This window comes from Perna viridis, chromosome 9 (assembly GCF_037379345.1).
Source record: "Perna viridis isolate PV_CMFRI_1.1 ecotype Kerala chromosome 9, ASM3737934v1, whole genome shotgun sequence".
NCBI lineage: Eukaryota > Metazoa > Mollusca > Bivalvia > Mytilida > Mytilidae > Perna > Perna viridis.
Genome location: NC_142453.1, coordinates 40,824,904 through 40,969,082, shown reverse-complemented (window position 1 = coordinate 40,969,082; position 144,179 = coordinate 40,824,904). Strand labels below are relative to the sequence as shown.

Here is a 144,179-nt window from a genome sequence, read left to right as displayed (position 1 = left end):
AGCGAGCAGTGTCTTCATTCTTCAATTCAGGCTTGCTAGGTAGTTCAGCTTTCGGACTATTGAGTCCACCTTCATATAAAATAAAGAATCATTCGTCCTTTGCTGGAGACGATAAAGCCTCGGTGGCAGAAAAATAGACTCTTTTAGTCCAAATGGTGTGTTCCCCGAACGCCTACTAGCAAAATAAACATATAATTAAGGATCCTTTGACAGGTTTATGTTATTTAATTAACCTGTAAATGTGTCTATCAATTAACGAAGTAAGATATAAAATTAACCTGTAAATGTGTCTATCAATTAACGAAGTAAGATATAAAATTAACCTGTAAATGTGTCTATCAATTAACGAAGTAAGATATTTAATTAACCTGTAAATGTGTCAATCAATTAACGAAGTAAGATATAACCAAAGTAACATAAAAACTTCATACATGTGTCAAAGTAATGTTTGTTCAACCTACATTTAAAAAGTTGTAATATTTAAATGCAATTTGTTTAAGATATATTTACAGGATATCATTATTATTATGATAATAACGGTATATTATTTAAATGAAAATGACATTCATGTCAAGTCTTACAATAATTGTTAAATTCATATAGCGCTCCCTGGAGCTCGCTAGCCTATTCCGATAAAACAGCAGTGTGACTTGCGTACGGAGTAATAAATAGTTTGGGAAATGTTGCAAGAGGTGTGTATCAAAAATCATCAACTTTAAATTTTTATTCGATATTTTTTTTATTTATAAGATTTATTACAAAAAAAATATGAAAATAAAAATAGAAAGGTAATGAAATTTCCAACACATCACTTCTCCTAGAAAAAAGTTTTTCTTCAATAACTGTAATGATTGTATTCAGTCCAGATACATTTTATGACAGATGGACTTCTAATGTTGACTAGACTTGACTGATGGTGATTCTATAATGAAAGAGTGATTCAATTAACCTTAGGTTGTGGTCAGTATTATCATGTTTGTGGGTAAAGTCGCCATCTTAGTAGTTTTAATGTGAACCAAAAGTCGTGGGGGAATGTGACCAAAGATAGTGGTTATGGAATGATTTTGCCACTGGTGTTGGTTAAATGTTTACCACGATAATGGTTTATGGTTACCACAAATGATGGTGAAATGTTAACCACAAAACTATGGTTAAATGTCAACCACGAACTATGGTGAAATGTTAACCACAAGTATGGTGTAATGTTTACCACGAACTATGGTGAAATGCTTACCACGAAACCATGGTTAGATGTTTACCATTGTTCTGTGGTGTATGTGGTAAATGGTTCAGCCCTTAATTAGTAATTAAAACGGTTTCACTTGTCATATTTAATTAAGTGATAATTACCGTGTAGTTCTGGCATAGGTTCACTCTTCTCTGTGTGTTTCTAGAGACTGATCGACTTACAATGATTAACCCTAGCTTATATAGTACTGGAATCAGTCAAGTATTAAGTCAGCATGCTTTTAACATGGCAGTATTTAACTATTAATAATTACAGGTGAGAATTTAGGACATTCACCTGTAACTCTACAGAATCAATTACACATTTAAAAATTATAAGCAAAGCAATCAACACGCATTAAGATGAATGTTAAACAATAATAAACATAGCACATCTAATAAAACAATACAATTATCATTAAGGGTCATGACAGTACAGAAAAGTTGGGTTTATGTAAAAAAATTCGATTAGAGAATTTGGAACAAATACGAAGGATATTGGAAGGCTAATTTAAGGCGGTGTCTGCGGAAGCCCTGATGGATATTTTGATTTACTACTTAATAAATATTTGTTCTTGAAGACTTATTTATTATTTAATTTGGGGAAAGGGGTTGCAACAGGAGGAAGAGTAATCAAGGGAACCAAGGTTATAGCGGTAATCAAAAGAATGTAATCCAGGTACAAAGACCAGACATGGAAAACAGACATACACAACAAAGAACATAAAGTAACTAAAATCATACATACAAAGTAACAAAAGTAAATGAGCAACTTTTTTACTGTCTGACAAAAAAAATCGGAGCAATTTCAAATTTCTTAAGGTTCCGCTAAGATCAAAATCTAGAACATAAACTGTCAAGAATTTTAATATTTTAATTCTTACGTTGTTGCTAACTTTGCGCTGAATAATTTCACGATACAGTATTCTATACATAAGGGGAAGACCATTTGACTCTCGGGGTGGAAATAAAAATTCTGGACTTGTAAAGTTCAAAATATTATTTCTGGCCCACACCTCCTGGAAAATAAATAAATTTCTTACTCTTGTCCAGATACACCATGCATACAGTGAAATGGAAATAATTAATCTTCAACTTATGACAGTCAATTCTAGATTGAACTGCTTAAAACATCACTGAACAGGACTATATATAAAATTCAAACTTTAAACGAAAATTCATTTTTGTTTTAAATGGCATCATTGCTGTGAATGTTTTAATTTCGTATGATCTCAGTTGTGAAATAATCTTGCCTCCATTTAAAAAAATAGTTCAGCCCACTATTTTTAAGTGATCTATTTATCAATTATCATGTTTATTATTATTTATTCAATCACTTATTTATTACTTAATTGTTCACCTACTTTTAACATGTAATATTACAGATTTTTTAAATTTTTTTATTTCTCATTCGAGAAGTTCGACGGGTTCTAGCATTATCGGAAATGACAATTTTCCCATAATTCCTGTTGCCATCGCCGCCATTCAGCATAATTGGAGATAGACGCTTGCACTTGTGATTTCTATTTTACTTTATTTACTGAGCTGTTGGCCTGTTGCTGTATTACGTCTTTATCATGCTATAGCAGATATATTTTCTTGTTTCCACCTTTTTATCTGACTCGATTATTTAATCATGAGCGCCACTACAGGCAAAAAGAAAGGAGGTGGTTTTCTGTCTCGGCAAGCGAAAAATAAAGACAAAGGTCACCAATTAGAATGTATTTCAGAGGATGAGCTATTGAAAAAAGACAATATTTGTCCAGATGATGTATTAAGACTAACAAAAATTACAGAAAGTGAGTTTAATGTTAGAACAAATTCTTTTTAGCATGTCCGTTCTGTGGAAGTTTATATATTGATTCATGACATGAGTCACTGTTTCCTCTTTCATTTATTGTTTCATAAAAACTCCCTTCCTTGTTTCATTATATATCAAATCATATGACTGGAATGTTAGCATCAGGACAAGACCTTGAGCTCCTCAGAAAAATGTTCTTAATAGAGTGTTACCAATCTGTTATCTGGTCTATTCACACTATTGTCACCCTAATACATGTATTTCATATTAATGTCCCAGATCCAACAGATACATGTATGTCATGTCTTCTGCATTTATTTAGATGTTCCTGGAATATATTTACTTCAAATGAGGAAGGCATATGCCTTTAAGTTTAGTGCAAGGCAAGTGTAACGGGAGAGCATGATTTGACTCACAAAATTATACTCCGCCACTGAGGATCGAACCCTAGACCACTCGGTGACTAGCCAGCGACAAACCTATTCGGCTAAAGAATTAATCCTTTAGCCAAGTCAATTAACTGTCTATTTAAACCTCACTACCCACTACAACACGGGTAGGCTGTCCTGCCACATTTCCCCCACCTTAAGAGTCTTCGTATCACGAACGACTCTAACATTACCTCTATAGCTAACCAAACCCTGTGGGTTTTTTAGTTGGGCGCCAAATGTCACGGGAGAGCATGATTTGACTCACAAAATTATACTCCGCCACCAAGGATCAAACCCTAGACTGCTCAGTGACAAGCCAGCAACAAACCGATTCTGCGAAAGAATTAATCCTTTAGCCCAGTCAATTAACTGGCGATTTTAACCTCAAAACTACTAAAACGCAGGTAGGCCGTCCTGCCACACAAGCATAAAGGAGTAATTTTTATTGTCAAAAAGTATATACTCGTACATGTGATAAAGTCATTCCTTCAAAACTGAAGATTTGTCAAATACAAGTAGATATGTATTTTGGTGAGTTCTCATTTGCTTATACTTGTCAATTTGGCGACCGTCATTTGATTGGCCAGTTCCAAGGAAAGTTAACCAGCCAACTTGTTATTTAGTAACACATCCCTTAACATCATACATTAAAAATATGTTCCCTACATTTTAAGAAATTTAGCTTGAATATGTCAAGTGAATTTTGGCATAATATGCACAATTTTATTGACTTGTGAAGCATTGTTTACGATCTGCCATTTTATTTTCTGGTAAACGGGATGCACCAAAACCTAGGCGACTGTCCTTATCTTGTATTATTATTCAAACCAAATTATCTTGGTAATTTAAGATTTGCTACCTTGCAAATTAGTTGTTTATTGTCAAAATAAAAATGAACAAGAAGCAAATGGTTTTCTTGTTTCATAATGATGAATCTGTTGAAATGTAATTTTATTTTTAAAATATGAGTTTAGAAATGGAGTACATATTTTGTTACAGTAAAGTACATGAAAAACTTAAATGGGAGGGAATATTTGAAAATGGAAAAGTTTTTGATAAATTTAAAAACACATGAAAAGATAGTTGAAAAAAGAAAGGGAGTCAAATCCAGGAGAAAACAGATGATGGTACAGGAAAAAGACCCCAAAAATGTGGCTAGGTGAATTTATATTTGGCTGGCAAGATCAATATTCCACTAGCCAGAATAGGAAGTTGGGGAATAAAATGGTTTCTCACACTGCACTTTTGCATAAATATGCATCAAAATGATTTCATTGCAAATAGTCATTACTGGCATGGCACCACTTCAACTTTGACTTCCATTCAGCATTGAATTTGGAACAGTACTTGCTTTCTTGGCAGGAGGTGCTGAAGATGAAATATTAAGTTTTGGCATTTTGATGGTTGATGATCGTGAGAGTGCTCCAAATTGAAAAAATTCACATAGTTCCTTCATTGACTTTGATAAATAAACAAGCCATAGGTACAAACATAGTCAATTTCATTTTCAGTGGATGCATGGTTAATGTTTCCATAACAAAAGATCCAGCATCAATATTTACACAATCAGTCCTAATCGTCAGTAATAAATCGTTTAATCATTTAAGTGTGTGCCACTAAAACTTGGGATAATTGTCAATCATCTCCTGTTGTTATATAATCATCACACCTTTTAAATTATGTCTCTTCGATAACCACTAAAGCTCTAAATTACTGTTATGACCCTAATTAACATGTTCACCTGTCTATCCTAAATCAACCAGAAATGTTATTCGATCCTCTCAGGTTTTTTCCTTCAGTAAATAAAAAAATTTGTGTCCAGAATTTGTTGACGGTGTAATGGTCAGAAAGAGGCAGATTTTCTGTTTCAACGGTAGAACTGTAGGAAGGTTCTAATTCTGGTAGAATTGAACTACCGCTGGTAGGTTCACATGTATGATATACTGGTCAATGAGCAGTTCTTTCTGACCAGTTTTATCATCTTTTGTGAACAAGTTATTGTCCAAATTTCTAGACAAAACATCTGACAGATTGCTGACATTTTCCTCCCAGAAATGAGTTTTCACTGAGAAATGAGCAGATTGGTGAGAATTGCTTCTACTTGAAAACAGCGAGGTCTATTCTCTGACCAGTAGTGGTCAGTGCAACCTATTTCCGGTGCTATCAGTCTTCACAGTTAACTTTTTCAGACAGAAGCCACCCAGACTTCCAAAGTAACAAAAATTGGAAGTCCAAATGATTTTTAATTGGCTTGAAAAAAAATGATATTACATGTTTATGAAAACATTTATTTTTTTTTTAAGTCTTAAAAAATCATCTGAATCTATATCTAGTAGTAAGAATATCCTGCTATAATGAAATTACATAACAACAAACGTTCATTTGATTCAGACTGACTATTAAGATATGTCTATGAACCCAAAAATTAACAGAACACTACAACATCCCAAAATTTCTGAAAGTCTGTCGGACTTCCTAAGAACATGATTTTAGGGGCCTGTGCCACAGGGCCCCTGGCTAAATTCAAAGACTGTGCAATCACAAATTGGGAATTTTTTTTTTATAAAGAAGAACAGAGGTCTGCACATGTGGATCATACGCAATAGAGGTCAGGTCAAGAGATGTTGATTAACATATTCAAATCAGCTCACATTCGATATCATACATTTTGTACATGTACAGCAGGGTTCTCGGGGACCCGAGCTCTTGGGTCCCTTACCCTCAAAATTCATTTGGGACCCTTGAAAATCACAACAAGGGAGTTCAGGGGACTTGTGAAAATTCTCAATTCAATTGCCTAAATCTACATGTACGAGTCATCTACATGTACACTAGTACATAGAGTAATATGATTACTCAACATGAAGTCAGTTTGATTGTCAATTTGTCCAACTGTAATCCAAGCCGTCGGCACAATTAAACAGTGGCTCAGACGATTAGGGTGTGGTATTAGAGATTGGCAAATATAACATGTGAAAAGATAATCAGAGAATTGTAAAATAAATATTTATGGTTGATTAATACTTCCTTACTGTCCAATATTGTGTTAAAATTAATTGAAGTCCATTTGATGACCAGACATTGTATACAATTAGTGCATTTAAATTTCAAAAAATAGATAGTTATGTGCGAGGTTCATGAAGGGTTATTTCTTATACATGAGTAAATATCGGTCAGCATTCATTAATGATCAAAATCGTTTAACACAACTAATCATTAAAATAATGATATATATAGGGTATATTTGAAATATACTTTAAATCAGAAATGTCTCGGGTAGAAAACTCAAAGCTTTTTTCGGCAGTCAAAAACAACCGGCAGAAGACGACTTAACAAGGTCACAGTATCGTCCTCGTTTACTTCCTGTACAGCCAGCACACCAAAGAAAAGTAAAATATTCCTTATGCAATGGCTGAAAATGTTCCCGTGGTTGGAGAAATTTGAAGAAGGTGAACAAACACATGTTATCTATATTTGGTGCCAAGACGCTAAAAAATCTGTTCGCTACTGTAGGCAGTACAAACTTACAACATAAAACCCTTCACTTTTCTTGGGACCCTAAGTCCCTTTGAATTCCTTTCAGGATTCATTTTTTACGGCAAGGGAGTCCTGGGACTTTTAATTTTTTGGAAGGAGTGAGAACCCTCCTGTGTACAGTATATTATTTTTTTTTTATAAGCTTCTCCATCTTGATTTACTGGATCCCCTAAAAATCTATGTGTGCATTCAAAATTAGATTCATGTTCTAATATTGAGCATGAACTTGCAATAGAATAGCAGCACTGATTTATGGAGGCATTTCTCACTTTAATCAGATGATGAATAAAAGTGCACATGACCAAGAATTTCACCCCTTTGCAACGAAACCAGGTTAGCTAAAAACAATAATGACCATTACTTACATAGGTCTGCATTTACAATCATAATATTTTTATTTTTACATTCAATATCCAGGCTACAGGGTATAGAAACAAAATATGTCCGTCAATTGTTTTGAATTTTTATTGGAGGCTTAATATTTTTACCATTGTTTTTCCATTATAGACTTCATGCCACTTTTTTTTAAATTTTTGACACTTTTGATTAAGATGTTTTCTTTTGTGAGCCATTATGCTGTCAATCCAGGTATTTGTAAAATTGTTATTTAAACAATTCAGGGATCGGCAGGGTTTTATCACAAGTTTTCCCACCGGAAGTTCATTGTACTCAGTAGCTTTATTGAAAATTTTTGAGTAGTTTTGATCAAATGACATTGATGTCTTTGAAACAGTTTGTACACATGTACATATTCACTACTGTCAACACAAATTTTAATCCTCCACTCTCCACAATGGAGTTGCAATTTTAAAAATTGTCTGTAATTAACTTCTGTCTTAAATGTGTAGAAATTTGTCTAAAAGTTCATTACACTGACACTTGAGAAACTTTCGTCAAAGCAAAACATTACTTCTGGGTACATTAAAAGCTGAAGTAATAAAAAAAAATGCAGCCTAGACAAAACATTTAAAAGATATCTTTGTTTTACTTCCGGTTAGAGATCAAGGTAAAACCCAACAGTCTACGCTGAACCAGAACAGTTCTTCCAACAAATTTACGAATATTTGGAATCTCCCACCTACTGTATTCTTCCATGTATTACATGCATTTGTGTATATCGTGCACCCTCTTCTTGATAAAACAAGTGAGTTTCCATGTAAAACATGCATTGGGAAGTGAGATAGAATCTCCAACAGAAGAACACATTGAGGATTCCAGTAAATTCCCTGAATTACAATGTACATACTCTTTCATCATTAATCTTTTGAATAAAAGAATTTTGTTTATGTTTCACTGTGTTTGCAAGCCATTTATTGATTAAAATACAGCAATGTATTAGATCCATTCAACAGGTCAGCTAAAATGTTTATATTTCCTGTTCGTATCCAAATCAGGTGTATGACTAAAACAATGGCATCATGCCCAACTGTTTTAAAAAAAATAAAGATGTATAAATTTACCAAGCTAATGTGTATTGATATTTGACATCTAGAAACTGTTCATCAAGCTGATTTAAGGATTAGTGTCAATTGTTTTCACCTTTTAAATTGATATTTTGTATTTGATAATAAAAAGACATTGGGTTGGAGGACAAGTTGACACTCCCATTATTGTGTATTGAACGCTCCACCGCACACAAGTGAAGAAGTTATAATTGAAAAGGTGTGTGTTGAGAGAAAAATAAGAAGCCATTCGTGGATTTTGTACAAACTACGAAATGCAAGAAAACAACATTGATGGATAAAACAACTATTGAAAAGCAGATAAACTTTCTTTGTTTCGCATAAAACTCAAAAATACAAAATGGCTTAATGTTGTCTTTCGTTGATTACTTCATCTAATTCCTGAAAATCATGTCTCCAGAAAAAAATCTAGAAACTAGTTTTATATACATTCTAGTGTTAAAAATCAATTGTGTGGGTACAAGTTTTTTGTTTTTGTTTTCTGTCCACTATGAATGGAGCAAACATCTGTACCTTTACAGTAAAATGTACATGTACTGTAAAAAATCTTATCAAACTCAAACTGCTTTTTTTAAAACATTTTTTAATTGAAATTAAAGAGAAAAAAAATGTTAAAAGCAAGTAGAAAAAAATCTCTTTTTTTTTCTTTTTGTCTTGAGGGAAAAGTTTGAAATCAATCCCAGCAAAATATTACTAACGTACATAAACAAATTGTAAGGAAGGCAAAGAGCATTATAAAATAATATATAAAAACTTGTTTAACTTGATAGTAACAACTTTGTGTCAGGCAGGTTCTTTAGAAACAGATTTTTACACATGGCCAAATTAAGGAACAGCAGGGAACTGGTCTTGGTATGGTTGGTCTTTCTGGTTCAACATACATTTGTTTATGTACATGTTTCTATTACATTATGTCCAGTCCCTTCCTTCAAAATTCTTATTGACTAGCTGGAATAATAGTGGACTGTATATGATTCAACTAGCCCGAAACAAGAAATGTACACATTATTTCATTAGCCTGAATCAATTTTTACTAGCCCCAGGCTTCGGGCTAGTGGCTAAAGGTGAGCACTGTATGTTTGCATTTTCTATACCCTGTGACTCTCCTCCTTTTTTTATCCTCTGTTTTGTTAAGTACATGTATTTCATGATCATGCTGTTCATCTGTTTGTTGATTTCTTATGAAAGCTTTGATAGATTTATTTTCACAGATCTGCAAATTTAGTATTACTTTAGTGCAAATATGAGTATGTGGGGTATTGTAAGCATACTCACTCAGGTCCTTTAATTGAAAAAAACTTATGAATTTGCTTCATTATTTTCCAGCTGGAACACTGGTAAATTATTAGAATACTGTTATTTTTTGTATTCACTTGTATGTATTTAAGGGTCTTAAGCAGGTGCAGAATTTTCAGTTGGAAATACTTGTGTTCCTTTTAAAAAAATGGCTTTCAAAGTGCAGTGATGTATTTAACTTTCTATTCAACAAAAAAACATGTACATCATGCATATTATTATGCCACTGAACATAATTTTGTTTTTGCTCAGTGGCGCTCCAGCAATGCTAGAGGTAAACAAAAATGTACATGTATAAACATGTGAAATACACTCTCAATCTACAAATATACATGTTTCCATGTTATTAGAAATAGTTATACTTCTTAGTTCTTATTTGAAACTTTCAATGTTACTATTTGTTTTTTATTTTTTATTTACAGATTATTTATGTCCACCAGAAGCCAATGTATATGGTATTGATTTTACAAGATTTAAGTTACGAGACATGGATTCTGGTTCTGTAATATTTGAGGTTGCTAAACCTCCACCATCAGGTATGGGTATAGTTCATCAGGTATGGGTATAGTCCATCAGGTATGGGTATAGTTGGGATTTTTTGTACAATGGTTATGGCAGTTTTTTGATATTGCACTTTTTTAGGCTATTACTATTTGGATTCAGTGTGTCAACTTGAGTGTTAGTTGATGGTTTTATCAAAAATTTTAGTACAAAAAAAGTGAAGTTTTTACAAAGGGAGAAGTTTGATAAAGGGTCTTATTGACCTAAAGTACAACTGAAAATTTATTTAAAAAAAAAAGGTGTTGAATAATTTAATTGTGAATATAAAGACTTGTGATAATTCTTGCATTGAAAGGACAGAAAAATTGCTTGAAGTTTACCAATATTCAGATATTCTGTACTTTTTGGTCTTTTTCTGGTAATAATTTTGGCAAGGAACAAGAAACAACTTACAGTTACTGAACACATTCATTATTTCATAGTTAATCATATGTAAAAATATAAAGTTATTTCTTGGGTGTGGACATACATTTAATTTTCTTAAGCTTATTTATTAATTTAGACTGTTAATTATAACAATATGCATACAATGTGAAACCATCTGTTCTTTGTTAGGTAGTTTATATAATTTCTAAATATAGTTACAGAGAGCTCAGTCAGCCATTATTGTTATATAGTTAATGTTGTATTATAGGTAATCTTATTAAAGTGTCATTTCTCATGTACAAAAAACGTCGGTTAACTGTTAAATGGTCACTAAATAGGCTGTAAATAATTAAAAGACCATATCAATATTTAAACCACCAACCTCGTAGACCATGTGTTTTTATTTAATTTTTTTTCTTTGGAGGGGGCTTTTTTGTGGAAAAATCAACCATTTTCTCAATTAATGCAAGTATTTGAATGAGAATACCACCTGAAGAGTTGTAGTAGTGATATATACATTTGTATTTTACGTCTTATTTTTTTATTTACATTGTATAATATTAATTTTTTTTACTTTATATTTGCAGAGGATGAAGATGAATTAGACCCTGATGAAATTGACCCTAATGCAGGCAGATTTGTCAGATATCAATTCACACCACAGTTTCTACGGCTTAAAACAGTTGGTGCAACGTAAGTATTGCATTTTTTTCCCATTTATAACTGAAAATTTAAAAGTATATCCCATGTAAATCTTTGGTTTGATAGAAGAAAAAATACCTCTTCTTTGAAGGATTAAACACTAGTGTGTCCACCAATTTTTTAAATTGACCAAAAAGGAGAAAAGTCCTTAAGTGAAGATTCGGTCCAGTTGCCTCAGAACCAATTTTGGGTACACTGCAATATTGATGTAATAAATTGTGACAATTGACCAATGGTTTTAAAAAACCAATGTTATTAAAAGGGTGTAGAAATTAACTGTAACAAGCACAGGGTAATTGCATGAAAATTCTGTTGTAAATATCCTAGACCCTGCTATCTGAAATAATTATAAAAATCTCCTTATATCAGTTTAGACACTGATACATGTACAACTTGATCAAAGAGATATTATTATGGAGATTTCTGTACTTTATTTGTATCCATTTCTGAGAACCTACTATAATTAGGCCATTGTTTTATAAAAAAAAGTCTCAACTTGAGATTTTCTTCAAGTCTTCTATTTGAGGTACTATAACCTGATTGGTTGAAATTTCAGTTGAAGAAGGATTAAATAAAATCCTAAATCTGAATTTTTATCAAATCAGGCCAAGAGTCAAATCATTTTTAAAAACTTTCTGTTTCATAATGTAGTATCAACTGTGTAATGTTATGTTAGTAATTCATTAGTTAATGTCCATTTTCTCAACCCCTACTAGGTTTTTATTTCTATTTCAAACTGAATGTTTTGTCTGCTATTTGTAGGGTAGAGTTTGTTGTTGGAGATAAACCTGTTAGCAAGTTCAGGATGATTGAGAGACATTTCTATAAAGACAGACTGTTGAAAAGTTTTGATTTTGAGTTTGGATTTTGTATCCCACACAGTAGAAATACAGTAGAACATATATATGAGTTCCCAACCTTAAATGCAGATGAAGGTTTGTAGATTGACCTGGCTTAAATTGCATGGAACAAAATGTTTCTATGCTAAAGTTTTGTTGGTTGGAACGAAATGTGTTGGTTTAATTTTTGCCCAAGTCTTAAAATTGATAAGGTCTTGATTGACTGTAGTTCCATTGTATACTTATAAATAGTTTTTTCTTAATCTAAACCAAATTACCTGTCTGATGACTAGACTTAAAACTAATTTAGCAGCTGTAAGAATCATGCAAAATCTGGAAAATTTGAAACACCCCTACAAAGGCTACATATTCTTATTTTTGTAATTAAGTTGTTATATGGGTCTATATTATAAAATTTGTAATTATTCATTCCAATCTGCCTGCTCTTAGGGGATAATCAACCTTGAAAATCCAATAGATTCTATTATATTTAAGTGTCATTTACAGAGTTATCTCCCTTAATTTTGAAATCTTCAGTGCATTCCATATAATTTTTATCTCCTAAGAATATGGGTTATATGAAAAACCGAATGTAAATTTCTGTTTACTATGGCAATTCAAACAAAGTATCAAAAATAAAAATATGTAGGTTTTTCAGCCATGAATCTTATTTTGCATGATTCTTAGCTGGAGTGCTATTTAATAACTATTGAGTTGTAAAGGCCATCACTATTTATGGATAAGTACAATAAATCTTAGCATTGACATGGATTTTTTAATAGTATGTACATTGTACTTTGAATTAGATTCCCATGAACACCATGATAATATTGTACATGTACATTTATATAAAGATGTACCAAATCTATTATCAGATTTGTATACATAGTTTTTAAAATTAGCCACATTACAAATAAGAGTTATGTAATGCATTGTCTTTGTAGTTCAAGACATGATAGACCATCCATTTGATACTCGCTCAGACAGTTTCTACTTTGTCGAGGACAAGTTAATCATGCACAACAAAGCTGATTACGCATACAACAGTGGGCCATAGACAGGAAATGACCAGTATAACCAAGTAGATCACATGATGGTCACATGACCTGATCAGACCATCAGAATCTTCAATACATGCCTGAGTAACAATATGTAGCTTACATAATACACAAGACTTGTTTTAGTATTTAAAAACTGAAGTTTGGTGATAGAGAGGTTACTTTTTGATTTGTTTTAAGATGAGTTCTTTATTTGTATGTTGGATAAATTTATCAGGTTTATAGTGACTTAGGTTGTCATGGAGCACAAGTCACACCTTAATAAGTTGGAAAATATTATAATAAATCATATTTAAATTTCTTGACAATATTTTGTTGTTTATTGTTATTTATTATGTTGTATTGGTTATGGAAACATTTTAACAACATGAAAATAAATAACAAACTCCTTACTTAAAACTCCAACATGTATGTTACATGTTTCAATCTAAAAACATTTGACTAAAAATCAAAGATTTGTTTTGCTTATACAGAAAGTTATATCAGAGACTTTTATTATTATCTATACTTTTTGTTTGATTAGGTGTATAAATGTAGTTAATCTATTTATTTTCTGTGCAATACAAATGACCACTTTGGTATTGATTTTTTTGATGAACAATTTTTATACATCAAAGATTTAACTTTCGTTCTACAAAACTTAAGAAACTGTTTTACTGTTTTAATGCAGTGTGATGAAGTGTAGTGATTTGTCAACTTTTTTTTTTCTTTTTTTTAGTAAGACCCTTACAAAGTTCATTCCACCATATCACCCTCAGGGCATCATGCTCTAGATCAAGCTCATAACTGAGGTTTTTGTGTGTATTCTAACTTAGAATATAGACAGAGGACATGACACAAATGTATCTATTTTAGGCCATTCTGCATCCGACCCTCCATTTTCAACATGGGTCGGTCGATCAGTTTATTTATTGTTTTTAACAAATGGGTAGACAAAATTTAGTGATTGAATGTCTGCCCATAGCATTCATCTTTTGTTTCATGACACTATCGTTATTCTACGCTTTTTATAGCCATTTTCAAGAGCATTAAGTTCTGTTAATATAAATATAAGTATAGAAATATAAATAAGGGACAGTTCAATTCTAATAACAAGAAGGAAAAAGGATTTTGGTTCATTTTATATTGGCTTCAAATCAAGATGTTCTTTGCAAACACATAATGTTTCTATCTTCCAGATCGTTCTGGTGATGTTTTCCAGATCATCTTTTATAATAGAAACAGCATGCACAGCATACTTTGCCTAGTTGTCATCAGACTGACCCTTATGTCGTAACAAAATTTTGCTTTCTGATCCCACGTTTGTTGAGGAATTGGCCGAGTGGTTCAAAGTGTTTAGGGGATGCTATACAAAGGGGAACAACTCCAAGGCTTAAAATGATCTATGGAATGATTTTGGTCAGACGATCCCCTAAAAAAAATAAGTGTCCAATGACCAAAAAAATAAATTTTGGTTGCAATGTTTCAAACAGTAAGGCATGTTTAAGAAACAAAAGAAATTTTAGTTTTGGCCTTAGGGGGAAGACCTAAGTTCTGGCCAATACTCTTACAAATAATCGGTTTGCATGTGAAACATTTTACATAAATCTCATGTAAGCATGCAAGATACTAAGATTGATTCCATTCTATTTAAATAATGCTTAACAAGCTTCATTAAAGTTTAATATGATACAGACATATCACTGATTTTAAGAGTTATGTCCCCATTAAACCTTTGTCACATAGCTACTGGTATCTTCACTTCTAATTATTAGAAAGAATACTATATGTTCAGAAATTATTGCTTGCATTGATATTTGCAAACTTGTCAATTTAGTCCAAATGGATTTTCATTTTTGCGATTTTGAGATAAATCCCACAATAGTTTGTTTATGTTAAATATTCCATTTATGTTAAAAATTCCATGATACGTCACATTTATTGGAATAATTAATACATTGCAGTAACATTACAATGAACAGTTTTTATCTGGGTGTAAGAATTTTCCCTACTAACCATTAAACTATAATCACTAGTATCATAATCTGTACTTTTTTCCTTTGATCTTTATGACAGATATTTTTCATCTCTTGTACACGACAAGATATTCCAAAATATCCAAAAAATGACAGAGGTTATCAGACCTTCAGACCACACTATTAGATTTGTTGCATTAAAATGATCTAAAACACAATTATTATACTATTTATAAACAGAATTGTATTACTTTTGATTTTAATACTGACAGTATCATGTGGAACATCTCAACACACACTCTTGCATTTGTTGAGATTTCTCATGATATTGTCAATATCAAAATGAAAAGTAACTATTATTCTATAGATATTTTTCTATTGAGCTTCTTTTCCCATTATCTGATAACTACAAATTATTGTTATGTTTAATCATTATGTATTATAAGTTTTATTTATTCTTTATACATTCCACTATTTTTGTCACATATCATAAAATATGTATATTACCATGATGTATGTACAAGATACATGTAATGTATATACCAAATTGCTTTGAAATTTTTTTGTCAGTTTCATTTTTTTTTTCGTATTCAAAGGTTCAATTTCATTTCAATAATACAATTATCAAATCGTGTGTGTTTCTGATATTTAAGCTGCATTCACCAACAAATAATCTGATTTCAGTGTCAGTAAGCATTAATACATTTTACTAAATTAATTTAGAGAATCTGTTAAAAATAGTTATGCATAGACTTCTTGGTAAAGATAAAAAAAATTAATTGCTTCAATAACATGAGAATACATGTATGTCTATGCACTTAGAATTAATACCTGCCTTCTTATAGTGACATAAAGGCTTGTAATAATAGGTGTTTAAAAATGTTATGTATTACTTAAACAAATGTCGGGAACTTATTTTTGCATACTGTCAGTTTTTAATACGTGTATTTTAGGCATGCCACGAGTTTTTATTGCATGCATTTTGGGCAAGCCGTCAGTTTTTATTGCATGGTTTAGTTCACTTGATGTATATTTCCGTCCATTCCTATTTTATGTGATTGCCAAATTTGATTTCATGTGTTTGTGAAGATTCAGCATGCATAAGTCAAGCTGGTTCATGAATGACTATTTTCTGGTCAATCTTTCTTTGCTCTTTAAGAAAATCTGGTTAAGATAGTCATTTACAATTGAAATCATTATTGAAGTTTGTATGCTAATTTTCTAATATTTAAGATTTTTTCTTGGCAATAGACCCTTTTTTGTAAAGTAGATGAGCATGCTCAATATACACTCCATGAGGTAATGCTTGGATAGAACAAAAGAATTTTCCTCACAGTGTATTTTGAGCAAATGCTTATTGGGTATCCCAAAGTTAGCACAAAAGGGTCTATTAGTTTTACAGCATAAATAAGGAATGATTATGAATTACCAACTTTTTAGAGTTGCTTTTTCACATAATATTAAGTACCACTCCATATAAATTCAGACACTGCCAATAATAAAGTGATTCATGGTTCAGGAAAACCCACCGAACAAACAATGCTTTTTGGTTGGATTACAGACATCGTATTTTTATGTAACTGGAGTAGTTTCTGCATACAATTCTATTTTGAAGAAAACCATACATTCGTTAATGATAACTCTTGCAAAGCACCCATTTCTTGTATAATCTATATAATTGCAACATTCAATTGATTGATTCTTGGGGTTTAAGGCCCAAACAATCAATCAATCAATCAATTGAATGTTGCAACATTCGATTGAAATATATGAGACTGATTATGTGGTTTGTTAGTGTTTCTAAGAAACAAAAGTAAATTTGGTGGTATTTTTTTGACATATATGAATCACCTTCTGTCTGGTTTTTATAAAGACTGATACTTTAATGTACCTAAGATTTACACTGGCAATCACTGTCTATTGACACTTAAGTTGTCAGTCTAATATATGAATTTTTCTTTAAAAGATAACTTTTTATTTAACATATGTCTTGTATGTATATTGTGATTAAAAAAAAAACCAACAATTTATTTGGTTGATTAAAATGTTATATTGTATTGTTTTTGTATCATCTTTGATCAAATTATTGAAATTCTACATTAAATTATCATTTCACACTACAACAAATAATAAGATCATAAATTGTTCACTGCAGAAAATTTTTCATCATGTTTATGTTCTAAGGAACAATTTCATTTTAAGTACATCATGAAACCTAAATTTACTACACATACTGCAAATACAGAAGTAACAAAGATTGCAATGTTTTTGTATTATGGTTCATTTGAAGTCTATATTCAAATTAATGGGCTGGAATGTGGAATTGATGCTGAAACATTTTACACGTGTCCAGATATTACCATCTGGTCATCTATTAATTTAACTTTGATAATTTTTTTTTTTTTTTTTTTTTATAGCTATGCATAATCATATTTTATTTTTTTTATCAACATACGACAATGAACGTGCCTACTAGTTTGGTTTCATGGCTGCTTAAATTTGTAAATTTTTTTTTTAGAATTGTGAAAGCAGTTATAAACGTGTTCACTCACATGAACACTTCACAGAGATATTTGTGATTTTTTGGTGTTCACAAGCTGTTTTTGGAACAGTTGATTTTGTTAGTGGTTATAGGTGTCTTTTTGTAGGACTAGCTTACAAATCACTGAACAAATAAAATGTCTAATCTACAGCTTATTTAATTAAACAATAGTATCTGTTCATTGAGCATTAGTTCTCCTGTTATATCCTATCGAACTCCTTGAAAATGTCAACTTTATTTTCAGTTTTATTTACTTCTTGTGAGCATTTTGAATAAAAGCTTGCAATTGTCAAATCTTTAAATCTTAATTTGAAGTGATCAGAACAAGGTAATTTTTAAGTAGGCTATGCCTATTACAAATATATCTATATATATATACGGTTTCTATCAGATTTTGTGTTCTCTTTGTCTTGATGTCTTTTAAAATGTACAATCTATTTTCATAACATGAATGTTTATTTCTATTTTGTTGTCAAATAATAAGTACAAAATAAACATATGTCACATATTAATGTTTGTTTTTATGATATATGTACATGATATGTAGACAAACTCAAAAAGTGTAATCACTATCATAACCTTAAGGTTACTGAACAAATTGAAAATATCAACTGAATTCTAAATGAAAAAAAAAACATCAAGTTTTTCTAGATGATGTTCAATTTGTCATAAAATTCCTCTTCACATAATAAAAGAACAATGTCAAATATTTCCATTTTCCAAATGACTTAAAAGTTGAAAGAAGGAAAATCGCCAATACCAAAATATTTATTTCATTGAGTATGTTATTTGCTATCATTTACAATAGTATAAAAAGGCTGAATTTACAAATAATATACACATTACGATATTGTGTATTGTTGGTAAGTTGTTATCTTTAATTTATCTTAAAAAAGAGTTACTTTCATTTACTCTGCTAACACTGCTCTTCTTTTTCACCACATTTTGTACTTGTTCAAAACGATGTTAATGCTTTTTAGTAATTTTTTACCACCAGTACTTGCGGAACTGCTTCCTTCCATGCTGAGAGTTCATTCAAACCAAGATGAGGAAGTTTGCTGCATGGAATTTGTGGTCCACTGAAATGGGAAAGATAAGTCTTCATTTCTTATCGCCTTTTCTGTAAAATGATGTACAGAAATGATTTGTTTTTTTAACAAACCAGTTTTTCAGTCCTCAATTTCAATGTTAACTTATTGTGAAATTCCGTATGTTCTGGATTATCTTGAGACGCCTTTTTATTTAGAAGTTGCTTCCTTAAGAAAAATGGCTGTATAGCCTTACCGTGGTCCGTGCTGACGTGCAAATTTCTTAAATGTTAGTGGATTTCGTTAAAAAGTACAAATACCACAACAGGAAGTACGATATTGGTTTGGGGAAGAGTTGTGCTGGAACCTTATGCATATTATAAAACGACATAACAACCGACTTTATGACGCAGTAAAGGAACTTATCAAATTCAAATTCATCAAAAACAGAAAAAAGCAATTGATAGTCAGTAATATCCAAAATATAAACACTCGTGTAAAAAAAACGCAAGAGAACGTTGTCCGCGGAAAATCCACTCACTTGTCATTTTGTTACTGGTTCTATCTATTTTTCGATTAGTTACCTGTATTCCCCAATAATGTTAAGTAAACACTCACCCAACTAAAGCTGAGATTAGGGCCCATGGTTGCATGGTACCCATTTTAAAGTTACGACACATTAAACCTGATAAGCTTTGCTGTTTAATGATGTCTAGTTGAACTAAAACATACATAATATACCTGTTAGATGATATGCCAATATTTTCAAATAAATTGTTTCATAGTCGTCTAGTACACAAAAATTATGACAGAAATCCATTAAAAGAAACAATTCAATGTATGAAACCTTTAAATGCCTGAGTTATTTATCACCAAAGCGTCCAAGTCTAATACTAGTCATTTCCTCAATTTCTTTTCCACTGAAAAGACACAATTTTGCGATGTGCATAATTAGTTATAAAATATCGCCGAACGGGAATGTAAGCGTTTATTAGTTCACTATGTAAACTGTATCACATACACTATATATAATTTTTTCACATTTTACGGGAGTATATTTTTTCTCATTCGGATGGATAATGTGATTGGACGATACGCACTGACTATCTAACCGTCTAAATGTTTTAAGTAATTTGTTTTAACTGGATTAAAACATACCTGGGTTGAATCCAGATTTAAGTTTGTTTTCATAGAAGAACCTATCGCCGAATTTGGAATCTCTGAATTGCAGACCAATCAAACATGCAAATAATGGACCAACAACACTATCGGGAGCACGCATCTCTGACATACCACCAGTAATAAGGTCAATGTCTTCTGGATGTCTAAATTGGTTTAAAAAATGACAGGTATTTTATTTACATAGTTTTTTCTACTACAGTTTGTTAAAGCTGTGTGTGTTTCTTCTTTCTTTTTTTTGCAGGTTGTTTCGTTTTGTGTGTGTGTGTGTGTGTGTGTGTGTGTGTGTGTGTGTGTGTTTTAATGCTACTAAACCTTTAGTGCAGATAGTGAGGACATGCTCTCCATAAATATTCGCCTCCATCTGCTAGGTGACCTGCGTCCCTCTTACTAAATTCCTTAAACCTCCCATTTTATGAATATTACTTACTTTTGCTACCATTTTTCAACTTTTGACATTTAAGATTATTGATACAAGTTGGTTGGAACCAAATTAATTAAACTTATTCTCCACAGAGCAACCGCCACTTACTTGTAGAGCTTAGATAGTAACTTAGCAGCCAAGGGATCGTGGTCTGGTAGACCGAATACACCACTCTTAACGGCAAAAGCTGGTTTAAGTCCACAGAACTTTCTGTAAAGGTTGTAGGAAGGTAATCCATGATCACGACCTCTTTGGATATCAATTGCAGATAAGTCAAACCCAGTGCCTAATAAAAACAGAATTAACATTATGGCAGTGCTAACAAAAGCGTTGTTTTAAATTCACTTTTATTGAGTTTAAGGCATATTAACGTATACTCACAGAGGAAAACAAAAGTAGAAACTAGAATGTAAATGATTCTGTAATTCCACTAAATTTTAAAAAGCCACCTGTATTTGGTAGAGGCATAAAAACTATTATAGCGTAACACAGCTTACCGTATTTAGTTTCGAAGAGTCTATTTCTCATGATATCACTAATATATCTGTCCATTCTTCCATTTGGTTCAACGGTCATCCATCTAGCGATACCATCTGCTCCAAAGTGTTTCTTATCGTGGATTGTTCTTGTATTAAAGAACTCACCGGCCAAATCAGTCTTGGCTCTAATGGAACGATCCATATTAGCTGAACCAATAGTATCATGGATTTGAGAATGTCCAAATCTCATTGCAGCACCAGCAAAGGCATTCCAAACTGAAGCATCAGCTTTAGGATTATAACGGCTATAACCTTTAAACATTGGCAAAAGTCCAAAAGATTTAGCTACATTACCACCTAGGGTTAGTTTGACATACTCATTGTAAACTATATGTTGGTACACTGCTGTATTAATCTTTTTAGCTTCTTGGAATAGACGTTCTGGCTTCCAGTGTGGGTTGATCTTTTTAAGAAGATTAACTATTCTATTGTGTTCCAAATGGAACAACATTTGAAACACGGTCAAATCTGGGGTGCCTGAGGATCTTGTATCACCTGAAATAGTTTATCAGGTGATAATATATGAGATTTGTCGAACATGTAAACACATTAATAATTTTTCCCCTTTATTTTGTCCCATTTTGTAAAAAAACGTTAATATCTATCGAACTTTATCGATCTGCAATGCAGATAAATTATTGTTTTGCAGGCGTTTGTCTTCTTTTGTCATTTTTTGATTTTGTTCGCTTGTTTTGACTACTAGTATTAATTTGCATTTGTTTTTTTGTTTTTGTTTTAGTATTTGGTTTGTTTGTTTGTTTGTTTGTTTGTATATTTTATTTTTGTTTTTCTGTTGTTTTTCACCATTCTTTTTGTTGTTTTATATCCTGTTACTTTTGATGGTTTCTTTTTATCATTGTTGGAAATTACTAAGTGCTTATCACCGCATTGAGGGGTCTCAATAATACATGTCAGAAAATTGAGCCTAGATCGATCCAAATATTTGGAAAATCATTTTTATCTGCTTACAAATTCAAATTAATGAGACATAAGCAGACTTTTATATAGGGTTTAAATGAATTATAATAAAAATCTAATCATGAATACTGTTTCAGACTGGATGAAGACCAACTGAGGGTTTCTTTCTATGATAAATTATTCTCTGACTTATAGAAAAACATTAAAAAGTAAGCTAATTTCATACTTTAAACTTCAATTTCCCTTAAAGAATGTTTTTTATACATTTGTTGGTCCCATTGAGACTTTTTTACCCCAATTTTACGTTGAGATCATTCCAATAATTAAGTTTTCTTTTAAATATCGAAATTTGTAACACAAACTTTCTGTATACCACAATTTCCTTTAGATCAAAATTATTTTCATATCTTTAAGGATTACTTAGGCATAAACCAGTAAGTATTGTCTGCTTTAAACTAATATACATCATACAGAAACTTGCAATATTTTTATGACTGGTATTTTATGTTTAAGATTTCTAACGACGACAATTACACAAAATACAATTATAACCTACTAAAAAGTATAAATATGGCTTTTAACTAGTCTTCTTTTTTTTATCATAATGTTAAACTTCATATATTGCAACAAAAATTCTCAAAGTAATGAATACAAAAATAATAATCCTATAGATACCGTATTTATTTTTCACCAGCAAAAAAACAACATTGTAAGTTTAAGATTAGAAAAAATATGATTGTACACAAAGTTCATTCATTACATTTTTTATTTTGTTGGTTATAGAAATCCTTGCCTGGTTTTACCAATACACAAATAAAAGAAACATAGGAAAATGAGGAAATGCGAAAAAAAACAGAATAAACATTCAGTTTTCTTATGTTGGCATTGAAGTAAATAATTATTCAAAAGGCCAGTTTATAATTTTGTTTAAAAAGCAGGCAATTGGCAACAACTTTTAGGGTGTTGTTCGATAAGACACGCCAAAGAACAAAACAATTGTCCCGAAAAAGGGTGTGTTAAAATTAATTACCTGTTCTTAAACATGGTGATTTTCCGAGACATTCCGAAGGATCATCGTGAGCAAGCATACATCTATCCTTAGGGTTGACGATCAATAATCCTACAAAAGTTTAATAGTCTTCAATAACTTTTTCATTCACAATGAATGATGTCAAACTGTAAAATTCGCATGTAAAATGTTTGATATGTTAACTAATATACCCCCATTTACAGATATATGGAATACATTATAATGAAGAAGAAACACTTTTTAAGTATACAACGCCTGATCCAAATCGGTAAATGGATTTTTATGATCATTTACTCTTGAACATACTTTACACTGTACCCCTAAATAGGTTTAGTAATTAAGCTTACATACAATGTATATTTATAAATGGCTAGATAAGACTGGATCATTATCTAACTGATATAACTGTGGCAAATCAATAGCATACGGATACCTGTGGAAAGAATAGTAAGCAGGCTAATGGATATGACCGGGATAGGTTTACATACTTATGGGTAGGTCGTTGACCAAACCACTAGTATCACCTACCTGTGAAAAGGTTGGAAACCAGGTGGTTTACAGACCTGTGAATAGGTCATAAACGAGGCAGTTAGGTCGGTAATCAGGTGGTTTAAATACCTGAGGATAAGTCGGTAAACAGGTGGTTTACATACCCGTTAATAGGTCGGTTATCAGGTGGTGTACACTCCCGTGAGTACTAGTAGATTTGTAACCAACTACGGTATACCTGTAAATTGATAAGTAACCTGGTTGCTTAGATACCAGTGAATAGGTCATTAACAAGCTGGTTTATATACCTTGATATAGGTCAATAACTAGGTGGATAACATACCTGTGGATAGAAAGGAAACCATGTGGTTTACATACCTGGGGATAAGTCAGTAACCTGGTAGTTGCCATATCTTGAAATAGGACAATAACCAGGTGATTTTCATACACGTTGATAGGTCGGTTACTAAGGTTTTTCATTCATATAACCAAGAAAATAAATACCTGTGGATAGGTCAATGATCTTGCTCGCCATACGATCGTTTGATCCATATGTGGTGGAGAGATCAAGGTAAGACGTTGCTTGATTCAGTTGATTTCTGGGACCTACAAAGGTTACATGTTTGAAATTGATGTCTATACTGATGGTCTTTATCATATTGACGCAGATGGAAGAGTTGTAAAATTTTAAACATCAAATTCTTTACTCATCATTAAACCTACAGTTTACATGTTTACTTAAAAATAAAATATCAATGTGTATATAAGTCGATAAAAATCATCAATTAAAATATGCTATTTCAAGTATTTACCAGGAGCGCATTTGTCAACTGGAGCAGCAGCAGACCTGACTACGCTCATGCAAGTTGTTTGGAATTCACCCTTTGGCACTTCAAAGGAAAAACACTCAGGCCTAAAATTAAATGAATATGTTATTATGAATAATAATAAGTCATTTAAATTTAAACAGAAGTCTTTGTATTACAGTGATCGAACATTCTTCTTTCCTCAGACAAGCACCTGTCTGTAATGTTATTATATTAGTTAATAAATCTGGTTTGCCAATTTACTATTCAGTTTCTTGTTTGAATTTTTGTGTCTTGATGTCATCTCCAGTTTTCATATACTAGTATAATTATATCTGGTTTGCCAATTTACTATTTAGTTTCTTGTTTGAATTTCTGTGTCTTGATGTCATCTTCAGTTTTCATATATTAGTATAATTATATCTGCACGCTTCACTGTTTACTTAATTCGTTTCCGTATCTTGTTTTTGCGTTTAGGATTGGTTTTGGATTTTGGTGCATTTGTTCAGTGTTTTCAATTAGTTTGTAAGTTTCTGATTATTATTATATTTTTTATCTACGTTTGACATCAGTTTGGTCTTTGTTAAACTTCAAGAATTTAAGGTTTGGATTTCGTTTTTGCAATAGGTTTAACAAGTCAGTTCACGTTTCCATTTGAAAGTATAGGCAAAATAATTTGCAATGGTCGTGGTTAATTATATTTACCTGACAACTGGTTTATTTCCTTTACAACATTCGATGTCTGGAGTACCTATCAAATATGTGAAATCGAATTTGTTTTCAGTGTTACAATAAAACCTTATTATATATAAAAAACGACCAAAGTTAAATGAGACATGATCTGATGTTTAAACACTCTACATACAGGATAAGCATTGCAAACTCCGAACCACTCCGTTGCTGTACTAACCAGTAAGTCTAGCCGTTCCTAGGTTTAGAAGACGTGACCACTGTTTCGGATATTGGCATCACTGATCGTATCAGAGGGATAGATTTTGTTCGTTTACTATTGTTATTTTTGTTGTTGCTGTTATTGTTTCAGTTACTTGGTTCGCTGATTGATTTTGTGTTCGAAAAAGATCTTGACAAGATGATTCTAATTTAAGTAATTTATCGCCCGCATAACTCAATATTCAATCATTAACATTTCTTTGTTGTACTGAATATATACCACAATGAATTCCTTATTGTATTAATATATATATTCTTTTTCTATCAATTTTTTTTCAATAACTTGAATCTTGTTTTTTCTGGGTTTTTATTTGTTGGTATTTGATTGGGGGAAGTGGTACTTAATATATGTAATAATTTTTTCTTTTTCTATTTACGTGTTGAATTGAAAACGTACAATAACTTACCTCTAATAGCGGGAACAGATGACATATCATGGGCTATGAACTGTCCAAAAGTATTATAAGCTACATTGGTTTTTTTACTAAGTGGGTAACTCTGGCCAGTTGTGTAGAAAACATTTGAGATTAGTCTTGGGTTTGGCAAAGGTCCTCCAACAACACTATGCATTTTGGGAAGAAATCCAAGATTGAACTCTGAAATATATGATTTCCGTTTTGAAATTAGAACATAAAATGGTGTAGTGGTAGATGGCTAGACTCTGTCATGGTTTGTCTAATTGTACTACTGAAATTGTTGTCTCATCGACATTTCTCTCGTTCCTTCATTTACTATCATATTAATATATACCATAACCCAGATCACCTGGACCAATTGTAAAAAATGTATTTTTGTGAAATTGTCGACACTATGACGAGTATTCTTACTTGTACCTTTATAGAATTTTGCGTACAGTTTTTTCATTAATTAAAAGCTGTGATATTATAATATATGTGTCTCGTTTGATACTAATTGACAGAGTACATTAGTACATTGATTTAATGTAAAGTATTTCGCAGGCCAATATTGTTTTAGTGAAAGACATATGATTCGAGCTTCATATGATTTCTGTTGGCATTAACTTCATGTGTAAATGTCACATTAAATTATTGTACATACTCGATCCACATGAAATGCACGAGTTATAATTTTATATGCTCAATTTAATTGAAAGTCATGTGAAAATAATGAGAAATAATTTCGACTGCGCGTATGGGAAGATATACAGTATGGGAAAATATATCAGTCAAGAGAAACAATAAGAAAATCGAGACACCACTGACAGTACCCTTCATTACAAGGTATGGCTATTAGTGCCATGCTCACCAAAGTGTAGAATGCATTTTTCCCACTCTTATTAAAAATGCATTAAAATGACTAAAAATGCACAAGACTTTTCAACCACCGGGTGGTGATTAAATTTCTAATAGAATCTTCCGGCCATTTACATTTCCGAGTTTTCCATAGATTTCATAGGGTAACCAATTATCATTCAGCATATTATTAATTTTAATTATTTCTCCACTCTCTACGGTAAAAGCTTAGGTTCGCATGATAAAAAAATAATTTTACCTTCTCGAATGGGGAAGTAATTTAAGCCACATTACTGAAAGGGAATCTGTATTTATTGTTTCCATTGTTACAAAGGTAATTGACAGGTTCTCATTTCTCGTTCTGCTCACAATCATAGAAAGCTAAACCAAAATTTTCAATGGTCGTTCTACTTACTATCACCATATGATGGTGATAAAACTCTAATCTGAGCAGTCATTGCTTTTCCTTGTCGTGGCTTAAACAAATTGTTACAGCTGCCGTCAATGGTACGGTATGGGTATTTAGGATCACAAACAATCTTTGAAACAGCACAAAATGGCTGCATCTTTATCTGGAATGTGTGAGCATTAGGCATACCACCCCTATAAAAATAATATTTACAACAATCAATAAAAACATTGTATTTTCATGTCTGCAATATTGTATTAATTTTTTCTAAGGCCCGTTTGCACTATCAAAGTTTTCCTTTCAAACGTTTTTGGTAAAAGAAAAAAAACTGTCTAAGTCATATGATCTAAGTTGAATAATTAAATCTTTTATATGGATAGGAAAGAAATCAAGCACCTGCTCTTCGGTGTTTTTTTCTTACTATTGTGAGTGTCACTCACTTTGATTGATAAAATTCTATCAAAGTCCCACAAAGTCAGTTTCTTATACTAGTTTATTTTCTACTTCTAATGTCTTGTGAAATGTGTCACGAATAATATTGTTGATTAAAGCTATTTTTAGATTGACTGTCTAAGGTTGCTGGCGGTAGGACTCGTCTTGTGTTCTGTCTGCTTGGTCGCTTTGTATTTAGTATTATCAATATCATTATCAATGAATAATCAAGGGAACCAAGGTTATAGATCGAGGCAACCAAAAAAATGCAAACCAGGGACAAAGACCAGACATGGAAAACAGACACACACAACAAAGAACACAAAGCAACCAAAATCACACATACAAAGTAACAAAAGGAAAAGCGCAACTCAGACTCATCCAAAAATTTGGACCATGGACCAGGTGCGCCAATAGGGTAAGCGTAGATTCTAGAAACACCGGCCAATTTTCTCACAAAAAGTCAAATCCGGGGTAGACGGAAGGGGACAGGAAAACTATGACACTTTGAACAAATCAGTGTTATTATTATCAACTACACCTCTGTTCTATTTTCATTTACTCATCAATTGCCCCTGAATATGTTTTGGAAAAACTGTTCTTATAACAGGGGCTTAGTTTGATATATAACAATTACTTAATCATTTGACTTTGTATTTTTTTTTTTTTTTGATTTTTTTTTTCAATTTTTAAGTAATCTTGTTTTTTCACGACAATTTTTAAAAACAAAACATTTCTGTCTTGTGATAAAGTGTTGGATTTCTTTTATAGATGAAAAGTAGTTTTTCGTAATTATTCCTTTTTTTAAACTATTTATCTTCATAAAATGTTTAATAGTGACATATATTTATCCAGTCAAAGCGCATGATAAATTCTATTTCTTCTGTTTCTGATAACTTATTACTGAAGTTTAATTGTTCTAAATGGTGTAGTTTTCTTTCTAATTTTAGGCAAATTATGCAAATTTGGCTTATTCGTCTATTTAAAAAATGTGGCGATGTTGATGTTTTCTACTATTTTAAATAATTATGACGCTGTTACGTAGTAAACAGGCAAAAAAAAATGTTTTGTCAAATATTTTTGTCATTTATACTAACCAATGTTGCTTTTCCTTATCATCCATATATCAACATATTCAAACAAATATTTTCAGCTTTCACAAGAAATTCATGTGAGTCAAGCTTGACATGAAATTGACATGAACATAACCTGAAAATACTATTATTTTTACATGAAATTCATTTAATTGACATACGATAATTGCGAAAGCACATCGAAATTCTGTCACAAAATAAATAAGCTCAATTCATGTAAAACTAAGATGATAAAGTTTTGGTTATGTACTATTCATCCAATAAAAAATCTACTGTTACCTGCTAAGTACTCCGTTAGTAGCCTTTAGGGCTATTTCAGCAGATCTTTCTATGTCACTTGTCATTGTAGGCATATCATTAAATCTTGTGAAGAGATAAAGGTTTGTATAGGCCGATGGTGTTCTCTTTGGCCCAATCATTGATCCAGCATCTAAATACAAACAAAATTTGTCAAATTGAAAAAAAAAACATTTATGAAAACCAGGAGAGTAGCAGCTTAAAATAAAGTAAAATACTGTTTGTTTCATAAACATGAGGCTGAGGTGCAATTATGGATTAATACTTTTATTTGATTTGTAACAAGCTTTATGATTGATAGGTTCTCTTTGAACAAAACAGGTTTTTTTCTATAATCTGACTTGGAACTATAATGTCATTATCGTCGATTAGTCCTCACTCCGCGGATCAAATAATCCTAAACAAAATAACGTTTTGATATGAATCAATTATAAACAATTGACATCCATTAGATATGGAATTGTAACGAATGTTTGTAACTTTTAAACAGTTTATACGAAATGAACTGGTTTTCGGCAGTTTACACTTATAGAAGTCATTTTTTGACTACTTACTTTAAATCATATTTTTTCATAATATAAATTTTAGGAAAAATAGAAAAATCATTTAAACTTTGTCATAGCACATGAAAAAAGCAAAAAACTTGAAATCTCGATCGTTTAACGAAACAGGGCAAATGATTGTGATAGAAACTGCAGTTTGCCAAGACATATACATTGAAACAGTTATTATTAATTTAGTTTTACTCTGTGGTAGCACTAACTTTCGGATGTATTATACTCAAATTTCTAATCAGGAAAAAAGAAGGTAAGTTAAAATAGTGTATATTTTTTTTTATAAAACCTGAGTATATTGCACATCTCCTGATTAAAAATCGTTTAAACTTATATTATTATTCACGAAAGTTAAATACCAACATAGACAACAGTATTTGTTCAGGAAATAAAATCATTTTTGTTCAGCCTGGCTGATATTATTATTACTATAGAAGTTTTATGATTTTCACCATTGCACAGATGAAACAAGATATTTTCATTAACCGGATTGACAATTAAACCACTGAATTACGCTTACTTGATTTTTTATCACATGTAAACCCTTCTGCAGTACACGATGCCACTAACTTTGTGGTAGTCCAAATTCCAAGTGCATTATTATATTTATTTTTTTACATGCCCTCTTTCTGTTCAAATCTTATGATTTATTTATGACTATTGTATCTTATTATGTGGTCTACACTTGTGTGTGTAAATCGGCTTTGTTTATGCTTTTACAATAATGGCCATGTACTTGGATTTTACATTTTTTTAGTTATATTTCTGGTTTACTACTGATGTTTCATTGCTCGTGTTTTTGTGCATAATTGAAAGAAGAGATTGCCAACAGTGTATAAGACATCAGATATATAACGGTAAGATTTAACATTTTATTTTAATTTTTTTGTCTCACAGATAAACTCTTATAGACGTGAGAATGTATCTAATGACGTCATTATAAACTCCGTTTGTTTAACGATCTCACATTTCTATGAATAAGAATAACGAATCGATTTAACCACACACTTATATCTTAGTTTGGCAGATGAAATCACTGACACGTTGAAGACACAATTGCATTGTTTAAATTGCGCAAAGATGTTAAAAAATAACGAATACGGTGGTTTAGAGGGCTCCTAAAAACACGGAATCATACAACTTGTCTCCATCATTGTAATTAATCACTCAAGACAGAGCTGCATTTAAGTCATGAAATGTACCTATGACAAGACTTATGTAAAATTATAGACATTCACGTGTTAAGCAGTAACATATTTCTCAACGCTTAGCGAAGTGTTGCGTTAATTGTTCTTTTTTTCCTTGTTTTATACAATTCATTCTTATTTTGAACTGTTCTTAGTGGTTTTAAAAGTTTATTAAATTTTATTGAAATATTCTATCTTAAAAATGTCAAACATTTTAGACATACTAGATACAATAATTTAAATACAATCGAATATTGAAATTATTATAAATTGAGAAGAACAAACAGCAGGTAAACATATCAGTTAATTAATCAAACTATAAGTTTTTTCTATTTGATCTTTTTTCCTTTCAATAAATTGATAAGTCTAAGTTAGTATGTGAATAAGAACGGGCTGTAATATTTAGGCTAGCAGTTTGTGAACTGTGTTTTACTCATCATAGTGAAATGTTATGGAACATATTCAAAAATTTTCCTGACCTAAACCGAAACAGAACGATATACAACATTGTCACATTATATTGTCATATAGCATACTTCTTGGAGTCGTTTTTCATTCTGCTATAAAACAAATGGTCAAACATATTACAAATATAACATATTTTTTTTTTTTATTCTAAAGATTCCAAATACTTAATTATTCAACTTGAATTGTTAATTTGAATACTTTGTCATAAATATAAGTCAGTCCAAAGATACACAATGACTCGGTTTTTACGGTACATACATTTAGTACTTTTGCTTCAAGAACAAGGTCAAATGATTCATTTCGCTTTTACATACAAATTCATATATTCAGATTCTTTTAACATTTTCACAAATTTAAGGAACCATTTATTGTCTTAGATCCAGTCCCACGTGAAATAAATATTTAAAGGTTTGAAAAAATTTTAATCATATCCTTGAGATTAGCTCATTTTCTTAACAAAACAATTTTTTTTAAGAAAAAGTTGCAATACTGGCGGTACAATGGAAAGGAGAGAAAATTCTGGCACAAAACTACAATTGGAACACCAGTAGTTGATTGAACAAAAAAAATCGTATGTGTAAAATTAGTCATAAAATATGACGTCATAATACTTTGATTTGTTATGACGTCATAGCCTACGATTAATTTTACACTAAGATATTTTGTGAAAAAACATCATAAGAAGAACAAATAGTGTTAAAGAACTAAACAAATATCAGGAATCAAAGTACATGTAGGTCAATTGCTCTGTTACGGTAAGGAGTTCACGCTTCTTGTGAGACTTCCGCGAACGAAGGTAGCAAAACAGTTTTCATTACATGCCTAAGACACCATTGAAAACATAAAACAACCTCTCGCTCTTTAATTTGAGGGATAATGTGTAAATCTATTCAACCACACTCGGAATAGGTATTCTAATCATGGGTAAATTCCCCAAAAAAGTAATACAATGTTAATACCCAATATTCCAATTTGTATCCAGCTTCACCAGATAGTGTGAACTACTCACGTGTCTGTTGACGTCCAGCTGTGTGTCTGAACTGATTGTGCTCATCAACTTTACTGACGGCTTCTTTAATAGCATCAGTTTCTATGTCATTGAATGCCAGTCCACTGTGTACCGTTACTACCAGTAACAAACAGCATGACCAGGCAAAAAACATTTTCTCTGCTTTAACCTAGAGAGAAATAAACAGCATTTACCATTATTATGATAATTTTGTGTTTGGAATTAAAATATATATTTTAACCATACATAAGTATACATATTTGTCCGTAGATTTAATCTATCTGTTTTGATGTGAATTGGTACCAAAGACAGTTTTATTCTATATTACGCCGTAAAAACATTTCTTTAAACCGAAAGGTGTCACAACAAGATCATATAAAAATAATAAAAAATATTTTGACATATTTTTTTTAAACTATGATACAACAGAAATTTCTATCTACTTCTACTGCATACAAATAAGACAGGTAATGTGGAGGTTTACCTCGGTAAAAGGTAAAGAAAATCTTTTTAATGATACATCTTAATTGATGTGTTAATAAGAATACAATGAATATTTTTTTATCTTTTAATTGCTAGGTTATAAACTGCTAATTCATCATAAGTTAAACTAACATGATATGAATCTTTAGTATTTATAGCTTAAGTAATGTTGGTAATTTTGGTCTTGAATAAAAACACAATATCTTTTTTAATACTTGAAAAAAAGTATTTTCCGAACAAACAATTTCTAACTTGGCTCCTAGGGGGTTTTATTCGGCTATTGCATCTATGCCTCAATTTCTATTCTCAGGATTAAATACCTACTTGCTTGTTCCTCTAAATAATAGAAATTAATTTCAAACATCCTAATCCTCCGTTTGATAATTTGTTTTATATTTAGCTAAACTGAAACACTTAAATCGTTTTTTTTACAAATGTTTAGTGTTTTGTCCACACAATAAACTTTTGAAAACTGAAAGGTTTAAGGTTAAAATCATTAACATTACAACAATATGCCCAAAGTCCATACAAATATGTCCTATTACAGATATTCCAGATTAAATTTAGAGTTAACTGAAACGATTATTAGTGGAATTAACTAAATATGGCTTAAACAAATGACAAATGATTAATTTTCGATAGATATTTGAAGATATCAATAATTTGATTGCACAAAGACATACAATGTGATATTGAAAAACTTTGATATATTATTTCGAAATTCTGATATATTGGCATCTTTGACCACACAGAAACAAACTTCGCATTATTTTTGTCATACGTTTATTGTTTTACTTATTTCTTATTCTCGTGCATTATTTGCTTGTTTCAAGTATTCAATAATTTACTATGTTTGCCTCATTTCCATTCTTTTACTGTCTCTTAACAATTAAAAACGAACTTTCAATCAATTTTATTTATTTATGGGCATTTCAGATAATTAAATATTTATTAGTATTACTTTTAATCAATGATTTCTGATCACACACTACACTGATCCATCAATTAAAATGTGTTCTTTTGAGTCATATGGACTTCTTAATTTTCAAATTTAGTAAGGCACAAGTTCTATAGTTACAAGATATTTTCTCCAAAAATATTATTCAAATGCTCACATATACAGCACGTTAGATACAATATAAAGAAAATAGGTATTGTGTATATGTCAAAGAGACGACAAACGGGATGAAAATGTCGGTTCAAGGTCACTCATTGGTCCACAGTAATGATGAATTCAAGAGTGCATACAGAGACCTGTAACAGGTACTTTTATGTCGAGGCGTATTCTTCTAAAAGATTTGTATTTTACATGATAAATACATCATACATGATTGATTATAAGTATCAAAAATGCATTTCACAATGGACCAATTCTGTAATTCAGATTCTGTCCTCGTAAACAACGTTGAGTCGTCCCAGCGTGATCGTTAAATGGGTTTTGACAAATAATGGAATGGTATGAACAGTGGCAATCCTATAATGCAATACAGTTTCTGAATCGGTCCATTCCTAGTTTAATATTCAGGGTTAATAGATCGATGTAAACAGAGTTGCAGTTCATCTTTTGTAAGATTTTCTATTGTTTCATTATGCTTATCCGACGCATAGTCAATCTGTTACAGTATATAGTTTGTACTCTATCACACAGAATGGTTTATCTGATGATATAGGTACAAAATGATTATTCAAATGTTCAAATTTTATGGACATTGTTTAACCCAGTCATATGATGAAACACTTGAGTCTGATTTATATATGTATATGATTGATACTAAGTTACGTGTTCTATAAAAAGAGATTTCGATATTTAAAGTATATTTTTTCTTATGGTCAAAACAGCAAACCAATAAATTATATCAAAGAGTAGTCAAGGGAAACAAGGTTATAGCGGTAATCAAAATAATACAATCCAGGGACAAAGACCAGACATGGAAAACAGACAAACACAACAAAGAACATAAAATAACCAAAATAATACATACAAAGTAACAAAAGCAAATGAACAACTCGGACTCCACTAATAATTGGGAGCATGGAGATTTTTGTCTCTTCGTGCTCCCAGAGATATTGTTTAAATCACTGTTCATCCGATTTAAATCAAGTTATAAAAAGGACAGGTATACAAAGTATGTTAACTATAATTAGAATATGTATGGCAAATATGCTAAAGAGATAACAATCCCACCGGGATGATAATGTCAACCCAATGCCACCAATTGTTCTTCAATGATCGACGAGGAAACACTCACATCTCAGGGCAGGCTGCAGTTATTCCCAAAACATCATTATACACAGGTACAGCAAAAGGGTTGCCCCTGTATACTCAAGTAACATAAAAAAGAATTAAAGGTGAAAACGAAACAAGACATATAGAAGCATAAATTCCAGACATGGGAGAGGCGCAAAAAATGCGGCGGGGTTAAAGTAAGTTAAAGCATATCTTAAGTTATATCAAATATTTAACCAAAATGATTTTGTAACGCTTAGAAAAGAAATAAATGTTGAAAAGACGAGACGACCGTACAAAACACAACAGGAAGGTAAATCACTCTGTATGTGGACATATTGTATAATTGTTCGAAATGGACAACCTTTATAAACCTAGAAAATAAAACTAAACTTTACAAAACATATCTTGAACAGACATACCAGTAAAAACCATAAGAAAAAACACAAAACACAAAAACGTTGGCCATTACTTAGGTCTTCATCAATTCTTCCTACAAATGGGTAATTTATACCTAGTTATTTCCCTTGCTGTAACATCTAAGTTGACGAAGAATGATAGCCTACTTCATCCGTATTTACGATAAGGTTCTATGAAGTTTAAGGACCAATTGATGGACTGTGTCATAACAAACACGTTGTCGTCAAATAAATACTGGTAGTTACAAATATATACACATGCTTTTTGTAAGGAACTAACGCATTTGACATTTATGAAATTTTTGTCTAAAGCTAGTGACAGAGAGGCAAAATGAGAATCATTTACAATTCACCAATGAGGAACGTCTTCATAGTTTTACATCTACATGATAAACAGTCTAAGCTATTCCTTACTTAATCTTAAAACTAATCTAAACCAAACATGTTTTAAATTCCCTTCATACCACATTCTGTATGAAAGTTTCAGACTTAGGGTCGATTATAACTTCAAACAAGTCGTACGTATAAAATATGTTGCAATCAAAGACGTCATAATAATACATTGACAATATGATGTTATTATATAAAATAGCATTTACATTTACGACTTTTGGTGACTGATATCATCAACAGAAATAAGGTAAGTATACTATAGCATTTATCTCATATTAGCTTTCATAAAATTGGTGAATTTATAAATGTTGCTCGCAAACTATAAATTGATTGTGGGTATGGTTGATGAAAATTTGTAAATCCTCAATTTTGATATTTATCGATGCTAATATGTCATATACAAGATAGCTGCTATTAGATATGCAAAGCAAAGGATAAACTCATAACTTAGATTAACAGGCCAAGTCTTAAATTTTAAGAATGTTCAGAAATGAACAAAGAATATTGTACTCCATATAAAATTCTACTGTTTTCGTTGGTTTATAAAGATGAAAATTTTTGTTATACCTTTCTTTCTTCATTAATAGAACCCTTTCGTAAAATAACACCCGCTCTGACCAAAAAACATTTGAATCCATTCCTTGCTTATTCATACTATCGCCAAAAAATTAAGGACGTAATTTTTCGAAAATGTATTTTTATAACGAATGAGGCAAAGAGGAAAGGGATTATTCAGTTTCTATGCATAAATCGTTTTAATAATTTATCCAATCACCAAGAAAATGATGATCAGAATAATATGCCTGCAGTTGAGAATAGTATACTAGATTCTCACACTTAGAAAAGAATATCACTCTCGACTTTGTCTCGAGCTTTTCTTCTTTCATTTTCATCTAGTGTAACGGGAGAGCATGTTTTGATTTCCAAAATTATACTCAGCCACCGAGGATCGAACCCTAGACCGCTCGGTGACAAGCCAGCGACAAACCGATTCTATAAGTATACTAAGAAGGGATCTAGTACGAATTAAAAGTATACCTCCCGAAAGTAGCGATAATAAATACGCTACATAAATACCGACAAGGTAACCCCGTTCTGACTTAGTAGAGATTCAAATTTGAAGCAAAGTTAATACTGCCTGTCGTTTTCATGATAAAACCATTTTAGTTTAAATATTTTGAATGTGCAGTAACCATATTAAGTCCGCTCAAATGATGGTTATATCCGCTACAATTTATAAGTATAACATCGATGTACTTTTTTTTCAAAGACTTACTCTCCTTTCTGACAATATTATGTCATTGTATGTCATCTATATCTACAATGGCAACACATTAGTAACATACATTAATTTCTGAAGATATGACAAGACATGTACCGACTGTGTTTCCAAGACACTTACCCTACCGTTACATTTGTTATATATATATAAAGATGAAATATCTTAAAGACATTTCATTCGCAATGGATATGATGAAGACATTGTGAAGTAAATATCGTCCACGCTACAAGAAGGTGTATAGCTTTTTATTTTTATGCTTTACGAACAGTGAAATATTCAAACGTAATCTTGTTGTCAAAGTAAAAAGAACTATGTTGTGAAAAGTAGACAAATTTATTTCCATACCAAAATTTCTTTAATTTGGCAATGTAATCATTATGATATGATACTTTGAAATAGAAAATAGTCAATGATTAGATTTGAATGATTTGTTCATCAATACGTTTTTACAACATTAAACTCACAAAAAAGTTGTATAATATGATAATTAGACAACAATATATCTTTCAGACAATCTAAACATCATCTAAAAACAAATACAAGTGTTATAAAATTTCTTTTATGACCGTAAAAAGAGGGGAAAATGTGTTGAATTTTACTTTGTTTATTCTAATTTGGCAGGTTTTGTTTATGTAGAAAGCGGAATGTGTTTGAGAAGTATTTTGATACGGAATGTTAAGTTAAATGGGAAATAAAATTGTCTAATTTGATGTAGTTCTTCATTTAAAACAATAAAGATAAATTCAAAAACGTATCATAACCCTTTAGATAATAACTGTAATAATTAGACAAACCTTTTTCCTGTGTGGGATATTCCACAGCAGAGACTTGTACAAGTGCCAACTCTATGGGAAACTACAATCAAAAGCACTAAAAAATCTGCAGTGGGCGTGGCAAGTCAATATAAATGTATCGTAGAACACTTCATCAAAAGTGTGCAAGCCCATTTTACATGCTACTTGTGTTTTCAATTTATATTCATCTAATCAACTAATTTTCTTTGACGGATTATTATAAACAAGAGATCATACATCATTTATGCAAAAAAGGCTAGCCCAAATTTCGAAACTTTTATTCTTTGTGTGAATTTATATACTCTTTATCTCCAAACATACTTTTAATAGCATAAAAACCTATGATTTTTCAACACTGTATACTTCTATTCCTCATACTCAGTTAAAATCCCGACTTAAAAACATCATACTTCGTTGTTTTTCCAAAAAGATGGTACACCTAGATACAAATGTATAGTTCTTGGTAGAGATTCCTCATACTTTGTAAGAAATAATTTCAAATCATCTTCCAAATATATAGAGAAAGATGTTTAGAAAATGCTGGAATTTTTAATCGACAACATATTTATCCAGTGTGGTGGACGTGTCTTTCAACGAACGGTCGGCATTCCAATGAGAAACAAATTGTGCTCCTTTACTTGCTGACCTATTCCTTCACTCTTATGAGGCTGACTTTATAGCTGATCTGATCAGAAAGAAAGAATATCGTTTGGCTAGATCCTTCAATCTCAGTTTCCGCTATATCGATGACGTATTATCTTTAAACAATCCTCATTTCGGGGATTTGATACATCTACCCAAAAGAACTTGAGATAAAGGATACTACATACACTGTGAAGTCAGCCTCATATCCTGACCTACACTTAGAAATCGATGGTAAAGGAAAACTATTGACCAAACTTTACGACAAACGTGATGACTTTTCATTCAGAATTGTCAACTTTCCTTTTCTCTGTGGCAACATCCCTTCGGTTCCTGCGTATGGAGTGTTCATATCACAACTCATACGTTATGCCAGAGCTTGCCGAAACTACGCAGACTTTTTGTATCGCGCTAGAACTCTAACAAATAGGCTTCTGGAACAGAGTTATGTTGCTACATCAATACAGAAGTTTTATGGTCTTCATCATGAACTCATGTATCGTTATGCTGTATCCATCAGCACCATGAAAACTGATTTATTCAACGGGTCATAGTTTGTCTACCCCGGACTTGACTTTTTATGAGCAACTCGGCGGGTGTTTCTAGAAAAGCAGAGGACGCTTCCCCTACTGGTGCACCTAGTCCATGCTCCCAGTTTTTAGTGTTGCGAGTCCGATTTGCTCATTTACTTTTGTTACTTTGTATCTATGATTTTAGTTACTTTATGTCCTTTGTTGTGTATGCCTGTTTTCCATGTCTGGTCTTTGTCCCTGGATTACATTATTTTGATTACCGCTATAATTTGGTTCCCTTGATTAAACTTTTAATTTCTAAAAGTTACTTACCAAGGCAGTTTAGAACATGAACTTTCAACAAATTTCCTGTTAACTTGGTAGTTTTTCTTTTCTGTTATTTTTACTGTTGATATTGTCAGGTTTGGATCATAAATGCACACTTTATCCCATAGAAACAAATCACATGCATCACATGTAAATGGGCATATGCAAGTAGTCCTTATTCTCATGTGTTACGTAAGAATCGACAAATCATTTTGTCAGGTTATCTACTGTCAGTAAGAAAAAGTCTTGATAGATGACACAAATGCTTAAGAAAGGTCTCTTCTTTTCCTTTCAGACAGTTGTGTAAACAAGAGTTTTTTTAAGTAGTCCTCCAGCTAAGAATCATGCAAAATATGCAATATATTCATTGTTGGAAAGCCTACATATTATTAATAAGGGGAGATAATACTGTAATTGACACTAAAATACATTAGAAACCATTGGTTTTTCATTGTGAATTTTCTCCTAAGAGCAGACGGATTGGAATGAATGATTATACATTTCATCATATATACCTATATAAGCAACTTAATAACAAAAATAAAAATGTGTAGCCTTTTTAGGGGTGTATCACATATTACAGAATTTACATCATTCTTAGCTGGAGTACTACTTAATTATGTTAATTACTACAACTGTTGAACTACAAACATCTCATAATTTCTGTATTTTGCAATCAAAGAAATCAAACTTAAAGACCAAAATTGAATTATAATCGATTGTTGTTTCAGGTGTACATATTCAATAACGGAAATATTTATAAAAAAAAAACAGAATACGGTAAATATATTAATTATTGTCAAGTGATCATATTCGCGGGAATCATTTTTCGCTGTTTCAAAAACAGATTTGCCGTATATATTTTTAAAAATCAATTTTGCGGGTTCCATTTCTCACGGTCTTCTGTCCAACACAGAAATAGCAAAAATTGCTATGCTTACAGTATTTAAGGCAAAGGCGTAATATATGTACATTTTTGATGATTACAGTATTTGTATGGGGAAAGCTTCCAATTCTATGGTATATGTCGGGATGGGGTAATTAGGAATGGAGAATGGGGATGGCGTATGGGTGATGCGGATTTTGAATGGAGAGGATTGAGAAATTGGTCTTAAAATATTTATTGACATGAAAAAATGTGTAAAATTTAAATACTAATAACAGCTAGAAAGTTGAAGAATTTAAAGATATAAAATTTAAATTGATAGCTTAAATGTCTGATAAAAAAAATGCAATGGGGATTGTACGGGATAATGGGGATATTTCTATGGGGAATGGGGATGGGGACAATGGAGAATTAGGGGATTGTATATTGTATAAGTGGGAAGTTTAGACCATACATGATCTGTATGTGCATATTTCTATTGTTAATTAAGAGGTTCCAATATTCTTTGAAAAATGTAAATTTGACAAGTTATTCTAATAGTTGTGCTTAGAGTTTATTCTATTCCAGATCTTTTTTGTTACTCGAAGCTGTTTGGGTAAAAGTGATTTTCAAAGTTTTTAACGGCATGTAAAGAATATGATTAAGTTGCAGTTTTACGTTTCCATGACGTGTTTTGATTGTGTTTGTAATACCTTTTTCCATAACATATATAAACCAGTTGTTATCATTTTAAGGTGGAAAACAATTGAAATATTTGTTTCTCAAGGCTTTTAGATGCATATAATAATAATAATAATAATAATTATTATTATTATTATTATTATTATTATTATTATTATTATAAACAAAGAATGTATTTAACGAGGAGACACATATATTAAGACCCTACATGTGTAAATGATTTAATTTTCTTTAAAAAGAATTTAAAATATTTGTTCAGTGTGGTGGACGCGTCTTTCTACAAACGGTCGGCATTCCGATTAGAACAAATTTTGCTCCTCTACTTCCTGACCTATTTCTTCATTCTGATGAGGCTGACTTTATAGTTGATCTGATCAAACATGATGACTTTTCATTCAGTATTGCCAACTTTCCTTTCATCTGTGAAAAAATCTCTTCAACACCTGCGTATGGAGTTTTGATATCACAAATTATACGTTATGCTAGCTTGCATTAACTACGCAGTCTTTTTGTATCGCGCTAGACTTCTTTCAATCAGGCTTCTAGACCGGGTTATGTTGCTACAAGATTGTAATCATCACTACTGAAGTTGTATGGTCGTCACCATGAACTCATGGATCGTTACCGCGTATACGTTTGCACCATGAGAACAGATTTGTTCAACGTGTCATAATTTTCCTATGCTCCTTCATCTACCTTGGTCTTGACCTTTTATGATCAACTAGACGGGTGTTTCTAAAGAAAAACAAAAAGAGGACGTTTATCCTACCGATGCATCTGGTCCACGCTCCCAGTTTTTAGTGAAGTCCGCGTTGCTGGTACACGTTTGTTACTTCGTATGTATTATTTTAGTTATTTTATTTTCTTTGTTGTCTTTGTTTTCCATGTCTGGTCTTTGTCCCTGGATTACATTCTTTTGATTTGATTTCCTCTAGAATCTTAGTTTCCTTGATTACTCTTTTACTTCCATGAGAAAATGTATATATTTCGTCATGTACTTTTATATGGATTACTTTATATACATATAACGAAGCAAATATGACACTTACATGACATGTATAATCGATCTTTTTATCTTATTTCGATAAGTTACCTCACGTATTACAAAAAAAACAATAGGTAGGTGGGTAATTTTTTCTTGTTAAAAGTAATTTCGTCACCCCTCTCTTCTTAAATGATTGTCATATTTCATTATGTAAAAACAGTATCTCCGATCTTTCCTATAATCTCTCTGATGTTCATGACCTGTTACATATTCTTACTTCCTCACCGATCTATAATAATTTGTTGGATTTCTAAGGAACATTATTCATGATTTATCAATGGTACACAAGGATCATTTGTTAACACTTTTCGTTCAATCAAAGTGAAATGAATGCATTAAAATGACAACCGTCATCCATTCATGATGTCTAATGCACTATCGCTTTCTCACGTAGATCACGTCAACAAACCATATATGGAATTGCACGACAACCTCAATACGAAAACATACGACTTGTTAGCTTTAAGTTGGACTGTATGCTCCTTTATCATATACTTGCTACAGTTAACCTTTCTGTATGTGTTTTTTTTGGTATTTATTCCGCTACATGTTTTTGTCTTGTTTTATTTTGTTTTAGTTCGTTTTAATTTTTTTGTTTTGTTTTTTTATTTGTTGCTTGTTTTGTTTTGTATTGTGTTTTTTTTTTGTTTTTTTTTGGGGGGGGGGTTTAATTTTTGTGTTGTTTCTGTTTTTTTTTTTTTTTTTTGTTTGTTTGTTTTTTATTTATTTTTTTTTTGTTCTTGTTTTTGTTTTTGTTTTTTTTTCTTGTTAAAGAATAACAAAAAAGCATATTTGATCTGAACATATGATGCTGAAATACACACCTTCCGAAATAAAATCAAAACAAAAGAATTGGCTTAAGAAATGTGACGTGATGATGACGTCATCCGTATAAAGTTTAAATTCAATGAAATAAGTATCCCTGATATACCAGAAACACTCAGCATCATAAATAATAATTCTAATCTATTAATTTTCACGATTTCATTTTTAGATACGTCTACGTGTATGAATGTTTAAAATGGGTGATAATTTACAAGTTTTCAGTAACGTTTTCAGTTAAATATGCATCTTAGACTTCTGAGAACTTAAGCAGTTAAATATTGTAATGTCATTGTATCAATAAATTTAACCCCGGGTTTCATAGCCACGTATAAATCTTTTGCGCCAATATTGATGCAGTAGTGATAAAAAATCCAAGCTTTTATAGGAAAAACATACTATAACGATATTACTTTTCTCGAAGTCCATCCCCATTATATTTTAAAAAAAATGTTTCATGATAATATATTACCAATAAATTAACCTTAATAATTCTAAATTAATATGTCGCTTTTATAATTAAAAACAACACTTGTTTGGACAAATGCAAGCTTTAACAAAGACGAATTAATAATATAAATAATTTGTACATACATGGCGAGAAATATTACAAAAGATTAAGAAAAAAATGATTTACAAATACTAATGCATTGTTTTATCGACAGATGTTTTGTTTCAACGCCAGTGTGGTTTGTGAATATAGATGGACAATTATAATTCACCAATCCGTGAATAAAAATAAATTAAAAACAACGAAAAAACAAAACAGAAAATAAATATTTGCAAGATTAATTGAAGGAACCAATATTCAGCGGAAATCAAAAGCAAGCAAGTAATTACCGGAGAACACTGTAATGAAAATTGTAACATTTAAGCTCACCTGAATTAAGTGTGTTGACTTCGCTCATACCATACCGCTTGCATCGGTCGTCTGTTTTCCATTGTCATTGATCCCAAAACTTTTAGCATATTTCTCAACTTCCTAAAATATATTTGATTGATCTATGGATAAGGAACACAACCCTTCTATCGCGCTAGAAATCTAACAAATATGCTTCTGGAGCAGGGTTATGTTGCTACAAGATTAAAGTCATCACTACAGAAGTTTTATGGTCATCATCATGAATTCGTGGATCGTTCTGGTGTATCCATTTGCACCACAATGGCCACGCCTCCAATTTCTACATTTATCTCTGTAATTTCAAGATTTACTAATAAATGCAACCTTTTTTCTTTTCCTGAAAAAAAGATTAATAAGGTTTAAGTTGTGACTAATTCTTGTTGTTGGACGGCAACAAGTTAACCGGTATTATATATAGAAAAAGTTTCAATTATCAAAAAATGGAAATTCGTACAAAAATATTTAGATTCCATGTTGTGTGACCACTCCTTATAGAGTTATTACCCCTGAAAGACAAAAATCACGGTTTTTCTACTGTTTTTCTTTTTTTTTTTCTTTTTTTGTGGGGGGGGGGTGTTATAAGCAAGTCCCACTAGATCAAATGAAAGTTTAAGTCGTTGAAATGATCATGATTAAAGGTCCAAATTGTGTGAAGGTTTCTTACTAGAGTTATTGTCCTTAAGGGGAAATATAATATGATGGATCAAAATTAATAATGTGAAAAATATTAAAGACAGAAAGAAACTTTTAATTGATGAAATAATTCTTAGAGAGAAACCTACAAAAGTTCTTACTAGTCCAAACTGAAGGACGACCAAACGTTAGAGTTGTAACCCTTAAAATGTTAAAATGATGAATTTAATAGTTTTTATCACTTTTCATAAAAGACAGAAAAAAGTACTATAATTATAACAAGACCTAAAAAGTCCTTGAAGGACCAAGATGTATGACAACAATTTATTAAAGTCATTACCCTAAAGAGGTATGAAATTACAGATTTAGTGGTTTTTAGTCAAATTAGGGAAAACTCTAGACACTATTCTAAAGGAATAATCACAAGAAGGAAAGTCCATAAAAAAACGGCATTATCAGGACAAAAACCGGAAAGCTGAAAATCCAGACTTGGTGCTGAAATTTCAGTGGAAATGGTTGGTTAAACTATAGGCTTCCTATCGCGCTAAACCTCCGACTTAATACGGTTTGTATTGCGGTATATTGCAACATAAATAGGCATCAAAAAATTGCCCTCGGTTGTAATTGTTAAAATCAGTAGTCACAAACGTGCAGAAGATTATACCTTGAAAATCTATCGTCAACAATCTTCTTGACAGAAACAAAACGTTGTTCAATCAGATCTTGATTTCATAAATGAAACTTTTTCAAGCATTGTTTGACACGTATATTGTTTAACCTTGGTCCAAAAACCTGTCTCGCATGCATCTGTGAGGCTTCAAGAAGTCATAATAGTGACCATGAGCTCTGACATACTTTTCCTTTAAGTTTGAAAATACAATAGATGAACCTATACCAGACTATTTTGATAACTGCAGGATACAAAACTGAAACTTTTGTCGATAGTATTTCATTTTGAAATTTGAGATGAACGTGCATGAAGAAACAGTCATTCGGTTTATCCTCGCGTTGAGTCATAGTGTTTTGTCCTTAGATTTCTACGAAAAGTGCTGAAATAACAGACTCAAGTGAGCAAAGAATAATTTACAGAGAACAATGACCTTCCACAAGGTGATATCAAGGTTAGAGAGAACAATGAACTTCTACAAGGTGCCATTAGGTAAGGTGTTATCAAATTACAGAAAAATCAAGCTAACCAAAACTTTTACGAAATTTCATTCATTTGTTTCATATACCCTTGTATAATTATTTGATTGATTGATTGATTTTTTTTAGTCCAATGGGATTTCGGAAAAAGCAAAGGAAATAGGCAAAGGGGTTTAATAAGATTTTACCTGATCCCGACTTTGTGTTTTAATGAAAATGGAGGCATATCCATTTCTTGATGCGTGTAAAGATAAAATATATATGTGTGTGTATGTATGAATTTTAAAACATGTTTTGTTGTCTTTAATATTTGAAATATAACGACAATGGATATAGTGAATATGTCAAAGAGAGTATAGTATACTGAATATTATGAAATATGTGTACTGACTGTTTATGCCCGTAATGGTACCTTTAATATAAATGCATATTCTTTTCATTTTCAGAATTTGTTAACAGTATTTGCAAAGTACGTTACGCGTTGATTTCATTAACAAATTCAATAACAAAAATGATAAGAGGAAAAAAACTTTCATCTACAAAAAATCATAAAGCATTAAACCGAACTCTATAATGCTGTAGTTTTCCTTTACAGTTTCAAACCGAATTGACATCACATGTGCAACTCGGCGGGCGTTTCTCTTACAGATGTCGCAACTGGTCTATACTCCAAATTTAGGGGAGTCCCGATTGCACGTTTACTTTGCAGTTGTTTGTGTATTTCGTTTTTTTTTAATTATTATTATTATTTATATCTTATAATTTTCATGTTGAACTACACGCGTCTTCCCCACAAAGACCAATACTCATGTAGAACTACACGCGTCTTCCCCACAAAGGTCAATACTCCTGTTGAACTAAACGTGTCTTCCCCACAAAGATCAATACTCATGTTGAAATACACGCGTCTTAGCCACAAAAATCAATACTTATTTTGAAGTTGGTGTCTTCTTTGTTTTACCTATATTTTGATTCCTTTTATTTTCACCAATTTATCATTCATACCTTTTGTACTGTTTTTACTTCTGATTTAACCAATTCTTACAGCTGTCAACTTTGTGGTGTTATATAATGTTATATACCGGCTTGGGGTTCAAAGCGCTATAAAATGTGGTTTTAACCCCCAATTGCCATCAAATTGCCTTACCAATTGAGGACCGTTTCAATTTTTGCTAACTTCACGGTTTTTACCTTGATGTCGTCGCTAGTGTTTTGGTTTTTTACTCTTTGTATGGATTTTCACTTTTGACCATTCCTTTTGAGTATTACCTATAGTTTATCTGTAAGATAAGTTGGTTAGTACCCTTCATTTAGTATTTATTACTCAGAGTTGCTTATTTATTTTTGTTACCTTGTATGTATCATTTTGGTTATTTTATGGACTTTGTTGTGTGTGTTTATTTTCGATGTCTGAACTTTGTCCTTGGATAATACTTTTTTTGATTACTGTTAGAATTTTGGTTCCCTTGATTACTCTTATATAGAATGCCGGACAAAAAAAAACAAAATCCCTCGATACAAGGTTGAATAGTATATATATTTTTTTACGTTTTTCACAAACCTCTGTCCATACTTTGAATAATATCATGTTTGGAAAAAAAAATACTTCGCAATTTTGAAGATGATTGTACCAGGAAGGTACTTTATTTATATATGACACGTCATAATATTAGGCCGGTTCATCAATCATTTTATCGGGAAACGTGATCACTCACTACCTTGACGAATTTATTAATGGATTAATTGCTTTTCCTAATGGTCTTCAAATTTAGAAAATAAATTCTTTGAATATTTCGATTTTGCTTCCTGAAAGCTAGAAAAATAATGTATAAGTCATTGGACGATTTATTGAAAATGTGACCTTCGTTTTTAAAACAATTTATAATACAAATAACCGTGGTTTATTATTTATTTTACATACAAAAATGATATAATTTGTAAAAGTCATTGTAACCTTCTTGTATTACAAATAAGCTTTTCATTATATTTCAATAAATATGAGCTTGAATTTCCAAATATTCTTCTTTTTGGCAGTTATGAGAGAATTTTTAAACTAATATTTGCATAGACCTATCCGAAGTTGTCTTTAAGTTTCATCCTATCTTCAATTTGACTGCATGTAATTTTTAAGTTTTATTTAAGTTCTTTTTTATTTATTTTATTTCTGCTTTTACCTTCGAATATCTTTTATATCTAGATTTTTCTAAGTTTAATGTCTTTATAAGTCATACCAGTAACCAATGCAAGATGTATAATTTTGCACCATATTTTCATCAAAAGAAACACTTTGATGTGGCATTGTAGGAAGAGTGAATTAATTGCATATAGTATTTGTTATAATACACATTTAAATACATCGTATAAATGGCGTCATGACCTTCTGATCAATCAAGGTGATAGAAGTTACAACTGATGAACGACATTCACTAGTATTTAAGTAAGATATGTAAGAGACATTATTAATTGTCGAGAGCATTGCTTCTTTTCGTTCATTAGGTGAATGTATCGAATGTATCGGACCAAACAAAAGCAATGGCAAATATGATGTTATTACAGAAACATTTGTTAGAAAACGATCAATGACTTATTGTGTATCTGAAATCTTCCTTTAAAATAATTTCACGAAATAGTACTGAAAGATATTATATATATCTTACAAATGTTTATACTTTATTTTTGCATTACTAATTTTCTGAAGAGAAATAAAGTATTCGTGTGGCATTGTGATTTTTATTTTAGTGGTTGATGGTGATTTAAAGTTTGTTAATTATCTTTTCACTTGCTTTTGTTGTAGTTGAATGACTAGTGTTGTATATTGCCAATTGCCCGTAAAGAATAAAGACAAATTTGTTTTACGAATTTTGCTTATCCCCTTTCTATATATAATTTCTTTTTATAAAGTCAAAACTTCAAATCTGCTTAATAATTTGCCCGTATTTTGCTTGTTTCAGTATTTGTTAAACATATATTCGAGAATACTTGATATAAATATAATTCTTTTTTTCCTTTCCTCGTTTGTCTACCCCGGATTTGACTTTTTATGAGCAACTCGGCGGGTATTTCTAGAAAAGCAGAGGACGCTTACCCTACCGGTGCACCTGGTCCATGCTCCCAGTTTTTAGTGGAGTCCGAGTTGCTCATTTGCTTTTGTTACTTTGTATGTATGATTTTAGTTACTGTATGTTCTTTGTTGTGTATGTCTGTTTTCCATGTCTGGTCTTTGTCCCTGGATGACATTCTTTTGATTACCGCTATAACCTTGGTTCCCTTGATTACTCCTTTTTAATAGACAATAATTAGTCTACAGCCATGATGGTGAGCTCATATTAATTTAACTCATTATAAAGTTCTACTAGATACAGTTGTGACTATGATAAACCAGGCACTTCTAAGAACATACTTAACATAGGATATACACCAAACAAAGACAAATCAGAAGAAATCATTAAACATTTTCATGCCGTGTACATGATAGAACCTCTTGGTGATGAATTTTGGATTCCTATTTCGATATTTTTGATTTGAGTACTTCTTGTACACAATTAATACGTTGATTGCGATATTTCGTTTGATGGTGCCTATAAGAGTTAGAGTCTAGAAACACATGAAACACATACAAGGCGTACTGAAATTTGCAGTTTTTATATAATTTGTACTTTTTTCATCCAATAGCCTGGTAGTAAACGATATATTCAAAGTTGACATTTCATTTGATTTATTTAACAATTCTATGTTAAGTCATCAAAGCAAAGATACTCTATATGTATAAATAACTTGACTGTCTTTTTATACGATCTGGTGTAACATAGCAACTTCTTAATGCTTCTAGAACAGGACCTGTGATACCCTGTCATTGCACCTGGTCAACTCGTATCTGCACATTTTAGCTTACCTTCATATAGTTTTCTTTAACCAATTTAGCTTCAAATTTGTATTTTTTATTTTTAATTTTCATTTGATGTTTTTATTGCAATATTTGAGCATTAGAGAGAATAATAAAGGAAACCAAGTTTATAGAATTAAAAGAATGTAATCCATGGACAACGACCAGACATGGGAAACAGACACACAAAGCAAAGAACATAAAATAACCAAAATAACACGTTCAAAGTAACGAAAGCAAATGAGCAATTCGGACTCCACTGAAAAATGAGAGCATGGACTAGGTGCACCGGTGGGGTCCTTTAAATATTTGTGTGCTTACAAGTGTCAGTAAAAGACGAAGTCAACGACCTTTCAAAAAATGATGAATTAATATACAGTAAAACTACTTTAATTCGTAGATACCAGTTTTCGTGGATTATGGAAGAAACACAAGTTCGTGGATTTTTTTAACTCGTGATTTTGATTTTTTCTGTATAAAAATCAATTGTAATCTCCTTTTTGATGGGAACAAAATTTTGTGGTTTGGCCTACCCACGTAAACCACGAAAATTGGTACCCTCTCGAAAAATAGTTCTTTCACAGCATACTATAAAACTAACAATTTTCATTTTTTTTAATTAATTAATGAAAGGTCGTGGACTTTGTCTTTCACTGACACTTCTAAACGTTAATAGGCACGCCACAAATATTTTAAGGCGGTAAAATAGAATGAACTGAAATAACTTTTTAGACGAGATGTACTTATCAATCATATGATAAAAGTCTGAATGGTGTTATTTTTAAAGACCTTGTGATCAGTCACAAAGGCAGATAAATCATATATATTTCTATACTCCTTTCTACATCAATAATGTTAAAATGAACTTTCTGTAGATTTTTCATCTATAAAATCTGTACAAGGTTTCGTAATCGAACAGTCTACGGAAATATGCATTAGAAATGCTTCAGGCATGCGCTTTTTAGTTGTGTGTCCCGTATCATTGCATCAGTCTTCAAAAGACATCGTAAAGACATTATTTTGATCAGTCATGATGACACAAAAAGTAACAAGTCAGATGAAGTACCAGTCAAGCTAAAAATCATGCAAATTGTGATACAATTTTTTTTTATTTTTTGATGTTTTGTTTAGTAAACAAAAATTAACATGTGGCTTTTCATAATACCCCTGCTCTTAGAAGGTATAAATCATGTAGAATATATTGATATTTCCAAATAAATGGAGATAATTCTGTACATGAGACTGAAATACAATAGAAATTATTGGATATTTGATATAAATTATCTCTGAAAACCAGACAGATTGGAATGGAAGCCCATAAGCAACCTAATGACAATAGAAATGAGATGCCTTTAATGGGGGAGGGGGGAGTATCGCATAACACAGAATTTGCAGGATTCTTACAAGGACTGCAGTTTAATCATTCATAATTCATTCAGGTCTAGTAAAGTACTATCAGTGCTGTCATGTGTCAATTGAATGACATTGACATGGTTATGAGTTATGTTTTATTTTCCTCATCTAATGTCAAAATGATTAGCCATTTCAGTTCAGTATATGTTTAAATAAGGTATTTTGGTGAAAAAGTTATTAGTCCTGATTACAGATGAACTTGTTAAAAAACAGCTGATCAACTTTTAGAAGAATCAATGATATAAGACATATGTCATATGTGATCGTTGAAAAATCTATTTTGCATACCAATCTTTCTTTGGGTAGATACATATCCAATGTTATCTTGTATATGTACGCATATGTATTAAGTCCGATAACTTTAGGAATATGCAATACTCACCATTTCATTTACAATTTTTGTTACTATTTTTCATGCCCTATTATAAGAAATATACTCTTTTTCAGAATTTCTTTTTCAACGAAGTCTTACCTACTTTTATGGTAGTTTATTGCGTATGTTAAAAATAGTTGTTGAAGTTGTTGAACTCGTACCGCTGTGACATCTATGGTAACATGGCCTGTAAAACGTCCAGAGACCTAGACCACTCGGCCCGCTCGGCTAAAGCAACATGTCTAAAATATAAACGTAATAGAAACATTTCTATAAAATGCCTCTTCAAGTCAAACACATTAACTTAAGTAATGCTATTTAATACTTGTTCAACATATAGGTCGTGATAATCCAGTCGCCTAGTCACGAAACAAGTAGAACCAAAAGACAAATTCCTTTAAAATATCAATTGATAGCGTATGAATAATGTCCAAAAAAGGCATAAAACTGATAAATGAAAGATTTTTCCAATAAAATAGCAATTTAAAGAGAGTAATTGAAATTTCTCAGCTGGATCGCACACAACTTTTTAGCAAATGTCATTATCTAGCACGTTTGATAATGTTTCATCAACTCGACTTTTGCCAAATATTCTTCAATTGACAACATTAGCAGCTGCGTTGATATTTTAAAAATATCTTGTATTGGAAGAGTAATCAAGGGAACCAGGGTCCAGCGGAAATCAAAAGCATGCAATCCAGGGACATAGACCAGACATGGAAAACAGACACACACAACAAAGAACAAAAAGTAACAAAAATAATACATAAAAAATAACAAAAGCAAATGAGCAACTCGGACTCCACTAAAAACTGGGAGCATGGACCAGGTGCACCAGTAGCGTAAGCGTCCTCTGCTTTTCTAGAAACACCCGCCGAATTGCTCATAAGGAAAGGAAAACTATGACACGTTGAAAAAATCAGTTTTCATGGTGCAGATTGATTGAAGTGAGTAGTTAGTGGAAACCAAACCTGGATATAGAAGCGAGTAGTAAGTGGAAACCAAATCTCTATAATTGTAGCAAATAATTATAGAAACGGAAAAGAACACAAGAACACGTCGAAAACAAATATGCAAAACCTAACGCTATTATACCTTTATTGACTAACTAATCCAATACGTCATATTCGATTTTAACCAAGCCAATATGACGAATTAGAGCGGTAAAATCCGTATTGGACACCTACGTCCCGTAATGGGCGCCTACATTCAGTATTGAACGCCTACATTCCGTATTGGTGCACTTATATATTTAGTATTGTAGTGGGAGTTTTGAATTATATTTAGACTAATATTCGAACGTTAATCAATAATACCAGATATATTTACTCCAAGGCGTTTCAGTCCATCCATCTTGAAAACAGTATCAACACCAAGTGCTTTACAAGATGAATACAAGTTTAACCATCACCGTTCAAAATATGAATGGTGTCCATGAAAAAGTAAATATAGAAATAGGTTATTCGCCCTTTCTTTAAATCTCGTTCTGCTGGAATCGTGACGATTTGCTACAGTATTAAAAAGTACTAAAATTCTAGCGGAAATCAAAAGAAATGTATGCAGGAGCAAAGACTAGACATGGAAAACAAACACAACAAAATACATAATAACGACAATATTACATACAAAGTAACAAAAGAAAATGAGCAACTCGGACACCACTAAGAACTGGGAGCATGAACCAGCATGAATAAAGGCTAGTCTGGGATAGACAAAAATGGAAAGGAAAACTAAGACACGTTGAACAAATTAGATAAAATGGTGCAGATGGATACACCGTAACGATCCATGAGTTCATGATGACGACCATAAAACTTCTGTAGTGATGAATTCAGACTTGTAGCAACAGAAGCTTAATTGTAAGAAATCGGCGTAGTAACAGCATGCTCTGACATAACATAGAGTTGTGATACGCAAACTCCATACGCAGGTGCTCAAGGATGTTGGCACAAATGAATGGAAAGTTGACAATACGGAATGAAAAATGTCACCACATTTGTCTTATAGTTTTGTCAATAGTTTTCTTTACCATTGTTCTCTAAGTGTAGGTCAAGATATGAGGCTGAGTTCACATTTTTTGCAGTAGCCTTTATCTAAAGTTTTTTGGGGTAAATGCGAAGTATTAAATCCCCGAAACTAGGATTATTTAACGATATTACGTCATCTATATAGCGGAAACTGTGATTAAAGGGTTTAGCTTTCTTTCGGATTAGATCAGCCTCATCAGAGTGAAGGAATATGTCAGCAAGAGGAGCAAAATCTGTTATCATTGAAAAGCCGACCGTTTGTTAAAAAGCGCGTCGACCATACTGGGCGAATATGTTGTATATTTTCCACTATCTCGTATTACTATGTAATACTTTTTCAGACATAAACAATGTCGTGTTTTTTTTTTTTTTTTTTTTTTTTTTTTTTTTTTTTTTTTTTTTTTTTTATTATTAAAATTAAAAATCTCACAGCCTTTTCCCACTATGACAGAGAATCAATCTCTTCTTGTTCTTGTTTTATCCATTTTCTTGCGTAGTCCTCCAAGGCATCCGTAAGAACTTAAAAGTTAAAATTCCACTTTATGGAGCGTGATTCACGGTATTACCTTTAGAAAGGACCTTTGTAAGACCAATTAGGTGGTTTATCCTTGAAATTCCCAATCTCGAGGTCCTTCAAAAACCTTTTATAATTGAAAATTTTTGGATGCAATAGGTGAAGTATGGGAATATGAAATAATCGGTATTGATTTGTACTTGAATATTAGGAAATTTTGTTGCAAAAATTTATATGATGGAGGATATTGCCAAAATTAATTTCATCTATACCTTTGCACGACTCCTTACCCGTCTTGGCTTTGTAATAAATTCATTTATGTTATTGTTATATTGGCTTGAAATGTTTAGTATATTTTTAATGTTGTCATTGCAAGGGCTAGCTAATATAACATCACATTTTGACTATTATTACGTTTTTATTTGATACAAAGCTATTATACCTATAAGAAGGATGTTAAACGCGAGATTTATGTTATCATTAAACTTTGTTTGTAGCTGTCTCATGCACATAAGCAATTGTAAAAAAGATATCAATTTGTACTAATTCGTCAATGTAGGAGGGCTCTATTCAAGACTAAATTCATAGAGTTATATTAAGTGTTTCAACAAGGAGATTGGACTAAATTAATGTCAAATCAACTAAATTGTTAATCGCGTTTTTGATGAAAAAGATTTGTCTACATGTTCTTAATATTTTATTCTTTCATACATCATGTTCGTTGTTTTTGTACCAATTATGTGCTCATATTCAAATCTTGATTTGTAAAGGATTGTTCAAAATGATAAAAATTTGTGTCGAATTTGCAAATATAAAACCCTCTTAATATTGAAAACGTGATGATTTTCATTCTGTAAGTTTCAGTTTGAGGTGTATCGCTGATATGGTAGAGGAATTGAATCATTAGATCTGAGGTTAAACGTACATTAAGACATAACAAATGTCAACGTTTAAAGGAACGTTCCGTAATTTGCAGGTTTGTATCTTATCTTCCCTTAGTATGTAAGGCTGGTGTTGGTTAAACAATCATTATGTATGGCCTTGGAAATAGTTTCATTATCAACAAACACAAACAAACTTTCAGTTTTATATTGGTATGTTACTGAAGATAGCAGACTCAACAGTATTGATTTTCTTTCTCTTTTAAGGGCTCATTCTTGGTTTTAAAATGTCAATGTGTTGTTCGCCGTGTTCTCCGTCTCCTGCCGTTAAGTGTTCTAGCCTTCAACTAGTAGTACTGTGTTTGTCTTGCAAGAAGCGCCTGCTCACATCTGAGCACTCTATTTTTCCTCTATTTTAGTGAGATTGTAAAAACTGATTTCTGTGTGTATACTTTCGTGGTATTTTTATTTAAAGTTCCTATTTTCTGTAAAAATCAGTCAGTGGGTGAATCGTCAATGAAACAAAACAAAAGATAAAAGTCTTTTCATGAAATTTTATTCAAAATTATATGTGAAATGACATTCATTTCTTTGAAAGTGTCAATAATTAGAGGTATAAATTATATGAATGGCGTTGCAGTTTCATCATATAATGGAGATACATTGTAGCTCACTTGTCCCCTGTCTTTATATTGTAACTGTGAACTCGCTTTTCTGTATCCTCTGACCAAAATGTCAATTCGCCTTCAATAGACCAAAAACTATGTGCATACATTGTTATCTTTGTGTGTGTGTGTGTGTGTGTGTGTGTGTGTGTGTGTGTGTGTGTGTGTGTGTGTGTGTGAATTCTTACTTGATCCTTTAACATTCAGGCACATAGAGTGTTGACCTTTTGAAGTTCTTGCGATTGTCTGTCCAATGTTCTTCCATCTTTTTTTCCGATCGGTATTTCCATTTTTTTTCTTGAAGAATCATATCTCATCCCATAATGACAACTATAGCTGATATTATATTTAACCCTTCTGTAATAATAAAATAATAACATAAAACATCTGTCAAAAGCAATGATATTGTCGTTATTTTATAGTTGTCATTCATCACGTGATATCGATGTAAGGGTTACGATCATTCAATTTGTCAAAAAAAAAACATGTTAATGTTCCTAAAATGCTAATGTTAACCTAAATTGAAATAAAAAGAAAAATTATGATACGAGTTTCGGGATATCATGAGAGTTTTTTCTTCTTTGCTCACCGGAAAAGAGGCTTCTTATGAAAATAAAATGCAAGACATCCACGTAATAAAAGCTACAAAAAAGAAAGACTCGCCAAAAAACCTAAAGCGAAACACAACAGGCAGCACGAAGAAACCGGAATAAATAATCAAGGAAACTCATGAAAATATAACTTCAAGGACGCCACCAATACTTGAGGTTAATAGTAGGGTAAGAATCTACTGCTATTCAAGAAACACTCACTGAGTTGCTCGTTCCGGAGAGAAGCACTATGATATATGTTATTAGAATTTGTAGATTGTCACACCATTTCGATCAATAATTGTTCAGGTTTTTAGTTTTCGTATAATTTAACCTATTCCCATCGCCCTTCAGTGGGAATTGTTTATCTGTGATGGTTATCTTTGTTTGATGGGTAGGATTTTAATTGACGACTGAATTGAGATACGGAAGGGTGTACAACGTATCAAATTAAAAAATAATTTACCTATTTTATATTTTTTCATTTTGTTATAAAGATTATCTTCACAGTCGCCGTTGTATTTCGGTTTTGTTTCGACTTCGGTTTTTTTTTTTTTTTTTTTTTTTTTTTTTTTAAAGTATAACGCTTTTACAACTGTTCTTGTCCGAGTTCCCCATTTGCTTTTGTTACTTTGTATGTAAGATTTTAGTTACTTTATGTTCTTTGTTTTGTATGTCTGTTTTCCATATCTGGTCGTTGTCCCTGGATTACATTATTTTGATTACCGCTATAACATTGGTTCCCTTGATTACTCTTCCAGGTCATCTCTTTACCGTTGATCCCCTTACATATTAAACGAGATATGATATATAATTTCCAATTGAAGTTACTATTTTAATTAATTGATCATTTTTTACCTTGTGGGCAAAATCTTTTAATTCATCATGCTAGACCAGTATAAGTTGATAGAAATAGATGGGTCAGTGTGCTCATTTTTTGGATATAAGCATTAGAATTTTTTGGGGAAAAGGATTTTTCTTGACATTCCATAGTTTGTGTCTGAGTAGGGCAAATCAATTAAAACTCGAAGAAATAACAAGGATTTCATAAAACCTCCTCAAAATAACATTTTAAGGTGTCTTTAATGAAATTTTGAAAAGCAAACCCGGGATTACTGGACAAAAAGTATTAAATCTATTACATGGATAAAACCACAGACAAAATATGTCATACATGGCTGAACATGAGAAGCGTACATACTTAAATATCGTTTATATATTGCAACGTATTTAAATCAAATGTTTCCAAGCCATTGTCTTTTCCTTCCTGGACGTGTTGTGACACACGTTTCTTCCTGACCATCATAGTTGAAAACTATGGAACATTCTCACTCATTTAGTAACTGAATAATATCAATATGTTGGAAAATAAAGATCAATATCAATGTCATAATCACTTGAAAAGAAGAGAGATCTTACACACAAGATACACGTTACATCGGTCAGACAACAATTTTCACCGCTTTTTCTTCGTTTGTTTACAACACATATTCCGTATTACATGGAGGGAACGAAGGTTTTTTTCTGCAAATTTTACTATAGCGAAATGGTACACCCGTGGAACAGTAGAAACATTGTCCTCTACAATAGTATAAATATTTCCTAGGGATAGTTACGATACAAGTTATGACAGATGTTTCATTTTAATTTTCTACACACAAAAATGTGATCCCCGATCGGAATAGTGATCGTTGAAACATTTTTGCATAACGGGTACTGAAAAATTTCCTTATCTTCTACACAAGCACACAAAATACATGAACGTAATAAAACTCACTGGGACCATACTCAATCCCTCGACTTTATTTTTAGAAATTCAATCAAGTTTAAAGATTAATACTGTATGTTACAATGTTCATATTGACTTGTGCTAAACTGTCGTATTATAAAATAAATATAATATCGAAATTAACCATAAAATCATATATTTAGATGTCATTTCTAATTATACAATAGTAAATTATTTTGAGGTTGTTATGATGAGAAATGGACTCTCTGAGTGACATGTTACGGCAGTCAATTTATCAATAATGCCTATAGCTATTACATAACCAACTACTTATTTCATTTAAAGAATCTGAAGAGTCATCATCGTATGAAAATGCCCCGAGCATAATTATGATGTAACGACCTTATGACATTTCGAAGCACATTATTTAACTCCACATGACTACGTTTTGACCAAAAATAACGACAAATATAATTGGTCTAAGTGTCCGTAGTACAATAAAATACTTCATATTTACTGATTTTAAACTAGGTTGCTATTGGAGTTAATTATCTGTAAAAATGGTAATATTTAATAAGGGTAACAACACAATTACCGAACACTAATCCGATCCATTATCAAATCAAGTCCAAACCAAATCTTGCAAAATAGATATTACACAACCAGAGCAGCTGGTACCGCTATGGTCCTGACTTGGTATATGCATTTCAAACGAAATAGTGGATTAAATCTAGAACTTACAGTGCGCTTAACCTCCCACTTCCATTACAGCTTGAATATACCGACGGTGATTAAATGGCATTTGCATATTATAGCGTCATAATAGGTAAATTAGCGGTCCCATCATTACAAAGAAAAGTTTATAAAAACAATCATTAATCATTATTTTCGAAAAAAAAAACTGAGTATTTTTCAACCAAGGACTGGTATATAAAAAAGAATTTGGTAAGGGATTTTTTTAGACGCATTTCCTCATATTCCTTCAGGTGTCTGTTACGCAGATATTTATGGCTTTCAAGGAAATACGAGAAGTTAGTACTTGCTCTAGAGTATCGAATCATTTGTGAAGTATGAACACTATATACAGGAGATGAAGTATATTGCTACATAGGTAAAGAATTTATGATATTTGAATTAAATTTGTTTCTTTTATCTTAAATCTTAGTGCTAAGATGACCACTGTTGTCAAATTCGAGATGAATGTTCATAAACGATGAAGAGCAAGCTGTTTCTTTAGTCTCCTTTGTCTCGACCTCTGATGGATATATTGAGGGTAACCATTTACCAAAAGAAGGTTTGTTAATGCAAATACGTCATACATATATCTGTATGCAAAGTGAAAGGATTTAGGATCTTTTGTAATTTTATTTTGAAAGAGATTCTGAAGAAATTAAGTATCGTATGAATATAAAAACAAATCGGCTAGAAGAGAGAGGAGTACAGTTCGTGCCCATTGCTATGCTTGTATTGAAAAATAGCTTCTCGAAATATGACAAATGTGTTATCAATGAGGAAAGCATGCATGTAACCAAGAACAACACAATTTTTCGAATCAGCAAATGGTTTACATATAAGTCCTTTCAAACGAGATTTCAATGTATCATGTGGCAACGAAATGTAAAGAGTTCAGAAGTCAAAAGTTTGGAGTGATATAATTACCAAAAAGACGCGGGATTTAAGGTTTTTAAGTAAATCTTTAGAATTTTGAAGTATCCGCATTTGATTAACAGCACTTCGAGAGTAGATGGTATTGCAATTCGCTGTCCATACTTAACAGCGGACAATATCTTTGTAAGGTGAATTGACATCTCCTTCGTGGAGCAAGATGAAGATCCGGCTATATACTTTTCTTTGTATGAATTGTTAAGTTTTGAAATCCAATACAAGTAAGGTAAGTCCTCACTATCTTCAATAACGGGAATAGAAATTATTGAGAATACATTGGAATGAAGTTATGAAATATGATCGTTACTTACAGTGCACATTTTCAACCAATTGTTGAATATGAATAAGTTCAAGTCAATATAGTTTTCAATATATTAAATAATTAAGATGTAAGATGTGCTCTATGATCAGGGAATAATAAATATATCCCGGTTTATTCCAATCGTGTGTTATTTAGTAATTTGTCTGCGTATCAGGGAATTTTATTTCTTAGTTTTCCTTTTTGGTATTTTAGTTTCAGTTAATAATTATATAACATAGAATAATTTGCAAGCTGCTTTGATGATCCTCCATTTTCACTAGTTCATAGGCAAGCTTAAAGGATCCCGGACTTCCTAGAATCTGTAGTCTCTCATCAATTACTTTAAAAAATCGGGTCAATACATCATAATAATTGTTAGATAAATAAGTCATAATACCTGAGCTGACATTCAAGGATTAAGAGTGCGGGAAACATCACGTTCAAACTTCGTTTAATGTTTTATTTTATGGTTATAAGTAATTATGTTAGCCAATGTTATGGTATTTCTTGAAATGACACTTCACCTTGACAATCACGCGGCAAAATATTTTTGCTTGTCGGGACAAAAGATGTCATCGGATTTATCAATCTGTTTTTTCATGTATTTTGTAGAAAAGCTTATTAAAGCATTTCTTGTTGTTTTTTAATGAAAGTGGAAGATCAAGTTCACTACGTAATAGGCCAGTTAAGTCTTATTCTTACGTTTAATTATGTTAATGTTTGTGTTCGACTTGTGTCCCATCCCTTTTTTCATACAGACACTGTGAAATCAGCCTCATATCTTGACCTAACTTAGAAATCGATGGTAAAGGAAACCTATTGCCCAAACTTTACGACTTTTCATTCAGAATTGTCAACTTTCCTTTCATCTGTGGCAACATCATTTCGGCACCTGCGTATGGAGTGTTCATATCACAACTCATACGTTATGCCAGAGCTTGCCGAAACTACGCAGACTTTTTGTATCGCGCTAGAACTCTAACAAATAGGCTTCTAGAACAGGGTTATGTTGCTACAAGACTGAAGTCAACACACAGAAGTTTTATAGTCGTCATCATGAACTCGTGGATCGTTATGGTGTATCCATCAGCACCATGAAAACTGATGTATTCAACGGGTCATAGTTTTCCTTTCCTCGTTTGTCTACCCCGGACTTGACTTTTTTATGAGCAACTCGGCGGGTGTTTCTAGAAAAGCAGAGGACGCTTACCCTACCGGTGCACCTGGTCCATGCTCCCAGTTTTTAATGGAGTCCGAGTTGCTCATTTGCTTTTGTTACTTTATATGTATGATTTTAGTTACTTTATGTTCTTTGTTGTTTATGTCTGTTTTCCATGTCTGGTCTTTGTCCCTGGATTACATTCTATTCTTTTGATTACCGCTATAACCTTGGTTCCCTTGATTACTCTTTCATTTCATCATCATCATTTCATGTTCATTTTATCATCTCCTTCATGTTCATCGCCTGAATATAGCTGAAGTATTGCTTTTCGGGCGTCAAACCCCAACAATCAATCAATCATTATTTCATTTTCTGTATTTTAAGTGTCAAAATCTATAAGAATCATGGAAGTGGGTGAAACATGGTATACAAAACCACCATATTGATAGTTATATTTGACTATTTTCGCCATTAGAATCAAGGAAAGCAGGCAATATTTCCATATCATGCTCGACCCTTCAGTTACAATTCCATTGAAATGAACTGCAAATGAACATTTCAAGGGTAGAAAATTCTGTCAAAAACCTCATTTTTCTAAGACTCTATTGAAAAACTTCCGAGCAAATCCAATGATGCAGAGATCAAATGGTCTTTTAAAATAGAGAAAGTATCCTTGAGTGACATTTCATTGTCAGATCGGTGGGGATTTGACATGCATGTGTCTGATTTTTTTTTCACTGTTTACTGTGGGTTTACCTAATTTAACATGTTGGACTGGAAATCAGTAGTGTTTCACTAATATTGGATTATGAAACAATGTTTACAAAGTTAACGAATAATATGTTGGTTATCAGCTCTTTACATATTCCTTGATGACTCTACCATTTCAGATTATAAATTCTAAAGGTCAATAAATCAAACCAATTTCCATTAATTAGATAACATAACATTTTCATAATCGTGAGGAAAAAGGCGAAGAAAATCGCAGATCATGAACATGATTATGAACAAAAAATCAAAACATTTTCTAAGCACTCTTATCACACGTTGTACTTATCTCCGCATTCCAAATGTTTATATCAATGATTGTTGAATTTATTTTTCATAACGTTTTATTTTAAATTCCCTCATATTGTATGTTGTGGCTACTAAGCACCATCCTTACATACGAATGCATTTTTTACGAAATGGTATGCTTTCCAGAAAAAAAACATGATGTGGACATTATAACTGATTTCTTGCGAGTCTTGTCAATATCTAATTTAATACAACATTCGAGTAACATCAATTCTTAACCCATGTGCACATTAAACTTTTATAGATATTTAATGTTTATTATTTTATAGATAATTTTGGAAGTTGTATAAGAAAGAAGTTAACCGTATTTTATGTGAAGATTTGTCATCGTCAATCTAGATTTGACAATTCTAATTCTTCTATTACAATTTCCTTATCCCCTAAATCTTAATCTATCAGATGGCGGTTGATTGCAGCCCAAATGTTTTTCAGGCTGTTCTAGTGATATTCTTCTGACTATTACGTCGTTATTTCTCGTTCTCTCAGTTAACATTAATTTTGCCGTTGCTACCACATATTAACGCAGCTGTAAATTTAATTCTTCCGATGTACAAAACAAATGTGGCATTCCCATTCTGTTCCAGGTTTCATGGCCAATTCAAAAAATGTATTGTATTCTTGGATATTTTCAATGACGTTCCTGACATATTTCACGGTGTGCTGCGACGGCGCAACTGTTACGAGGACAGAAGTTGAATTTCTAAATCAGTCCATTTTGAAAAATAATCATAGGGCTATATGTATATAATAGGTGATTAAGGAATTTGTGGAATTTGAAACTAAAGGAAGTAATCAAAATGTATTCGGAAGGCCCAAGAACAGCACTCAAGACAACATTTGAGATGCCTTAATTCGAATTTGTATTTGATTTCAGTGTTCTAATGTGCTTTTCTAATAAGCTACTCAATTTGGTACTTGTTTATATTTCTTCTGTTCTGTTGAGTCTTGGGTGATGTTTCCTAAAGCTTTAGAATCATATCTTGCATTACTATTTTGGATAAATCGAAAATCTAACTTAAAAACATTGACGCCCAAAAGTGTATTTTAGACTGTCTCCTGTCTTTGTCCCTGGATTACATTCTTTGATTACCGCTATAATCTTGGTTCCCTTGATTAACCTTTGAAGAACTTGTAAATCCAATTCCGTTGAAGGTGTTGAGTTTAGTAACAGCATGGTCCTCAACTATCTTTGCTGGTAAAACAGTTTTAGTTTGTTTGGTTTTTTTTTGTTTTTTGTTTGTCACAAAACAACTAAATTTTAGACACTTTAAATAAGGAACATGAAAGCTATATGTACAAGTCAACCCCAATAGTGGTTTCAATAAAGGGTTGAAGTTTTGCAATAACGTCGCTCGCTTAAGTGATGTCGAACAGTCTATTGGACATTGATTTTCTTCTCCATGCTTCAACATATATCTAGCATTCTTAGAATAATAAAAACACTGTAGAAATTATTTTCTTTGTGCGTGATTATTTTACAAAATACTTTATTTCCAAATAAACAGATATTAGCTACGATCTCAATTTCGTCCCAGAGTGCATTTCCGCGTCTTATTAGCAAAACAGAAACGAATTATTTTCATCGCTCATCATTAATAACATGATACTCATAAATTATTGTCTTTTGGTTTCAGAAACTAAGGGTCAGGCGTCAATTTCACAAAAAGTCGTAGGGGTAAAATTGGTCGTAATTTATGACGTAAAAATGCTATTTTTTTTTTTATGACGTCGTTATTTAATTCACAATCAACTTCACACTTACCACTTTTTAAAAGTATCTGAATTAACAAAAAAATTAGATTAACTTGATATTTTATAATTACGTGACTGTTATATTAATTACGTAAAAGATAACTGTTTCCCGACAACGACGATAAATGAAGGATAATAACAAAATTAACGAACTGTAAATCATAGCAGTACATAAGTAAATACGGGACAAGAAACGATAAGGAACGAGTTAAAAAAAGTAATCAATTTTATGACGGCGGTCTTAAAATGGTCAAGATTAATAATACTTTATTTCATGAAGGTAACTCATTTAGTAAATACACTAATATTCTCTGAGACCCTCAACAGTAAACAAATACAAAAAATCAATGATACATTTTTTTAAATACATGTTAACGTACAGTCACACAAAACATCAACTCTGTTTGCTGAGTACATAGCATTTTAATATTTTGGCAGTTTTTGGAATTTCTTATTGTTGTTGGTAGGTTGTTCCACAGAGTTGAACCAGAGTAACTAAAAGATCTTCTGTAGAGCTGAGTTTTCGTTCGAGGAAAAGATTTGTTACCCTTGATTGTGTTTCGTAATGAGTAAGAGTTGTTATCATATATATACTTTATCTCATTAGAGATATAAGATGGAGCTTCATTTCTTATACTTTTGAAAATTATAACACATTTGTGATATATCATCCTATTTTCAACCGTCAATCATTCTAGTTGTTTGAACAAGGGCGGGGATGGTGCAAGGAAATCCGTATCAAGGATTAGTCGTGCAGCCCTTTTTTGCAGTTTAAAAATGTGGCTCAGATTTTCCAGACTTCGGTATTCCCAAAAATGACTGTACAATAATTAATAAGAGGTAAAATATAATCTGAATAAAAAAAGTTTCCTTGAATCAAGATTTAGAAATTTCTTTATCTTAGATAGCAGATGAATACGACTGAATATTTTAAGACATACATCTTCTATCTGCTTTGACGGGTATAATTGAAGATCTATTATAACACATAGTAACTTCTCACAATTGGAGTTTTGAACAATGCTGGAGTTTATCGTAAATAATGGAGCATCACTTTTGACAAAATTTTCTATCTAGTTCCACTTAACATACATTTTGTTTTAGCACAGTTTATAAACATCTTAATACTTTCGTACCATGTCTGTATTTCCACTAGGTCTTGTTGTATTTTAGGTTTTATTTTGATTATATCTTTTTTAGATAAATGAATTGTTGAGTGGGTTGCATAAATATCAGTATTATAATTTTATATGTGAAGTGGAATGTCTTTTATGTATAAAATATTCAAAAGAGGACCAGGAATTGATCCGTGAGGTACATCATACTCTACTTCCTGAAGACTTAGTTACATCTGCGCCATGAAAACTGATTCTCCAACGTGTCATAGTTTTCCTTTCCTCGTTTGTCAACCCCGGACATGATTTTTTTATGAGCAACTCGGCGGGTGTTTCTAGAAAAGCAGAGGACGCTTACCCTACCGGTGCACCTGGTCCATGCTCCCAGTTTTAGTGGAGTCCGAGTTGCTCATTTGCTTTTGTTACTTTATATGTATGATTTTAGTTACTTTATGTTCTTTGTTGTGTATGTCTGTTTTCCATTTCGGGTCTTTGTCCCTGGATTACATTCTTTTGATTACCGCTATAACCTTGGTTTCCTTGATTATTCTTACATCTAGTTTATTTAACAGTGATAATAAGTATTAAAGTATTTACTGTCATTGTTCAATACTTGCCATCTGAATGGTTTGCGCAAAAAAGGCACAATACAAGACTGTAATTTATTAAAGAAATGAAGGAAGAAAATAAGATTTTTTAAAAGCTGAAATAAATGATAAAAATGTTATTATGTTTACCTTTTAAGTAATAAATAAGTGACACGCTAGTCAAAAAAACTTTGCATCAGTTAGATGTAATGACACATGTGCATTGTTAGGGTTAATTTCGCAGGTGCATCGGTAGGGTTAATGCTACAGGCACATAGGTAGGATTAATGACACAGGCGCATCGTTAGTGTGTAATAGCATTTGTGGTATTAGTCGAAATGTAAACTGGTACTTAAGTAGCAGTCCAGATAAGAATCATGCAAAATGTGATTCATGGCTGGATAGCCTACATATTTTAATGTTTTCTATTTTGTTTTAAACGTTAAAGAAAACAGAAATTTACATGTAACTCTTTAATATAAAGCTTTGTTTTAGCGAGATTAAATTGTATAGAATATACTGCCTTAGTTTTTGCGAGAATAAATTGTATATAATATACTGTAAAATTCAAAATTAAAGAAGATAACTCTGTAAATGACACTAAAATACAATATAAACTATTGGATTTTCAATGTGGATTATCTTGTTCTTGTTCTCACTCTCTATCCTTTCACCCAAAACTTTTAACATAACTAACTACATATACTTCGTGAACAACAGTCGCTTAACCAAATGGCAACCGCAAAGATGTGGCAACATCCCTTCAGCACCTGCGTATGGAGTGTTCATATCACAACCCATACGTTATGCCAGAGCTTGTCGAAACTATGCAGACTTTTGTATCGCGCTAGAACTCTACCAAATAGGCTTCTGGAACAGGATTATGTTGCTACAAGATTGAAGTCATCACTACAGAAGTTTTATAGTCGTCATCATGAACTCGTGGATCGTTATGGTGTATCCATCAGCACCATGAAAACTGATTTATTCAACGGGTCATAGTTTTCCTTTCCTCGTTTGTCTACCATGGGCTTGACTTTGTTATGTGCAACTCGGCGGGTATTTTTAGAAAAGCAGAGGACGCTTACCCTACCGGTGCACCTGGTCCATGCTCCCAGCTTTTAGTGGAGACTACGTTGCTCATTTGCTTTAGTTATTTTGTACGTATGATTTTAGTTACTTTATGTTTTTTTGTTGTGTATATCTGTTTTCTATGTCTGGTCTTTGTCCCTGTATTACATTCTTTTGATAACCGCTGTCACCTTGGTTCCCTTGAGTAATCTTTAATGTTTTACATAAAACTTTATATTTTAAAATCTGTCTTATGAATTACCCCAGTCACAATTACATTAATAATGCTGAAAGCCTTCAATCGACCCTTTATCTTTATTCATTCTTGGTAAAAAGAGAATCGATAAAAATAATCATATTTTATCGATACGTACTTACAAGACAGTTTTAATTATAAAGTATTGACGCTATTCATTTTTGAATATATATAAGCGTTTCTTTTTATACTGGGACATTTTAGAATTATTGTATTATTAACCAGTAAAGAATATTAAAATGTCACATGTTTTGGCACTTTTTCTGACTATGATAAGAAGTCAGATGTAGTGGTAAAGTTTCATTGTCATTTTAGAAACAGCATTGTCATCAAATGTGTTATAATCAAAGAAATACAATCGGGAGTAACAATTCTTGAACTTGATAAACCGTTTATCACTGGACTAGGTTCATTGTAAACTATCTCTCCACATTTTATCGATATCAAGAGGGTTTTCTTTACAAAGCTTTGTGTTAAATACATTTCAGCAAACATGGCATAAACACTTGTTTCGATTAAAAAAAAACACTATTTTATACTTCGTACTTATTACTTAAAGCAGGCAAAGCTGAAGTCAGATATGATCGGAAATGATGCCTATTTATGAAAGGTAAGGTCCAAGCATTTCATATATAATATATGATCGCATCTTCTACGAAGAAATACGGGTAAAGTTATCGACAATTGCTTTTTGTTTTTTTTTTTCATCCAGTAATGATACATTCAACCCAACTTGGTGTTCATTGTAGGTTGTGGCTATTTAATCTTGTATCACATCAATTAATTTTGGTCGTAGAAAATACATTTTTGATATGAATGATTTAATTTTGGTCGAAGACTTGTTTTATATATGTACTTTATTGTTGTTTATTTCATCAGCAAAAGACTATTTTTAATTAGAATTTTTTTCATAGTTGCTATCATTAAGTATTTTGTGCGCCTCTAAAATCCATTATTTTATTGTCAAAACTAACCTCAGGTAGTGATTACGTGTAGACCAGATCTGCTGCTGTCAAAAAAATAAACGCCGTACATGTCATTCACGAAGACAGATTAGCATTAAAGAATGTGAAAATCAACAAAGATCCATTGTTACGTCATACAAAATCTAATAAAAAAACACATCTAACATCAAATAGTTCGATCATTCTGTTCTGATGTACCGTGGAGTCACCTTGAACGAAATTATATGACAAGCCAACGTCAGGCAATTCCAATCTAATACTACTAGTACCACTCTCTGAAGAAGCACATTATAAAATTTAAGCGAATAGATTCTCCAAGCAAATAGTTGAACTGATAAGCTTCAATAGATTGTTATTTTCAAGTCCAATTTCATACAATAATAACCTCAAAAACACTCAACTAGTATATGAACAGATTTTGTAAAATTCAAAGGTTTATATTTACTTATAATGTTTTGTAAATGTGTTGAATATTTAATTGAGAGACAGGAAGTGCATATCAAATCCCCGGGTAATAAGAGTTACTGCAAAGACAGATCCAAAATAGGAGGTTCCGTGGTTGGACTCTTTTGTTGGGATATTTTCATAATTTCGAGCAACAATTAGGCAAATATAGTCTAGAACATCCCCTTTCTCTAGAACCCCTATGTTCCCTCTTGGTAAATCTTTAGATCAATCGCTGGTAAATATATTACATGATGAGTTATACAAATTTTATGTATTCATAATATTTAATTTAGGTAAAAAGAAACTGAAACATGATTCTGAGAATAAGGAGAAACTTTAGGGGTCAATGTAAGTACTGGTAAGTTAAACGCCTCTTTTTTTTCCTTTTTTTTTGGAGGGGGGGGGGGGCATTTCATACTTTTGCTGTCATTATGTACAAATAGCTAGTAATAATCAGAGTGTGAAACATGAGACATTTTTAGTCAGAGTTATCAGTTTATCTTCCAACATTTCCTGATAGCTGTCTAAATAGTCAAACAGTCATCTACCCGTTTTCAAGGATAACCATGCCACAAAATATTAATCATATTAAGGACAAATCATAGTTTGACTAGAGATATAGAAGTAGCAACAACCTTATATAACTAGTTTAACTGAGATGCATGGTTCAAAACACATACTTATCAATATCAAATCTTATTTATATACCAAAAACAACAGTGTGTGCGTCAAATCTATCATAAACTATAAAGAGTCTGTAAATGTACATTATGCGTGCAAGAGACCACTACTCGCTTGTGTTTAGACAGCTGGTACAAAAGAGCTGGATTAAGCAATTATATAAATCACTTGATTGGTACATAAGTTATATCTAAAGAATATAGCTTTTTTTAATGGTGGGCTGGTTGTCCTGAACTATTCAATGTAGACGTTTTGTTCAGTGTTATTACACATATTGATGTCTTTCTTTCTTCAGATGTTTGATATGCTTGTAACAAGCACTGTTTGTGTATAATAACAAAATAAAATAATGATTATCAAATTGTAAAACACCAAACTGTTCTCTTGTATGTGCTTTCTTCAATCTTTTTTCAGGCAGGGAATTTCAAATATCCCCTGTGATTTATAACAGTTTTGTCAAGGGACAAAGACCAGATATCGAAAACGGACACACATAACAAAGAACATAAAACAACCAATATAACACATACAAAGTAACAAAAGCGAATGAGCAACTCGGACTTCACTAAAAACTGGGAGCATGGACCAGGTGCACTGGTATGGTAAGCGTCCTCTGCTTTTCTAGAAACACCGCCGAGTTGCTCATAGAAAGCCAAGTACAGGATAGACGAAAGAGGAAAGGAAACCTATGACCTGTTGAACAAATCAGTTTTCATGGTGCAGATGTATACACCGTAACAATCTACGAGTTCATGATGACGACCATAAAACTTCTGTAGTGATGACTTCAATTTTTTAGCAACATAATCCTGTTCCAAAAGCTTAATTGTAAGAACCTAAGGCAAGCTTTGGCAAAAAGTAAGAGTTCTGATATGAAAACTCCATACGCAGGTGCTGAAGGGGTGTTGCCACAAATGAAAGGAAAGTTGACGGAATGAAAAGTCCTCGGGTTTGTCGTTTGGTCAACAGTTTTCCTTTACCATCGATCTCTATCTGTAAGTCAAGGTATGAGGCTGACATCACAATGTCTGAAGTATCCTTTAATTATCTCAAGTTCTTTGGGGTAAATGGAATGTATCAAATCCCCGAAATTAGGATTGTTTAACGATAATACGTCATATACTTAGCAGAAACTGATATTAAATGATATAGCTAAACTATGTTCCTTTTGGATCTGATCAGCTATAAAGGTGAAGGAATAGGCAAAGTAAAGTAAATGAGCAAAATTTGTTCCCATTGGAATGCCGACCGTTTGTTAAAAACGCGTCCACCACACTGTACAATTGTTTTCGTCGATCAAAATTTCCAGCATTTGGAAAACATCTTCTTCGGTACATTTGGAAGATTATTTGGAATTTTTTTTCACAAAGTATGAGGAATCTTTACCAAGAACTTAATATTTGTATCTAAATGTACCGTCTTTTTCGGAGTAACAACGATGTATAATATTTTTAGTCTGGTTTTAACTGAGTATGGGGAATAAAAGTATAATAGTTGAAAAATTACAGGTTTTAATGCTATTGTATTCTGATAATAATCTTTAATTGAGGGTTTGTAGAAGATCTTTTGATTTTTTCAGGATCCATATTGAATTAATACCACTTTGGGAGTAACAAGTGTCGTGGTAAGACTGGAGACCCTCTTTCACAGCTGTGATTATAAAAGTTAAAAGTTTTGAAAGAGGTTTGGTGGTATATTTTTCAGATCCAGCTTTGTAGTGATGTTATATGGATTCTTGTGGAGTTAAGGAATCCAGTATATAGACGACAGATCACAGTCATCTTCTTTGGTAGGGAGACCAAAGACCAAAATGTGTCATTTATAGTAGACAATGTTTTTACACACATTGACTTACTTCAACCTTTCATAGTGTAGAAATAAAGACCTCACAGCTTTTACCCACTCTGGCAGGGATTCAACTTTTTGGGGTTTTTTTATGAGAGAACCATTTTTTAATGGGTAGTTTTCACAAAAGCAGTCAGGTTGTTTAGCCTTGAAGTCCTCAATCTCGAGATCCCACAATAGCCTTTTATAATTGAAAATATTGGATGCAATATGTAAAATACAGGAATATGAAATAATCGGTATTGATTTGTCTTTGAAATACGGGGGTATTTAATTTGTTCATGACGTTTTTGTGACGGAGGGTGTTAGCCAAATTAGTTGCATCTATACCTTTGTTGTAAAACTTATCAATGTGAAAGTCAATCCTAATGGTTAGCATTTATTCATTGATGTAGTACAGCAATCTTGATTATATCGTAAGCTTACACATTGATAACTTAAGTAAATTATTTAAATGTTTAATTTTCTCTGTCTATAGTTAACAATAATAACATTTATTCGATCTTTTTCCTTCAATTTACGCACTTAAGGTAGATTTCTAGTAGATGAGTTTTTCTCAAAGATGACACTAAATGAACATACTTTAGAACTTTAATGTGAAAAACATAGATCACCGAATTTGATTTTGAGATAATTGAGCCTTTTTAAATCCAGTCTTTTGTTAACATTTTATATGGATTCTGTATGGAATTCTCAATATTTCGCAAACTGCTGGAAAAAAATTTGGATAAAAGTTCTTAATACTTAACATAAAACACACTTAACCGACATTCTTGCATATTTCAAAACGGAAATTGGGGGTAACCGAACTCTTTTTTTATTTTATTATTATTATTTTTTTTTTATTTATATTTTTTTTTATTTATTTTTTTATTTTTTTTCAATATTAAAAAAACTAGAATTCCCCATACATTTCAATACAAAATGTTCCCGCTAATCATCTTTTGAAAAGGTCTCTTTCCAAATTCTTATTTAGATATCAGTCCTTGGTTGAAAAATACTCAGTTTCTTCTAAACTGATGGGTTATGATTGTTTTGTGTGACTTTGAGGTTTCATGAGTATGGCCCGTCAACGTCTCCCATTCAAAAGCATGGAAATTTGTCATTTACAGGGCGTTGATTCAAGTATTAAAAGCCAAAAATCTTTCTCTTGTGTAAAAATTATGATAAAAAAATAATAATAATTCTTTCTACATGATAAAAATGTTAAGAAAGATAATAACTATAAGATTTTGCTTTAATGCAGCACTCCAAGATCCCGGAAGTTACCAATAAAATGCAGATCTGTCTTCGGATTTCAGTAAGTTCTACATAGAAAATTCCGGTATGGAAAACAAACTAGAACTAACAAACCCTATGAAACAGGGAGGTTACGCACGCTGAAAAACTTAGGTTTAAACTACATTTTTCGTTTTAAATGCCTGTACCAAGTCAGTACCATTACTGTTCAAGCTGCTCCGATGGTGCAATATCTATTTTGCCAGATTTGTTTTTGACTTGACTTCATTATGGATCGGAAAAGTGTTTGGTAATTTTGTTATTACCCTTGCTTAAAAAGAATTTTCACGGCAATTATCTCAGAGGCTTTTTAAAAATAATGTTTTTAATTTCACCACTGTAATTTTCATGTAAAAAATATATTTTGATAATCCAAATATGTTATTTTTACATCATTTCGAACACTATTAGTTAAAAGAAAAGATATATGTCTCTATGATTTTGCTAGATGACAGAAAAGAATGTCCCGTGTAATAGGTATGATCTACCTTTATTGTTCTTTACTTCGAAATTCATTATAATAAAAGAGTATGATCTTGGTAAGAATTTTTTTCATAGTTGCTTTCGTTTAATATTTTGTGTGACTCTAAAACCCATCATTTTATTCGTTCTAATGAATCTAATCTTAAAAAGAATAGTTCGACCATTCACCTTGAAAAAACAACGTATGACAAGCCCGACAGGTGTGACATTTCCAATCTAGTACAACTACTTAAGAATGATTGAATTCAAGCGAATAGTTCGCCCTTGTAAATGGTTTAATGGATCAATGTCTAAATAGACTGTTGTTTTCCTTGCTTAACAGACATACAATGTTATCTGCATCCAAGATCCGGGGGTTCCGGGGATTTGACTCTTCACTTGTTTGGAAAATTTTGTTAATTTCGAGTAAAGTTTGAGCAAAAATTAGCAATTGTAGCGAGAACACCGCTGTCCCACTTTTGCAAAATCGCTTGATATTCCCTGGTTAAATATACTATTATATAATGTGTTATACAATTTAATGTAATAATGATAATAAAAAATAACCCTGAAACAAGAGTGTGTGACTCAGAGGCAACTTTTACTTCATGAGAGTATTAATTAATCTGTCATTATTTATATAATTAACTAGTAAATAGGGTGTGAAAGGGTAATCAATGGAACCAAGATTCAAGCGGAAATCAAAAGAGTACAATCCAGGGATAAAGAGTAGACAGGAAAAATAAACATACACAACAAAGAACATGAAATAAATAAAATGACACGTACAAAGAATAAAAAAAGCCACACGGGACTCCACTAAAAACTTGAAAAAATGGACCACGTGTATCGGTATGGCAAGTGTCCTCCGCTCTTCTAGAAACACACGATTATTTAAGAAATTGCGTCTTCTATGTAGCGACGTATAAAAGCGACGAATTATTGAGTCAGTGTTATTGTTTTATTTTCTAACAATCACAGCTAGCTGTCTGAACAAAGTGGAACTATGGTCAACCGTACCACAAAAAAAGACCAAATCATAATTTGACTGATTTGTAAAACAGCAACAACCTTCAAGAACCAGTTTAACTGAGATGCATGGTACAAAAATCAAACTTATCAATAACAATATCATATATTATACAACAAAAACAATAGTGTACGCGTCAAACCTACAATAAGCTTTATAAATAGACCACAAGTACGTGTTCGATGCGTTTTTACCCCTTTTTAGTGACGTTAAATAGACTGTAAATTATCATTTTGAGTGTTAGTGGTCTCTATTCGATAGTTCTTAAACACCTGGTACAGAAAAAGCTTAAGTAAAATGTATATCTGTAAATCATTCGGTACACAATGATTATGAAATGAAAGTTATGACTTCAAAATATTCCCTTGTTTTAGTGCATTTGTGGGAATTTTACTATATACTCTGTGATTAATATCAATTATGTAAATCATTAATGTAAATATTCGGTCAATTAAGGATATTCTACGCTTATGGTTTTTGTAACAAAAATTGTTTTTGAAATTTTGAGTTTAGTATTGAGAATTGGAATAAAATATTATGACATGTTCATTGAAATATGAAAATCACAGAGTACACCTTTTAATGTTCAATATTAAATAGGAATGGTATGAGCGCAATGTATGTGTTTGTTTGTGTGTGTGTATGTGTGTGGTGTTTAGACAGTTGTTACATTTTTTCCAAGAAGAAAAGAATGCTGTGGCTTTTTCTTCGTTTTTTTAAGGAAAATCTTATTTGAACTCACAATTTTTAATCATAGTCAGGAATTGGAGTATATTTTAGAATACATATAAACCAATTTATAGTATATTCTGGGATAGATCTGATAGATTAACCAAAGTGTTTTATCCCAATTATAATAAAAAGACCAAGGCAGTGTAGCAGTGTAAAGGAAAATCAAATCATGACTACCAAATACAAGGAAAAAAACTTTACATTTAATAGACTTTCATAAGGTTGCTATAGATGGAAGATTATTTATCATCATATATTCAAATCACAGACTCTTTCTGACTGCAATAAATGATTTTTATCCAATAGTTATCTAATACAGTGTAAGTTGTCTAATCTGAACAAATTGGTTCGGTTTAGACAGGTGTTCAAAATATATTAAAATTGTCATAAATCGACTCTGAAAGTGTCCGGTTTAGACAGGTTTTCAGATTATTTAAGGTTCAGTTTAGACAGGTTTTTGTATTTTCATGGTTTGGTTTAGACAGGTCTTCCAATTATTCCAGTTGGGGTTTAAACAGGTTTTCAGATTATTCTAGACGTATTTCAGATTATTATGGGTTCAGTTAAGACAGGTTTTTGGATTATTCAGGGTTCAGTTAAAACAGGTTGTTGGATTATTCCGAGTTCAGTGTAGACAGGTTTTCAAATTATTCTAGGTTCAGTTTAGACAGGTTGTTGGATTATTCCTGGTTGAGTTTAGACAGGTTTTAGGATTATTCAGGGTACATTTCTGACAGGTTTTAGGATTATTCAGGGTTCAGTTTAGACAGGTTTTAGGATGATACTGGGTACAGTTTTGACAGGTTTTTGGATTATTCAAGGTTTAGTTTAGACAGGTTTTAGGATTAATAAGTGTTCAGTTGAGACAGGTTTTGGGATTATTCCTGGTTCAGTTTAGGCAGGTTTTCGGATTATTCTGGGTTCAGTTCAGACAGGTTTTAGGATTATTCAGGGTACAGTTTTGACAGGTTTTTGGATTATTCAGGGTTCAGTTTTGATACACTATATCTAATCAAACAGAAAGTGTAACTTTTGTTTAAAACATTTTATATAAAAAAAAACAAATATATAACAACTATACAATGGGACCCTCGCAAAAAAACAACTCCATGTAGACATCAGGCAGGTGGTTTATCTGTAATGTCTGTGATCTTTGCTGCTGATTGTGACTTTGTAAGACCATTCAGATTTGGTTCTACAGAGTCAGTTATTGCATTTTGTGCATTTAAAATTTTGTCAATGAGAGCAAATTCTTGACTTTTTTCGTCCACTTCTTCAATTGGTGTCCATGACATATCATACTCAAGCTTGTAAGCTCCAACAAACTCATGTGGACAGTTTGCACCCCATTCCTGAAAAACCAATCATATGATAAGAATTGACAAAGTATTTTTTTAAAGCATGCAAATTATTAAACAAACCGAATATACCCAGTATCTATTTTTATAAAGTAATTTATATATTTCTTTGATTTAAAAGCTGTCATGTTATATACTATTAAATTAGAAATTATTTGGTTGCATGTTCTTTCGCTTCCTCTTATTAAATGTGTTAATAACATTTGTTTCAATCAAAAATAGTCAGTATTTGATAAGGTTATTGTGTGTATAAATTCACCTAACATCATCAGCCTATAAAGGCAGTCAAAGAAAATCTTCATATATCATGAACTTTATGTGAAACAGAAAGTAGATCTAATGCTTTTTAATTACCAGAGAACAAATGAAAAACTTTTGCTTTTTTCATGAACCATGTCAATTAATTATTTACTGATTATTTTAATAAAAGAGAGATTATTCAAGACATTCAGGATAACTGGTACATTAAAACTTTGGAAAGTGGAATGTCTTGACAATTAATTTACAAGTTTTCATTTCAAAAACATATCATGCATTATCTAAAGAGGTCATGAAATGACAAAAGTGGAATTCAATATATGCAAGGCAACTGTGTGGGGCCTGGTCAACATAATAAAACATATCAATCTGATATATTTTTTTTAAATGAAGCAATCTATTTTGTTTTTTGTATTTTGATTCACTGAAGTCTTTTGTGATTACAACAGAAGGGGCTGGTTATTATACTAAGTAAATACAATAAATAGTGAAACCTGTCTAAACTAAACCCTGAGTAACCTGAACATCTGTCTAAACTAAACCCTGAATAACCTGAACACCTGTATAAACTAAACCTTGAACAATCTGAACACCTGTCTGAACAGAAACCTGAATAACCTGAACAGCTGTCTAAACTGAAACCTGAATCATCTGAACACCTGTCTAACTGAAAACTGAATAATCAGAACACCTATCTAAACTGAACCCTGAATAATCAGAACACCTGTCTAATCTGAAACCTGAATAATCTGAACACCTGTCTAATCTGAAACCTAAATAATCTGAACACCTGTCTAATCTGAAAACTGAATAATCAGAACACCTGTCTAAACTGAAACCTGAATAATCAGAACACCTGTCTAAACCAGACATTTTTGTCAAGCCCTTTATATCAATTTTGAACCTCAGTAAAGCAAACACTTGTCTAAACCAAGCTTAGGCCAAATGAAAACAATGTGTGGTTCCCATCACCTAGAGAAAAACAGGGTCTGTAGGAAGGGATTTTTTTTATCTTCAGTTTACTCCACAACTTATGTCTAGCTGTCGCTGTCATTTACATTACTTAATATTGCCTTTAATCTCAATATAAACCCAAATTCTGTGTTTCAAAACATTTATTCTCCTGTTAAAATTATAACTGGACCAAATAATGGTACAGATAGCTCTGAGCACTCAAAAAGTGACAGTAAAAGCTAATGTCTGTTGAGTGACTGGGACCACACATATTTTATTTTATTTGGCCTAATTTTAAGGTCCAAAAGTGATTCAGTCAGATTTCTATCATTTGACACATATAACACACAGAGGTTAGAACTAAAGACTACTTTAAGTTAATGAATTACAGCTAACAATGCTTCACATTTTTGTTGAAGAAACTATTAAGGAAAAGACTACACTTTTTATTCAAAAACATTGGTTGAAGATAATGAGCAGAGTCTTGTGAAAAAAACTTATGTAAATAAAGGATTGTTTAATAACAGTTATGTACACCAACCCACCTTGATCATCACAAGAAATAAATGTAACTTTTCTTTTTTAATTAAGGAATGACATCAGTTTGAGGTCTTTTCAAGGTCAAAGATTTTATTCCAAATCAGGTTGGTGTATATGTGACAAAGTAAAAAGTTTAATATTAAATATTAAATTTTATATAGTGGTGTGATTATAGTTGTAATGCATACCTTAATAAGACCTTAAACCTTCAAAATGAATGAGGTATTACAAAAAACTGGCTTTCAAGAAAACTGCAAAATGTTAGGTATTTTGAACATATTTACCTGTGGCGACAATATTGACATGTATTTCTGTCCTGATTCTCTTTCATACATGTAGTACATAGTACCAGGCTTTTTCACCATATTACAGGCAGCATGGTGTAAAATGTTGTCTCGCTTAGCATCCTCTAAATGCTGAAAAAAAAGAGGGGTTTGGGTTATTCATGTCCAAAGTCTGATAATAGATAATCATTTTTAAATCTCTAAGATGCATTCTGACACTTTCAATATACGAAGAATGCTTGAATCTAGACAAGTATCCAACACAGATGTATTAAAGTGATCTTATCATTCTAACAATTTTTTTTACATGTATTGTTTATCAATTTGTAAGAGAATTACACCTTTATCTGGTGTCATATTGATGTGAATACTTGACATAGATTTATTCATGTTTGAGAAGAAATAACCATCACAATCATTTTTAATTACTTCCTCTGGTTTTTTTTTTTTTATAATATACCGGTATTTACCGCAAGTAAAGATACCTTTACTGGCTTTTTTCATTCCATGTAGACTACCTACATGTATTTTAGCTTGATCTATACAGAAAAGTTGAAACAGAACTTGTCACAGCGGGCCCTTTAGGGACATTCAGAACTAACTTTGATCTGTTTATCCAAGTCAGAGGTGATTTGAAGTCAAGTACCACAGAAATTGACTGAGATAAAAAAAAAATTTCAGGAAGGAAGACCAAACTGAAAATATTAATCATGTGTGACCTGCTAGTACCTTTCTAATTTGACCTTTCTTTATCACATGACCTACCTTCCTGGCTTGTTCTTGGAGGTACCTAATTTGATCTGCTATAACTGTTAATTTGCTGCCAACTCTTGCTTTTGTCATTTCATCTGCCTAAATCATATATTGTAAATAATAAGATCCCTTGATTCAATAATCTGTACTGGGATTGTAACTAAAATTGTTCAATAAAAAAGTATCTTTTGACAGGTATGTGTATATACAGTATAATTTTTTCTCTGTTCATCTATCAATCTCTATTAAAACAAGGAGATTAACATGAAAAATGTGACTCCGTCTAAGGGGAATTACTCCAGGATTTAAAAGTAGGAAGCAGGGTACAACCCAAAAAGTGTAATTACCCAGCAATGTATTTGACTACAACCATTCAATGTATATACTTTGCTACCCTCAACATTAAAAGAATCTACACTTTTAATAAACGGCCTACCTTTTGAATGTGTTGAGCTAATGCAACCAGATCCATGGGGTCTGCCTGTTTATTAGTTCTGGCAGTACTGACCAGCTGTACACCAGTAGGGTTACTACTGGACTCCACCAGAGCCACTGCAAAAATAATAAACATGTAAATGTGGGTTAGGACAGACTAGGAAGTTCTGTGAAACAGAAAAAAATACCTAAAAATTAGTACTAGTCAAATGGCAGGATTTCTTCTCATGATGCTAGTCAGTTGACAATTAGTGCTAGTCAAAAGTCTGGTTTTCTTCTCGTGATGTTAATCAGTTGACAATTAATGTACATGATCCAAACCATGCAACTTAAATTGTGATCAGTCATCATTCACCGATCAGTTTCCAATCAGTCATCGAACCGTTAAACTGATCCATTAAACCGTTGATCGCGACACATGACCACTGAACAGTCAATATATTACACGGATTCTGTTGTTTTGTTTCTCAATAATTTTTTACAAATTTACATAATACAATAGATTTTAACATCAATTATTTATTTTTCTTTACATGTTTTATTTTTAACAAAAAAAACAATAAATGAATTTGATATCTAAAAATTAGGGTAAATTCAATATGGAAGTATATTTTATTCGTTCCAGTGGAAATACATAAAGTTACATGAATCAATCATCCATCATTTCACATAACAAAACTGCAGTCAGATCAGTCACCGGTTATCGGTCAATCAGTCAGCGCTCATCGCTCTGTCAAATAGTTGCGCGGATCAGTTCAGGAACTGTAGCACTAGTCAAAAGGTTGGATTTCTTCTCAGGATGTTAGTCGGTTGACAATTAGTACCAGTCAAATCACTGGCTTTCTTTTCATGATGTTAGTCGGTTGACAATTAGTACTAGTCAAATCGCTGGCTTTCTTTTCATGATGTTAGTAAGTTGACAATTTTTCAGTGAGAACCAAGGGAACAATTGTTTGCTAGGATGTCTGTTTACATGTACGTGGAGGGTATGATTAACAAACAAATGTGATTATGACTATGAAAATTAAGTCCTACTAAATCAGAACCAATTGCATGTATTTGTATAGACTTAGTTATGCCTTCCTATTTTATTTATTCTGAGGTTTAATCTGCACCTTACCAATTATTTGTCACTTTGATCAATTGCTTTTTATTATAATATTCCCATGAAGTTAAATATTGAACTCTAAACAGAAATTACTTATTGGTTAAATGATTGAAAGTGGTTTTACACCTTTTAGTAGATTCATGACAAGAGCAGTTGATCAAGCATACTGACCCCATTCCATAGTGTGACAGGCTGTAAAATTTTATTGTGCTAGCTCAAAAAAGCAAAAGCCAACAGGAAGGCATGTCATACCTCTCTGACATATTATACTGACTCTAAATTAACCTGTTTTCACTTTATCTCCCAATCTAAGCAGAAAAGCAGGGACTACTAATTTTAAAGAATTTGGTGTAACTGGGCCAGCAATCCACCAACCACAGTAATGTGAGAACACTACTACAATACCACAAACACCGTTAAAAGAGCACGAAATCATGATATTGCCTACTAGTGAAATAAGATATCATTTTTTTTCTCTGATAATTTATTAAACTGCATACATGTCGGTCAATTGGACTGGCTTTCAAATGATCAAACAAACCTTCCTCATACATGTAATGAAATATTTTCTATAGAATACTTGACAATGAATCAATTCATTGGGCCACTAATTCAGGTTTGCAAACATATTTTCTAAGATTCAAAAGATAAATTACATGTATTTTGATTCTTTTCTTAATCTAATGCAAAAGTACCGTAGCCATAATAGCTCTGTCCTGTTTACATTAAGTGATGTATGGAAATGTCACAAAAAATAGGGGTTAATATAATGTTGAAATAAAGATTCAATAAATTGAAATTTGCAATAAATATTTGAAAAGTTTCTGTATGGGGTTCTATGACTGGGTCACTAGAATAGACCTACTTAGTCATCCACGTCGACGAGAAAAAAACGGATCCGCAACAAAACATACATTTATACATAACTGAAAGTAGCATGTAAACAAACGTGAGTTGTTGTGTTATACAAGAGGTCAACATTCATAACCAACTGACTTTTGATGGAGATTTTAATAGCAAAATTTAAAAAAAAAGATTTTCTATAACCGATTTTCAATAACTACCTGCTTGCACGCCAGCTAGTGTTGGATCAGACATTATAATATTGTGAGCTCGATGCGGACACCTGTCAAAACAAAGCGGAAGTGAGAGAGATTCCTGGCAGATCATGGCTTATAAAGGGTTATCCTGGTTACATAAAAATATCATCCAATCAAATCATTCTAGTACAATCAGGGACAAATCGCCACATTTTATTTTCGTCATTGACCTCAAACACGTTTCCTATATTGTTATGTACAGACTGTTTCACTGTACAAAAATGTCCTGTGCAAACTTGCGTTATTGTTTTAATGTCGGCAAAAAAAAAAAAACGCTTTGGTCGCGGTTTCTGAAATATCACGATTGATTTTATTTGTTTTGAAAAATTTATAGAATGGGTACGGTAGATACAACCTCGCCGGACGAAAAATGCAGCATAAGGTGGAGTAATAATGTACAATTATGCAAATCACGTACGAATTTACAGTCCTGCAGTTATGAATTCAAGAAGTCGTAACAATAATATTGTCAGCGACTTCTTCCACTCGTATTTTCAGTACTGTATAAAATCTGCATTAATTATATATAACTACAGTCTACACCACATTATACTGCTGATCGGTGCCGTAGAACCGTCAATTCTAGCTTCAAACGAGACCAAAATGTACCTTTTAACTGCTACATGTGTACATGTATTCTATGTGTGTTTTACTTGTATGAGAGCGGAAAGTTTACATTCAAAGATGAAATGGTCGGTTAGCATTGAACTTTCTGTAATAAAGCTGAGAAACGCCTAGTCTCCGAGTTGTTCTGGTTGAGCATTTTTTATATTTCAAATATGTCCCGTATGAAAAATGGAAACGGCAAACCGATTGTAGAAGCAAAGAACGAAGATTCGAAATAAAGAAAGTGTTATAATTTTATTACTAAATAAATGTTATATTGATGAAATTAATAATTGCATGCATGGCAAAATTACCTTCAAGACAACGTTTTGAAATATGAGCTATTTTACTATTGTTGCACTTCCTATTTTGCTCCGAAATACGAGACTGGCTTAGGTAGCAGCTGTGGTTTGTTAAGTAATGCTCTTTTACGGGTTTAATTTCATAAATTTTCAGAAAGTTATTTTTCTCAATGTATAAGGGACCGGTCAAAATTTATCGCCACATAGGACCAGTGCAAATAGCAGTAGGACAATTACTTTTTTAATGTAATGCTTTTGTTGGGACACCACATTTTTTTACTGATAATATCCATAGGACACGTCTTTTTTTACGAACAAATACTGTGAGCCAAATTTTTTATTAACTTAAAAAAAAGAAAATATTATAACAAAAATATGAATGCAGTAGAAAATACAACTATCTAACATAGTTCATTTTCATTGGAATAACTATATGTATTTAAATAGAAATCGCTTTATATCAATACTTCATTTGTGAGATCTTTAATACGCTGGTACTGTATGTGTTAATAAAATATTTTCAAATAAAAACTTTATAATAAAACCATGGTAGGACACCAACTTGACATAGGACATCATTTTTTTCAAGTCAGATAGCCATAGGATTGCAACTTTTATTTATGCTCTTATTTTTTTTTTGACCGATCCCTAAAATTGCAGCATCGTCACTTTTTCGGAGTCTTACAAGATTGGCCCACTAGCTGGGACGTTTCCCCAAATAGTACAGAACAAATGCTTTGCTGATAATCCCGACGTTCTATTCCACTTTCACTTACTAATTTCCCACGTAACGTCTATACAATTACACATACATAAAGAATCGGTTAAAAAGGGTCTGAGTCCCTTGTTAGAACAGAAATGAAGAAACTGATTATTATAATCAAATGCCAAACGTTTGTCTAAGTTCTAAACGAAATTTTGATTTCAAACAAATACATATAGAAAAAACGCATTTTTTTTTTATAGACGTATGGATTTGAAAACAATGAAATCTTACATGAATACATTTCATCTCAAATGAAGTGTAAGTTATTAGAGGCATTTCGAAGATATCATAATGATAATTTTTAATGAATGTCTGGCCCCTTAAGTTGATACTTACATTTATATAAGCAGTAGAATACATTAAATCCGAGAATTGAATTATTAACAAATTATTAGCACAGTTTCCTACCATCAGTAAAGACAATATAACAATCTTATTTTAAAGGGCAGGTTACTTTTTTCGGCATTTTTTTATGTCTTGCTGTAATTTAGGAGTCCATAATCTAAATAAATAAATACAGCTGAAAATATTCTATCAAACATAGTATGTTTAAGCAGCCAGACTAAAAACAATCTTTAATTTGCTAATTTAGACTGGTACTGAATTTTTTTTTTCTCTGAAGGAGGTTATTTTGAAAAATCCTTGACTATAATTATACGTTCTTTGCTTTCCTCTAGAATCTATGTAATGTAAATTACATATTTCATCCGAAAGTTATCCTATACATCAATATAAGAATCTTTTTGGAATGTTTTGTTAGCTCTGAAAAGAGCTGTTTTGATTTTGTGATACTCTCATATGTAGTCTCTTAGTCTCTGATAGCCATGATGCGGTCGTCTTCTAACTCATCTTGTATGACGTCGTCGTAGAAGTAGTCGTCGTTGTTGAGCATTTCTTCCCTCATTCTCGTCAGAACCCCTGCTTTCTGTTTGGTGTACCCATAATAAGCTAGACGGACCTCCTCGACCACCTGGAGTCTGAGATAGATACTGTAGGCTAGTCCCATCTGATGCTGACCCAGAGCCCTTCTGTATCTCATCACCAGTGCTAAGTACCGTTCATTGAGGACTTCAACTTGTTGAAAACTATACTTATACTGGCATTCTAAACGCTGGAAAATCTTCTTCAGGTAAGAGCGATGTCTGGTCAACATTTTGCTTGATATCTTTTTTTATAAGTAATGAAATATGAATTTTTACCCCGTTTTTATACAGATTTGTCAAAGATTTGTATATTAAGTGATTTATGGTTTCAGACCCTACCCCAGACAATAGATATCCGGTATTGTACCCTGTCGTGTCAACAGGAAAGGACAGGGGTATGGCTTCATGTTTAATCTACCTTTCTATTTTGTTATTTACATTTTGCAAATTCTGTGTGAAGGAAATTGACAAATAAACAAATTAAGTGACAAGGACACACGGATTATTTACCCACCTTTTTCCTATTTCCGCGCGTGCCAGATCTGTTTTACACATATGAGATAAAGATTTTAACACGTCGACATATTCTAATTGCAATTAGTGTTTTGTCTTTCGATTATGAAAAAAAACAGCAATATGCCGAAACGTAAAATTTACTTTTTCATATATATATATATATATATATATATATATATATATATATATATATATATATATATATATATATATATATAGAATATTTAAAATTTAACTTTTGTACTTATGTTTATACTTATATTGATGTTGTTGTTTAAATGTATTTATTGATTGATATGTTCTGATAATATTAAAGGAATTTGATAGCGCAAGAGTGTATTCTTAAATTTATGATTTTTTAATAGACATATTTATTTTGCACTTCATACGGCAAAAAAGAGGTAAAAAACAACACTAGTTTTTTTAGGTATTACAACAAATATAAAATTTACCATCCAGTTTTTAGTGAACATTTTAAATAAAAAATACTTTAAAACGGTATCAATTTTATGGATGAATGAAATTAGCTTCATAGTTCATATGCCAATTAGATTTTGATATGGCCTAAGTACACATGTACCTTATAATTTTGTGAATTGAGAAATTAAATATATATAATAAAAATATATTTAAAAAAAAAAAAGAAAACTTTATACTTTTAGGTATACATCCGGGCACAAGAACTTGGTTTCACAAGATTTTTTTTTTTTTAATTATACAAAATGTTACCGTTACATATGACATAAATATATATAGAAATATCCAATAATACCCCAGAATACCCCCAAAACATTATAGATTAGTCATGGTAATTGTAGAAAACATGTTTTCTATTAAGACGTGATATTTTTAATGGATTTTTAAAAAAAAAAATATATTAAAGCAGTTAAACTGGTAAGTACCGACAGACGGGTTAAATGCATCCAGCACGGATTCGCTTGACCGAACATGGTAACCTGTCCATGACATCCAAGGATAATGCAGCGCGTTGCCAGCAACTACTACTAAGGGGGGGGGGGTTAACGTCCTTGACGAATGTAGGAAAAAAAGTCACAGAAAATTAGTCACAAATATAAGGTCACAGGAAAAAAAGTCACAATATATATTTTGTTAGGAATAATGGTCACATATATAGGGGAAAAAATTATAAATTTAATTTTGTTTTTTAATATCTTTATCATACATGTATTTAGGATTAATTTTTTATATAGATATATAAAATGTCATTTTACGGATAATTATTTTTTTGGTAAATATAATTTAAATGCCTTAATATATATTTTGTTTATACTGTAGTTAATTCTTCCTGGATAGAGACCCAGTTGTTTACTTAGTACATGTATTTAATTTATAAATGACTCAGAAACCCTAATGATTGAAATTGAAAGGGGTGGTTTATAAAAAGTTTGTTTTTGTTTGTTTGTTGGGGTTTAACGTCCGAGCAGCAATATTTCAGCTATATTCAGACGATGAACATGAAATGGAAAAAAAGGATGGGGCATAAGTCGACAAATTTTGATTGCCACTGGAAAAAGGGGGGATGGGTAAGGTCGGGCAATTTAGCCTCCTGTGGCGTCTTTCCTAACACGGTGCACCACTATGGTTTGCGGTCAGGTTTTCCGTATTATAGCCCGACAACCCCAGCATGTAACACGCCAGGGGTACCCTATTCCACCACCTGGGGCACACATCCCAGTTGCTCTGTGGGCAGAGCGCCTAGCCCCCGGCTAGGTTTCTGAGCACTATTTAGTCGCCTTTTACGACAAGCTTAGCGCTGCTGCAGGTCTATTCTTTTAACACCCGGGCCTGCACGGGGCGTTTATAAAAAGAAGCCACTTGCTTGCTATTGTCATAAATGTCTATACACAGACATACTTTATTAAGTGTAGGGTCATATTTAATAGTTAAGAAACAATTGTGAAAGAAATTGTTGAACATCAACATATGGTGAAATCATACCTGGTAAATCCGATGTCAGAGCAAAATGTATGGTTTCTTTCACTTTTCCTATAAAAAGAAAAGTTAACTTTCACTATCAATAATTATACCAAGCAACAGAGGACACAACTACCAACAACCAACAGTTCCTGCAATATGACAACGGCCAGAATGCAGAAAACAGAATGTTAGTCTTCTACTCACCAGACAGTTTGGAAAGATTAGCCGATGCTCAGACCTTCTTCATGGACGGTACCTTCTCTGTAGCTCTACATCCATTCAAACAGCTGTACACCATCCGGGTTCCATTCAAAGATGTAACAGTCACTACAGTATATGCATTCCTGCCAAATAAATCCCAAGACAAGTACAGAGAGCTGTTCCAGTCTATTGTTGACAACTGCCAAGCCAGCAACCAATAACTCAATGTCCAGGCTATCATCACCGACTTTGAAGATGCAGTCCTTCGTGCAGTTACAGCTGTATTTGGTTGCCACATCAACCACAAGGGATGCTTCTACCACCTGACTCAAGCATCATGGCGAAAGGTACAGCAGCTTGGTTTGGTACCTCTCTACAACAACGACGACGACTTTAGACTGTTCTGTGGTATGATGGATGGTCTTGCCTTTTTACCAGTAGCTGATTTGACCGATGGTATTCGTCACCTTAGAACCCAATGCCCTGATGACCCACCAGAGGTAGCTGAGCTCCTAGACTACTTTGACTCAACGTACATCAGTGGTAGACTTAGACAACAACAGAATCCAGCACAAAATCAAGCAGTCCGTCTGGTCATAAGACGCAGCCCACCTATGTTTCCACCTGCCATTTGGAATGTACATGACGCCAGTCAACAGTGATGCCAGAACCAACAACGTGTGCGAGGGCTGGAACAACAAGTTCTTCAACCTGGTAGGACATGCCCATCCGTCCATTTGGCGTGTCATTGAGTGGTGTCAAAAAGAAGAAGCAACTGTACGTACTATCATCCAGCAAGATGCCATTGGTAATCCACCAGTCAAGCGCACTCAGCAGAGACATGTTCAGCTCCAGCAGCGTTTGCAGAATCTATGCAGAGACCTCACTACTGGCCAGAAGACCATTGCCGAGTTCTTGCGTGGAGTTGGATGGAACATCAGACTCAATCACCAACATTAGTGCTCAAGAGACAATTGACATTAAGAACATTTAAATGCAAATATTCAATGTTTGTAATTTCAACATGATATCATTGTGATTTAATATATTTCATATGTTATTTGTTATTTGACTTGCATTTTTGTGATTAATTAAATGTAAATGCTAAATCATTGTTGTTTTTTTCTTAATTACTTGAAAATTAGAAAGAGTTGGATGGGTGAATATCAATGATGTCAAATTTTGGTTCTCATTTATCAAGGTCTCTATAAGTCCCTTATATTTAGAAGGAGTTGTGATTGAATACATAGCAATGAGACAATCGAATTTGATTTTCAATCAAGTCTTGAAACAAAACAAACAAAACAAAAACAAAAAATAAAACAAACAAATTAACAAAGAAAAAAATCACAAAACTTTAAAAACAAAACAAACATACATACAAAGAAAAAAGTCACAAAACTTTAAAAACAAACAAAACAACAAAAAACAACAAAAAAAAAACCAAACCAAAAACAAACAAATCATATATATTGTGACTTTTTTTCCTGTGACTTTTTATCCTGTGACTTTTTTCTTGCGACTTTTTTTCCGTTTACCTCCTTGACAACCCTTACGAGTCTCGCACGCACGGCCCAATTATGAGAGCTTTATTATAAAGTTGCCAGTGTTAAACTTATTTAAATTGCAAACATTTTCTTGAATACTTCGATTTATTGATACATCACCATGATCTAAGTCGTGAGCCATCTAAGTCAACATACATCAAAGAAAACAAATCGATTATCATGCATAATTAACTACGTGTAACTGGTCACATTGATAAATTCTCGAGGTGTTCGTCAGGAAAATTTTTTTTTAAAAACTGAATAAAAACATTATCTTTCATCAAATAAAACATATTTCAATCAAATTGGAGGTTCAAATGTACATTTACAGGTATTCTGGGGTATTCTTGGGTATGACTATGGTCCGTATATATGACCTACCAGAATAAAAATTACAATGTAAGACTCGGGGGGGGGGGGAAGGTCACGGATAAAGTCAAAGGAAATAAAGTCACAGTGTATACATATGTGGAGTTTTACATAAGACATAGACTGTAAATGATAAAAAATATTTATCTTTAATATTGGATGATTTGTAATTAAAAACAAATTACTAAAAAAAAATATGAAAACAAAATTGCTTTAAAAAGAAGTTTTTTGTTTTAGTTGGCAAGGATAGAAGCTAGTTTCTAAATTTACTTTGTACATGTTTTTAAAAAGAGGGGGCCAAAGTTGACAATACCAGGGCCTGTTTTGTTTGTTTTACAACTAATGGAATATTACTACACACTGCAATGAAAATATTGAGACAACATAGCTACACTTGACTTAAGCATGAAAACAAACCTATTTGGTTGTAGGAAGTCTGGAGGATTATGTAGGATTTCAAGTATTGTATGTAGCACATAAATATATTTTTTGCCACTTTTTTCCGAGCATATATTGTGACATTTTTCCTGTGACTTCTTTCTTGTGACTTTTTTCCTGACCATTTTCCTCTGACTTTTTCCCATTTACCTAAGAATTAAAATGTTACCTTTTTCTTAGTCTTTAAATTCACTATACTTGATTTCATGTAGAAAAAAATTATAAAGTGACAATTCATTGTTTAGTTAAAATTTTATAATAATATTTTATGACTTTTAACTTTGCAACCAAAAGGAAGGACTGTTTTTCAACTAAAAAATCATAATGAAAATAACATCAAATGTTTCAAGATAATTGTTGAATGATGCCTAAAAAGTCATTTTTGACCGCATTGTGCTAATGCTCACACTTTTTTTGAAGCCTAGCGTTTCTCAGAAGAGTACTGAAATCCAGGGGAATGTCCCATTATAAGCGTCATTTTTTAAGCTAAATGACAATGTCTTTTGTAATTTTTTTTTTTCATTCCATTGTTTGTTGGCCATGTTGTTATTTTATTCTGCTAAGAATGCATATTTATTCTTTATTTTTTTTGGGGGGGGGGAGGGAGGGATAAAATTTTTCCTACATCCAACTTACCATTTTCAAACTTTAACAATTTCTTTTTACTATGAAATACTGGTCAAGTACAGTTTTTAATTGCTGTGTTTTCACTTTTACAATGCATTTATTATGGCCTTCTGAGAAAAGACAATTTTTTTTGGTTGCCTGATGATCAGGAAAGTAAATTCTACAAATAACATTTTCTACTTTTAACAATGTCTTGTACCATAAGGTACAGGTAAGGTCTCATGGTAATTGTATTTTACATTCAATGTTTTAAGTTAATGTCCTTTTCATTTAAAAGAAAATAGAGACTTACATCGTTTCCCAAAATTATGGAATGAAGGGGTATAAGTGATCACCCGGTTATTTTTTTTTTCTGGTGTCTTACAATAAATTCCTATGGACATATAGAATCTACAACAATAGCAAGTTGATTATGGTAATTACCGGAGATGTGAACTTTCAACCTATGAGATTTTATAAACAATGCATTTCAATCATACAACAACCAATGGCCCAATTCTATATCCGTCAATCAGCACCTCAAAACTCAAATCTCTCTAGAGATGAAAGCTCTTTCTCTCATGAGGGTCTGATAGTGTGAAAGTCAATTAAAAATTCAAGACTTTGGTTACAAATATTCTATATGAAACAAACCTTAAATGTACGTCATTAGTATCTGAGGCAAGAACGAATTACTGAACTAGGCTAAAACATTTTTATTTGTTTTCATCCTGAGGTTATTCATTAATCAATTTACACATAAAACAATAACAATACAGAAACAGATACAGGCTTTCAGGCTACAACAGTATCAGGGCCTAATCTAAAGGGAGAAATGAAAAAAAATTCACCTTCTTCAAGCTCACTTCTCCAATTTTTCTTTGACAGAGAGAAGTTTTTGTAATAGATTACATAGACAAAAATGTCAATATTGTTATTTTTCAAACAGAATTTACTTCTCTGTTTTAGATGTCTAGAGTACGCCCTGATATATGGAAGTAAAGGTCGGGCAAAAAAAAAGAAGAGAAAATTTTTCAGGGTAGAATATTCATGAAAAACCAATATTTCATGTAAAATCATATTTTTTCCCAATTTTAAGGGGGGCATACACCTGGTATGCCTTTCCTTGGATCTGTGCCTGCAAAATATTAACAATAACACATTCTTAACAACTTCTTTAAAAAAAATACAGTACAACAGTGATGAAAGAATCTATAATGAGATTCAAAATCGATATTATTTTTTAAAACTTTGAAAAAGTGGCAAAATATTGGCTACATACAACATGTTAGGAACTAGAAAAAACTGTCCAAGTTATTCCTTACAAATTTTATGAACACATATTTGGTATTTATTACCTATAAAAGTAAGTTTTAAACCTGCTAAGGTCCTTAAAATAAAAATCTTACTTAAAAAAAAATATTTGAATTTGTAAAACTTTTTTTTATTTACTGGTAAATAATTGGAGACCCAAAATATGATTTACTAACATTTTTTAATTACCGGTACATGTATAGTGATATACAAACCACATAATCCATGTACTGGTACGTTCTTCCATAATTTTTGTTTTAATGCAATGACTTGAAGAAGTATAGGAGCAGGAATTACAAAGTAAATATGAACAGTACTACCCGTGGCATCATAACAGTGGGTGATACTGTATGAAATCCTTACAATAATGCCCAAATAAAAGAAAAAGATTATCAATTCTGTATACTGTAAATTCAGAAGTTATTGCAAAGAATTAAATTGACTTAAAATCGCAATAGCAAATACTTGCTAATGCATTTTTAAACATTGCTTACGCAAAATTTGCTCAGGTCGCAATTTTCACTATACGACAAAATCGCAATAATTTCTGAATTATAGTATCCAGTGTGAATGATGGATTCTGATTCAAATGAAATATTCTCCTTCTTCAGGTTCATCATCAGAGAAACTTGTTTCCACTAATCCTTCTATCATTTTTTTCTTTTCAATTTTCTCCTTCTTTTTCACATTTTTGGCAGGCTGTGACATAGTCAGAGATTCAGGATCAAACTTCAAGGTAACATTTCCAACTTCTCCATCAAATCTATTCTTAGTTATCTGAAAATTTAGATCAAGCTAGAATTTGAAGTGTCTGCAAAATATTTAGTAAACAGATAGCAATTTGATGATGAGGAAAATTACAAATGTTTTAAAGGGCAACACTACTCATAACACCCTTTAAGGTGTAAAAAAGATTGACATTATGACCTTGACCTTTGGATACTGTGACTTTGACCTATACAGTAACTTTGAAAACCAATGAAATAGTTTATATGAATATCCAATAAGGCAGTATGAGCAGACAGTATATATCCCCAATACAACTTTAATCATGCCTGCAAATAGTAGAAAATTACTATTCACTGTACATGTAAAAAGAAAGAAGTTCTAAAACATCATCAAACTCGTATTTGACTTTCATTTCCTAACAAAAAATATAGAAGTATCAAAATTTAAACAAGATTAGGGATTTGTCAAGTTATTGTTATTTATAAAAAAAAACTATTATATTTTGTATCAGCAGACAGATACCAGACCATTACCACTGAGTTAGCTATGACTGTAAAACAGTGCATCACACATAGAACTGCGAGCAGACTCCCAAAAGGACCTCTATTCCCACTTACATAATACAAGTATTATATTCTTTGCAAGAGTCTGATGATAATCTTACTCATGCATGTCTTAAGATGAAACTTTCATTTAAAGTTTGAATAAACTTCAGAATAGTATACATACATGATTTTACATAGCCAAAAAATAGACAAAATCAAAAGTAAAAATAGGAGACATTAACGTAAAATCTGGATTTGAAAAAGCAAAATTCTATTTTAAAGCAAAAAAAAAATTATGTCTGGTTTTAGATTTAGCACTTAAAAGGTGCATGGACAAACAGTCATTGTGATTTCTTTGTATTCCATATTAGGTTTACATGGGATATAATTAGGACATTCCCTTTAAGAGATAATGTTACAGAAAATTCTGAAATTTGATGATTAATGAGCTGCATCGAAAATTCTGTAAAATCATACTGATCAAAACCGAAATTCTGCAGTCAGCAAACTTCCTGACATACAACTGACCTGAATATATTTCTTTGCCTTGCTGTGAGTTGATTTAGTCTGCAGTAACATGACATTGTCAGCTTCCTGTGTAATTTTAGCACTACCAAATATGGAAGATGTAGTGAGCTCGGTGTCTTCATTCTCCTGTGAACAAGATAACAGAATAATCTGTGTATATAAGACAATAACAGTGCATTAACTTGACAAAAAACTGAAATATACAGATGAGGCTTAGAACCACATGAAAATGTAAGGATGTGCTGAGCATTTTAATCAGTTCAAGGGAATTTGTATGTCAAAGATTTTGTTGTCATTCAGCAAAAAAAAAGATTTTTAGCTTACAACTCTGAAAATGCTTTGATACAACAGAAACTTTTGAAGGCCTAATCATATGGATCATTCCATAACAATGACAATTTCCTCCTATTCTATTAGAGTTTCAAAGATGTTAAGTAAAAACTGCAAACAAGATTGATGTTTCACCTTTCAAGGGTTATAACTCAAAAAGAAGGTATTTACAACTTCAATCCAACAGATTTTTGTAGGCCTTTATTTAATCCATTTAATCCACTAAAAGTTTTTTCTTTTTATCATAGTTTTCAAGAAATTTACTTAATACTGCAAAAAAGATCATTTTCCCTCTACAAGGACAATAACTCTTATGTTTAGTCGTTATAAACATTGACTCAAGGAAGATTTATATGAGCCCTTCAGGCTGAAGGAGAATCATCTTAATCTTGTTTATTTTTCTCTATCTTATAATCAGTGATTTTACCCCTGGGTTCTATATTAAAATAGACATGGAGGCTATGTTTGTTGCATATCAGCATTATCAACAGTTTTGAAGTAGTCACCGTTAGAATGATGGAGACCAAATTTGGTTACAATCAACTGAATTAAATAAGAGAATAATTTTTACTAACATCAACAACAAAGACGACAACATAGAACAATAAAGTGACAACACACAACGCTGGATGAAAGGTGACGACAAAAGCAAATAAAGAGCTGTGATACATCCGTTGCCCTTTAACTTGTTCTTATGCTTTTAATGAATTTATATGATCAACTAGAAATACTGTGAGCCCTGTCAATAAAAAATGCACAAAAAATTTGGCACTATCAAGACTACCTCAAATTTAACTAAGTTTGTTGTCTCGATTTTTCACCAATACATTTCTATTTTGTTTAAAACACACTTTTCTGACAAGGTTACCAAGTACCTTTTATATTTATTAGACAATCATCATAACAAATGGTCTGTTTTAAACAATTTTTCAACGAATAAAATTTCCTTGTCCGTTTCCGCCTTTTGTAAAGAGTAAAACTTCATAACATGGAAACATAAAATTTGAAATTTATAAAAATCGAAAGCGAGCTTCCGTCAATAGATATGAACTATTCACCAAAGTTTCATAAAAGTTAGTGAAAATGTTTTTGAGTAATCCTGCGAAAACTCGAAAATCTCCCTTCTTTTAAATATAAAAATTCATAACATGGAAACAATAAATCTGAAATTTATGAAAATCAAAAGCGAGCTTACGCCAATAGATATGAACAATTCACCAAAGTTTCATAAAAGGTGAGGAAAGTGTTTTTCAGTTATTGTTCAAAAACTTGAAAATCCCCCTTTTTTAAAGTAAAAAAATTCATAGTAAGGAAATGAAAAATCTGAAATTTATAAAAATCGAAGGGGAACTTATTTCAATAAATATGAACAATGCACCAAAGTTTCATAAAAGTTGGTGAAAGTGTTTTTTTATTTACTGTCCGAAAACTTGAAAATCCCCCTTTTTTAAGTAAAAAAATTCATAACAAGGAAATGAAAAATCTGAAATTTATAAAAATCGAAAGGGAACTTATGTCAATAAATATGAACAATGCACCTAAGTTTCATAAACGTTGGTGAAAGCGTTTTTTGATTTATTGTCCATAGCGTGGACGATGGACGGACGGATGGATGGACAACGGTATACCATAATCAGAGGTTTGATTGAGAACCGGCTACTGTCAAAATGTAGACAGTTCAATAAGTGGAAGTGGACAGTTAAAAATCACAATGGGCCCTATTCCCACTTTGATACATATTGGAGGTGTAGACTGTCCATTTTCTCTATAAAGGCTGTTCACTGAAAAGATAATGAAAGCCCTGCATAATATGTCCTGTCTTAGACAGGCATATAAAAAGGACCTTTGGTCAAGGGTTACTGCTAAGTGAAATAAAATTTGTACAGAAACTTTGCACGAGCATGCTCTTCAATATTTATTTTTTATCATTTAGAAACACGTCTATCTATATTTTGAACAAACAAAAAATATCTACAGAACTGAATAAACTACCTTTCTGAGATGAGTGACAAACATAATGTGGCAATTATAAGCGGGGCAAATCTTCTGACCTGATTAAATTGACCTTTCACGGATGAACGACAAGTGTAATATGGCAGTTATGAGTGGGGGCAAATCTTCTGACACGATTTAACTGACCTTTCGGGGATGAACGACAAGAGTAATGTGGCAGTTATGAGCGGAAGCAAAATTTCTGAATGCTGAATACACGTTATTCTGTCTCGACAGTGAATCCTTGGCAGACATATCTGTCCCCATCATGAACTGTAAGTTGTCTACTATCACATGCTGAATGTCATGGATGTACACAGCATGGGCCATAGTCTGAAAAAAACAAAAATCACATGCTAAATATTGTGGATGATTTGCCTGAAAAAAATGTTATGCTTCATATCAAATGGATGTACACAGAGTTGGCCATTGTTTAAAAAAAAAACAAAAATTACATACTGAATATCATGGTTGTAAACAGCATGGGGCATTGCCTGAAAAAATAAATAAATTTCATGCTGAATATAATGGATGTACATAGGCTATGATAGCACAGGCAATTGTCAGAAAAACAAAAATGGTCTTTGTCTAAAAAAACTGAACATCTAGATAAGATTGTTATTCTGCTATTCTCTTAGGTCTGTGCTATGTTTGGAAACAGCTCTGAATTCAATCCAGTACTGTTATTTGAAATAGCTATACATCCAATTAGAATATTTTCCGAAGAGTTTTTTAAGAATTGGCAATAATAAAAATTCTGTCTATTGAAAAATAACATAAATTTTCCATGTGCATATTCGTGCAATTGTGCGAAGTGCAATAAACAAAATATGCACATGGAAAATTTATGTTATTTTTCAATAGACAAAATTTGTATTATTGCCAATTCTTAAAAATTAATTTTAAAACATATTTTTATCTTTAAAAATGAGAAAAGTAGTTCTGAATTTAACTGAATAGGGGCGTGTCAATATTTTTTTTATCCATTGAGATAAAACAAAATTATTTTAATCCATCAGATTACAGTATTTATCTCAAATTAATTTATAATTTAATAAATAAGATGATTACCATGAAAAAACTCAAAAGACAAACACCCAGTCGTACAGCTTGCCTTGGTTGGTCGTGAAACATTTTTCTTTTATTTCTGATCCCAAAGACAAAGGGCAAAGCTATTAGGAGAAAACTGAGAATTCAAAAAATACTTGAGCAACTAATTGTAAATGTACTCAATACTTTAAAGCTTACCCTACCTGTGCACTTGCTCCCAGTTCTTTGTGGAGTCAGAGTTTCTCTTTATTTTTGTTGCTTTATGTATTATTTTGGTTATTTCATGTCTTTTTTTTCGTGTGTGTCTCTGATTTCTATGTCTGGTCTATGTCCCTGGATCATATTCTTTTGGTTTCCCCTAGGATCTTGACTCCCTTGAATGCTCTTATGTTTAACAGGTAAGGTAATAATTTCTGTGTATACTACAAATTGCACACCAACTTATTTTAATAAAAGGGGTCAAATGACATCACAATATTTCTAGTAAACTGAACAAATAAAGACATACAGAACAAAAATATTATACAAAAAAAACTGACCTATAATTCTTCTATTTCTGAACCTACACATGTATAAATCTCACACATTTATATAGTTACAAACTGTTTAATGTCAAAATCATCTCAGACAGTAATCTCTTAAAATCATCAAGGGGATTCCTTGTCATGTACAATATTTAACTACAGTTTAACCTGTACACATTTTCGTTGTACATATATATCAACAAATCTACTTCTTTTCTCAAGACCAACAAATGTTACTTCCTCATACAAAAGATAATACTATGAAAGTAGTATTGTTCGTGGGGTACTAATTTTCGTGGTTTTCATGGGTAGGCCAAACAACAAAATTTGGTTCCCAATGGAATGGAGATTTCCATTGATGTGAATACTGAACATCTCAAAACCATGAATTCAAGAATCCACAAACATATGTTTCTTCCCTAATCCAAGAAAATTGGTATCCACAAATACAAGTACTTTCACAGTAATAAATATGGTATATTTTTATAGATTTCACTTTCAGAGTGTTATAAGACCACTTACATCCACAACTTTCTTGATATTCTCTTGTCCAAAGAAGGTCATAAAGAACATAGGTAATTCCTGAAACCTATCAGCATAATAGTCAAACTCGTCCAAGTGGGTTGTCAAATTCTTCCTACAAAAATATCATCTAATAAATATTTCATCGAGACTAACAAGGACAATCTAAAACTAAATCATTCTAGAACAAAAACATTTATTTAGAAATTGGTAGAATTATAAATTAATGCCCTCTCTGACAGGCATTGTGAGTAAAAATCTGTGAGAAGTGAAACTGTTAGGGTGCATCATTTGAAGCTTAGATACCACTAGGTGTCGAGACAAAAACTGATGAACAGACAGACCAACAGACAGAGGTGAACGAAGCATTGCCTAGTACCTTCCACAACAGTAAAAAATACGTTTGAAAAAGTTTTTTTTAATTTTACATATACCATCATAAAAAAAATTCTCCAAAAATTGGTTAGGGACTGTGGACCGTGAAGACTGTCCCTAAGACAACTTGTTGATGTCATTCATCTCAGTATGCTGAAAACTGCTCAATAACTATGTCCTAATATGGTGGTAATCTGAGATTTGTCTAAATTTGGTTATTTTATTTACTTCTCGCATGAATAGATCTTTGCAATATCACATCATGGACAATGTGATATGAATTAGTGATATGTAGACTTCACCATTGCTACTGACAGTTGTGTGATTGCATATCACTTTATATAAATTAGTGACATTGTAATGTTTCTTAGGTTGTTCTCCAAACACGATCTGTGTCATCATAGACAAGGGACTGCTAAATATATGTCATGACAGATGCTGAATATCAAACAGCCATAACATTCCAAAATGATCATAGAAAAAAGTTTTTTATAACTGGTCAAAGTTGAATATCACAAATATCGATTCACTGAGGCTCGTTTGTTATGGTGTTGAAATTAAATGCTGGTAACTTAAGTTGATATTTTGTGATATTCAACTTTTATTCATAATGAAATCTATAAACCTTAAGCACATGCTGTCATCATTCAGTATTAGATAAAATTCCTCATTCATGGGAGAAACTCTAGATCTTCACTTTGAACTTGTCATAGATCATAATAACTTACTTAGCAAATTGTGTCAACATTGTTTTCATCAGTCTGACATTGTTGACTTCAAAGCTTCCCCATAATGTATTAACCTGGAACATATCAATAATGATAAATTATCACAAAAATATTGTCTGTCTTTTACAATCAGGTATATATACATAAAGTTATACATATACATGGGGCTTGTGTATTACAGACAATTTTTTTCACCTGGAATTTAAATGAAACAAGAACTTGGCTGAGTATTAAGTTGCCCTGAAGCAAAATTCAGCTTCATAAGAAAGTGTCGCTCAGTTAGGCTTTAATGACCATTTACCATGACACAATATTTGCTACTTAAAACCAAAAAATAAAAACCAGGAACTACATAACCTAAATTGAATCTGGTACCTACCCCTTGCATACATAGATCTAAAGAGTATTCACTGACGAATGTAGTTTTACCAGTACCAGTTCTCCCAGACATCACAGTTAACTCCCCTGGTCTTAGACCCTTCAGATATTTGTTAAACATCTCAAAACGCTGCCACTAAAACATAAGGATTATATATTGTACATCTAGATCAGGTTAAATACAGAATCATTTGACATGTCCTTACAAATTGAAATGCATTTATCAATGTGTACTGAAAATGTGTTAATCATGGAAAAGCTGTATTAATTTTCATGTATTCTACAGTTGGTTATTAAAGTGACATTTACCGGTATTCTTGAATTAAGCTAATTCTTAAATGTCTGTTGTTAAATTTAGATTTAAACATGCTCACTAAAACTCACACATTAAAAATCATGATTTTACCACCTCAAAAAAAGAAATAATGTAAACCACACATTACTGATGTAATATCTTTATTACTAACATTTACTGCCATTTTTTTTTTTCTTTCTGAAGACAAGACACTATAGACACTGAAACATGTTTACAAACGAATTTAAGACAATTTAAACGACGGTAGGTGTCAATAAAGTCGTAGAAAAAATTTTTATTCAAATTTTAACAGTATGTTATTTATGTGACGCCGAGTATAATAGGTTTTATTTTTGTGTGATTGTTTATAAATGGAAACACAAGAAGTTCCATCATATAGCAGTACAATGATAGAAATCATTATTTCTGTAATTATGAAAAAAAATACCCACTATTTGGTTCATTGAAATTTAGGAACCTTGAAATAATGTTTGTTAAGGCCAAAACATTATGCAAGGTTTCTGACAAGTGACTTAGTATACTAGATCAAAGATGATTCTGTGAGGTAAACTCATTGGTGAGTATTATGTGCGCATTTTTACATAGAAATTATTTCCACAACATAGGGATGCGTATTATACATCAGTATATAAGAATTGGCCACAAAATAAAAGATTTTGGTACAAGAAAAGACATTGCAAAATGTAAAAAACAAACCGGAAGTGAAATGTTACTGAAAGAAATTTTATCTAATCTCCAAATACATCTTTAAGTATTGAATTTTTAGTTATATTTTTTTCACATCATGTTCAAATGTCTTAATAACATGTTTCAAACAAAGGTTGTACAATATTTCCTTTTTATAAAACATGGTGAGAGATTAAATTGAAACAATTAAAAACTTAAAAGTAACAAAAAGCTTTTTTGTCAAACCCTACTTATCAGATGCTTTTGCAGCTGAAAATGATTATTTTGAAACATATTATGATTGTTTCTTACAATTTTTTTTCTTAAAAGAATTTTTTTAAATGAAAAATTGCGAAATTTGAGTTACAACCAAAACCGGAAATATCCAATTTTCCCTGACTTACGATTTTGTTTTATAAGCCATTTAATACATTCTGTGTCAATTTTTATCAAGCTTCGAAATTAAAATTAACCAATTTATGTAGCTACTGATGTTTACATGATGTTTAAGTTTAATTATCTGTTTCTTTCCTTCACATTTTAGTAGGGAATACCACAAAATATTGACCTTTTATCGTAATACAAAATTTTACTGCAATCTAAGTCAAAAAAACATTTTTCACACATTTATACCTTCAAAATTGCACTGCACACTATAAATAAACAGGCATTATACACACCAAAACTCAGTACTAGGAGAGATTGCCACAGGATGTCATGCAAAAAAATGTAAATTTTCATTTAAAAATAATTCATAATTCTCCTAGTGAATGATAAGATACATATGATAACTGATGCAGTGGATAAAATTTTTATACAAAACAAGACAGGCAACTTTCTTCATTTCCCTTCATCCTAAATATTTTTAAATAGTAGCCTGAAAACCTAAACAAGTTTTGTATGACCTTAAAGTAACATACACCTACCTTTATACCACATGTGGCATTAAAATGAGTGATCTCAGCCTTCACTTCATCTCTAATACTCTTGAAAGACGTAAGGTAATCATTCTGTAATGGCTGGGCCTTTACCAGTGCTCGGGACAAACTCTGGTTACTTTTTAGTAATTCATGTGGTGCAGGACATTCATCACCTGGTCTATAAATATGAAATAAAACTTCATTCATGAACTTATTGCACCATTTAAGAAGTAGGATTGTATTATAGGTCTCAGTTGGTCGAAAGAAAACTCAGTTCCTGGCAACAAAACGTAAGGACTTGCAGTAATTTTTTTTTCTGTCTGGACTTTAAAAACAGCTTTTCTTGTGTATGCAGTAGGACATTTGTTATAGGTAGAATATATTAGACAGGACCAACCAAAATATTTAATGAATCTAATTAACGTTAAACATACTTATTGTGCCATATAGTGACATGCACCGACTGAATGGAACACAGTTCGAAGTTTAAGATTGATATTAAACCAACCTGAATACTAAGCATCTGTCCTCACCAAGTTTTGGAGCAATCTTCTTTGTAGTTTCCCAGGATTGAGAATCACAACCGAACCAAATAATTACCTTCTCAAATCTTTCCAGGTATGGTAATGCCTAAATAGATGGAAAATGAATTAGCATTAAATTGACAGGACTGGATTTCAGATTTGACAAACTATCCCACAAATGTTTGGCAGGGGATAAAATACTGTGAAAGTACTTTAATTTGTGGATACCAACTTTCGTGGATTAGGGATAAAACACAAGTTTGTGGATTCTTGAATTCATGGTTTTGAGGTTTTTAGTATACACATCAATGAAAATCTCCTTTTTGTTGGTAACCGAATTTCATGGTTTGGCATATCCATGAAAACCACGAAACTGGTACCCCATAAACAATAATACTTTTAGAGTAAAGCTCTTACTGTACACACCATTCTAATACTGACCTAAGAATCAATTTTCACACATTGATCTCTATATCCTGCCCCCTTTTCAAGAATGAACATAAAATGTAAGTTGGGTTAGGTTTACTGAAGTATTGTTTTCATGCCCTTGATTACTCTTTTACTAAGTAATGCCAAGATGTTGCACGCTACATTGAGCTAAGGATACTCCCATTCAACCATTTCTGTGAAATGAAGATGAAAGATAAACAGGAAGTTGATAAACAATGAACTAGGAAAGGGGAGACACTGCACAAGTTCAAGTATTCACTCTAAAAGAAGCTGAGAAATCTGTTACAGAAAAGTGCACTTGATGGACTGATGGATGAGGTGATTGCAATATAAGTTCCACTCTAATGAGTGGGGGTATAACAAAAACTATTTCTTGTACACTATTGTTCATAAACTAACTCACAGTTCATGAAGCATATACCATCTAAAATTTTATATTCGATCATGATTTGGTCAAAAATTGAAAAGCAACCCTCTACAAAATGCAGTCGACAAAATTGCAATATTCACAACTACGTTCTATGAGTTCACAATACTAATACCTCTTGTGGAAGCTGAGTTTCCCTAGGTACTGATAACACACAGTAGTCTTTGAAAACCTGTTGAGCTGCCATAGCATCTTTTTCAGTCTTAGTCAGAATCAACTGTTTTTTATAGACATCTTCCTCTCTCCAGCCAAACAAACAGGTTTGCCTAGAACTGGAATATAATGAAATAATTATAGGATATTAATGAGAAAGCATGAATAACAAAATATAATCATTAGTGCCAAAAAAAGTAAAGTGGGTAGTTAAATCTCCAATCACATAAAAGAAAAGTGTGAAGTTTTTTGGTGTAAGAATATGATTTTTTGAATTTTATCACACAGGGCATTATCAACTGCTAATAATTGAAAATGTGAATAACCCATACTTTTATTTGTCAATTAAAAAAAGCAAATACTTAATGAGTGTGCAGAAATTACTGTGTAGACAAAATACATGTACCAATGTATCTGTTACAGGGCAAATTGGAATCCAGTAGGATCCCAAATCCTCCTAGGGCAAAGTGGATTTCTAATTTCTCCAAATCCAGATATCCCAATTTGTCCTAGGACAGATTAGAATTCAAATTCACACTGGTTAAAATCAAGGGCAAATTGGAATCCCAATTTGTCATAGGAGAAATTAGAATTCCAATTTGCCCTAAGAGGATTTCAGATCCTAATGGATTCCAATTTACACTGTAACATATCTATTAGTATTCTGTACATATCAAGTTTTGCTCACCTTATTTAGTAAAAGCTTTTTTTTTAATTTTTTACAATTATTTTAAATGAATATCTGACTTCAAATTCATATACAAAACAACAAAAATATAACATCAAACTAGCAATGTACCATTGTTGAGACATAAAATATACATTGTACTACAATGTAATTTATCATTTTCTTGACTGAAACAGCACATCAAAAACAAAAAAATATTCCAAGTGAAACTGACCAATGTCAATCTGCTCAATGAAACTTGGTGTCAATCTTTACATTGATAATAACGCAGGTTAAAAATAATAATGCAAAAATAACTTCCATTTAAACAATACTGCACAGAGAAAACAAAAGAAATTATCAGTGAGTAAGGACAATATTTTTTTCTAATTTGTTACTAGATAAATCATCATACTAGTACTAGTATACATTTTTTAACCATAAGATACATGCCTTTCATAGCATACACCATATCCTGTTAGCAACCAACAGATTGACTTACCCTATAAACAACTGAGTAATGCCCATAATTTCATTAGCCTCATACTGTGGCATTAGATATTTACAGTCTGTTATATTCAGATCTGGCCCACGGTATGGAATCACTAGGCACTTCCTTTCAGCATCAAATGATATCTTGTGCTCAACCATCACAGTCTTTGTTATATTCTAACGAATTACAGAAAGATAGCAGGTTGAAGTAACTACAATTCGAGAATCATAGAAATGTCAGGCTATATATTTTTTGAAGATTCAATGGATTTGATACCTCATTTCCCTTACTTCATAATTGATTTGTATTATTAAGTATTTACAATTTTGTATTTAGTTTATATGATGATGCATTTGTTGCATTTCACTATATCTGTTCCTTTTGCTACTCATATGAAAGCAAAATCTGTAATATAAGAAAATTACCTCGATTATTGTGTGTGACAACTTAATATTTCATATACCCCTACTGAAGACCTGCTGGTAAAAACATAGAGAATATTAAAAGTTATTCAAGCTTTTTATGTTAAAATTTCACTTTTTTATGTTGTAAACCTCTTCAAGTGAATACCAGTACCTATTTCCCTTTGTTTACCCTTGTATTTAAAGTCTCTGACCACGTAACAACTATTGTTTTGAAGTTGAAACCACTTTGCATTAAGCTATTACTACATCTCTCAATGGATACACAAAAAATATTGCTAACCTCAAAGCCAAATGTGTTCTGTAAGTTCGTGTACTCCTCCTTCACATATTTCCTAATGGAGCCAGCTTTTGACATGGTCTTTGTAATGGCTGGGTCAACATATGTACCATCATATACATGTATTAAAGGATCTTTGCCAAAACATGTAAACTTGGATCTGTACAAATAGATTGTTTTCAATAGGCCAAAAAAAGTAGTATGTCTGTTTTCTGTTACCCTAAACATTTTATGGCCGTTTTCCTCAAGCCCAATTAAAAGTCTAGATTGCTTCCCCATAAACTAGATATAGATCTAAAATGTTTTTGAAAAATAAAATAATTTTCCCACCTAAATTGTACCTACCTAATTTTTTGTCTTCCTGGTAGTAAGAGAAAATACTTTTACTTTTTTTGGTCTAACATCAGTTAAATATAAAATAAAGATGGAAATGTAATAGACATTTGTACAAGAATCTGATTTACAAAAAGATGTTATCATTCTACAAATGTACTTGTGTTATAAAGTCTAACTAAAAATAGCTTTAAGAAGTCCCCACTGATGATTAAATTTTAAGGACATATACATGTAAGCCCTACATGTATTATTCCTGTAAACTTTGCTGAATCATACTGCAGGTGTGATTATTCACAAGTACATGTAGTGCTAAAAAAAATTTTCAAAACAAACAGCTGTGCCATTAGTGCATGATACACATATCCTCATCTGGAAGCAAACTGGACCTTCAGCCATGAATCGAGAAAAAATAGATTTTTCATAAAAAAATGCAAAATACGAACCTTGAAATCATCATATCTAAAAACTCTGTAATGTTTAAGCAATTTTAAATAAGGCATTCTAACAATATGATGCAACTTCCAAAATTCATTTTATAATTTTAAAGTGCTGAAGTTCACTATCTCAGAATCAAAGAACAATTTTCAAGACAAAGTAACTAGACCTGGTGGTCATTATGATAAGTCTGGGGCAATGAAGGTAAGACATGTTTAATTAAGAAATATTTCTCATTTTTTAAGAGGTTATAAGAAATAATCTGGTTTAGGGCATTTTACACTTATATTCTGCTATATGTGAAAACTGGCCCAAACCAGTTTATTGAGAAATTAGAACCATTCCTTATAATAAAATTTCAAAGGGTCATAGTCCAAATATAAATAATTAATTCATAATGTTTGGGATTATATCAATCATGGAATGCTGAGCAATTGCCATTCATAATGTCATGGCACCAAGCCAGGTAATACAAAATAAACGGCTCAAAGAGATGTCAACCAATCAGAAAGCTTGTTACAAATGCAATTAAAATATGGAATAATAACTTATTCAACTGTACAATAAACAAACTCAGTTCATACTTTGGTCCTTTAGATAATTCATTCCAATTTTCTAGCAATGATGATAATGTCCCATGCTTCTTACAGGAAAAGCAGGTAAAGTAACCTGAAAAATAACATAAGAATCCCTGAAGAACATCATATTGTACATGTACAAACATGTAACATACCATATACATGTATTTACTATAAGTACATTAACATGGTAATACAATGTACATAATGCTGTATACTAGTTTTGGAAGGTAGCATCACAAAAAGTTGAAGGAATCTAAAATGTACATGTACATCAGGGATAAAAATAAGTGGTCACCCAGTAGCCCATGGCTACAAGATTTTCAGCTGGGCTACCAAACTTGCGGGTAAAATTTAGTTGAACATAAAGAAATTATTAAATAAAAATATGGTCGGGGCTACCAGCTTCTGCTTCCTTATTTTTACCCCGTACATGTACATGTATTCCAGTCGACAAAGTACTAGATCAATAAGGTCACAGTGGCCTACCAATATAATCTTGTCAGGCCTAAAACAGTCTTCGAAACTGATTCCAGCCCGACAAATATATTTTTCAAAAACATTTTACAAGGAGTAAATGGGGAACAATCAATGAGTCAAAATGTTACGGGTAGCAGGGGGTTCAAATAAGTACAGGTCTGAGGTACGGGATCCTCCATTTTTGACCCTGGACTTTTTAAATTACAAAAGCATATAGTAGGTCATGGACCCTCAATACATAACACTGAATAAGGACTTTTTGTTTACATCAGGTGGACTTTTGATTTGACAAAGATTCTGAGCCTTCCATCTTCAAAAGCAAATATGAACCATTGGGTAAGCACAAAAAAATGGAGCATATAGCAAGGGTAGCATGGAACAAACATATTATGGTATAAACTACATGTACTTACTAATATGTTTCTAATAAACCTGTACCTATAAGGATGTTTAAAATTACATGTTACAGAAAAGTGAAAAAAGGAGGGTGGAGGTATTCATTCTGTAAGAAAATTTGTGTGAATTACGCACGTATCTGGGCAAAAATGTCCAATAATAGCCTATATGATACAGTCCAACACTCTTTAAAAACACTGAACCTGCAAATGCAATAACTTGCAAGAAAGGCACCTAATTCAAATTTCTATATATACCATAACCACAATAATAAAAGGAGACAATATAAAAACTTGAGTTGTCTATAACTATAGAATGGATATTTGTACCTGTAGTTGTATTGATGTATACTCCATCACTGAGATTTGGTTTCTTCAATACATTTTGTTTCAAGCAGTTCACTACAATACATGTATGACCCTTATGGTATTTCATTTTCTGTTCTGCTAAAAACATCATAATGTCAACATCTACTTTTGGATCCATTACTTTCATGTTGGAATTCTTATACGAATTTAAAGGTTTCTTAATTATTTTTTCTTTCCTAGATTTTGTCTCTTTTGACCTCCCTAGTGTAATTTCTGTTTTTTCTTCTATATTCTCACAGACCTCCGAATTAATTAATAGTTCACTTGAGCTTCCCTGTTCATAGTCTATGATCTGAGACTTAATTGATTTTTCACTGTTACTTGAGCTCCATTGTTCATTGTATATGATCTCAGGCTTAGTTGATGGTTCACTAATACCTGAGCTTCCCTGCTCATTGTCCATGATCTCAGGCTTAGTTGATGGTTCACTAATACTTGAGCTCTCCTGATCATTGTTTATGCTGACTAAGTTATCACTTTCAACTTCAGATATGAAGATCGCACTTGCGGTGTCTGAATGAGTCAATTTAGGGTTGTGGATGTTGCTATGGTCGTCTGAAATGCTTCGAACTTGTTTGCTACTGGGAAAGCATTTGTGTCTGTTTCTCAACTTGTGGTAAGCTTGAGTGTTCCAGTATATCTTATATGATCCAAAATCTTTAGGTTTATGAACTAAAGTTTTCAAAACTGAGTAAGTTAACTTAATCATTTTTTGTTAATGATATTGTACAAGACTGGTCTAGGTCTGTTGAATCTGAAATACAAATGTTTAAGTATTATTTAACTAACTGTAGTTAAGAAAGTTTATGTAAGTGACATGTGCATCAGTCAGTAAAAACTAAGTTCAGAAAATGGCCTGAGGAAACTGTCAAATGTATAAAAAGTGATCCAAGATGATGATTTGATTTTGTTAATGCAATCTCGGGGGTGTGACCATGGTACATGTATGTGCATGATCTTGGAATCTTTAGCAGACATTTTTACAAACATAATACATGTACAATGTATTTTTTAGATTATATTGTCATTTTCACCGTGATGTCACACCTTACTTTGATTGGTTAATTGAAGGAATTCAAATTGATCAGAAGCCACTCAGAACTATGAAGTCCATATGCCAAGATGGAAATATCTGTATTTTTTAATGATACCGGTACATATAAATGTCTTCCCATATACAAATGGATATTTAAAAGGTACATACTGAAATGAGTAACCAATACCAATACCAACTTTTCCCAATAGAAGAGTTCACCAATCTCATTAGTGATGTCATATTCACTAATTTGCATATCATTAAGTGTCAAATTGGTTGGCAAATAAACAACTAACATTGTTTATTTAGTTGTACACATTTACAAAATAATATGACGGCTAAACTAGAATCAATTATTTTTAGAATGTTTTTTTGAAAATCTTATTTTTACATGATTTATTAGTTTGGTACAGTAACTTCAGGTTACACAAATATATATATATTGGCGATAAAGAGATTTGGGTACGGTGAAATTGGTACGGATTATACATTATGGGGTGTACCTATTTAAAATGCTATGAATTAACTCTTTAGAAGATCTCAAATTAATACACAGGTTCTTTTATAATTAAATGAAAATAGCTGCAATAGATGTTAAATTAGCCTTTGTGGTTCTATGACTAAATGTACATGTAAGTTAACTGATGTCACCAACAAAGCATGACACCTAAAATTATATACATTCCAATTCCAAAGAGTTAATTCCAATGTGCATGGATATTTGGAATAATGCTTAGTATGAAAAGGAACTTGAAATGTTTCTTCTATAAGGAAAGGGAAACATCGTTTGAATGAATATAAACAAATCATTGGATTAATTGGTAGAATTAATTGCTTGTATATCGTGCAAAAAAAATGTGGTTGTAGTAAACCAAATCCTAGTCAAAAGTTCCCCGGATCCTGCAACTCTCCTGTTATAAATTTGAATAATGATATGATAGGTTGGGAGGAAATTCGAAGTTATACTAAGACTATTTATACTCTACAGATCACCGTTGGCGTTGCAACTCTTGGGATTTACTAAGATTTCCTAATTATTTACAGAGAAATTCAGAAAGGATAAAAAAAGATAGTTATATGTTTGGTTTCTGTAGTTTTAAATATTTGTGTTGTTTCTGGAGAAAATTACCAATTTAACCAATTAGTTTCGTGATTATAGTCATGTTGAAATTTGGAGCCAAATTTTTATGCTTAGTTATTTCCCTTTAGACGGAATTTCAGGCTAAAAGGAGGAGTACTGTCCCGAATTTGTTAAAAAGGCCAGATGTAAATTTAAACCAGGGAGTGTATTAAGTCCTTGTTTAAACACAATATAAAGTTATACTGATTTTTAAATTAAAAATGCACAGGATGCATGAATGACAATGTCCATAAAAATCTCTATTTTTTAAATTCTTTAAAATTTTATTCAATCAATTTTGAGGTAATGATGGATTTAAGGAAAATCAATTAACAAATATATATACAACATATTCTTATTTCAAGATATTACATTTTTTTTCTGTATGATAAACTTTTTTTTAGAATATGGAAAAAGGAATGTGAAACGGACAGCACAGGATGTAACACTTTAAAGCTAGCTAACCAAATTCTATTTTAATCTGAATCCGACATTTTTTTTATCATACCCTGCATTTTGGAAAAGGGACTTGGCAAGACTGTTTCAACAGTTGCAACCTGTCTGATTTTTTTTTTTTTTTATACAACTGCATACACTTTGCACATAAATTGACTTACTCAAATTTCTTCACATTTTGATGTTTTATAATATGTTTGAGACCATTAATAGTTTTTTATTGCTCTTACTTGATACATGGAACTTGATATTCTGTATTACATTTCATATCGTGTATACACTTATTTGCTATATAAACAAGAGGCTCACAGGAGCCTGAATCGCTCACCTTGTTTAATTTTGTCTTAGAAGAGCAATAAATTTAACAAGTTGTCCAACAATTTTGACTCAAGAAGACTTTGGTAGGACTTATCATAAGGATCATTTCAGTAACTTAAAGTTTCTTTCTATCTATCATAGTTTTCAAGATATTGGCTGAAAACCGTTAAATAAAACCGGTCATTTTTCCCCTTTCAAGGGCAAGACTGTAAAAGGCCCAAAAATAAATGAAGTGTAACTGTTCATAAAAGATGAAAATCTTACGTCATCATTGGAAAAACTGTCATTCTCTGAAACACTAAAGAAAAATTCTGTAATTTTTAATCTTTTTTTTTTTTTTTTTTTTTTTTTTTTTTTAATGTCAACTTCTATACAATGTTCATTGCTGCTCCCTTTTTTCTCTTAAAAGACTTTTGGTAATAGTGACATTGGCAAACATGCATTTTATTCTTGTCATATATTTTACATGCCTTAAGTCCTAATCCTGTGATGTCTGAAAAGCACTTTATAACCACCTCTATTCAAGCTCAAAAATATTATGTAAGGCAAACAGTTTGCAATAAAACTATCATTATAACCAAATAACCACTGTAAGTTCAGAAAATATTGTGTGTATAAATCGTTGAGATTGCATTTTGAGAAAAAAAAAATTCCATTTTTCCATTTATAATGATATAAATTCCATAACGCTCTTTAATTAAGAGAATATGATGTCAGGCAAAACAAAGCAGAGAAAAACAACTTTTATTTGATTCATCTTTTTTTTTACAAATATCAAGTGTTACATATCTATATTGATTTAAATGAAAAATACATGCAAAACAACATGATTTAATAATGCATTTTGTTTATAGATGAACAAATTTGGGGGGGGGGGGTGGTCAACAGACTTTGCATTGTTACTGTAAATAATAGCCAGTGTAAGATTCACATTGAAATACACATACAAACAAGTTTCATTAATGAAAATTACACCACCAAGACTAACAATTTTCCATTAAAACAATTACATCACAATACATAAAACAAAATTTCATAAAGCTAATTAGGTTACCGGTAGTTACTAGCCAGCTTTAATGCATGTATGAAGCCTTAGGTAATTTTATCTTTGAATGCAAATGCTTCAATTCATTATTTAAATATGAGAAAGAGAATATTTGAAAATTAAAATAATTTTATAAGATTGGCAATTGATGTATCTAAGTTGGACGGAATACTACAAAAAATGGGTTCTCTATGTGTTTTTACAAACACATTTTGTTAAAGATCTTTAAAATCTTATAAATTAATAGTTTTAATCTCAATAGGAAGGGAGTATCAACAACATATAAAGATCTTATGTTAAACATGAACAATTAATAATCTTTCAGTAGGAAGTTATGTCATAGTTTGAAATTTAAACGCTGATGCACAGCATGTGTTTGAGGAAGTCTCACATATTTCTGTAAGTTGAGATATCAGTTAGCTCCATCCCTCAAAGGCAAAGTCTAAAATCATTTTATCAATTAATTTTAGACAGAAATTTCAACAATGAGAAAACTAGCATTAAATACAAGTATGTGTATTTAAGTACATCACCTTGACTATCTATTCATGGGAAATTAGATAATTCCATTGCAGAATACACCAAATAACTTCACTTTTTTTGAAAATCGAAGGTTCACTTATACATTTTGTACTAATATAATATAAACAACAAAATATAGCAATTAAAAAAAATGGAAAACCATGATACAAAGGTATTAAAAAAAATAAATTATAGCACTAACATAATGGAAGAATTTCAAATAATCATTTCATGTTTAAAATACGAATATGTAATTTATTTTAAGCACTACATGGTAAATATCTATTCAATATCAAGTAAGGACCATTGCAGTACCAGCTGTTCAGATGGTGTAATATCTATTTTGTCAGATTTATTTTGGACTTGATATAATTATGGATCAAATTTGAACATGCTAGCCTTGACACTGAAATGTAGACAATTGAAAATGTCCTTCATAAGTTATTGGGGAAACTAACATTGTCACTAACTATGAAAACCAACAGATTAAATAAAACAGACGGCTGTAATAAAAAATGCATTATGTACAAAGAAAGCAAATTCCATCCATCCATTTTATTGCAATCCATGTACATAAATATATATACATCATAAATTAAGATGAAGCTGTACATCTGGTCACAACAACTTGCATAAATGCAGAAGGCAAACTATCTTCAACTAAAAATATCCCACACTTCTGTGGTTTTGTGGTCACCTTTTGTGCAAGAGGTCATAGGTTAAATCCCTAGCCAAGGCATACCAAAGACTTTAAAACTACTTCTCAGCAAAACCTACAGCATCAAAGATTGGTTGGCTTGGAATAAGAATAATAAGTCTTAATGGGAAGACATACTTAACTGAGGCTTATTACCTCAATAAGCAAGAATATTACAACTCCAGTTCAGAAATTCAGACTAATATAAAATATGGCTGTTCATTTGATAAAATGTTCCCACCCTGAAATGAATGAAATATTAGCCATGTGATGTTGAACCACAATCAATCAATTTATCTTAAAACATCCATCAACTCATTGCAACTCTACCAAACATAACCAAAATGTACATTTAACAAAGTAAATTTATGCAAACAAATATTAAGTGCTTCTCTGTCTAAGGATCAGGCTAAATGTATATATGGTGTGGCAAGTGAACAAAAAAAAATCGGAAATTTTATTGCATTATCCAAGTATTTTGTATGTCATAACTTCTAGAAGTCACCATCAAAGTGTTTGTAAAGTTTGCATTTCTAAGACATTGCAGGTCAAATTTAGTTAAAATGCACCAGGAAAAATTGCATGTAAATTACCCTAATTTTTTCCCTATATAAGAAGGAAAAAATATCAATGTGACAGATGCCTGAGCGATTCAGATAGATTTTCTGTTGTTTTCTAGATGTATTGAGGGAGACAAAAACACTAAATTAAGAAAAATTATGTGCCACCCATTGCCTGATTCTTAGACAGAACGTTATTATACAAAAAAAAAAAAAAAATTGAGACAATATCAAGCTTAAAATACAAAAGAAGAATGGCAATTTCTTTGACACAGCATCATGATACTAAAAAGTCCAGTTTCTTACATAAAGTACAAAGACATGGTCAACTAAGTAAAACTCTATAGACTGTTTGTGAATTTGTTGAGAAGCACCTATTTCTTATTATTCAAAACCACATCAACACTAACATGTAATATAAACATTTTCAAAAAATATGAAAAGAGACCTAAAATTTCTATCACACAAATACACTGTACAGAGTACATTACATGTATAAATATAGATTCTCCTTCAGTCATATTTTTCCATTCAAAATGGTATAAATTAAGGTTGTCAACATGTGAGCTAAAGCAGGCATATTAAAATCTTAATTATATCATAACGGGTGGAAAAATATGTAAATCAAGAATAGGCTGAAGGCGGTTTCTCCCATAAAATCTGTAGAAAACTTGAAGAATGTAAAATGGCGGTAAATACCTTGTAATTTATTACCACCCAGTGGCTAAAACATCACATGCACTTTTGAATCACTTGCTAAGATAAACATGATTGTTACATATCTATAAATAAAAATCATAAAATTGATTTGCAACAAGTTTTGTCTACTGGACAAAAGTTATATCCACCCAATATTCACAACACTGCCTTTAACAGTCTTGTAATATACACAACACTGCCTTTAACAGTCTTGTAATATACACAACACTGCCTTTAACAGTCTTGTAATTTTCACAACACTGCCTTTAACAGTCTTGTAATATACACAACACTGCCTTTAACAGTCTTGTAATATACACAACACTGCCTTTAACAGTCTTGTAATTTGTGTTTCTCATACTTTGTATAAATAAATCTTTGACTAGAATATATATGATTAGGGAATGACCGTCAGATCCAGAAATTATTTTACTAAACACTCCTAGCAATCTGAAAATCAAATGGTCTATGAATTACATCTTGAAGACTAGAAACAATTCAAAACTGCTAACAGTGAAATCGATCCTTGTCAGTTTGGACATGTTAAACTGTGATAAAATTACATCCAGTTAAAACTAAATGTGTAGAGACTAAAATCCTATTCAGCTGTAGATAATACGAGATTCAGATTTCAGATACAGAATTTAAAAAAGAGCCAGAATGGCTGACCTGGAAAAAATTAAAATCTGGTGGCTACTTTATTTGATCAAGCAGAACCCAGTAAATCATATATAAAGACCCCTCCTTACGTCTGGGTTCAATATTAACCCAAGCTACATAAAAACGTGGGTCATCTGTAGAGGGCTCTGAGGTCAACATTATCAAGTCTCAAAAGATATGTTTCTGTTTTTTTATTTTTTTTTCAGAAGAAGTTCACCTTTGAAAATTGACCCACCAGAAGCTCAAAACGTCTGTGATGGCAATCTTGTTTGAACAGAAGCAAAAGCAGATTGTTTGTAAAGACTAATCCATATATTATTCCTGTCAAGTTTGGTTAAAATCAGTCAAAGGGTTTCTTTTAGCTGAGCCAGTAGTCTTTGAAAGATTGAAGATCTATAATTTTGAATGAAAATGAACGCAATTATATCTAGTTACTAGTGTTGATAAACACTTTGATCGTGGTATCATTTCATTATAAAGAAATCATACTAAAAAAATAAATGTACAAGTACCTCTTTCTAAAATATATGTCAATGTCTTAAAATAGTTTGGATATGGCAAGTTTATGGAACATCATATAAAGACATACAAGTATTCATAATGGCTGTTCATGTTTTCTATTTGATCTCATAGTATAACTTGTGTACCAATGCTAACACAAATAATCATTGATATTATCAGCTAATATTTGACAACTGTAAGTAATTTTGAAATGTTCATGACACAACTAAGCACTGTTTTATCAATAATAAGCACTAAAATTTACAGCATATTTAACAACTTCATTGATCACAATACATGTATGACATTTCCTTATTTCTTAGTGGTTTAAGTAGTCGTGACCTTTCAACTTTCTTCATTTTTATTAGGATTGATGTGTTGGGGTTCATGACCAGATCACAAGGTCAGAGGAAACTTAGACTTAATAAGTGTTAAACAAAGAATATTTGTTTAGCACAATAAATTGATTCATGATTTGTCATTTTAACATACAAGTATTAACCTATACAGTGAAAGCTGTCTTAACTGAACCCATGCCTAATTGAACCCCCTTTGGGCTTAAAAATGTGTCTGGTTTAAAAAGATGTTTGGTTTATGAAGGTTCATAATACAATTAAACTGATATTAAAGAAATTTAAATAGGTGTCTTGTATCAACAGTTTTTTTTTTTGTTTAGACAGGTTTCCAAAATATTAAAGGTTTGGTTTAGACAGGTTACCAGGTTATTCCAGGTTTGGTTTAGGCAGGTCTCACTGTAACTTAAAAAATCTTGCACAGAGATATAAAAAACATGATTGCATTTCAAATGTTATTTAATGGATTCATGAACCTACTGGAATTTAGTCTATTGAATATGTAGTGAGTAGCCAATAAACATGATATCATCACTGTATATGTAAATGTAGCTAGTAATCTACTAACATGACATCACAACAGTACATGTACATGTAGTGAGTAGGCTATAAACATGACATCCCCACTGTATATGTAGTGAGTAGACTATAACCATGACATCATCACTGTACATGTACATGTAGTGAGTAGGCTATAAACATGACACCACCACGTTACATGCACATGTAGTGAGTAGGCTTTAAACATGACATCATTAGTGTACATGTAGTGAGTAGGCTATAATCGTGACATCCTCATAGTACATGTACATGTAGCGAGTAGGGCATAAACATGACATCACCACTGTACATGTACATGTAGTGAGTAGGCCATAAACATGACATCACCACTGTACATGTACACTGAATAAACAAAAAGAATAATAAAGAGGACTGAAAAGCTCACGAGTCTGAAGGAGCTTATCTTTAATCCTTTAAATGGACTATGCTTGATGGGAAGTTTGCATTGATAATATAAAAAGCACTTGTCTAATAATCTAAAAATAAATGATACATTTTATCATGTATTAATGTGTAAAGTCTTATGATGTCATCTGATGGATATTAATGTTAAATGTAAATGCCCCCCTGAGGGACCATGATTGGAATAATAAAATTTGAATTTGTTGGCCTAACTTGTACAATTATCATATCTCAAGTCTGTAAACTGAAGAAAAATTCTTTCTATTTTTTATTATCATTTTTCCCCATGCTCTCAACTTATCCATGTCTTAAATTCATGCTTATTGGTCTGTCTTAGAACAAAAGAAAATTTTCATGTCACACTTTATAGTGATTTCATACTACAAATATTGCAACAAAAAAAGGTTGCCATGACAATTCTCTGGTTTACATCACAGGGACTTGAGGTCATGAGTTAGGTCTATTGAATGGGCAAAAATTGTAGTAATATGCTGTTTAAACTATTTTTTACATTTTACTATCCATGGCCATACACTATAAAATCACACTTGTGGTTCTTTAGTGTACATCCATGAATATTCTAACCATTTAATGGATTTAACCCGTGACCTCAAGTCCCTGTGGTTTACATAAAAATTATCGTTAAATTTCTGTGTGCTATTTTAAAAATTTATAGATCTTTATTGTAACTTTGAAAGTACATGTACCTGAGATTAATATAACAAAATATAATTTATTGGCTGATGAGAAGACATTGTTTGCATTTCACAGAACTTGTTAACATCATAATAAAAAACTGGCATCATAACATCAAATTTATTTTTGTTTTGACTCAGTTTTATGAGTCATTGTAAAATAAAATACAAAATACAGTTGATTACCAACAAGGTTCACATTAGTCAAAAAAAAAATGTATGTGTGTTTACGGTCACACGACTTTTTTCACTGCGACGATAACTTTTTCATCGGCAATTTTATATAATTCCTGTTGTTTCTGTCACCTGAACCCCTATTTATCATATTAAACAACAAGGGCGGCCAAAAAATCTGACCTACTGACCCTATTTTTTTTCAGCATGTGACAGTAAACACAGATATTTTTTTCTGGCCTTACAAAGGAAATAATCATGAACAAGTAAAAAACAAAAGAAATTTCAGGCTGACTAAATTTTTACTTTTTAGCTGCTACCAGGGGGGCTTGAATTTCTTTCACTGCCTGAATCTGTCCCAGAGGACTTTTCTGAAACAAGATGGTTGACTTCAGCCACAACATCAATGGTACTCATGGCAACCGGAGGTCTGTCTATTCGAGTGATGTCCTCTATATTGTGTTTCCTAAGTAAACCTCGAAGAAGTTCTATTTCCTGCTCTTGTGCCGAGCAATATTCACGATATTTTGTGAGTTCTTGTTCACAAGCCTGTCTAAGTCGTTTTTCTCTCTGTAACTTTTTCTCAGCTTGCTTTTTTACTGTCAGTACAATACCTAAATAAGAACAATAAAGTAATAAGTAAAAGAATTTTTTTCAACTTTAAAATTTGTACATTTATAAATTGGTGGGGTTTATGTAGCAAAAATAAAACCAGCTAAAGTGTGTGATAGTAGAATTTGTTTTTGTACATGTAAATGTAACTGGTAGCTTCATATGCTGATATTTCATACATGTAGCTACATGTATAATTACAGTAAATATAATGATGTACACATATCTTTATCACAAACAGTCCATCTAATATAAAGAAAAATCTGATTCAACATTTTGTATACCCATAACTACATCATGTAGTTACATGAACATGTAAGTGCAAAAAAGTCAACTTCTTTATTTGTCTTAATTGGTTTTTTTTGGGGAACTCTACACCATTTCCTTTCTACATAAATTGAAATAAAATGATTCTTCAATCAAAGCTAGTGTTATTTTTAATCATAATTCATACAAGTATCAGTTATTCACTAATTTATAATAGATTCTGAACACTGTATGTACATGTAAGTTCCCTTGTAATACTTAACAGTCATAAGTACATTGTACGTAAATATTAATACTTAAATATATAAATCGGTGGAAGTCATGACATTAAAATGATATTACTGCTTCAGTTTGATTTAGTACATGTCTGTACCCATGATTATAAATGTACAAGTATATCAGTCATATGGTTTGCAGATACATGTATACAACCATACAATACAACACTCTAGTTGTTCACTACAACTCTTTTGAAAACTGAACACTCTGATCGCTAATAAATCCCCCTTCAAGTGACCTACATATATTGTTTTCCTCCCAATGAACTACATACAGTCCTCCATGAAGATAAAAACTCTTTTCCCATCTACATAGCTCACAAATCCCCTCCCAGTGACCTACATAGCTCACAAATATCTCCCCAGTGACCTACATAGCTCACAAATCCCCTCCCAGTGACCTACATAGCTCACAAATATCTCCCGTGACCTACATAGCTCACATATCCCCTTCCAGTGACCTACAAAGCTCACAAATACCCTCCCAGCGACCTACATAGCTCACATATCCCCTCCCAGTGACCTACATGTACATAGCTCACAAATATCTCCCCAGTGACCTACATAGCTCACATATCCCCTCCCACTGACTGACATTGCTCACAAATATCTTAAGTGATCTACATAGCTCACATATCCCCTCCCAGTGACCGACATTGCTCACAAATATCTCCAGTGCCCTAATAGCTCACAAATCCCCTCCCAGTGACCAACATTGCTCACAAATATCCACAGTGACCTACATAGCTCACAAATCCCCTGCCATAGACCGACATTGCTCACAAATATCTACAGTGACCTACATAGCTCACAAATCCTCTCCTAGTAACCTACATAGCTCACAAATCCCCTCCCAGTGACCTACATTGCTCACAAATATCTCCCGTGACCTACATAGCTCATAAATCCACTCCTAGTCACCTACATAGCTCACAAATCCCCTTCTAGTGACCTACATAGCTAACAAATCCCCTCCTAGTGACCTATATAGCTCACAAATCCTCTCTTAGTGACCTGACATTGCTCACAAATATCTCAAGTGACCTACATAGCTCACATATACCTCCCAGTGACCGACATTGCTCACTAATATCTCCAGTGCCCTAATAGCTCACAAATCCCCTCCCAGTGACTGACATTTTTCACAAATATCTACAGTGACCTACATAGCTCACAAATCCCCTCCTAGTGACCTACATAGCTCACAAATCCCCTCCTAGTGACTGACATTGCTCACAAATATCTCCAGTGACCTACATACATGTAGCTCACATATCCCCTCCCAGTGACTGTCATTGCTCACAAATATCTCCAGTGACCTACATAGCCCACATATCCCTTCCAAATGACCTACATAGGTCACAAATCCCTTCTCAGTGACCTACATATCTCATATATCCCTTCACAGTGACCTACATAGCTCATTAATCCCTTTTCCAATCACCTAGATGTACATGTATATAGCTACTAAGTCTCCTCCAAGTGACCTTAATAGCATACACAACCCTTCAAAAGACCTATATATGTGTATAGGTCACAGATCCCCTCCCAGTGACCTTCATTGTAGTCCATGATTCTAGAGTACTGTAAAGGTATTAATTTTGACAGTGTACTCATTTTTGCCATCTTTGTGGTTGACCAAAAGTGTGAAGAATAGCACCAGCTTAATTTCTTTTTAACAATTTATAATTATGCATACCGATTTTAGAAACTGCCAAATTGGATACATTTTGTACCTGTGAATATAATGTTCACTTGACTGAATTCACGAAAATTAGCAACTGCCAAAATCAATTTGTACATAGTAGTTGCTTACTCAGGTAACACTACATATTTTTAATACATGTACAAAATGTACATCATTCTGTTGTTGAAAGTAGTCTGTGTAAATATTCATATTAAGTTATTTGTTTCCTTTTTTGATTTTCAAAATCCTCATGATATTATGTGGTGTTGTAATGTTGAAATTCATTACCAGAGATAACTTTGTAACTCAATGGGTTTTTTTTTAAATGTTCTTACCTCCTTATCCACATTGCTCTACTTCAAATTTTAACTAAAAAATAAAATAGTTCAGCAATGCAGAATCAAAAAGAAATAAACTTACCATTTAGTATCCTTGTTATTCTCCAGAGCCTCAATACAACCAATAATCCTGCTCCACTTTCTGGACCCTCATTATTACGGAACACAATATCAAGGACAAATGAAATAATGACAATAACGGCATCAAACATTTCTAGTTTGTGCTTGAAAAATCGTAGTCTCAATGCGTATAGGCGGACAATAATCTCAATTAAAAAGAGGGAAAGCACTGATAAACTGCAGTAATGGAAAACCCGTGGAGCAATATTTGTTTCGTGGTGGGGTAATGTAACAATGTTCATGTCAATAAGTAGCTCAGCAATGACAAACAGGCAATCCAGTATCACAAGACATACTATCAAAATCTGAAATTTACTGGTATTCAGAGCATATTCTACTTTCTCCCTGAAAGTTTTTAAGTCTGCCTTTGGATCATCAGAATCTGATGTTATAGAGCTGTTAGTGTCTTCTTTGTCAATGACCTTCTCAAGGTCATCATATATCTTGTGAAATCCTTCCATTTGAATCTGAAAATAATAATTTGATATTAACATGTGTTCACTGACTAATGTTGATTACTGTGAAAGTATTCTACATGGGGCACTAATTTTAGTAGTTTTCATAGAGGTTAATTCCGCAAACCACAAGTATTGATTCCACAAACCACAAGTATTGATTCCACAAACCATAAGTATTGGTTCCAAACGATACAGAAATGTCCCTTTCATTTGTACGGTGAAGTTGTTAAACTCCACAAATTCAAGATTCTATGAACTAAAGTTATCTCTAAATAGGAAAACTGGTAACAACAAATAAAACTACTTTCAAAGCATTAATGTATTTAACAAGAAGTTTGCAGGACCTAAAACCAAAGATTTGTGATACTGTAAATATGGAAATTGTGCTGTCTTATACAACAGTACCATAAAATATAAATCACCAGTGATATTAAATTTATTACCAATGAAACATATAGCCATCATGGGTAAGTGATTTTATTTTACTTAGGGGTTTATATGTTATTGACTTGAGACTAGGCTTGATTAAACCTATATACACAGTGTCTATGATAAATTATCAAACAGTTGTCAACAAAAACTGAGCAAATTACTGGTAAAAGTGCCTTTAAAGCTGCTGGCATTGAGTAACTATTAATTATTTAATTGATCATAATCTGTTGATGAACTTCCCGGGCCAACAGGTGTATTGTAATAGACTGTTACTTGACATATTGTAATTTCATGATTTAGAAATGTTTGTAATAAAGTACATGTATTTAATTTTGATATTAGAATAGTTGATGCACAACAAAATACAATTTAAATATGATAATGTCATGCATATCACTCTGGTTCTGTCATCTGCTAAAACTCATTTGTCCTTAGTATATACATGTACACTGTTAGTCTCATAACTTTAACCCATTAACACTTAAAAAGAATCAAGTATTTCTCAAAAAAATATACAAAATGTACAGGTTTTAACATCAATGACCTCAGAAACTACTGACCCTTTCATGTTAACTGTTTATCATGGAGTGTGGAAAGGTGCAAAGCTTTGTGATAGAACATGTATCTTCTGCACAGAAAATTGCATAAAATCCACAAAATAAATTAAGTTTCAATTTACATTACAAATGTCCAAAATCTTTGATTTTTATACATCAGATTTGGACTAATCTGAGGTGAAATTGGCTCATTTCAGAAATTTATAAAATGTATCCACATACATGTATACATGTATCATGTTTTGTAACTTAAAATAATGAGCTGAGTGATTAAGAAATATCAATATCACAAAATTAACAGGCACCTCATAGTAATAGGCAATAACATTGACTTAGGGACATGTAACATCTAGTCTTACTTTAATTATCATTATAGAAGAATGACCAATGATGACCACTCGTTTTGCTCAGCACTAGCATACATATATAACTTAGAAAAAAATGATTAAATTAATTAAATTTTTTTTTTTTCTTATGAAGATACACATTTGTAAACAACTGTGTTACTGGTACCCTTCACAAATCTACATTTTCAATATTGTAAAACATACATGTATTGTACCAGTATCTGATACCTGCAAGACATATACATTGTACATGTATATGTAAAATGTACATTATGTACATGTATATAAATGTTTATCATACAAGTACATAAAAAAATCCATTGAAAATTTCACATGCATTATTTTTTAGCAAGAAAAGAATGAAATACAGATTCTCCTTCAGGAATGAGTGGTTTAAATTATTTCTCCACTCAAGATGGTAAAATTGACATTTTTGACATGTGACCTTTAGTGAGCATGATAAAATCTTAACTTTACCATAGAGAGTGGAGTGATAATTTCAAATCAAGAACAGGCTGAAGAAGAATTCATTTCTCCCATGAAATCTGTAGAAAACTCAGACATGTAAAATGGCAGGAAAATTTTAGCAGAAATTTAATCCCTGTCCATTGGCGAAAAAGTCACATGCATTTTTTATCACTGGCTTAGAATGGAAGAAAACTATTTCTGCACCTCTGTGAAACATACAGTACATTTTATACACTCAATCATTTTCATAATACATGATTGTACTGGATCTGTTCAATGAATTAACTACAATAAAACTTCAAACTGAATTAAGCATCTTAGTGTTAACAATTAATACAAGTTTTCAATGAAACCTAAAACTATTTTAAAAATGTTATATTAATGTACTTTTTCAGAAAAATGTGTAATTTTAAATGGAAATTTCAGTTGATAGTCATCAAAATTTTGAGGTGGGCCTCACCTTTTTTATTAAACAGAATAAACCTTTATTTGAAAATTTTGCGCAGGCAAGAAATTAATTTTCAGTAACCTTAGCACTAATATAATAAGCCAGCAAAGCTGGCCCTTAAATTTAATGAAATTTGTTTAAAAATTCATTACACTGACACTTTAAAAACTTTCATCCAAGCAAAACCTATGTCTATTCCATTGCAATCCATTGAAGCTTCGGAAATAGTAAATTTGCTGGCTAGACAAAATGTTTGAAAGATGCCTATTTTAAATTACTCTGACATTTTCAAACTAAAGGCTGAATGGCTCATCTGGTCAAAAACAACCTTTTTAGATTTCTAAAGCTGGCCTCTTGACATTACTGTACTATTGTCACAAGAATCTTAATCAATAGAGAGCATCTTAGTTATCTACCTTTTTAACACATTTTAATGCAAGCGTTAACTAACTTGTAGTTAATTTTTTAACGACTCGCTAAGGCTAATCATGATTAAATATAACGACAGTTTTAAACAACTGGGCCCTGGTTTTCATATTATAAAATAAATCTCTTATAGTAATTTTTTGACTCTTCAAGGGCAATTACTCCATGATTGGTTAACATATCTTTATGAAAATTTAGCTCCACCCATTTGTTTATGAGTTATTTTGAAAAATTTTCAATTTGACCCCTATAGTCTATATTTAGTAAAATTAACCATGGTTTTTGCCAAATAAAAAATCCCCAAACACAGATGGTAAACTTCAGAATATTGTAAGGTACATTCAAGCCAAGTTTGGTTACAATCTATCTAGTAGTTTAGAAGAAAAAGATTTTCAAAGTTGGTTATCAAAACTTCTGAAAAAAATCCATTTCAGAACCCATAACTCATTCATCTGTCAATGGATCTTTCTGAAAATTTCGACATAGGTTCAATTCATCATGCTAAGCAATTTCACTCCCTACTAAATTTTAGCTAAACCCATAGATTGTTAAAATGTTCTATGGAAGTTACGTTTCAATCCATTCAGTTGTTTTAGAAGAGATTTTCAAAGTTGCAAATGAAAAATTTGGTAAAAAAAGTCCATTTCAGGACCCAGAATTCATTTATCTGTCAACAAGACTTTCTGAAAATTTTGGCATGGATCCATCCCATCTTGCTGAACAACCTGTCAGATTTAAGATAAACCCAACTCCTTTTGACTTATGTGCAAAATTCTGGAATTTAACCCCTACGGTCTATTTTTAGTAATAGCAGCCATGTTTCTCTTAAGATAAAAAATCCCAACGTATGGATTGTTAAAGATGTTCTAAATAACATTCATGTTAAGTTTTGATTAAATCCATCCAGTAGTTTCAGAGGAGAAGATTGTCGAAGTTGGAAATGTAAAATAAGAAAAAAAAATCCATTTCAGGATCCATAACTCATTCATTCCTCAACATATCTTTCTGAAAATTTTGGCCTAGGCCCATCCCAACATGCTGAACAATTTTATGAATATTCCCTGACAGATTTAAGCTAAGCCCAACTCTTTTTGAGTTATTTCCAAAAATCTGCAATTTGACCCCTAGTATGGTTTATTTTCAGTACAGCAGCCATGTTTTTTGCCAGATAAAAAATCCCCACATAAGGATTTTTAAAAATACCCTAAGGAGCATTCATGCAAAGTTTGGTTACATTCTATGGCAAAGTTTCAGAGGAGAAGATATTTGAAAAATTTAACGGATGGTAACGATGGACACATAGTGATGGCAATAGCTCACATGGCCTTTTGGCCAGGTGAGCTAAAAAGGCTACTTCTATTTGGAAGAATCTTGATAAAACCATGCAATCTAGGCCAAACCCAAAACTGTTCTTCTCCTAATTTTACAAATATTTGGTATGTCCTTTGTTGTCTCCCACTACTTACTGATGAAAAATCTTAAACAACTTACTTGCCAAAATTATAAATGGCATGAAGTCTAATTTGTTGAAAAGTGAACTTAATACTTCATGCTTTGGACTCTGATTGCACTTAAGACCATTGTCATCCTCATATTATTCATGTGAAAATGTAACTTATATTCCCTTCACAGTGGTCAGTTATGTTCTTACATGTATGTGGAAGTCCTGGTTATTTTGATCCACAACATCATGGCTAGTTTCATGTACATGTATCCATTCATTGGGGAAAATGCTTGTCCACAGAATCAGAATCAAATAGCCACTTGTTTCATATAAAAAAAATATCAGCCTGAAATTTCACCTTCCCTTACCTTAACATTTTTATATAAAAGGAAAGGGGATAATGTTTTTGACATGAAACAAGTGTTCATAAATTGCCGATTGATTGTTGAGGTTTAACACCTGAGCAGCAATATTTCAGCTATATCCAGGCGATCACCATGAAACAGTTAACAAAATGTTGTACCAAAACATTAACAAGTAGTCTTCAAGTACATAAGAAACACTCCATAACGATGCATATTAATTATTATATGTTCTTATAACTAGTAATGTCACTTATGAAAAGTATGTCAAAATTATTGTTGATATGAAACTCATATCTATATCTTAACAACCAGCTGTTAAGCAGGTAACAGTGCCAAACACATCAGTTTGATTGTTGAGGAGTATAAATGTATCTTGAATTATAGTAATATATTAAAACAGTTTTAACACTGCAGACAACATACTGTTACCTTCATTTTGTCTTTGTATCATTCACGTCCTTTTTGCTATTACAGTATGAACATCTGATCAGGACAAAGGATTCTAAGCCAAAAAATCGATTTTCAAACACGTTTTTCTCCCTTTGTCAACAACACCCACTTTGTTTACAAGTTCAGCAGCCTTGAAGCTTCTTCCCGTTTCCACGAGATTAAATCTGTAGGAAACTGTATTTTTATTTTTCCTACTGAAAAAAAAACTTTTCCGTTTATGAGACGATTTCAATCAAACAAAGGAGATCTATGTTTGATGTTTTCTTTCTCTGTAGTTGTTTTTGTTCTATGGCGATTCTAATATCGAGACTTTAACTGAGTCTTTAAAATTCCGGATAAAATTCTGGATAAGAGCGGGTATGCGCAATACGATATAATTCAGGGGCGGAATCTGGCGGGGGCTAAAATTTGCAAAGCATGGGTTGTCAGGGGTAGATTTAGGCGTTTTTAGGTGGGAACTTTGATCTATCGCTAATTTTACCACAAAAGATATCTACATTGCACCCACTCTGATCCACTCTAGAAGAATCTTTCAAAAATTTAACCTCAAAATTGTTTCCCCTCGCTCCGCTCGGCAAGTTTTAACTGTGCGCCTCCCCTAATCTAAAATCCTGGATCCGCCCCTGTATTTCACTCGATTTTCACATTTCGAATTTCGCGTGATTTTCACATTGAACTGAGCAAACTAAATTTGTCACAGATTTTGCGCGTAATTTAACATGTGAATCGAGACTTCGTGTAATTAAGGTGTTATTTAATTATATAAGTGACCACATCATGGACTTTATTCATGTATGTTACAGACTTTGATATTGCATTCCCTGGTCACATTAATTGCATGTGTGATTCACATGAATTTCACGTGAACCTCGATTTACATGAACTTTAAGTGAACAATATTTACATATAATGAGAATGGAAATGATACAACAACCCCAACATGTACTAAGCAGAAAGTAACTGAAATGTAAAAAAAATGTATTAACATAGTTTAATAGATGAAATTGTTCTAGAAACTGTTGAAAATTCTAAACTTTTAGTTGTAAATTTATCTTGGTCTAACTATATTGATATTTTGACTAAAAGAAAATAGGCGTGTTATAGCGTCTTAGAAAGTTTTGTGTCTATACTGAAGCTCTACTTAAAGTGTCTAACTATGTTATTTTCCCCCCATTTTAATCGTTGTTGTACTGTATGGTACCATTCAATTAGTTTTAATACAACTCAAAATGTAAATGAATTAATCAAATTACAAAAGGGCTGCGCGCATCATTTTAAATGTGCATAATGTTATAACACCATCACAAATGTTTTACAAATTGAGATGGATGCCAATGCCTGATTATTTTATATACATGTATATAGAAAAAAAAACTTCACCAGTGCTTAAGTCATTTAATGCATGTTACTATAGTTGCATTTTATTTTTTTTTGTAATGTAAACCATGTACAGATACATACAGGACAATATTGTAAACTAGTCCACGAACTTTATATGCTATTCTGTTTAAATAAAGAAGATTACTATTATTATCTTTAGCCCAAGGCCACCTATGGGTCTTACTTGAACGGCGAGGAAACCCTCATACCACAGGGCAGGCTGCAGCTGGCCCCACAACAATATTATCCATAAGAAACAGTAGGCCTATGTACTCCAGTAACATAAAAATTGAAAGTGAAATTCCCGACTTGGGACAGGCGCAAAAAGGCGACGTGGTTAAAGTACTTTGGCGTGCTTTTAAATCTGGCGACTGTGGAAAAAAATACCATGTACACAATTAAACACACCTAAAATAAGTTTAAATAAGTCTGAGTTCCTTGTTAAAATAGGAAGAAACTGATTAAACGTAACACAAATAAAAAAAAAACAAACAAACATAGGACTACTAGCAGTTAACTGACATACCAGTTTAAACCTACAAAAGGCTCTGTTCTCATCGTATGTAATTTATCAATCCCAATGCTTCCCAAGCGGGATTGAGAACCACGGTACACCATAAGTCATACGATAAGGACACAACCCGTGCCGTGCCGAAATAATTACTAACAACAAGAAAATAGGTATAATTGCTGAATGTTTCATCCATATGGCAAACCTCCTGTAGGGGTATACCATATGATGAATCCTGTCCACAAATACATATAAATAAAGTTCGGAATACTTTGCTCCCACTACGCAGACTTTTTGTATCGCGCTAGAACTCTAACAAATAGGCTTCTGGAACAGGGTTATGTTGCTACAAGATTGAAGTCATCACTACAGAAGTTTTATGGTCGTCATCATGAACTCGTGGCTCGTTATGATGTATCCATCAGCATCATGAAAACTGATTTATTCAACGGGTTATAGTTTGCCTTTCCTCGTTTGTCTACCCCGGACTTGACTTTTTATGAGCAACTCGGCGGGTGTTTCTAGAAAAGCAGAGGACGCTTACCCTATCGGTGCACCTGGTCCATGCTCCCAGTTTTTAGTGGAGTCCGAGTTGCTCATTTACTTTTGTTACTTTGTATGCATGATTTTAGTTACTTTATGTTCTTTGTTGTGTGTGTCTGTTTTCCATGTCTGGTCTTTGTCCCTGGATTATATTCTTTTGTTTACCGCTATAACCTTGGTTCCCTTGATTACTCTCTCCTACCTTTTGATTCAAAACTTCTTTTTTAAGTCATAGAAGAACGAATATGCATGGTGAAACGCAACAAATGCACCACTGTATAACCTAAATACACTAACGTTCTTCAACAATTATTAACATTCTAACCATTTCTTTGAAACAGTTTTAACAATGCCTTTCGACGAATCCTAAAATAGGCAAGTGTTATATTTTGTTTTTAACAGCAATTTGAAAACATGCGCAAAAACGTGCGAAATTTTGCTTCATTTATTTTATTTTATTTTATTTTATTTCATTTTATTTTACTTTATTATATTTGTAATGTAATCAATAGTATATTTAGATTTTTTGTGAAAAGTTTGAAAGAAATCTGCTAAATAGCAAAGATCTGGTAACATTTTATGTTACCGTTATAACCTTGGTTCCCTTGATTAGTGTTTATAACATCTAAAGTCATACTTTTAATTCTCGGTGTCTTCAATATTCCTGACAATTATCTTAATGTATAACATATTGGTATATAAATAGGTAAGCAGTATATATGTAATAAGTTATTTTATATGCACAATCATTTGTTCCTTAAATTGTGTATTTTACGTAGACAACTGATCAATGAAAAGTCAGCTTCATATCTTGATCTACACTTAGCGATCGATGGTAAGCACCTGCGTAAACCCGTTTCTTTAAAAGCGGTGCATATCGCAAATGCGATTGATCATTGAAACAAGTTCACGAAATTTGACACTTGAAGTACAAAAAATGGTCCTAAGGAAAATTGGATACTGTTTTTCAAGTAGGACTTACACCATTCCCACGTTTAACGGTTTTCTCTTTGGCAAAAGATTCGAATATTGAAATTATTCTGGTAGATTCAGAGAATTTCTAGTTCAAAGTAATAAATTTACCTTTTTTCATCTGAACTTTTCACAAATATTGTTTTTTTTTAATTGAAAACTGTTAAGTCTAAAAACATAAATGACTTTCATTTGTAAAAACAACTCAAAGAAACAATTTTAATTCCAAGTTTGAAATAATTCAGAGATAGACAACGAATTTATCAAAGCAACTAAGCCTACAATACGTACTGTATATATGGTTGATATAATGGTCTAAAGCGGTTGAGAGCACAATAATGTTGTCGCAAATGCGTTTAATTATCATTATTTTACGATATAAATAAAAATGAAAATTTATGGTTATGCTTAAACACTAGCAAGACACATGAACCGAACTTTTTTTACTATGATTTGTTACTCTGTATGTATGATTTTAGTTACTTTGTCTGTTTTCCATGTCTGGTCTTTGTCCCTGGATTACATTATTTTGATTACCGCTGTAAGCTTGGTTCCCTTGATTACTCTTCTATTGCTATAGATAAATTGTAGGTGGATATATTGGTTTTTTCTAAGTCGTTTTGGTTCTGAACGTATGTCCACACATTATTTTCCATGATAAACTTGGATTACATATGTTTCTATTGTGATGAAAAGACTAATGACTTCAAAATCAGGGATGGACACAACAGTAATCAATATTAATCATATACATGGGTTGTTTTCATTTAATCAACTAATAATCAATTACGCTAGTTTATCATGTGTAATCAATCCATTACATTTGTACAATCGATTACTTTTAAAGATGTAATCGATGATTACATCCTATTACTTTCGATTAAATTTCTTAGAAGGAAACAAAAAAATATAATGCTCAACACATTTAACTATTTATATCTGTAGAGAAAAAAAAACAATTTCAAATTCCAGACCTAAGATCTCAAGGTATCTTTCAATTTGAAATCAACTTTCTCAAATATTCTATTCGGTGTACGTTTAGTCGAGAATTGTTTCCTTGAGGGGATTTCTAGGATCAAGAATATTTATATGTCTTTTTAAGTATGGAAAGTGGGGATAATGTTCCAGCTATTATTTGGACTAATGCGTCATTAATACACTTTTGCTTTTGTTCTTTTTTCGGTATTTATTTTATTTCTTTTGAATAAACTGGTTTTACTGGTTGCTTTGTTCAGTTTCTTTGTAAAATTCGATATTACATCTGAAAAAGGAATACAATTTTTTTAAACATCTTTTAAAAAACTAAAATTTCAAAATTTTTAAAATGGTTGTCTAGTCAGTCAGTACAATTAACAAACAATAATTGTTTTTTATAATGTTATAATAAAGTCATAATTATGATAGGTGTGAAATAATGCCTCAGTTTATATTGCAGAGATTTCATGGTTTGAAACTTTTTAATGAAATGATTGTTACAATGGGAGATGATAAATTCAGCAACATTTGTTACTTTTTTTTTTACTTCAGCGACATAGGCTTTTCAGCGTAAAAAACTATAAATTCGGCGACATTTGTCACTTCTTTAATTTACTTCAGCGACATTGGCTTTCAGCGTAAAACAAACTATAAATTCAGCGACATTTATCTGAGATATTGGATAAAATAATTACCCCGTCCGTTAGTCAGTGTCCCCTACACATCGCGGAGGTGGAAGTAGGATTAGAGCAGGATATTAAATGTTTGAAAATTATATCCACTAAAACCTAAAAATGTGTCGTTCACTAAAAAAAAAGAAAGAAAGAAAAGAAAAATCGCTCGTAAATCAAGAACTACGGAACTCTATTTTTTTTTTACAAAAAATTTTTACACGATTTACATGTACAAGTTGATGACAGGCTGAGCTCTGTATGCCATGAGCTTCACATACTCGTGTCGGCTTATATTATCTAACCTATACTGAGTATGACGAGTTTGATCTTTTCCAAGAAATCAAAAAAATGTTCGGATGGTGATTGTAGAACAGTTCACTGATTTAACGTGAAATGACTCGTCACCGTTCTTTACCCATTTGACATCAAGATTTGGCTCGGACCAAATTACGAGGATAAAGCGATGTTGCCTCTGTAAAGATAAGAATGGTGTAGTCTACAATCTCCAGGTGAGTTGGTTATAAAATATTTGTGATAAATGGTTACCATACATCCATTTACAATGTGGTTCAAGTTTGCTTTGTTTTGGTTAATTACTAGTACTTATATTATTATGTATTCATGGAATTTCTCACATATCATTTCAGAAATTCATGTCACAAAATAAGATAAAACCTACCTTAATATGTGTAGAAATAATTTCATGTAGATGAAGTGTGTTTACAGGGTTCCAAAATGTAATTGAATGCAATTGAAAAGTCATCGATGATTACAAAGCTATAGTATGAGAAGCTATAAATGATAAAATTACGATTACAAGAAATCGAAATCAATGTCAATTACAGATTACTTTCGATTACTCACTATGTTGTAATCGATTACGATTACTGATTACGATTACCTCTACCCTGTTCGAAATTATAGTTAAACATTGCATGTCTGAACACAAGGATAGAGAAATAAAGTACAGAAAGCTAGCTTTAAATGAACACTATGAAAAATTTTTAGTACCAATCATAGTCATACACTTACCATACCGGTGCACCTGATCCATGCTCCCAGTTTTTAGTGGAGTCCGAGCTGTTCATTTACTTTTGTTGCTAGTTTGTATGTATTATTTTATTTATTATATGTTCTTTGTTCTGTTTTTCTGTTTTCCATGTCTGGTCTTTGTCCCTGGATTGCATTCTTTTGATTTCCGCTAAAATCTTGATTCCCTTGATTACTCTTTCAAAAAACGTAATAATTGTGTTACAGGTGCAACACAATGGAGGGAAATTTTGCAGCCAAACCAAACACTTGAAGTGTGTATGTACATTGACATAATTTATCTCGATCTTTCGTGTAGAAAAGAATAATTTAGATTTCATCATGAACACCCTCCTCTTTTTTTCCAGTGTTGCCCTCTAAATTCAGTTGAGCGAATATGTTTATAGTGAAAAAGATATCAATGAACTATGGCCTAGCAATTATAAATATACAACCATGGGACCATATACCATTCAAAAGTGAACATAAAAGTTACTTTTTAAACTTAATTTAATCTGTACCAGCTTGTGATAGGGGATGGTGATACTGGCGTCCCGTTTTATTTTATTTTATTTTATTTTATCTTATATATTGTAATGTCATTTTGTTTTATTCAACCACTTTTTTGTTTCGTTCGATGTTTTGTTATTTATTTAATTTTTGTTTTTGTTTTTGTTTTTTGTTTGTTTGTTTGTTTGTTTGTTGTTTTTTTTTTATTTTTAACGGAACTTGCATGAATCAGAAATTTATTTATTTGTTTATTGTTTGTTTGATTGTTTGTTATTGTTTTAAGGGAGTGTTGAAATAAGTAACCTTTTAGGAAATAATATATAGACAGACAACTGTATAAATTACGGAATTCGTTCGTGCCCATACGCTATTTCAATCCAAGTTTAATTTGTACTTTCACTTTTGGATAGGAAATTCCTTCTTGTTGGCGTCCCCAAACATACGATGACCACATTTTTTGGAAAAGTCCGACAGTTCGATGATGTCCCGGGGGACGGACTAATTCAGTTGGACCCCTATTTACTGTCAGCGGAGGGTGCATCAACCATCATCGGTAGTTAACTAAAACTAATGATCTAAAATCTTTTGTAATGTCGACGTGTCCAGTTATTCGAACAGGATCAGGCACAAGCACATGGTGATGCTGCCATTTTAAGGGATTAGGGGAGGGACATTCTTTGAAAAAATGGTTTGAAACTAGATTAGATCGTGAAAGGTACTTTTAAAATTTGCAGACACCCCACTTTAACTGTGTGGGGTCTGTAAGTAAAGTACACTATAATCATGTCATTTGCTGAAGTATAATATAAGTATGATCACAGTTCCTCCTCTATAGACTATGGTCCTAGGAGATATGATGAAACTAAGTCTGGATTTGGCTTCCTTTTTCAATAGTTTTGGTTTTGAGTACTTGTATATATAGCCCCGTGCAGGTCTGGGTTTTAAAAGAATAGGCCTGCAGCAGTGCTAAGCTTGTCGTAAAAGGCGACTAAATAGTGCTCAGAACCCTAGCCAGGGGCTAGGGCGCTCTACCCACAGAGCAACTGGGATGTGTGCCCCAGGTGGTGGAAATGGGGTACCCCTGGCGTGTTACATGCTGGGGTTGTCAGGCTATAATACAGAAAACCTGACCGCAAACCATAGTATTGCACCGTGTTGGGAAAGATGCCACATTCCTCGCACGTTATAGAACCCTACTGTGGTATTCTCCCGGAGTAGGAGCCACAGGAGGCTAAATTGCCTGACCCTACCCACCTCTCCCAATTTCCAGTGGCAATCAAAATTTGTCGACCCCATTGTCCTTGTGTCCCATCCCTTTTTCATTTCATCATCATTTCATGTTCATTTTATCCTAAATTTTATGTTCATCGTCTGAATATAGCTGAAATATTGCTGCTCGGACATTAAACTCCAACAAACAAACAAACAAACGAGTACTTGTATAAATTATTTTTGGGGTTAAGATCTTCCTTTATTCTGATCCTACAGTCCAGTAGACCAACTGGTCATGCAGTACCAGTTTCCACAATACTTTTTTCTCCATAATTTCCTCAGTATGCTACGGTGCACTTATTGTGGATCCGGATAAGGCATCAACTGTGATTTCTGGTGTTTTGAATCTCCCAGTTTTTTCACTATTTTGTCTGCCAACATTGATGTTATTTTTGTATATTTCTCCTCTTTCTGTTTTGTCAATAGGGTTTGCATGTCCAGCTCGATGTCTGCTACAGATGATGATTGTCTGATCTCTTCTTGGAGAGTATGTCTGGTGTCTGCATACAAATGGCAGTACAAAAGGAAATGTTCTGTAGTTTCTTTTTGTTCAATATTACACAATGGTGATGCAACCTGTCCAATTTGTTGTCGCTATTTATTGAGAAGACAATTATCTGTTTTTAGTTCACTAATGATTCTGCCAATACGTTGGTTTGGTTGGTCTAGATTGTACTTTCATGGAATCAAATGTTGTTATTCATACAAACATCTTGAATATGTTCCATCTGTTCTACTACTTAATGGTGGTGGACTGATTTGTTGCATGGTTGATGTCCATTTGGATAACTACAATGAAATTTTCATTAAGGGACTTTGCTTTTTTGGCTGCTTCCTTTGAAAGACTGTCAGCTATTTCATTTCCAGCTATTTCTCTGTGTCCTGGTGTCCAGGATATCACAGGCTCAATGCAGTTGCACAAAAGGACTGCAATGTTTTCTTTTATATCCTTTATGACATTAGTATAGTTACTTGACTGTCAGTTTAATGAGAGATGAGAGAATACCCACTGCTATTTGACTGTCTGATAAACTTTTCAGCCTCTTAGTATGGTCTTTTAGATTTGCAATGGAGTACTCAACAACCAGCAGAATTTCCACTAGTTATGTCTATATTTGATTTTAATGATGCTGATGACACCTTACTACCTGAAACACATGTTCAGCATATCAAAATTTGCAATGTGTATAATTGGTATATTTGTATTAAATGCTATTTATATATTTTCCTGAATTTAATTATCACAAATAATTAAAACAGGCACCAAATTTGTTTTGAATGTGCAAGAAAAACATATTTTTGTATAATCATGCATTATGATTTTTGTAACAGGAAGTGATAGTCCAATCTTGATATTGACGGAGCTATTGTTTCCTAGCTTTGATTCTTAGCTGTAAAATAAAGACTTCAGTAAATATCATGATTAAATATCTGGTCAGGAAGGGCATGCTATCTGTCACAAAAATTCATCGAATGTTAAATGTCCAATTCAATTATTTTCGGAGTTAAAGCTGGCTTAAATAAATAATTAACTCCCTAGCACAGTCACCTAAGACTAGCTAAATACCTTGCCAAATTCACAATATTTCAAATTGATACCTTGGTATATCAACTGTATAGGTGGCACTAACTAGGCAACTAGATTTGATATTATGCTGAATAGCACTGTTATTATAATATAATTATCCATAGAACTAGATATGTTCTTTTAGTATGAAGAAGAATATTTTAATAGAACAATTTGTTTGGTGAATTCTAAAATGACTTATTGTAATTTTTTTGTGACACCTAGAAAAAAATATACAATATATGTATATTGCTGGAAAATATCAAATTTATATTTGACACTCTTTAGGAACAGTCAGATCACGAAGGTTTCCGGAGGTAATCTGACTGTATTGGAGCAATTACAAATAAATATAATGATATTTTTGGCAATGTTCATATATTGTTTTTATCATGCCACCACATTTTCTAAATAAAACATGCTAAATTGGTCCCAAATAGTTGATTTATATCAGCAATCTTTATATCACAGCAGTCAGCATGTGCACCTTTAAATATGTTACCTGAAAAGGTAACTAGGAGACATAATTATGCAGTGACAGAATAAAGCTTTGCATTATTAGACACCCTTTATTTGTATAGTAGAAATCCTAGTCACAGGATAAAACTGATTCCAAATCTGTTTTATGCTTTATTCATGCATCCTTCAAATGATATATTCAACAAATCTTTTCAGACTATTATCATTAAATGAAATATTGCTAATAGTATATGATTTATTTATGAAGGCAAAACATCAACCAAATAAAAAAAGTAAATATTAAATTGTGTACATCCTTTCAAATCCAACATTTTACACCATTTTGGGAAAGAATTCTAATTTTGATGGGTTTTTTTTTAGATTTGATGGGTGTGGCCTTTTCTCCACTTAAAGCTGACATGACTGGTAATATTAAGGTAAGTGTAAACGAGAAAAAAAAAAAAAGTTCACTGCGTGTACAATAGTTTCAGTTGATCAAGAGCAGTTGATGTTTATCTGTGTGTACTTTGTATTTCCTTCATGTTGTGTGACATGGTATTGTTTGTTGTCATTACATAATATTCCTGTTATTGTGTTGTCCAAAAATTTAATTTTAAGGGTTTAAGTAGAAGGTATTAGAATTTTGAAAAATAATGTTTCTGGTTCGAAAAGTGGGTTGAAAGTCTGTTTTTTTTTTGTTACTTGTCGATTTGTATGAGCTCCTGAGAGCTACATGATAGATTTTCAAAGTCAAGTGCCAGATCAGAATTTTTGGCATTCCTTCAAAATTTATTTCTCATGAAGGCTATCAAACAGTTTTAAAATGGTCCTTTTACAAAAACATATCATTTTACAGGTCTATTTGTTTATGTACAAGCTTAGATTTGAGTGTAAGCATTGTAAATTGCAGTTATAAGGAGTTTAAATACATAATGTTTATGGTAAATTAGTGTGAATCATTCTAATTTTTACGTAGAAATTAAGAGACAGACAAGCTACAAATAAAGAAAAGTTTACGACAATAACTGCTATTTTACAAGATGAAAAGGAAAACAAGTCTTCAACAGAGGGACAAACAGGTGCTCTTTGGTTGTGTAGGTAAGTTGCTTGAGGGACAGACTGGTGACCTTTTCTTGTGTAGGTGAGTTGTTGGAGGCATAAAATAGTGCCTTTTGGTTGTGTAGGTAAGTTGCTGGAGGGACATAATGATGCCCTTTGGTTGTGTAGGTAAGTGTTGGAGGGACATACTGGTGACCTTTTCTTGTGTAGGTAAGTTGTTGGAGGGACAGAATGGCGCCCTTTGGTTGTGTAGTTAAGTTGTTGGAGGGATAGAATGGTGCCCTTTTGGTAGTGTAGGTATGTTGTTGCAGGGATAGAATGGTGCCCTTTGGTTGTGTAGGTAAGTTGCTGGAGGGATGTAATGGTGCCATTTGGTTGTGTAGGTAAGTTGTTGAAGGCACAGCCATGTGTTCTTTGGTTGTGAAGGTTTATTGTTGGAGGGACAGACTGTTGCTATTTGGTTGTGTAGGTTAGATGTTGGAGGGATAGAATAGGGCTTTAAGTTGTGTAGGTAAGTTGCTGGAGGGACCGAATGCTGCCCTTTGGTTGTGTAGGTAAGTTGCTGGAGGGACGTAATGGTGCCATTTGGTTGTGTAGGTAAGTTTTTGGAGGGACAGAATGGTGACCATTGGTTGTGTAGGTCAGTTGCTGGAGGGACAGAATGGTGACCTTTGGTTGTGTAGATAAGTGTTTGAGGGACAGACTGGTGCCCTATGGCTGTGTATGTAAGTTGTTATAGTGACAGTCAGGTACTCATTTGTTCATGAGTTTAAGGTTCAGGTTACCTTTTGACAAATATGGGCTCTATTTCACCACAAAGTTTTCTTTCACTACAGACATACCTGTGTGTGAAGAAAAATTTGTAGACATAACATGCCCTAGATATGAGGAAGTTGAATTTTATGTCAAATGTGCCATCCAATGCCTTAGTCTTCCATTGACACCTTCATGCCAACCACTGTATTTGTCTTCAATGGACACCCTCATGCTGCCTACTGTGTTGGTCTTCCACAGACATCCTCATGCTTCCCACTGCCTTAGTCTTCCATGGACAATCGTGCTACCCACTGTGTTGGCCTTCCATAGAAATCCTCGTGCCACCCACAGCCTTGGTCTTCCATGGGCACCCTTGTTCCGTCCACTGTCTTGGTCTTAGGTGAACACCCTCGTGCCGCCCACTGCCTTGGTCTTCCATGGATGCTCTTGTGCAGCCCACTGCCTTGGTCCTTCATGGACACCCTTGTGCAGCCCACTGCCTTGATCCTCCATGAACACCCTCATGCTACCACTGCCTTGGTCTTCCATGGACACTCACGTGCCACTCACTGTCTTGGTTTTCCATGGGCACCCTCATGCCACCCACTGTCTTGGTCTTTCATGGGCACCCTAGTGCCACCCACTGCTTTGATCTTCCATGGGCACCCTTGTTCCATCCACTGTCTTGGTCTTATGTGAACACCCTCATGCTGCCCACTGCCTTGGTCTTCCATGGATGCCCTTGTGCAGCCCACTGCCTTGGTCTTTCATGGACACTCTTGTGCAGCCCACTGCTTTGATCCTCCATAAACACCCTCATGCCACCCACTGCCTTGGTCTTCCATGGACACTCTCGTGCCACTCACTGTCTTGGTCTTCCATGGGCACCCTCATGCCACCCACTGTCTTGGTCTTTCATGGGCACCCTAGTGCCACCCACTGCCTTGGTCTTCCATGGACACCCTCATACCGCCCACTGTCTTGGTTTTCCATGGGCATTCCTTGGACACCCTCATACCACCCATTGCCTCGTCTTCCATGGGTACCCTATTTCCACCGACTGTCTTGGTCTTCCATGGGCACCCTCTTAATAAAATCCTATTGTCTTCATATTATTTAACATTTCAGAGGATTACAGTTCATCCAGCAGCTGTTAGTTCACCTATTAGACAAACTGAAAAGTGATCCAGAAGAAACTGCCTTCCGTCCTATACTGATGGCCGCTTATGAAGATACACTGAAAGAATACCATGGTTTCATTTCTAAAACTCTTTTTTCTGTATGTATATAACAGGTCCAGATTTCTACTATATATGGACATTTTATACCTGTACACACGAAAGATGACCTTCAAATCAAGTCAATGTCAGTACAGCTGTAGTTGTGAACAGTAATAATTGAAGTAGTTGGTCATTTCACATCAATGTGAACAGAGTTTATTGTAATCCTTTTTTTCATTGATATTATTGAACTTCTATAAAGTTTTCCACAAAAAAATTAGTTTTCATTAAGGACTTTAATTTGTGGTTTGACTGATTCACAAAAAAACAATAAAGTGAATAGGAAAATAGTAATACATTATACACATCACATGAATATGATATTTTGTAAATATTCGAAATGTTCAAGCATGAGTAGTACATTTCATTCAAATTCTTGTATTTTAAACAAAGTGAGATGGATTGGTTAATTTACTCAACAGTACATTTTTTTCAGACTGTATCCAGAGCATCACCTAATAGACCAGCCATGATGAAACTGTTAGCTTTAGACCAGGAAGGAAAGGATGATCAGGTGAGTTTTATGTTATTGGTAAAGTAACTAGAAGGGGGTGGGATGGGTTCACATACTAAATAGAGGTATATTGGAATTTATTGTTTGTGACAATAGCTGATATATATAGACAATATTAATTTGTGCAAAACACATTTACAACAAATGGTTATGGCATGCATACAAACAATAGGGTTTGTAAGTCTCGTTCTAGTTTTGGTTTCCCTTCCAGAATTTCTAATGTAGAACGTATCGAAATCCAAAGACCGATTTGTATTTTATTGTTTACTTTCAGGAAATCGAAATGCTACATCACAATGCAAAATCTTCAATTTTATGCTTTCCTTAACATTTTTATACTGTAGAACTAGAAATTTTTCATTTTTAATCAGTATTTTCACACAAAAGGATATTTTGCTTTTAATATTAAACCCAAGGATATGTTAATGACAAATTTTCATGTATTTGAATGGTAGATGAGGAACCATTCTCATGAAACCACGGAGTCACATGACGAGACTTACATACCCTATACAAATTAACTTACCATAGCTTTGAAAACAGTAGACTTGTCTGTTTATGTAACTGTTTTGAACAAAGTTTTTTTTGGAGATAAATATTCAACAGACAACTCTTGTTAGTTCTTGTTAGTTCAGTAAGCTCTGTGTAACTAAGTTTATAGAATTTTATAATATTTATCTCGATACTACATTAATGTTCATCATTACCTTTCCACAAATATAGGCCCAATTTAAAAATTATCCAGTTTTTTTTTAGTTTTAGCAAAATTGATGGATGAAAATTTTCAATTATTTTCAGGTTGTGAAAGACATTGAAAATTACCTTGTGAATTTAAAGAAATCGAATGTAGGTGTGATGAAGAACCTAAGTGATTTAGGATTTGATACCAGTGTAAAGGCCTAGATTATCTGAGGCATTTCATGTGGGGACCAATCTTTTTTGTGGGTACACAGCATAATCAGTAGTAGAATATACACATAGAATATTATACTTCCTTGGATTACCAGGAAGTAATTACTGTTAAGGATTAGAATTTAAAGAAACACCTGAAGTGTTTGATTAGGACAGGTGGATTCTTCTATACTTTCATTCATTGACGCCAAAAACCTACTTTTATTTTACAATTGCGCATTTCAGTCTTTGCCATCTAAATTTCAGACAACATGCCCCTACCCTTAATCTGAAAAGAATTTTATATAGGATACACTGGCTTGGAAGCAAAGTTTCTGCAAGCCCAACGCTACTTTACCAGCTGGTCCAAATTTCAAAGACTGTGTAATTTTTTTAAGTCAAATAATGTAAAGACACGGTCTATTCCAAATTTCAATTTCTGATGAAAAAATAAAGTATGACTATAGTTTGTTTTTCAAGTTTTATTACATTTCAGTCTTATTTAAACTCATTGAGGATATTATAGTCACAGAATACTACAATTTGTATGATCTAGCAGTAATTTTGATAGCAGAACAAATTTTGTACCTCTTTAATCATTAAATGGTAGTTTTTTACTTTTTAAAAATCTCTTTTTGCAACAAATGAGAATATTTTTGTTCTATCAGCAACTATAATATTATAATAATATGAACTGAGTTGGGACCAAATTAAAAGGGACTGCATTGATTGTTAATCGCCATTGGTATAAATTAATCATCTTTTGAAATGTCATTTGAGTTAGGTTTTAAGACATTTATGACATCATTAATTTTTATTGGATACTGTTATTGTTATTTTGCCCATTACAAACAAGATATCACTTCAGAATTATATATTTTTGTTCTCATCATTCTGCAATCTGCTAACTTGCAAGTGCATGTTGCCCTGGAGCTTTCAGCTCCTACAAGTTACTTGAGCTGTGCTCACAATTTAAATGTCGACCAGCTTGTACTTTTTTGAGTGATATTTTTTTAAAGCTGTGCTCACAATTTAAATGTCGACCAGCTTGTACTTTTTTGAGTGATATTTTTTTAATGACGGAACAAGTGGAATATTCTTTAATTTTCATCAAGTTTAACCACGTCTCCTCCAGTAATTGAATAATTGATAATCTCTTTAGTTGACAATTAGTTCTGAGATATTTAGATCTTATGACTTTTCTTAATTTTAGAAAAGACAAGTTCATACCATCCTCCCAAGTCAGGGTTTTGAGTCTACCCCTGACATCACTTATTCATATTTAGCGGTTATCGTCCAGCCAATTCCGATTGGTTGCTTCTCCAGGTGAGAAGCGCCAATGAAAATCAATTTAACATAAAATGTCTGTGGAAAGGTTAACAATAATACAAGGTAATGGAAGATGCGATATAGTAACTGAAAGTTGTATGATGTCACAAATGATGCAATATGAGCAAAAGTGATAACTGTAGATTCTGTTTAGAGTCTTTACTGAAAAAAAATGACGTTATGTGTAGCCACTTGGTAAGTTATATCGAAGAGTTTCTATTACGAGTGATTTGATTGGATTTTGAATCCGGGTTAAATTTAAGTAACTCACTAGGTGGTGCTGGACGATACTCGCAAAATATGAATGAGTGATGTCAGGGGTTTGAGGGAGCAAGGGTGGACTCAAAACCCTGACTTGGGAGGATGAGTTCTTACAAACTAGATGGAATTTATGTGATACTTTTGAGAAACACTGTCTCACATCATTACTCACTGATTATCTGATTTCTCCAATATCGAAATCTGAGTGTTAGAATTTTTACTTTGTTTATTTTATAGATACAAAAATCCACACATAAGAAAATGAGAGGTTCTATTTACTTGTGTACTCGCGATGTACTCTTTTGGTGAGTAACACAGGTGAAACTGTCGTAGATTGTATACCAAAGACCTGAAATATATTTTTAATATTCATTTCTTTTGTTAGGTCTTTGTTGTTGATGAAATTAATTATATATTAATATTTACGACTTGCATAGAAATGAATATAAAGTGAATTAATTATTTAACTGTTAAGTGTCTTCCTGGAGAAATGTCTAAATCCATGTATGGACAACAAATACTTGTTTTGCGGTTTGTTAACCAATAGATGTATTGTGAAAATTATAGATTATGAAATTATGAATACTATAATTCCTATACATGTTTTGTGAAAATTGTTGTGAATGCTATAATATGTCTTTTGTGTTGAGTGATTTTGTGGGGATTTACTTCTTGTCTTAATTTATGATCTCACTGTCTTTTTGTCAGATATATTCTACACATATATATATATTACCTAATTTGGTTTTTGTTTGGTTTTTATTTTGTTTAATGTTATATGTCACCATTTTGTCACTACTCTGTCTTTTACATGGTTCCAAAGTCATCAAAAAAACAACATTAAGTCCATTCTGATGACCTTATTCTTCATGAAATACGGTATTTTTTCTTTTAAAAAGTAAAATGAATTTATGCTTTTGGCCATCCTTATAATAATATTAGTTTTTCAACATGTGATGATATAACAGGATACAAGTAACATGCACTATATTTGTTATTACTGTAAAAATCTATTAAAACCAAACTGAAGCTGTTGTTATGGCAACAGTTGGGTTTACTCAGGTTCAATTACATATAATCTACTTACATCAAAAGACTTCAGATGTTTATTGTTTTATTAAGACTGATGATTATCTCATGTTAAGTTTGGCTAAAGGTTTCTGGCAATTTATGGTTAGATTTGTTTTAACTGGTTGACTCATGATTAAGTTTGGTTAGAGGTTTCTGATTAATTATTCATGATTACGTTTGGTTTATGATTTCTGGTGAAGTCATAGTTAAGTTTGAATAAATATTACCGATTAATTTGTGGTTAAGTTTTGTTGAAGGTTGCTGGTTATTTCAAGGTTCAGTTTGGCTAAGAGTTGCTGGTTAAATTTGGTTCAGTTTCGTTAAGGGTTGCTGGATAGTAATCGTTAAGTTTGGTTAAAGGCTTCCTGTCAACTCATGGATAAGTTTAGCTATGAGTTTCTGGTGAGTTTATGGTTAACTTTGGTTAAAGGCTTCCTGTCAAATCATGGATAAGTTTAGCTATGAGTTTCTGGTTAGTTAATGGTTAACTTTGGTTAAGATAGGTGTCCTTTTTGCCTTTTGTTTGTTTTAAACTATGGTAATGGCCTTCACATGTGTGTATTTTATATGTTCTGTCACTAAATTCACAAACTGATGTACTTTTATATACATTTACAAGACCTGTATTTACAATAGCAGTGTAGAAAAAGTATATTTTGTTAAATATTTAATTTATCAGCATTATAGTATTTTTGTAACTTGAGGTGGTTGATATAAAAATGTTTCATATTGTGTTCTAAGACATGTACGGAGAAAATCATGTTTTATCTTTTATTTTTTCAAGCCCAGTGCAAAATATGTACATGGGGTCTAAACACATTGGAGTTAGAAAAGTCCTTCTTTGTGATAGACTATATTTTCCATTCCTAAACTAATCTACAAAAGTGTTTTTGTTTTACTTGCTATTCATTTTTAAAAAAAATTGTTGAATTGTTGACTATTTCCGTTCTCTATTGACTTTTAGAAATAATAATTTTCTGTAAAATGGCTATTTTTTGCTCTTGTCAATGAAATAAAATGAACAAGTTTCGTATATGACGTTCTGTTTTGCCTGATTTCTGTAATGATTATTACTTATGTTGTATTCTGCGCACTGCCACTACATGATACACACTACCAAGATCTGCCCATGTTCTGAGTTTTCCAATGCACCTTACACCAAGTGCCTTCTATAGATCTGCAGTAAAAGGGGGAAAATCTCCATTCTTAAGGTGTTAGACTTTTCAAAGTTAATATCTTGAAGGAGGAAAGCATTTCTGTTTACATTTCTATGTTGACTCAAAAGCAAATCAGATATTCCACTCTTGAGGCTGACGGAAAAGGTTTAGAAAGACATGATATCCCAATGTGATATTTTTTTTTTCATTTTAATAATTGTAGTTTTGTTATTCAATGCAAAATATGATTCAATTTTTTGTGTGAAGGGCAAAATGTGGTTGTTATATTGTAGAGCGTGAGATTTTACTACTGTAATTACAACATAGATATAATTGTTGTGACATATATTTTTGGATGGTAAAAATTATTCTCCTAACAACTTTATATTGTTATCAAATTTTAACATTTTTTCAAGTATACAGTTTTATATGCTTTTTTACTCTAACATCAGTCACAAAATTAATTCATATATGGTTCATGTATTTACAATGACAAAAGAAAACCATGACAATTTTGTCAGAACAAGAGATTTTGAAAATTTTATTATGACTTCAAGTTTTCAAAAGAGAATAAATGATCTTTTAAATAATTAGTAAATCAATATGGTCGCACAGCTTTAGCACATGATATGATGTTCACTGCTTATTTATGTACTCTATTTAAAATTTGTTGAATAAACCAAACTTGTGTTTTAAATATTCATTTCCTTATTCTTTTAGATTTCAAAACACAAAATTGACATAAGAGAGAGTCTCTATGTTGGTGAAAAGTGAAAATATTAAATGTCCAAGAAATTCTCAACGATGTTAGAACTGTCAAATTTGCGAAGCAAATTTTAAGTCGTTCCCTCGGCAGGACTTGAACTTGTACCGCTGTGACATCTGTGGCAACACCGCCTGCACAAAGTCCAGCACCCTAGACCACTCGGCCAGCTAGGCTATATAAAATATAGCTTTCGCTGGCCAGGTCATTCTCCCTCTTATGATTAATCTAGGGTTGTAACTTAGTACACGATGCATGGTAGTACGGGGCAGTATATCTAGGTGTTATTATGTAGGGTAGAGGATCAAATTGATGATGCATATCACAACAAATCAGTATTATACGGCTCAGAATGTGACAACTCTATTCACTACACTGCTCCATCGGATCAAATTGACACGAAGTCCAGCGCCCTAGACCACTTTGTGCAGGCGTTGTTGCTATAGATGAGTTCGAGTCCCACGGAGGGAATGACCAAAAATTTACTTCGCAAATTTGACCTTTCTAACATCGTTGGGAATTTTTCAGACCTTTCTATGCTTACTTTATCTTCCTTGTATCAATTTGATCTTGGATTTTTTTTATTCTTGGGCAACAACTCCCTGTTTAATGATTCAGTTTATATCATTTACTTAAATTGAGATTTAAGGATATCACTAACCCATTTTAAGCAGCTATTCATATGGGCGCAAACTGTGCTCCTCTCCTAGCAGATTTGTCTTTACATTCATACGAGACCTCGTAAAGAATAGAAAAAATAAAAGATGCTAAATCCTTTAGCTTTACATACAGATATATTGATTATGTATAGTCAATCAACAACCGTTCTTTCGGTAAATGGTTACCGTCAATATATCCACTAGAGCTTGAGATAAAGGAGACTACAGAAACAGCCTGTTCTGCATCTTTTTTAAACTTACATCTCGAATTTGACAACAGTGGTCATCTCAGCACTAAGATTTTTGATAAAGAGACGACTTTAATTTTAATATCATAAATTTTCCTTACTTGTGCAGCAGTATCCCTTCGTCTTCTGCATATGGTGTTTATATTTCACAATTGATCCGCTACACCAGAGCAAGTACTATGATCTCCTTGAACGTCATAAATATCTGCGTAACAGACTCCTGAAACAGGGGTATGAGGAAATGCGTCTTTAAAGGTATCTTACAAAATTCTTTTACAGATATCAGTCCTTAGACTTAGTTAAATAATACCCAGTTTCTTCTAAAACAATGAGTAA

General features: G+C 32.2%; 7 protein-coding genes and 1 long non-coding RNA gene across 9 annotated transcripts; 3 read left to right on the top strand and 5 right to left on the bottom strand.

Moving 5' to 3' along the window:
* Nucleotides 1–2,687: 2,687 nt before the first annotated feature.
* On the top strand, nt 2,688–18,286 carry LOC148608530 (protein unc-119 homolog B-A-like). The gene is made up of 5 exons (XM_088544416.1): nt 2,688–3,026; nt 10,178–10,291; nt 11,270–11,375; nt 12,147–12,319; nt 13,168–18,286. The coding sequence occupies exons 1-5, from the start codon at nt 2,864–2,866 to the stop codon at nt 13,278–13,280; spliced, it is 669 nt and encodes a 222-aa protein (XP_088400542.1). The 5' UTR covers nt 2,688–2,863; the 3' UTR covers nt 13,281–18,286.
* Nucleotides 18,287–18,530: 244 nt separating this feature from the next.
* Nucleotides 18,531–39,063, bottom strand: LOC148608529 (peroxidase-like protein). Its single transcript, XM_088544415.1, has 15 exons — nt 38,931–39,063; nt 37,444–37,504; nt 31,846–32,014; nt 28,610–28,760; nt 26,811–26,998; nt 25,550–25,738; nt 24,897–24,942; nt 24,198–24,298; nt 23,890–23,991; nt 22,897–22,986; nt 20,907–21,443; nt 20,518–20,695; nt 19,965–20,131; nt 19,425–19,527; nt 18,531–18,857 (listed from the first exon to the last, which is right to left on the bottom strand). Exons 3-15 carry the CDS (start codon nt 31,997–31,999, stop codon nt 18,755–18,757), a joined length of 2,109 nt encoding a protein of 702 aa, XP_088400541.1. The 5' UTR covers nt 32,000–32,014; nt 37,444–37,504; nt 38,931–39,063; the 3' UTR covers nt 18,531–18,754.
* Nucleotides 39,064–74,565: 35,502 nt separating this feature from the next.
* Nucleotides 74,566–80,432, bottom strand: LOC148608528 (uncharacterized protein C1orf50 homolog). Its single transcript, XM_088546169.1, has 5 exons — nt 80,294–80,432; nt 78,123–78,238; nt 77,699–77,785; nt 76,934–77,065; nt 74,566–74,891 (listed from the first exon to the last, which is right to left on the bottom strand). Exons 1-5 carry the CDS (start codon nt 80,397–80,399, stop codon nt 74,658–74,660), a joined length of 675 nt encoding a protein of 224 aa, XP_088402295.1. The 5' UTR covers nt 80,400–80,432; the 3' UTR covers nt 74,566–74,657.
* A 5,133-nt stretch (nt 80,433–85,565) lies between these two features.
* On the top strand, nt 85,566–86,243 carry LOC148608527 (uncharacterized). The gene is made up of 2 exons (XM_088543594.1): nt 85,566–85,712; nt 85,815–86,243. Exons 1-2 carry the CDS (start codon nt 85,566–85,568, stop codon nt 86,241–86,243), a joined length of 576 nt encoding a protein of 191 aa, XP_088399720.1.
* A 2,999-nt stretch (nt 86,244–89,242) lies between these two features.
* On the bottom strand, nt 89,243–107,706 carry LOC148608526 (mitochondrial DNA helicase-like). Of its 2 annotated transcripts, XM_088545794.1 has the most exons (14): nt 107,633–107,706; nt 105,429–106,221; nt 104,230–104,314; nt 102,878–103,034; nt 102,182–102,348; nt 100,975–101,131; nt 99,967–100,088; nt 99,465–99,636; nt 97,558–97,692; nt 97,179–97,252; nt 96,076–96,190; nt 94,127–94,312; nt 91,658–91,783; nt 89,243–90,632 (listed from the first exon to the last, which is right to left on the bottom strand). In XM_088545794.1, exons 2-14 carry the CDS (start codon nt 106,174–106,176, stop codon nt 90,441–90,443), a joined length of 2,436 nt encoding a protein of 811 aa, XP_088401920.1. In that variant the 5' UTR covers nt 106,177–106,221; nt 107,633–107,706; the 3' UTR covers nt 89,243–90,440. The 2 variants fall into 2 exon arrangements, with proteins under 2 accessions (XP_088401920.1, XP_088401921.1); XM_088545795.1 differs by lacking the exons at nt 89,243–90,632; nt 91,658–91,783 and adding an exon at nt 95,051–95,151 and having other exon boundaries at nt 94,192–94,312.
* Nucleotides 107,707–109,127: 1,421 nt separating this feature from the next.
* On the bottom strand, nt 109,128–124,263 carry LOC148608524 (voltage-gated hydrogen channel 1-like). Its single transcript, XM_088544573.1, has 3 exons — nt 123,943–124,263; nt 118,531–119,035; nt 109,128–115,880 (listed from the first exon to the last, which is right to left on the bottom strand). Exons 1-3 carry the CDS (start codon nt 123,946–123,948, stop codon nt 115,576–115,578), a joined length of 816 nt encoding a protein of 271 aa, XP_088400699.1. The 5' UTR covers nt 123,949–124,263; the 3' UTR covers nt 109,128–115,575.
* LOC148608525 (uncharacterized) lies at nt 115,881–118,520 on the bottom strand. Its single transcript, XR_015915044.1, has 2 exons — nt 117,648–118,520; nt 115,881–117,616 (listed from the first exon to the last, which is right to left on the bottom strand). It is a non-coding gene; the product is annotated as an uncharacterized LOC148608525 (long non-coding RNA).
* Nucleotides 124,264–130,939: 6,676 nt separating the features above from the next.
* Nucleotides 130,940–139,602, top strand: LOC148608523 (glycolipid transfer protein-like). Its single transcript, XM_088544621.1, has 6 exons — nt 130,940–131,110; nt 134,237–134,292; nt 134,832–134,953; nt 136,799–136,949; nt 137,387–137,464; nt 138,263–139,602. Exons 1-6 carry the CDS (start codon nt 131,002–131,004, stop codon nt 138,365–138,367), a joined length of 621 nt encoding a protein of 206 aa, XP_088400747.1. The 5' UTR covers nt 130,940–131,001; the 3' UTR covers nt 138,368–139,602.
* The last annotated feature ends 4,577 nt before the right edge of the window (nt 139,603–144,179 follow it).

Bases quoted from the DNA above. Each gene is read 5' to 3' on its own strand.
- LOC148608530 (XM_088544416.1), top strand. From the start codon at position 2,864: ATGAGCGCCACTACAGGCAAAAAGAAAGGAGGTGGTTTTCTGTCTCGG. The intron at 10,292-11,269 runs GTATGGGTATAG...TTATATTTGCAG, and splicing joins TGCTAAACCTCCACCATCAG to AGGATGAAGATGAATTAGAC. The intron at 12,320-13,167 runs GTTTGTAGATTG...TTGTCTTTGTAG, and splicing joins AACCTTAAATGCAGATGAAG to TTCAAGACATGATAGACCAT.
- LOC148608529 (XM_088544415.1), bottom strand. From the start codon at position 31,999: ATGTTTTTTGCCTGGTCATGCTGTTTGTTACTGGTAGTAACGGTACAC. The intron at 23,992-24,197 runs GTAAATACTTGA...TAACCTTTGTAG, and splicing joins AGTTGACAAATGCGCTCCTG to GTCCCAGAAATCAACTGAAT. The intron at 21,444-22,896 runs GTAATTAATTTT...AAACTATTTCAG, and splicing joins ATCACCATGTTTAAGAACAG to GTGATACAAGATCCTCAGGC.
- LOC148608528 (XM_088546169.1), bottom strand. From the start codon at position 80,399: ATGATCTGCCAGGAATCTCTCTCACTTCCGCTTTGTTTTGACAGGTGT. The intron at 77,786-78,122 runs GTAGGCCGTTTA...TATATGATTTAG, and splicing joins TAGCTCAACACATTCAAAAG to GCAGATGAAATGACAAAAGC. The intron at 74,892-76,933 runs GTAAATATGTTC...TTGGTTTTTCAG, and splicing joins TGTCAATATTGTCGCCACAG to GAATGGGGTGCAAACTGTCC.
- LOC148608527 (XM_088543594.1), top strand. From the start codon at position 85,566: ATGTTAGTCTTCTACTCACCAGACAGTTTGGAAAGATTAGCCGATGCT. The intron at 85,713-85,814 runs GTATATGCATTC...CTCAATGTCCAG, and splicing joins AAGATGTAACAGTCACTACA to GCTATCATCACCGACTTTGA.
- LOC148608526 (XM_088545794.1), bottom strand. From the start codon at position 106,176: ATGATTAAGTTAACTTACTCAGTTTTGAAAACTTTAGTTCATAAACCT. The intron at 94,313-96,075 runs GTAAGTGGTCTT...TGTTTTTTTCAG, and splicing joins ATATCAAGAAAGTTGTGGAT to ACTATGGCCCATGCTGTGTA. The intron at 90,633-91,657 runs GTCAGTTGTATG...CTAAATTTTCAG, and splicing joins AGGCAAAGAAATATATTCAG to ATAACTAAGAATAGATTTGA.
- LOC148608524 (XM_088544573.1), bottom strand. The intron at 115,881-118,530 runs GTAAGTTTATTT...GTTCTTATTTAG, and splicing joins AATAACAAGGATACTAAATG to GTATTGTACTGACAGTAAAA.
- LOC148608523 (XM_088544621.1), top strand. From the start codon at position 131,002: ATGACCACATTTTTTGGAAAAGTCCGACAGTTCGATGATGTCCCGGGG. The intron at 134,954-136,798 runs GTAAGTTGCTTG...TTAACATTTCAG, and splicing joins GGTGCTCTTTGGTTGTGTAG to AGGATTACAGTTCATCCAGC. The intron at 137,465-138,262 runs GTGAGTTTTATG...AATTATTTTCAG, and splicing joins AGGAAGGAAAGGATGATCAG to GTTGTGAAAGACATTGAAAA.